Source organism: Paramacrobiotus metropolitanus, unplaced genomic scaffold (assembly GCF_019649055.1).
Source record: "Paramacrobiotus metropolitanus isolate TYO unplaced genomic scaffold, Prichtersi_v1.0 Parri_scaffold0000208, whole genome shotgun sequence".
Lineage (NCBI taxonomy): Eukaryota > Metazoa > Tardigrada > Eutardigrada > Parachela > Macrobiotidae > Paramacrobiotus > Paramacrobiotus metropolitanus.
In genome coordinates this window covers 37,143-139,723 of record NW_026570428.1, presented here as the reverse complement: position 1 = coordinate 139,723, position 102,581 = coordinate 37,143, and the positions used below count along the sequence as shown (strand labels likewise).

At 41.3% G+C, this 102,581-nt stretch overlaps 15 protein-coding genes and 1 long non-coding RNA gene across 21 annotated transcripts; 8 read left to right on the top strand and 8 right to left on the bottom strand.

The window, feature by feature from the left end:
• Nucleotides 1-1,033: 1,033 nt before the first annotated feature.
• On the top strand, nt 1,034-5,571 carry LOC129601014 (nuclear factor of activated T-cells, cytoplasmic 2-like). The gene is made up of 9 exons (XM_055499708.1): nt 1,034-1,269; nt 1,532-2,066; nt 2,636-3,016; nt 3,380-3,539; nt 3,847-4,040; nt 4,203-4,387; nt 4,638-4,775; nt 4,848-5,045; nt 5,150-5,571. Exons 2-9 carry the CDS (start codon nt 1,534-1,536, stop codon nt 5,416-5,418), a joined length of 2,058 nt encoding a protein of 685 aa, XP_055355683.1. The 5' UTR covers nt 1,034-1,269; nt 1,532-1,533; the 3' UTR covers nt 5,419-5,571.
• Nucleotides 5,572-5,760: 189 nt separating this feature from the next.
• On the bottom strand, nt 5,761-7,293 carry LOC129601012 (integumentary mucin C.1-like). The gene is made up of 2 exons (XM_055499706.1): nt 6,616-7,293; nt 5,761-6,501 (listed from the first exon to the last, which is right to left on the bottom strand). Exons 1-2 carry the CDS (start codon nt 6,720-6,722, stop codon nt 5,910-5,912), a joined length of 699 nt encoding a protein of 232 aa, XP_055355681.1. The 5' UTR covers nt 6,723-7,293; the 3' UTR covers nt 5,761-5,909.
• Nucleotides 7,294-7,807: 514 nt separating this feature from the next.
• Nucleotides 7,808-8,731, top strand: LOC129600996 (uncharacterized PPE family protein PPE12-like). The gene is made up of 2 exons (XM_055499687.1): nt 7,808-8,012; nt 8,227-8,731. The coding sequence occupies exons 1-2, from the start codon at nt 7,955-7,957 to the stop codon at nt 8,622-8,624; spliced, it is 456 nt and encodes a 151-aa protein (XP_055355662.1). The 5' UTR covers nt 7,808-7,954; the 3' UTR covers nt 8,625-8,731.
• A 6,120-nt stretch (nt 8,732-14,851) lies between these two features.
• LOC129600995 (uncharacterized transmembrane protein DDB_G0289901-like) lies at nt 14,852-16,188 on the top strand. The gene is made up of 2 exons (XM_055499685.1): nt 14,852-15,132; nt 15,292-16,188. Exons 1-2 carry the CDS (start codon nt 15,075-15,077, stop codon nt 15,996-15,998), a joined length of 765 nt encoding a protein of 254 aa, XP_055355660.1. The 5' UTR covers nt 14,852-15,074; the 3' UTR covers nt 15,999-16,188.
• A 1,562-nt stretch (nt 16,189-17,750) lies between these two features.
• On the top strand, nt 17,751-19,068 carry LOC129600994 (N66 matrix protein-like). Its single transcript, XM_055499684.1, has 2 exons — nt 17,751-18,029; nt 18,170-19,068. Exons 1-2 carry the CDS (start codon nt 17,972-17,974, stop codon nt 18,883-18,885), a joined length of 774 nt encoding a protein of 257 aa, XP_055355659.1. The 5' UTR covers nt 17,751-17,971; the 3' UTR covers nt 18,886-19,068.
• A 1,327-nt stretch (nt 19,069-20,395) lies between these two features.
• Nucleotides 20,396-24,654, top strand: LOC129601002 (uncharacterized). Its single transcript, XM_055499694.1, has 11 exons — nt 20,396-20,751; nt 20,807-20,966; nt 21,028-21,402; nt 21,505-21,755; nt 21,888-22,198; nt 22,297-22,420; nt 22,649-22,771; nt 22,857-23,000; nt 23,112-23,175; nt 23,252-23,842; nt 24,020-24,654. The coding sequence occupies exons 1-11, from the start codon at nt 20,571-20,573 to the stop codon at nt 24,306-24,308; spliced, it is 2,613 nt and encodes an 870-aa protein (XP_055355669.1). The 5' UTR covers nt 20,396-20,570; the 3' UTR covers nt 24,309-24,654.
• On the bottom strand, nt 22,505-23,886 carry LOC129601003 (uncharacterized). Its single transcript, XR_008692184.1, has 3 exons — nt 23,767-23,886; nt 22,852-23,685; nt 22,505-22,778 (listed from the first exon to the last, which is right to left on the bottom strand). It is a non-coding gene; the product is annotated as an uncharacterized LOC129601003 (long non-coding RNA).
• Nucleotides 24,655-24,850: 196 nt separating the features above from the next.
• Nucleotides 24,851-30,168, bottom strand: LOC129601009 (endothelin-converting enzyme 1-like). Its single transcript, XM_055499704.1, has 12 exons — nt 30,063-30,168; nt 28,600-28,766; nt 27,913-28,074; nt 27,537-27,620; nt 26,991-27,430; nt 26,512-26,928; nt 26,266-26,448; nt 25,985-26,150; nt 25,754-25,873; nt 25,355-25,545; nt 25,152-25,250; nt 24,851-25,095 (listed from the first exon to the last, which is right to left on the bottom strand). The coding sequence occupies exons 2-12, from the start codon at nt 28,754-28,756 to the stop codon at nt 24,925-24,927; spliced, it is 2,190 nt and encodes a 729-aa protein (XP_055355679.1). The 5' UTR covers nt 28,757-28,766; nt 30,063-30,168; the 3' UTR covers nt 24,851-24,924.
• Nucleotides 30,169-32,208: 2,040 nt separating this feature from the next.
• Nucleotides 32,209-43,099, top strand: LOC129601017 (neprilysin-1-like). Its single transcript, XM_055499712.1, has 19 exons — nt 32,209-32,705; nt 33,147-33,216; nt 34,663-35,164; nt 35,505-35,621; nt 37,288-37,449; nt 38,021-38,325; nt 38,563-38,748; nt 39,112-39,549; nt 39,807-39,905; nt 39,987-40,064; nt 40,280-40,383; nt 40,505-40,566; nt 41,258-41,309; nt 41,384-41,400; nt 41,463-41,513; nt 41,749-41,879; nt 42,004-42,069; nt 42,239-42,411; nt 42,654-43,099. The coding sequence occupies exons 3-19, from the start codon at nt 34,726-34,728 to the stop codon at nt 42,757-42,759; spliced, it is 2,586 nt and encodes an 861-aa protein (XP_055355687.1). The 5' UTR covers nt 32,209-32,705; nt 33,147-33,216; nt 34,663-34,725; the 3' UTR covers nt 42,760-43,099.
• Nucleotides 43,100-43,227: 128 nt separating this feature from the next.
• Nucleotides 43,228-49,817, bottom strand: LOC129601000 (non-canonical poly(A) RNA polymerase protein Trf4-1-like). Of its 3 annotated transcripts, none has more exons than XM_055499693.1 (3): nt 49,711-49,817; nt 49,092-49,490; nt 43,228-44,135 (listed from the first exon to the last, which is right to left on the bottom strand). In XM_055499693.1, the coding sequence occupies exons 2-3, from the start codon at nt 49,332-49,334 to the stop codon at nt 43,605-43,607; spliced, it is 774 nt and encodes a 257-aa protein (XP_055355668.1). In that variant the 5' UTR covers nt 49,335-49,490; nt 49,711-49,817; the 3' UTR covers nt 43,228-43,604. The 3 variants fall into 3 exon arrangements, with proteins under 3 accessions (XP_055355668.1, XP_055355667.1, XP_055355666.1); XM_055499692.1 differs by having other exon boundaries at nt 49,668-49,795; XM_055499691.1 differs by having other exon boundaries at nt 49,092-49,793.
• Nucleotides 49,818-50,182: 365 nt separating this feature from the next.
• On the bottom strand, nt 50,183-61,245 carry LOC129601005 (C-Maf-inducing protein-like). Of its 2 annotated transcripts, none has more exons than XM_055499698.1 (11): nt 60,612-61,245; nt 57,983-58,730; nt 55,194-55,322; nt 54,681-55,007; nt 53,881-53,961; nt 53,244-53,347; nt 52,432-52,686; nt 51,965-52,157; nt 51,186-51,491; nt 50,879-51,025; nt 50,183-50,727 (listed from the first exon to the last, which is right to left on the bottom strand). In XM_055499698.1, the coding sequence occupies exons 2-11, from the start codon at nt 58,670-58,672 to the stop codon at nt 50,497-50,499; spliced, it is 2,463 nt and encodes an 820-aa protein (XP_055355673.1). In that variant the 5' UTR covers nt 58,673-58,730; nt 60,612-61,245; the 3' UTR covers nt 50,183-50,496. The 2 variants fall into 2 exon arrangements, with proteins under 2 accessions (XP_055355673.1, XP_055355671.1); XM_055499696.1 differs by lacking the exon at nt 60,612-61,245 and adding an exon at nt 59,950-60,553.
• A 3,945-nt stretch (nt 61,246-65,190) lies between these two features.
• LOC129601008 (heterogeneous nuclear ribonucleoprotein A3 homolog 2-like) lies at nt 65,191-66,532 on the top strand. The gene is made up of 2 exons (XM_055499703.1): nt 65,191-65,474; nt 65,950-66,532. Exons 1-2 carry the CDS (start codon nt 65,376-65,378, stop codon nt 66,511-66,513), a joined length of 663 nt encoding a protein of 220 aa, XP_055355678.1. The 5' UTR covers nt 65,191-65,375; the 3' UTR covers nt 66,514-66,532.
• LOC129601007 (uncharacterized) lies at nt 65,699-68,042 on the bottom strand. The gene is made up of 3 exons (XM_055499702.1): nt 67,742-68,042; nt 67,182-67,427; nt 65,699-67,080 (listed from the first exon to the last, which is right to left on the bottom strand). Exons 1-3 carry the CDS (start codon nt 67,872-67,874, stop codon nt 66,725-66,727), a joined length of 735 nt encoding a protein of 244 aa, XP_055355677.1. The 5' UTR covers nt 67,875-68,042; the 3' UTR covers nt 65,699-66,724.
• A 711-nt stretch (nt 68,043-68,753) lies between these two features.
• On the bottom strand, nt 68,754-70,305 carry LOC129601010 (uncharacterized). The gene is made up of 3 exons (XM_055499705.1): nt 69,987-70,305; nt 69,443-69,707; nt 68,754-69,352 (listed from the first exon to the last, which is right to left on the bottom strand). The coding sequence occupies exons 1-3, from the start codon at nt 70,128-70,130 to the stop codon at nt 69,009-69,011; spliced, it is 753 nt and encodes a 250-aa protein (XP_055355680.1). The 5' UTR covers nt 70,131-70,305; the 3' UTR covers nt 68,754-69,008.
• Nucleotides 70,306-71,268: 963 nt separating this feature from the next.
• Nucleotides 71,269-72,259, bottom strand: LOC129601004 (uncharacterized). The gene is made up of 2 exons (XM_055499695.1): nt 71,822-72,259; nt 71,269-71,679 (listed from the first exon to the last, which is right to left on the bottom strand). Exons 1-2 carry the CDS (start codon nt 72,163-72,165, stop codon nt 71,496-71,498), a joined length of 528 nt encoding a protein of 175 aa, XP_055355670.1. The 5' UTR covers nt 72,166-72,259; the 3' UTR covers nt 71,269-71,495.
• A 4,039-nt stretch (nt 72,260-76,298) lies between these two features.
• On the top strand, nt 76,299-90,233 carry LOC129601006 (thyrotropin-releasing hormone receptor-like). Of its 3 annotated transcripts, none has more exons than XM_055499701.1 (5): nt 76,299-76,889; nt 88,252-88,406; nt 89,121-89,643; nt 89,749-89,974; nt 90,039-90,233. In XM_055499701.1, exons 1-5 carry the CDS (start codon nt 76,608-76,610, stop codon nt 90,107-90,109), a joined length of 1,257 nt encoding a protein of 418 aa, XP_055355676.1. In that variant the 5' UTR covers nt 76,299-76,607; the 3' UTR covers nt 90,110-90,233. The 3 variants fall into 3 exon arrangements, with proteins under 3 accessions (XP_055355676.1, XP_055355674.1, XP_055355675.1); XM_055499699.1 differs by lacking the exon at nt 76,299-76,889 and adding an exon at nt 79,997-81,256; XM_055499700.1 differs by lacking the exon at nt 76,299-76,889 and adding an exon at nt 85,164-85,777.
• Nucleotides 90,234-102,581: the final 12,348 nt, after the last annotated feature.

Below are 102,581 nucleotides of genomic sequence, written 5' to 3'. Positions count from 1 at the left end.
TATATATATATATATATATATACTGTGCGCAGCGTATTTACATTTAAAATTTTCATACTTGAAATTTTTTTTAAAATTTCAAGTAGGAACACCCTGGCTGACATGCCTGGAGCGAACGGTAAAAAGTCGATTACCGTAATGATCCAGATGTACTGTACTCCGTGAAAACCGTATTTGTAGAATAATAAATTTTAAACCTTAAGATTTTTTAAGCGGAATGGATGAAACTGTAATTACCGCCGAGGAGTAAACAGGTCTAATTTATTATAATCGTACTTTGGGTTTTCAGGGTGAATGGTCAGGGGGTCACTAACAAGCAAGTACCTAACAAACGGGAACAAGTACTATTTCACAGTACTTGTTCCCGTACTGTGAAAATAGGGGAAAAAAGTGTTTCGAAAAAATTTTCGCAGATGTTGGTAACTGACCAGTGAAGTAATACGGAAGTTTATCAAACCAAATCATGTGTTCAATAAGCTTTTAAATTGCTGTAATCTTTTCGTCTTTACACCTCAGGCAACTGAAATTCAAAAATCCACAAAAAACCTTACTAGAGTAGCGTGAGATAATGCAAGTACATAACTTCGAATTTGAAAATTCCATTGATACAGTACCCCAAAAACATAACCGATGTCCTTCCTTCATTTGCTCCATTGATACAGTACCCCAGAAGCAATAACCGATGTCCACTAACTGCACTTGTCAGAATTGCTGGAATTGGAATTCAAATAACTGCAAGCACTGCAAACTGAAAAGCTGCCCGAGTCAGATAAAATAAAATAAACCTTTCCTTGCTTTCGCAATAAATTATTATGGCGATCCGGCTTCTACGCAGCGGCCAGCCTGCGGCACATGGTAAGCCACGTGGATAAAACGAATGACCAATGGCCAGCCGCCTACTGACTGGGTACGGCAGCTGTACGCACTGAGCCACTGACCACTATATTCTGCGAATTACGGATAAGAGTTCACATCAGGACACGCTGGTCTGACTGCGTCCATCGATCAGTAATGCATTATCCTTTCACGAAGATTTTAGCTTACACAAAGTATTCTTAGGGCCTTTGGCTAACTATTAGTAACGAGTAAGGTCTGACGATGGTCAGGACCATATCGTTAGCGGAGTTCCCTTGTATCGTAAAAACATTCTTCGGACCATCTTTATCGCATCATTTATGCTAACGATGTTTGGAAGCGTTAACTAAAACCAGGACTGCGTTGTGCTCCACGGAACAGAATATTCAGATTAATACTATCAGTCATAAACAGGTACGTCAAACCCTGGTGGGAATTTTGAGAGTGGTCTCAAAAATTTCAGTGTTTCACGGAGAATCGAATAAACTTTTTGTAGTGATTCGCTGGCTAGAGTATAATCGTTGAATAAATAAGAAGCAGAGATCTGCGTTTGCTTTTGGTATATGTGGTACGATCAATGGACCTGTCCATCCCCTGATGTACTTAATATGCCAGCGAACAATGGGGATGGAGTACTGTTCTCTAGGGTAGGGTATAGCGTATGAATTAATTGCAGCAATGAATACATGGGGCGGATTTGTGGAATATCACGTGCCTACTCCCATCGACGTCGACCGGAACATCGAAGCCAATCCCGTGGTGGACTGCGCGTCCATCGCTGAACTGCTGCTCAAGTACGGGCCAAAGCGCCCCATCAGGGAAAATGCTGCTGTCCCCTCCCCCAGCGCCCTGCCCCCCGAACCGAGCCCCGTCGCCGCCGCCAATGTTCCCGAACTGCCCCTTAATCCCCCCGCGGGCACCTCCGAGCAAGAGACACCGCTCGAAACCCCAGTGTCGACAGTACCAGTGCTCTCACTGGACGGGAATGTCGACGCCATCATCCCCACCTCTGTTACTGTTGATCCGCAACTCCCCTCACCGGTTGCACAACCGGTCTTTGTTATTCCGGTAACCGAGTTGAATAAGCTGCTGGAACAGCATGGGGCTACGGTTGTCGGTGGAAATCTTCTGCTTCCGGTACTGCCCAATCAGTGTCCAGCGGCTATCGAAGCGCCGACTCAGGGTGGGAGCATTCCGACGGAGGCCTGCAGGTAACCAAAACTTGCTGTCGATTTGTGGCTTTTCCTGAACATGTGTTTTCTGTACGAATCTGCATCTTCAGCTGTATTATCTTCCAGTTCATTTTGGTGGTTACTTTTGATTCCTTTGATTTTATTTAGGTGTTCCTTGGGCTTTAATAGTGATTTATTTATCTAATCTGGAATACTATTTGTTTATCCAGAACTCATCAGAGAAACTGCTCTAATAAGTCTGATTCTGTTGTACTCTGTATTTGTTGAATAACGTTATACGGTTATTACTTAACACAGAAGCTGTTCGTTTAAATTTTTAATGTTCTTTTCATCCTTTTGTGTTTTTATTTTTTGCAACGTGTACAGATAAGAGCGCAGATTAATGCGTTATGCGCTTTTATAATCCTGTTGTCCTACAACTCACTCAGCTGTCATGCTTTTCCTTGCTGAAATTGTACCGATAGCTTGATTTATTAATCATCATGTCCAATGTCCAGATGACTTGGTTTTTTGTACCTATTGTCCCATATTTCTTTGTTCTGCTTTTTAGGCATTTCTTCAATTAATTTACTGTACTTTTTCTATAGTCCGATCCAAGAAGCTCTATCCCCAATGGTTCAAAGCATGACGTCGACTTTGCCTGGTCCACAACTGACCGAAATGCCGGACACTCCGTCGGAAGCGTTTATAGAATCTCCACTGGCGGCACCAATTGTGTCTGTAGACGACGAGTCCAACAGCTCCACAAGTACCATTACCGCCTACGTTGTTTCGCCTACATCGTCATTGTCAAGGAAGCGTAGTCGACAGAACAGCGAGGACCCCTTCGACAGCGTGGACGGTGCATCCCGAACTGACTCTGATGCCGGATGGGTCAAGCATTTCGAGACGGAGGAAGCGCATGAGCGCTGCAATCAGATTTCCATTCTGCCAGTAATGCCCACCGTCACGTTGATTCCTTTTCCAAGGTACGATTATTGTTATAAATTGTTGTCTTTTTCCTCTTTAATAACTGATTTGTTGGATATTTTTATGTGTACAGTCTGTAGTTCGAGTTACTGTGCAGATAAAACTATTATTTTATTATTAAGATAAAGCTATTGAGCAGAAATAACTGAATGGTTTATCCTCTCCGGCAGTGGACAACGTCATCAGAACCATTCTAACATCAAATATGTAACTTAAGAAATCCATCAGGTCTCAATATTGGTGAAAAATTCGGAATGCTTTTTAGAAATAACCAGATTGAGACGTGATATCCACTTTCAACGTAATGCCGATAGCAAGCCAGTTTTAAGTGCAGTATTTACTATTAAATTTCGCTTCTACAGAGATGAAAACATACTATCGCAACCGTTTCCAAGTCGAGTGGACGGTATTGAACTGAAAGTTACCAAACAGCCGGAAACTCATCACAGGGCGCGTTACCGTACCGAAGGGAGCCGGGGCTGCGTTAAAGATCGCTCACGTATGCATTGTCCAGAAGTTCAGGTAATCATTCCTGTAAAGATGCAGAATCAGTAATTATGCTAACAAGTAAGCGTACAGGTTTTGCAAGTCTAGAATATCGTTGCTTCGCCACAGTTTTCAAAAGGTCTGACCGTAAATTATAAAACAAGTCCGAAAAGGGTATCATAAATTTCGTAATGCAATTTGTAACATAATGCAAAATGATTACAAATGAAACGAAAAAATTAAATGCTAAAATGGAAATAAAGAATGGTAAAATGAAAAATATGCCTAAATTTTTTTAACATGTTTGTACGAATTAATGTTTATTTTTATGCGATACATGTAGTTGACTGGATATGGCGGCCTAGATGGAGTTCTTCTGGTCTTCCTCGCAAGTGAGAGCGGTCCCGTGCACCCTCACAACACATACCGAGCGATCCGGGCTGGAGGCAGAAAGGCTACCGGGTGCAGCTACGTAAAATTTGGGTCAATAGATGTCCTGCAGATGGAGATCAAACCATCCAAACAGTGGACGGTCAAGTACGTATGACTGTCTAAACTCTAAATGGTACTCGTATCTAGGCTAATGATTCTAATTCCAGAATTATACCAGGTGCTGAGGTGCTTGGTTGTGTTTTATTCTTTTCACTTGGCTTACTGCAGCAGTACGGTACAATATGAAATTCACTTTGCTTGGTTTAGAGTCGACAACATGGGCATAATGAAACTACGCAATACCGATCTGGATGGACATTGTCCGCGTCGGTCAGCTAAAGGTGCGGCAACGAAACGGAGCCGGAAGGTTCGCCTGGCATTTCGAGCTATTGTGCCGCTGTCCAGTGGGGAAACGCTCACTCTACAAACGGTTTCCACTCCGATTTCGTGTAGTAAGCCGTTCTTGTTATAACGTTAACGACCTTCACTGTAGACTTGTACTTTAGTATCGAAATATTTTGATTTTCATATTGGTAGCAAAATCCATGTCCAAATGCATTTTTAATTTTTGAAGTTGTCTCACATTTTTGCAATTATTTAAAAATTAGACCAGCAGCTCATTTAGAAACTGGACCACTCTTTCATGTCTTGATTAAATCTGGAAAGTGTTCGATAAGACCAGCTCATAAGCTTGCAATATAGGCGCTGCGCCGGGCCAACCCGAAATTATCCACCTATCTCACGATGAATATGCTGCAGCCGGCGGACTGGACTTAATAATTTTAGGGAAGAATTTTCTGAAAGATGATAGCAAAGTATGGATATCAGAGAAATGCGAAGGTAGTGCTTATTTTGAAACATCATCACACTTACTGTTGACAAAGTTTAATTTATTTGGGTTATGTATAATAGACGACGAGGTGATATGGGAGACTACCATGCCATTGAAATCGGAGTTTTACCACAACACACACATTGTCGCTACGGTCCCGCCGTACCACCAAACAAATATTCCCACGCCCGTTATAGTATGGGTGACGGTCAAAAACCGCAATGGGAAAGAAAGCGACCCCGTCCGATTTCGATACGTTCCAAATTCGTGCATGAAAGGTATCAGCGCTAACTTTAATGCCTGATGGAGTGTTTGTATCGGTTTTTATTGGTTTTTTTTAGTAATTCACGAGCATAATTTTGATAAACTGTATTATTTTCAGAATTCTTAACGAATGAATCTTGCTTTACTTCCGCAACTTGTACGCCTACCAATAAGGAGTCCGACGTTCCGCTTTCTATGGCGCCCGATTATACGAACGCTTTCTATCCCCTGGACTTCTTTGGAACGGATAGCCAGGATAACGCTTCCAGTGAACAAGTGTTCAATGATCTTCTGTTGGATATTTTCGGATCAGCTGTTCTTCCGGAAGGCTGTCAGCAAGTTTTGTCGGGAGTGGCCGACGTATCGCTGGTTGATCGCTCAAATTAAATACTAATACTCAACGATGTGTTTTTGTTTATTTTCTTCATTATAGCAGTGGAAGTTTTTTTTTACCGTTCCATAGTTGTTGTGCATGCGATTTTTGTTAATTTGGAACGTTTATTTAAATTATTTGACTTTCTTTTCAATCGGACCGTTTTAGACCGGTTATCTGTAAATATAATAGTTTCACAAATGCACAAAATGTTACAATATCTTTCGCTCTTATTACTTTTGCAAACTTTCATTTGTATTTTGTACCATGTATTTCGAAACGTGTAGCTCTCGTCATGGGACACCGGAACTGAAACGAGAAGACGCCGTAAAGTAACAAATCAATCTTTGGTTTATTCTATTATGGTTGGGTTTTCTTTGCGCTGTGCTGCAGTAATACTGGCTGTGCGCTTCTTACAGGGATTTACATTCGATCACCTGCAAAAGCAGTTAACAAGACGCGGGACGGTAACTTGCTACACTAGTAACCAAAGACAGCATCGGCGTCAGAAGAAGTTATAAATCTTTCCAGAATGTCGTCCTATGCTCTGAATAAACTTCACAATATCCATCACCATTCCTGGTTGTGTAGTAGCGGGCAGAGAGCAGCAGCCGGAAGTCTGTGTCGGCGCACTGGTGGTTGTTGCAGTCAGCTGGCATCGCCAGGCACAACTATTAACAATATAATCGGGGCAATCGCCGAATGCTCGTTTTTTCCTTCCCGCAGCGGTTGTCGGACGGGTACTCTTCGTTGGCCTCGGGGACGTGAGTCGCGTGGTAGTCGTGGAGGTGGTCGGGGCACTGGTATCCGTCGTAGTGGTTGTGGTTGTAGTCGAAGTTGTTGCACTGGTGGTGGTGGTGATCGGCGGAGGCGGCGTAGTCGTAGTGCTGCTAGTCGATGTGGTGGTAGACGAGCTGGTAGTGTAAGGTGGTGACGAAGTGGCGGTGCTGGCAGTCGACGTCGTGCTCGTGGTCGAAGCAAGGGTCACCATGGATGTTGCTGTCTGACTCTGTGTCGTGGTTGGTGCCGGTAATTCCGAAATCCACCCGGAAGTTGTGCTTGTAGTCGCGACGCCGGTGCTGGTTGTGTATATGGGGCTGTAACAGTTAGAACTTACACACTGCTGGAAACAATTGTAGACGTTTTGTTCAGAAAACTGTCGACTGATTGGAGATGGTAGACGGTCACTTCTACGAATGTTTGATGAGTACCAGAGAGACCGGATTCCATTTGGATAAGCTAGCTCCGGTTCGCAGCTTTTTACAGCGCACATAAAGACGAGAAAAACAAAAACATGGCTGTATTGTTTATGGACCATTACTGGGCGAGCTCGAGACAAACTGAGGATTATATGCCCATAATGTTTTTGCTAAGATACAGCCAAAACAAAGGCTATAATATCGTGCCAGAACAAATTTTATGTAGACACAAAAGGGCGTACTTAGGGCGTAGGGCGTAGGGCACAAAAAGGGCGTAAAAAGTGAAAAAAATCGCGTTGCAGTTCAGGTTTTACAAAATCTTCGGGCAGACACTAACGTTTTTTGTGCTAGCTAAAAATTTATTGTTATCCTAGAGGCATCTTTGTTGTGGGTCCATTAACCTAACCGATACCAAAGCGAAGTAAATGCGGCAAAAATTTTAACACCAACATCTTGGCATAGAATTATACGTAGAACTTAATGTGACGTAGGTTTTCGAATTATTTGTACCAATAACACCTTTTGTGTATTCAAAGTAAAATAAAATGCTCCTGTACGGATAAGTTAACTATTATCCGTCTATCACATGCAAATATTTTCAGAATAACACTAATAATTGATCACCTGGTACGTCTGATGCAAAACGATATTAAACTGGTTGCCGAACACACGGAAACTACAGCACAGCGTTTGTTAAAGTTCTTGCACTATTGTGTTACAACAATGACTCAGCTAAAACTAAAACTCGCATTAGCTAATCATTTCGTTTTCCTTATTAACGACTTCCGGCTTATTAGCAATACTGCCGTATCACCGTCATTAACTTCCACGCGGAATCCGAGCTCATTAAAATTTCTGTAATCGTACCGCGTATACGTAGCTATTCGCTGCCGTGGAGCTTATTGTTAACAAGTCCCTTAGCATTATTTGCAGTTTTTTGTAAGTATCCCCTAAAGACAAATTCTGTACAAGGTAGCGTGACTAATTCGTAATGGCGTACAACACATGTTTGTTCACGCACACCGGCGCAAGCTGTTGAGAAATTCTCCATAATTTTCTTATTACAAATCCGGTCTTCTAGAAGCACCTGTATGTACAAGCACATTACAGTATTTTTTCTGATATATCGAACCAACCTGAGAGACTGGCGTATGGACAATAACCGGAATGTGGCGGTAATAAATAGTATGATGTTTTAAAAATGTCGGGGGCATCCAAATTATTGTCGAAGATATATATAAACACAGCAGTGTTGATTTGATCAGTACACTTCACTAATTGGCTTAAAGCAGTAATTTCCTGCAGCCAATCTTGCGATCAGTTTACCTTACCATTAATATTGCTCTCGAAAATGCTGCGCCAAGTCGTGTTTTTATCGTTGATTATCGGAGCTCTGGCCGGTTTTGGCAGTAAGTTGCGCATGCTTCTAAAATCTAAAATACATGAATATCCTGCTAGCGCGTTTAGACTGTTAGTGGCGTTAAACCGGAAATTGTATTGCGTTAACATGTATTTTTTAAATTACTATATACATATTCTATCACCGTTGCTGCAATAATATGTAATCAAGGTAGTGAAACAACTATACTGGCGCATTTAAAGTAAGTAACTAACAATTTTCAGGGTTCAATGATAATTTCGGTAACAACAACTTCGGCAATCCGGGATTTAATCAATTCGGGAACCCAGGGTTTGGTGGCGGTAATTTCGGTAGTCAGAACTCAGGGTTCGACCAGAGTGCATTCCAAAGCCAAGACCAGGCAGCTGGTAACGCTGCTGGCGCCGGAAATGCAGCGGTAGGCGGTGAAGGTCAAGCCCAGAGCATTAACAAAGCCGATCACCAAGCGGACGGCAGACGCACCCAGTCCAGTGGTCTCAGTGCCAACACCGCCCAGGGTACCGGTGGAGTAACGGCCGGTGGCGCCGCCCAAGCCGGTGGTCAAACAGCCAGCCAGAAAGCCGGACAACGACAACGCGGCTTCAATAACAACAATTTCCAAAGTTTTGGTGGTTTTAAATAAACAATTCTATTTTCCTGTACATCTACTGGTGCGAACGACATCAACAAGTATTTTTCCCTGTTGTTGTGATTTGGATTTTCTATAATAAAAATTCAGGCAATCTGAAATTCTTTCACCCGTTGGTTCCCATAGTTTTCATCTTCACATGGCGCAGTCCTTTCGTTCTAGGCTAACTGAGAACCCATGACGGCAGGCTGTCAATTACTCCTCCAGAAACTGCATGTGTAGTAGGAGTACCTGGCCAGCTCACCATTCGAAAATTAACTGGACGAACGCAACAACATTGCACTAATGTAGAAAGCTATCTCCATGTCATCATTCTTGCATTTTAACAAAAGGAAGTTGTAAACCGAAAACCCCTGTAAAACGACCCAAGAAGACCACTGTGCAACGAAAACGGATGAAGTATCAACCTAACCATGTGGTTTAAAAGCCACCTGTCGTAAGACATCGTGTGAAAAATAAGGTGACCACGAATAACATCGGTGGTACGTTTTTTATCATTTACAGTATCGCCAGATGCCCTATATAGCCTGAAGTGAGTATGGGCGAACCTTGCATATATACTTTGGTAGCTATTCCAGCTACATAAAATGTTTTTGCATTTTACGTGGACTTTTGCATTATTCGGCCACGGTTTTAAATTAAGGAGCCATAGATGCTCACTTGGAAAAGTATTGACGATGAATCTGCCTACGCTTTCCCAACCCTGTTGCCTGATGAAAAGTAAAAAGAATCAACGATACATACCCAAAATGATAGCATTTTCGACCATATGTGTCAGTCGCGGGCTGCGGTCGATGTGGACGGAAGCTACCAATATTATAATGGTTAGACGCACAATTAAAGAGCTACCGAAAGAAATTATATAACTTGGATCCCTTTTGTCCGAGGCTTTGGATGAACTTGACAATGTCAAAAGACATTCCCGAGTCGGGCTCGGGGTTGGCGCCCCAACCGTGTCCGTTTTGGTACGCCGTGGTGGTGGTTTGATACTGACCCCATCCTGGCGTTACCGGCCACCAAGTAGTGGTAAATGCATACTGGCAGTTCCAAGCACAGTTGTTCACCACGTAGTCTGGACAGTCGTTGAAGGCACGCTTCTTTCGGCCAGCGGCCGTTGTTGTGGTTGTTGTAGTGGTGGTCGTGGACGTGGTCGTTGTGCCGGTTGTGGTGGTAGTAGTAGGGCCAGTAGTCGTGGAACCACTTGTGGTCGTACCGGTACCGGTTGTCGTGGTGCCAGTAGCAGTAGTACTAGTAGTAGTTGGACCAGCGGTTGTAGTAGAAGTAGTGTAAATGAGACAGCCACTGTAGCTGTTGATGCAGTTTGTAAAGCACGTATAGTAATCGGACCCGTAGTACTGCCGACTGTCTGGTGCGATGTCTCGGCTGTTGCCTTGGGACGCCGTGGATTTAATTCGCGCAAGCGGCACCGGGTCGGTGGTGTAGCCGTTAATGTAAAGCACAAAAAGTACCCACCTCCAAAACATTTTAAGTTCGTGCCGGTAAAAGCCCATGGCTACCGTAATTATTATTGATGCCTGTTAAATGCCCCTATAATATCTGCACAGCTGCACCCACGTGCACTATGCTCGAAAGGCTCGGAAAGGTCAACTGAGTGGAAGAAAATAACGTGAGTGGAACAGACCACGTTCCGCTGTAGCTGTACTTCGAATAAAAAACAGTAAGAAAGCCATGGTTTATATTTGTGTCTACAGTATACAGTTATTACTAACACCAGCTGCAGGCGCTGTGTCGTGTTAAGTCCATTAACCCGACGTTAGCGAACATACTCTATCTGGTTAAAACGGGATGTCGGTTAATTAAAAGGGCTGAAATTTATATCTTTAATAATTAATTTTCATGTTTTACAAAGTATTACAACGGCCCATGGCGCATCTTCACCGAATCAGCTGTTTTCATATGCCACAAAATTACTGTCTGTATGTTTTACTATTCCACGTTTTTTCCAATCGTAGCTGCCGCATTAGCCTGGATTTTTTTATTAAGTTCATGGATCTGGTTCGGATTGGAAGCAAAACTGATCACGTTTCCAATGAACGGCAGTTTATGCGTTCCGCAAATTCGTGCTGTTTGAGTATCCGTACAGTGCATCAAGCTTGTAACCATAAAGATGCGTATTCGGAACCCAGCGCGTTGCTATCAGAAAATGTTTATGACAGATTGGCTAATCGCACAAATGACATTTTTCTCATTAGATGTGCGACCATGGGGATGCCAAATTCCAAAATTTACTTCTTAAGTAACATCCGATAGTTTCTCCTCTTTTCGGTTTTTATATGTCCATACTGGACGATGAACTTTGGCATAATGGCTGCAGGACCTGTTCAGGTGATAAACTGGAAAATTAAATTAAAATTGTGCGCAGCAAGTTAATGATCGGCCTCCCGGCAAGGTTTGTTGACGTATCTAAACGAAGAGCAATGCCTGTAGAGCGTAGACGAACCCAGTGCTGTAAAACATTTTGCTTAGAAAAGTTTCAGATTTAGAGTTTTCGAAAATATAAAGGCATTGAAAATATCAAGTTTTTGAGAATATCATGCACATAAAACTCGGCCGTATTTTGTTGACATGTAAATTGTAAGTCGTAACACGGTGTACAGTACGTAGTATTACATATCAGCAATCGCTCTATCTTTGCGACTTTAATTTAGCAAATACAGAGTACGTAACAACACATAACAACTAATTACTGTATACACAACGATTTGTAGTTATGCCCAACAAAAAGCAAGCAGTATAAATGACTGATTTTTTTATATTTGTTCGGCTGAAGTGACGATTACTTGTACAATTATTTCAATAAATACACCCATAAAAGCACTAACGCAGCATCATCGTCGGAAGAAATTGTACAACTTTGCACCCTTTTGACCTAAACTCTGGATAAATTTAATAATGTCAATTGATAATCCTTGGTCCTGCTCCGGTCTGGCGCCCCACCCATGACCTCCCTGGTACAAGGGCGTTGTGGTTTGCGTTGTCATCCCCCAGCCACTGTAGCCGGTTGGCTGGCACATTGACTGACAGTCAGTGAGCACCGAATACGGACATCCGGGACAGGAAAAGGTCGCTCCAGCTGTTGTTGGGTATCCCGTTGTCCACCATCCGGTTGTCGTTGTGGTGGTGGTCGTTGTGGTGGTGGTCGTTGTGGTAGTCGGGGTCGTATAGCAATACGGTCGACAGTTGTTCTCAATACATGCCGCTGCACAGGAGCTGTCACCTGGATAGTACACAAATTGCCGGCTGTCGGATGAGAAATCTCTGGCGTTCTGCGCGCGGGATGGGGACAGTCCATAACTGATTCGAATAGGAACCGAATCTCCCGAGCAGAAGAAAACCGCATGACATAATGAAAATATTAACTTAGGCAAAAACATTGTCTGTAACTTCTTTCGAAAGAATTCTTTCATCCGAAAGACGTTAATATGTAGTTATGAAGTGATTTTATAACTCACCAGCTGCCAAATGTTAAAAGTTTCAACAAGACTGTAGCTAAAAATGGTTCTTCTGGCGTTGCCTGCCTTGTAAGAAAAACAAAGCTTATTAAAAATGACTGCAAATGCAGATATTGTTTTGTATTTGTGTAAGGGAATTTGTTTCTTGATATAAGCCGGCTGAGGATTTCCACAGCAGTGTAAACGCTACCCGTAGTCGTTTTTTATCCTGGAGGGCAAATGACCATATAGACCCCGTGGGACAGTACGTCCTTGATACGATGCGCCTTTGACCTTTAGATCTTTTTTTGCTGAGCAGATACCAGAGTTTTGATGATAATACTGCAATTAACAGTATTTATTTCTTGCGAATACACATTATTGCAGATTTAAAGGTTATTTGCTGGTAAAAATGGAAGCCATATGTTGTCATACGGCACACTATTTAGTACGTTATCGGTTCCATTGTATGATTATACTAAAACGTCAATCTATTCACCAAGAACATGTGGATGCAAATTTTATTTTGTTTTAACAACGGTTTTGCGGATTCTCTTAGCAAAAACTGGTAGGTGTCTTGGCCACAATTTGAGAACAGCGGACTGTACAGATCTCAAATCTTTACAAATCCCCGCATGCATACAGTATACTCGTATTGTAAATTTGCGGCTGCCAAGCAAGCGCTTCGATGCCCACCTTCGTAAACTGTAATATTGCATGTATCGTTCTAACCATAAGAAGCCGCGTGCCGCTGTTTTTTTTAAGCTTTGATGATGCTGACAGAAGCAAGAACGCACAGAAGGTTTCCTTTATTACACCAAATTATTGCGTTTATGATCCGTCAAATCTGCCAGAGAATTATTACCCAAGCATAATTTCGTCCCGTAACAAGCAAATACAAACACGCAGTGGTCCGTGGAAATTATGCACAGTATAACCGTGAAAATTGGCGTACCACAGAGTTCTGTCTTTCGAATCGCTCATCAGTTAATCACTGTACAAAAGCGCACCAGTGGAAATCGGCGGAGAGGATTCCGAATGCATGATGGCATACAAATCCGCACAATTGCTGTTTCGTTTTGCAAAGGATTAGGAATTATCGGCAGCGGTCAGTCATCGAACAACATACTCCGAATAGCCCAACGAGACTGACTGTGGCGGAAACAGCAGTTGCCGGTACTTCTATCCCGATTCCAAACCTCGTAAACAACAGCTAACATACGTAATGGAATCAAAGAATTCAATGAGAAACAATGAAATCTCGGCCCTAAAACAAATCCCGTCCTAGGGCAGAGACCATGTCGAAATTGTCCCATCGGTCATGGATGGATGGCAGGTTCACAATGAGAAAGCTCAAACCACGGCGCAACTGCCCGCTGCGGAATTTAAGAAGTACGATAAAAAGAAGAGTTCAGAGACAGAAGAAGAAAATACAAGATCATTCAAGAACTGAAAATTTAAACTATTTATATAACCTGCCCAAACTCAGCTCACAAGCGAATCTCGCAAAATCGAATCGCGAGATGTTTGCTGATAAGGTGACACATAGCACTGTGACAGCAGTTGCTGGGAAGGTAACCGCTAACAAACTGTTACAAAAGCCGAAAGAATCCTGCTCTAGCTACTGTACAAGTCCTTGCATGCAAGGGTGGTGGTCAAGTAATAAAGGTTGCCGTCGACATGTTCAACACATGTTAAAAGACAGCTTTATATTTCGTTAGCCATAATACGATAAGGAATTACACAATTACGGTACGGTAGTTCTTTAAGTGCTGGCACCAACAGAGATTTCCTCGTTAATTAGTGGTTGCCTTTTATACGCAAACGCTATAAATTTTGTTTCCTTTTTATCAGTATAACACCTGCAAGGAAAAAAAATTCCATATGTATAAATGACCCTAAGTACAGTATCAACGGAAGTTACTGAATGAAATACTAGCTCGATCGTCCAAGTCTGAGGAGGCTGAACTTGTTAAGTGTCAGAAAGGTTAGGTTACGACCGTTATGTTAAATAATTAAATTTTTGTGCTCGTACTCGTACCAGCTTGCATATGATGGTGCGCGGTTTTCCGGTACTGTATTAATCCCGTTTTATCAAATATTATTATAAGGACAAATGTGCTTCTTGAGAAAAAAAGTTAGTGATTCGATCGATTTACATACTTTTATTTTTCCTGGAAAGCCCTACAATGGTCTGGCAAGTTTTGCGTATGAACGCAATTGTCACAGTAATTAAAGCGTACACAAGTGTGGGCAGATTGTTAACCTACAGAGTACTTTAGGTTGAATATTGAAACGCGATGGTAAAAAATATGTTCTACCCTAAACTGATACCGAACGTATTTTATTCCAATCTGCACAATCTCAGTCAAAAAAGTCAGATCTCAGCTGCCTCAGTACTTCCGGGGAAATTATGGTGGCAAGGTACGGCATTGTGGTCGTGCACCAATACCGTCGGAAAAGATGTTTCGCATTCCCAAAAATTTGCACAAGCGCAAAGTGCACGTACGCTCTTTGGTTATACATTGCATTACCGTACGCTAACCGAACTGACTCATTAATGTCCATGGCTGCTTGCAAATATTCCGGTTACAGTAGTCCCCTCGGGGCCAATATCGCGGTCGTTTCAAATAATCGCCTGAGCCTGACCAGTACGTACAGTACAAACGCACATGGAACTGTCGCGAACTTTCCAGATAACTCCCGCTGATTTTCTTCTTACGATTCCGGTGTATCAGCAGTGCTTGTGCGCAGGTTCCAACAAATCCGTCTTGCATTTACGGCCTGGCACAAGACCGACAACTCGGAATATGCCGGTAATAAGACACAAGATAATAATTCTTATGGCGCCTCGTTAGCGCACCAAGTTTTCTGCTTGGCGCTCGTATATATAGGTGCAAGCAATAGTTTTGGACAAACATTACTTATTGCCTGTCTCTTGTCGTCTAGCCGGCTCAAAATAATAAATCGTTCCCGCAGCACCGAACAAAAAATGTTGACGCAAGCTGTGTTTTTATTCCTTCTCGTTGGAGCCCTTGCGTTTCCTACCCGTAAGTACCAGGCTGTGCTATAAGCTTAAAACAGTACGTATTAAGAACAGAAATACTTTTGTATTTGAATTTAATGTAGAATAAACGTGGAGACCTCAGTCCCGTTGCATGTTTCATTTTCGTTTTGCTTACAGTTAGCTAATGCGTTTCTATTTATAGAATTTGGAAACTTTGGTCAGAGCGGTGCTTTTGACAGCAGCAATTTCCAAAGCCAAGATCAGTCCCAAGGTAATGCGGCGGGTGCCGGTAATGCTGCAGTCGGGGGCACCGGATCCGCCCAGAGCATTAACAAGGCCGACCACCAAGCCGATGGCAAGCGAACCCAGTCCAGCGGCCTGAGCGCCAACACCGCCCAGGGTACCGGCGGTGTGAGTGCCGGCGGCGCAGCTCAAGCCGGTGGTCAGACAGCCAGCCAGAAAGCCGGACAGCGTCAGCAGGCTTTCCAGGGTACCAACTTTGGCACTACGGGCTTTGGTGGTCAACCTCAATTTGGTAACTTTGGCGGCCCTGGAAATGGATTTTCTAACCCCAATGCTGGCTTTGTTTCTGGTCCTGGCTTTGGTGGTAACAATTTTGGTACCTCCAGCAATCTCGGCAACCAGAATTTCAACAAGCAGACTCAATCGGGCGGTAATGCCGCTGGAGCCGGTACAGCCTCCGCCATCAATGGACAGGCGACGAGCCTAAACACAGCCGACCAGTTTGCCGATCAGCACGGAGATAGAGAAAGTGGCACAAGTGCGAACGCGGCCGACGGCTTTAACCCCAACACCCAAGGCGCTGCGCAAGCTGGTGGTGCCACCCAGGGACTCAAGCAGGGATCGAGGTTTAATGCTTTCAACAATCAGTTTAGCAATGGATTTTAAACGATGTTTCCTGTTAATGAATGAAGTGTGATATTAAATAAATATAAAGATTTATTATTGCATAAATGCATTGGTGATCTAAATTAGAGTCACAGATTTTGAAAAAATGGCAAAAGTTGTAAAAAGGCAAAATAATCTGACACAAATGAATGCTAAAAAACCGAAAATAAATCTGACGCCATAAACGTGGGATTTCAAACCGGGTTTTGTCGTTATGTAAGATGACAGTTCGGTGACAATTAAAACTTGGTAAGGTGATCACGTTATCATAAAGTGATAGTTAACGATGAACAGCCACAATAATTTTAGGTTGGTGCATAAATTTTGTGGCCAATAAAAACCGGTTATTTGGCAATCTCATCAAAGTTTAGCAGAAATAGCAGCAGAAGTATTGTAGAAAGGGAAATAGTTTCTTTTGAGGCACAGAATAGGGAAAGGGACAAATTATGTTAAAACATGACAGCTAAAGCTAAAGGAGTGTCCATAATTATTGAACCGATTGCCTTAATTACAGTATGTAAAGGGTTTGAAGGTTAGCACTTTGCGGACGTAGCCGCGTTATATCTACAGTATAGTACCATGTAATTATGAGAACATGCAACTTTAAGACATCCATTACCATAGTTGGGTTATCAGTTAGTGCATTAATACCATCGTTCTAGTGCACATGAAACATGTGACTTTGAGTTTGAACACTCGCGTAAAGAATTCAACCTAACAAATAACTGCCCCCAGAGGCGGCAGCTCTTTTGTGCATTAAACAACCATCTACGTACATTGGACGAAAATTTGTCAACTGCAGGTGTTAAATATACTATGATATAGTTTTATGTACGTACGTAGCTGTTTTTACTGTACAAGTCTTTGGCTCACCCTTGTTCGAATTTTGCAAAGCACGAAATGCTTATTTTAATATCTTAATTAAGCACAAAGCTTCTACATATATCGCCACATGAAAGCGAAAAACACGTCTGCAGGTTAGATAATATAAAGCTGGCAAAAGCTCCGGCGAATTATAACTGCCATTTGAAATCGACCATATCTATTAGTAATTCAAAAATAGAAAAGGCACCTTGAATCTGCATATACAGATATCAAGAGATTTGTACCATAACGTTTCTTTTTTTAGCATAGCCAAGACTAAGAGTAAGCCTAGAGCCCATGAAATAGTGATTGATGATCACTGGTTTTTGTGCCAATATCAACCGTTGTCTAACGTGTTTGTTTTTTTGTGCTTTTCATTTTTTCAGAAAATTTGCAGCGATTGTTTGTTGGTTAGCTTGTACTGCTTAACGCGTAAATGCAACGCAACTATGTGTTTAAATAAATACGTGAGTAAAACAATTATTTTCCCTTTAATGCATACTGCATTTGCCATTTTTGTGCAGCACATCGTCATTTCTCTCCGTAGAAAAATCTGGATTTCGGATTTATGTTTCAATACATCTTACGCTTTAGTGTAAGACTAATTAATTATATACATTTTAAATATTGAGTATGCATTCAGTAATTAACCATGATATACGGTACTGGTATGTTGAGTCGATACTTCGACGTATATACATGCAGTACGTTTCCGCAAGTTGCCTTAAGTGCAACTATTAAGTAGAGGTTGGCCATTACTGGTACCCGGGTTCATCGGCTACAGAAACATTGCTCAAGACGGAAAATCCAAAGAAACATAAAATTAATCGAAAACCGGCACCAACAGAGTCGAATAAAACGTGCAACATACCAGGTACAGTCTGGGTGACATGTCATTACCTAGCCATCCTTTACAGAAATGCAACATCATCCCTAGGCAATGTTGACCTCTTTGTCTAGTGTTGCGAAGGCAGGCTGATTCATAAGCAGCACTGCGCTAGAAAATATATAAACTGCCAGTTAAGTGGCAGAAAGTCATTTCACCACTTTCTTTTGGAATATACAACCTTGTTTATCTGCTTACGGATTACCTGTTTCAGTCCTTCATAATGCTTCGTCAAATCATTTTTTGCACTCTCCTAATCGGGGCGTTTGCGAGAGAATTCGGTAAGTCATCAAATAGAATGTATGGTAAACGCTGAATGTTTTAAATAATCAATTGTGTAGTGTTAATCGTCGGATTTGTCAAGATCCAGTGCAGTTTAGGGCTTTAAATACATAACAAAAACGTATTTTGTCATTTTTAGGCAGGTTTAATAACCAAGGTTCATCCTTCGGTCAGCAAGGATCGCAAGACCAGAGTGCCTTCCAGTCGCAAGATCAAGCGCAAGGCGATGCTGCCGGTGCCGGTCAAGCATCCGTCGGTGGCACAGGCTCCGCCCAGAGCATTAACAAGGCCGATCACCAAGCTGATGGCAAGAAAACCCAGTCCAGCGGTCTGAGCGCCAACACCGCTCAGGGTACCGGCGGTGTGAACGCCGGAGGTGCCGCTCAAGCCGGTGGTCAGACCGCCAGCCAAAAGCAAGGCCAGAAGACCAGCTCCAACTTCGGTAACTTTGGTAACCAGGGCTCCAATTTTGGCACCTTCGGTAACCAGGGCACCGCTTTCAACCGTAACCCCGGCTTCCCTAATAATAATGGTGGATTCCCAAATACTGGCTTCAACGGTGGCAGCAATAGCAACAGCGGCCGTACCGGTCAGAATTTCAACAAGGCCTCCAATTCCGGTGGTAATGCGGCTGGCGCCGGTACGGCTTCTGCCACCAATGGACAGGCGACGAGTATTAACACAGCTGATCAGTTTGCCGATCAGAATGGTGACCGGGAAAGCGGCACCAGCGCCAATTCCGCCAATGGCTTTAATCCTAACACCCAAGGCGCTGCGCAAGCCGGTGGTAACATCAATAAGGCTAAGCAAGGTTCCAAGTTCAATCAACAAAACAGCAACTTTGGCCGCTTCTAAACTCGAGTATCCAACAACAAGCTCATAAATTTTGTGTTAACCAGGCGTGTAATTTCTAACAATGCTGCAGCTTTGCCGGTAGCTAAATTCGGGCCAGTTCTCGACTCGAATCGCAAGTAAGAGAATATCTTCTCTAACGTCGCGGCTTGCTGACAAAATTATAATAAAATGCTGATGTGATTATATATTGTTGTTTATCTCCCATGCAACAAAAAATGCATAATTTAAGAGAACAAATCGCAAGTACTCATAAAATCTGATATCTAAATTTAATTCCCATTCTCGGAGGTTATTCCAAGACAATATATTTCTACACCGTAGACAGTTATAGTGGTACATTGCGTAAGACTATTCCACAGAAACTGTTGTTTTCCGAACTTGAACCACTATTGTGTAAATACATAACACAGTGAACAATTAAATGAGGACTCACAGCTTGACCGCACTTCCATGAACAGATGAACTCATAGACACTTCCCAAGTCTGCCACAAACAACCACAAAAGCTTTAATTTAAACTGTACAGAAAATCTGGTGTAGCATATTATTTTATGATACTATCATGGGAAAGAAATATTATGCAACCAGGAAAACAGGCTTGTACTTTCTTTGTGCGATCTTAAAAATAAAACAACTGCAGTACCTAATTTAACAACAGTGGAGCCTCCCGACTCCTGACGAGTGCATGGATCGGAACTATTCGCAAACTGGGTTTTGCTGCAGCCGAACGATAGTTTATTTGTATTACATCAATGTCTGCAACAATGTCCGTAAACTAGTTTTTTTGTTCGGCCAATGCCGAAACCCCAAATAAATTTTAGGCGCGAGTTCGCCCCCGACGGCCTACCATCCCCCATGGCCATCAAGAATTCCTTGTAGGGGGACCTAGTGTCCCACGACGACCTGTCGTGCAGTCCCAGTGGGTGAATCAAACCAAGCTCTTTCAAGAAAGTTTGCACTTCCGGTGCTTGCTGTCTTTAGCCTGCTGTGCAGCATTGGCGGCTTCCTCGAGGTAGTGTATACGTGAAAGGCGCAAGTAAACAACGTAGCCAGCCAAGGGAACGAGTGACCTTGGATGGAAAGACTTCAGAGAACAATTTCGTACCTCATTGCAGCAAACTTTTGCGAATTTTCCTTTGATTCGTTGACGCATAACGTGCAGTTAATAGTAACTTCCGGCCCGACTGTGTTAGCTTATACCCGCCGTATACAGTACTGTCCAGCCGTACAAAAGTGTTATAGTGGTACAAATGTTGCATTTAGCTGTAGACTGCTTCCTTGCAGTATGTGCCGCAATGTTGACACTCCACCTCATCTGTTCAACATCTTCTAAAAATATATTTCCGTGTAAACCAATCAGATCAGCACAGTTTGTCCGTCGGATTCCATATGGACCGCACGTGTTGCGCGTGCCTGCTTAGGTGTTATAACAGCTGGGATGTATCTTTGGAAACGTTAGTCTAAAGTGCAATTTTGCTTCAGTACCGCGTACTTTCGCGCGCTAAAGCGAGCATGGCAGAAACCTCCTAATTGCAGTGATCTGCCAGTGCGATGTAGGATCGCATCACTTGTGCGGCAGCAGTGTGTGCCAGGCTGCAACGCCACACATTATTTTCCTAACTGGCATCATGCTGCAGTATCCTCTTGTTGCCGTCAAAACAGGCCTACATATCGGGTGCTGTATGGATGACGACACGACGTCTTGTGCGAACTACCGTGACTTTGACGATGCATTGTATCAGCACAGTGTGCAGACTCCTAACGACCGTTGGAGTCTGCTTTCTCTACCGCTCTCCGGTCTTTACCGGTGGATCGTATCTCAGGAACTGGACGGTGTATAACGACATCGATTCCGTTCTAGTAACGAGTAAGTTGCAACGGCGTTCAAGAAATAATTTTTGAATGATTTAATTACATTTCAGCTACGCCGGCAGAATTAGAGGACACATTCGAATATCAGCTACCATTCGTCTGCTCCTTCGATCAGCAGGAAGCTCTGCGCTTCTATCCGTCCTATTGTGGGATCGTTCAGGACGAGTTCGAGGATGACTGGAACTGGATTCCCCGTTCTGGAGCACCACCGTTAGCTTTCACTGCGCCAAGCAAAAATTACTATCACGTTCACGAAAAATATTTTTTACAGAACAGCCCACACGGGTCCCCGCAACGACCACTCGCCTTCCGGGCAGGGATACTATTTACACTTTGAAAGCAGCCAACCGGCACAAGAAGGCCAAGTGGCCATTTTCGCCACACCATGGCTGTCGGCTTCGCACGAAAATGTTTGCATCAGTTTCTTCTTCAATATGGAAGGCGACGTCGGGATGGGCTTTCTAGACGTTTTTTTGGACATTACCGGTCAGGTGGATCCGTTGACGGTATTTCAGACGGATGGCGCGCATGGCAAACACTGGCTAGCGTTCTATGAACAAATACGAGTGCCAGTACAGCGCTCCTTTCGAATTCGGTTTATGGCGACAAGGGGCAAGAGCTTCCGCTCTGATGTCGCAATCGACGAGTAGGTCTATGTGCACAGCACGGTGATTTACGTTTTTGGTCTCTTGTATAGTACTCGAATGGAGTCCATTGTATCTTTCCTAATTAAGCGTAATTTGTGCAGCATCGTAGTGAAAGAAGTGCACGATGACGAGTCGTGCGTACCGCTGGCACGTTATCCCAATATCATGGCCGATTCTGTGCTGTTTTGTGATTTGGATTCCGGAAACTGCCCTTTGGAAGCTCTGGCCGAGGAAGCCGATAGCACAATGGATGTTGAAAGGGCATACGTGGAAACCTCGGAGGAAACTTCTCAGTATTCATGGCGTGTCGCCATGGTGGACAAATATAAATTTGGCACTGGACCCGATTTAGGTAAGTATAAGCCATATAGTTTTGTCAAACTTTACAATTTGCTGGTTGCTGGTTTCGCAGTTGGCGTTAAGTAATATAGGGGCATTTAAGGCCTTTTGATCAAGGATTTATGGTTGGGTCAAATTTTGCTAGGTGACCACACTAAAGGCAAACTTGGTCAGTTCTTGCTAGCAGCCAGCGAAGCCGGTCGTCCAGGTAGTTCAGCGCGGGTTAAAATTCCCCTGGAAATGGAGACAGTTGTCAACCGGAGCAATGCATCAAAAAGTGACCTCTGTGTGGAGTTCTATTACATGACCTTTGGGCGGCATTTAGGAGAATTGCGTATTAATATATTTAAGAACGAGATAGAGCACGAGTTTATAACAATAAAACATCCAACGAATCGCGCATGGTATTCCCATGGAAAGGTTCTGCTGAACGCACATCGCAAGGCGAATATGTCGGTGCGTTTATTTGGCATTTAATCTTACGTGATTATCCTATATCGCTTTTACATTTCTGGCCACTAACAATAAATTGGTCCCCTTCTTCTTCTCTGCAGTTGGTAGTCGAAGCCATTCGTGGGCAGTCGAATCTGAGCGATATTGCCGTGGATGATATCCACGTTTATTACTGCACAGCGCAAGATAATCCCACATACGACGTTGCACATGCACATGTGCTTGGTACGTGCTATTACATAAAAATATATTTTATTATTAATGTTGTACAAGAGTATCATGTAGTCCGTAAAACATACCGTCATTACGGAGAAATGGAAACGAGTAACACTTACACTATCAGCCTGGTTGTTATACAGTTTCTAGTCGTTTTTGACTTTCTGCAAAACAGTTTTTAAAAAAAGTCATACAGTTGACGGAATAAATACAAATAATTATTGTTCTGTTTAACAGTTCCGTTATGTCGGAAAGGAGCGGTAGCCTGTCCGGAGAAAGATGGCTGCATGCTTCCTGAATATTTGTGCGATGGCATCCCGCACTGTATTAACGGTTCCGACGAGAAATTTTGTGCTCAACGTAAGTACTGGAACAAACATTTTATTGGAAAAAATATTTCTGTCCACAATTACTAATTGCTAACCATCACGCTTACGTACCGTAGAACTGTTGACAGAATGTGGTGTCCCTTCGATTCCTCCCAGCGAGCTGGTCAGCAAGATCATTTTTGGGCAGACGGTCAGACCCCATTCATGGCCATGGCAGATTGCACTCATTGACAATAGTCAAGAAACTCAGTTTTGCGGAGGTACAGTACTGCTTTCATGAGTGCAGTTTTAAAACTGCACTCCTTTCATTCGCCTTGCTGATTTGTATCCATTTTGAAGTGCTTTTTTAAGCTGTCTGGTCTGACCTTCAGGCTCAATAATCCATCCATTTTGGATTCTTACGGCTGCACATTGTTTAGCCGAGTATTCCACAAAGTATGCCAAAATCTTTTCACTGATATCCGAAACATAATCGCCTTGACAAATACAATTCTAAATATTTCTACACTAGGGAGCATGGCCGGCTCAACAACATGATCGTTCGTGTTGGTGAGCACAATCTACTGCAAAACCTGGAGGCCAGTCAGACTGATTATCAAGCAGCTGGATTATACATGCATCCGGAATTCAACAAGCCTTTGCGTGCTAACGACTTTGGTCTGATTAGACTGCGACAACCCATTCTCTTTAGGAAGGAGGTCCAGGCCGTTTGTCTCCCGTGGTTCTCCTCCACGCCGTTGTCTTCTACGTGTGTCGTCACTGGCTGGGGTCATTCGGCTCTAACCGTCTCCGAGCCGACGGATGAACGCTTTCGCCGGCACCGGCGGAATAAGCGTGGCGCACCTCGGAACAAGCGTGCGGCAACGCGTCTGATTCCCAGCAAATACCTCGCGGGACACCATGGCCATAGTGTTCAAAGAAAGGCTATTCGATCCTTTACGGCATCTAAAGCGCAAGCTGACAGTCAACTGCGACGATTTATGACGGTCTTGACACATCCTACGGATTTACAGCAGCTCTACCTACCGATACTACCAGACGAGGTGTGTCGGAATGCTTCGCAGTATGCAGGAGTGTTGTCGGAATCGATGCTGTGCGCTGGGTAAATAAGCAACTTGTCGAAAGCTACGAGTAACCAAGTATTTGAATTGGTCCTTTAATGCAATACGACTGCGGGTCATTTAACTGAGTCCAGTTGCTAAGGTTCAACCCAGGGTTTAGTGTTACGCTAAAGTTAAAGCAAAATTAACCAATTATCTGACTTATTAACCTCTACCAGGTACATGCAAAGCATGACAGGCGACAGCTGTCACGGTGATTCCGGTGGACCCCTCACTTGTAAGCGGCCGGATGGTTCATGGGAAGTGCACGGGGTAACGAGCTTCGGGAGTCTGCGGTGTGCCGAGGAAGGCCATCCCGGTATCTACTCCCGTGTTGTGCACGCATTGGATTGGATCGTACAAGTGATGGGTGACGACGCGAAGCAGCTTAAGAAGAAACGCAGTGACCACTCTAGCACTATCGACCAGGCACCAGCTCCTGTTTTACATTCGCCGGGGCACGGTTAGGTGCAAAGTCGTCATATTTTTTATTGGCGATCTTACACGATTTGTCAGACTGCCATTCTTTTACGTTTTTTTATATTTTATCTACTTTTATTATCTTGGCTTTCGTTTAATTGTTTCCGAATTTTCTGCTTAATGGTTAGGTGCGATCACTAGTAGACTGTAGCAAAGGCGCAATCTCGTTTTTGTATGAAATGCTTCTCGCAAATATGCACGAGTACTAGTACTATCTGATATCGAACAACATAGTTTCTGCGTTCGATAAGCGCTGTTAATTTGTATGTTGCACGTTCCGGTTTTTTGGCAGTGTAGTTGTCAGATGAAACAGGTTATATATGGTAGCGTGAATTATTTGAGATTCAGTAAACTTCAGTAAATTTTAGTGCACTAGCTGCATCAGAAACCTTGTAAAACTTGTATGAAAAACTTGGCTTCACTTTCCATAATTTATACCATGGACTCAGATTTCGAATTCGAATGTCCTCAGTAGATTTCGAATTTTGGCGTAACGAATACATAATTTTCTTCAGCTGCCCATGCTGGCCAGTAGTCAGTGTAACGTAATGCGATTGCACGCGAAAGACTGCATTGCGCAATTATACACATACATAGTTATTCTTTACCATCCCTTAACTTGGGGATTCATAGGAGATCCAATTGAACAATTGTAGGCTCTGCTGAAATCCTGATTGTTCATGTACGGCCCTAGCACGCGCACTTTTAGAGGTGCATGGACGCTCTGGGTCACCAACAGTTTCAAATAGCTTGTAGTACTGGTCGAACAGGTAGTCTGTAGAAAATTATTGGTAATAAAATTATTTCGTACGGAAATCTGAAAGAACTCACCTGTGCAGCAATAAGCCAAAACAACTGGTCAATGCTTAAGGCTTCTAGTCCTGGTAATTTAATACGGTATCCAGTGCGATCCATAAAAGTGTGGAATGCCTGCAAAGTTACCGCTGCTCAGTTTCTAGTCACAGTCTAGTGATCTACGAGTACATGGCACGCAAAGGCTAAACACCAGATATATATTCTATTAATGCTGATACCTGATAAGCCGCTCTGTATCCTCCATTATCTGCGATGTTTTCGTTTAGCGTGAGTTTCCCATTAATATTTCCGCCGGGTGTACTGATGTTGTTGTAGAACTGGATAAAGTTGTTCTTCTTCTGGACATAATTGCTATGTGTTGCACTGGTCCACCAGTCGGTCGGTTTGCCATCCTTGCCAAAAACCCTCCCTAATTAAATCAACCAATTAATACGAGTAACTATTGTGCCTGTGACACCTTTCTACGAGTACTCGTATAATATTTGGTATTCCTGCGTGTATCGGTTACGGTACACAGAAGATACCGCGACCACGGCAACTCACAGTTACTGTTAACTTACCGGTATAAATGCATCTACGGGGCAGCCATTTTTGTAACAGCATTTTTTGCGGCTTACCTCCGTCATCGAAACCGTGCGTGAACTCGTGGCCAATCATGAAACCTAATCGGGCATAGTTGACGATATCCATATCGCGGTCATAAAATACTGGTGGTTGTAGCATGGATGCAGGTATTACTGCAAAACAGGAACTGGTCAGCCGCACAGAATAGCTAAAACAATCTAAATTATCATGCATAATGTTTTGCATGTTTTGCATGTTTTCTCCAGACGTTGAAGGTTATTCACCCATTCGATTCCTGTCAGGTTGCATTTGGGCATTCACCATAGTTAAATCTTCGGGGTCATACGGATTAGCTCTTCCATCGGTCAGTGTAAGTTTGTTCAGATTCACATAACTCGTACTTTGATCGATGGTTTGTAAGGTTTCGAAGAACGTAGGTTTCACTTGAATCTATGAAAAATGACAACACTACACTTGCAATTTACAATTAAACATGCTAGGAAGAATTTGCACTGCCGCAGTACAATTTTTTTAAAGCGTTTTGGTGTTATAATTACAACCTTACATTTTTGTAAAGTTGATCCAAAATGGTCGAATTCTCTAGGAACTCATGGGGAAAGCCAACCATCTGCAGAACGTTATTGAGTTTTTCCACTGCGGCCAGTTGCGTCGGTCTATCCATCCAAGCTGCTTGCAAGAGTACCGCGTCGCGCATTCCTTGCGATATATCCGATACCAAAGCTTTTGCCTACGATCATCATAAGCTGACCTTGTTGCTACCGGCACATGTATTTGCTCCATATTACGTCACCTTTTGCATAGTTTCTTTAGTAATGTATGCCTTGAAAAACATTTCCGATAAGGTCAGCGGCATTGCCTCTTTAACCAGCGTTAGACAATCAGTAGGATCGCTGTTTCCGGAATATTCTGCTGACATGCGGTCCAGGTAGTGATCAATCGCTTTCCACCAGAGCCAATCCGCTACGATGCGCCTTCCTTTGTCGCCGTCCGCCTCCAGTGCTTCCATCTGCTTGTCGAGATTTTGCACATACGCCAGCATTGTTATGCCCACGGTTGTGTTCGCGGTGGCCACATAATTTACTGACGACGCCCGAAGCATAGCATTAAAAATTTGTACGCAGTTAGCCAAAAATTTTGAGCGATATGGCAGTTTGGAAAAATCTCCAAAGGCAGCACGATAAGAAGTGTTTGTAGCGCCCTTGACGCCCTACAATCCATTTACAAATTAATTTCTAACAAAAACAACAAAAATGGTGCGGAGTGACTTACCAAGGAAAGAACAACCTCGAGTAAGAGGATATTCTCCAATCTACTCTGCACATCCGCCATTTGCACATCTTTCTTACCGGAATCGCGTATTAGTAGTGCAATAGTGTCGTTCCACGGTTTAAACAATGCGGTTTCGGCCGTATGTATGGTGTTGTTACGTTTTTCAGGCAGCTCGTCATCCATCTCTTCATGTCGGCTGAACATCCTTGACCTTTCCAAATGTTTATTCGCCGGCATAATGTACAGGATGTTCTGGTCCGAGGACAAAATGTTCTCGTCCACGTGCAGACTGCTGAACGTCTGTATGTCATTCTTTTGCAGTCGCCCCAAGATCTCATCCAATCGCAAACGGGATGTGTCCGCTTTACTGTCCAAGAGCGACCACCCGCCCATTAGCTCATCGACAATAGCCAATACCACTTGGCCTCCCGGACGCTTATCTGTAACCATGCAGAGTGCATGAACGTGTCACTGTATTTCTCTTTTTCAGTGACAGCACGATTTCTCGAAAATGTTCGATTTCTCAATTTCTCGATTTCACCGTACCTGGCTTCTCTTTATTACACTGATTGTACAGATCCAATGCCTTTTTTTCGGTAGGATTTGCATATTTGCCACTTTCAAACAGCGCTGCAACCATTAATTAGTGACATGATATTTATATTCAGTATTGTAATATTAATTTGTGTATCAATTATTTAGCCCGAGCATGCTGGGATTAGTATCAGTATCAGTACAAGTACACACAAGCATACAGTAACTATATATAATGCTCGTGGTTACAGTACAGTAAATTTTTTTGTGGCTTTTTTAACTTAAGTATACTGTATAATTCCAGTGCAAGAACTTTCACTCAGTTAATTCCATCCGAAGTTTGCCAGTAGCATACAATGTAACTGCCTAGAATGTTTGCCGTTCTGACCTTTCGTTTGATTGGCGATCTTTTTCTTATAAATGCCATATTGACTGTTTGTGTTTTCGCCAGGTAGCAACGGATGGCTAACGTTCCAGCTACGGCATGCGTAATCGAAGAAATCAGTGCATGGATCTGCACTGCTATCCATGTTTGAAATGATAGCACGAGCTGCAAACAGGACATTAATTTTAGCGAATAGTACAGTTTGGTCTCCGTTCTGCCAACCACGACTCTGGTTTACAATATAGTTATATTAATCTCGAGTATTGTTGTCTAACAATAAAGTCAAGGTTCTTGTGCAATCCGTTAGGTAGAATTTTTCTGTTATGTGAAAATGTTGTCTAGTCCGTTTAAGCAGCTTGTCGGAAAACAAAGAAGTAATAGCAGTCACCATACTATTACTTTCCTCCAGATAATTTCCGATACTAGAGGGTTCATCCATACGTACAATAAAATAAATAAAACTGAAAAACAATTTACAATCTGAAGTTATATAAAATGCGTCTTAAAGTGTCACTTTAGTGCCATGCTCCCGCCACTGACAAAGAACTACAAGAAGCGATTTTGTAAGTAATTAATACATGCAATGCTTTGTATCGATTATTGTTACTATGTTTTCATATTATAAAATAAGTATTTCGTTGCCCGTTTATAAAAATTTATTCTGAAAAAATTGTTTGATGTTGTACATACCGACGCGTTGGCATAAATGAGATGTGCAAACGGAAGTTAAATTTTGGCTGTCTATCGCATTTGCATTGACGGTAGTGGCAAGGAAAACAAAGTATCCGGCCACAGACCATAAACCCAGCTGATGCATACGTTGTGTGCGGTATTTTGCTGCAGCCATGATAGCATTACTGAAAAAAATCGGATTTTATGAATGAGTTTTCGTGGTTTTTGATCGGAAAAATTTAGCAGACTCCTACACATCGTGGCATCACTAAAACTTGCATAATCTAATTTTTTATAGTTCTATATCTGCGGGCAAAACCTCGTCTACCGTGATTATTACATACTTGGCAGCAAAACGTTTAGTCATTGATTGCTGTGCCAGCATGCCTTGTCCATGTATCATTCAAAAATACTTGTTCTCATAAATTAATTATAGTCAGTCTCTTAATTGCGTTTGCAGCGGGCAAATGAAAAATCGTTACTAGCTATAATTCAATTGGTGCTACAGAGAGATTGAATGGAATTATGTAAGCAGTGCCCTATTATCGGGACTTCCTTTTTCATGCAGTTTCCAAATCTATGTGCGACTTATATGAAGAGTATTGTATGTCCCGTAAAAATATGTTTTAACTTTTAAGGGAAGTTTCTGGATACATCGTGAACAACAAACGCGTGTACATATGCATGAGCGCATGTTTTCGAGCACTGTCAAACACTTATTTTCGCTTGTCTATGATAAATTATAGCCAAATGATTTGCATACACCGGCATCAAAACCGTATAAGTACGCCCCATCAGGGTTGGACAGTTATGTCCGAAATAAAACCCCAAAAAATTAAAAATTTTGAAGGTACGAAAGTCTCATCATAGACCGATCTGCTTAAAAATTTGCACATAAATCCACAACAATCAGTATGAAGATCGCTTTTATGGCGAACAAAGGTTCTACTCGAGTATTTTTTTCATTTTCAAGATGATTTCAAAAATTTTAAAAATTTGCTTTAAAATTTGAAAAAATGGTGGAACTCAATATGGTTCGGTGCAAAACGTTTTTTATACTGATGCGCATTTATGTACAAAATTTGGAAAAACTCAATCCGTAATCATGAGACTTTTGGTACACATCAATGCATTTCGACTTCTGGGACTTTATTTCACCTATAACTCCCAAAACCGGATGTTGCACGCACAGACAGATTTCACTCAGACGTAGCAAACCATTTGGCTACGTACAGAATATCATAAAACAATGAAAAAGTATTTGGGAGTGCGTAAAAGCGATCGTTGTCGTCCACAAGTACCCGGACTTAGTGCTATGTACTCAGTCAGTTCCCCTAGATGATTAACGAATTAAGATGTATCATTTTACAAAATTAATAATGATATTATCATGCATGATCAGGATCGATTCTATATAGTCGCGGCTCTAGGTAGATTCTGGTAGAATTACCGATCGATCCTATACTCCTAATAATACGTACCTACAAGTACATTCTGTAAATCGTTCTTGCGTAATGAGTACTCCGCTGCTCCAGACAGGAAAACCTGAATTGGGTCCTTTGCAAAAACCACAATATAAGTATCTGTTGTTTGTAACAGACTCTGTTTCAAGTTATGCGTTCCAGCGTACACTGTACGTAATTCTAAATAATATCATTTTTTTGCGCTTGTTTAAGTATAAAATTAGGCAAATATCAGTTCTAAAAGGTCATCGCCATCTCGTTGAGTTAAAATATTGGTTTCGTAGTTTTCATGAAATTCAATATTGTTTGTTTTTCATTGGGAAAGTCAAAATTCCGTTTTAAACCGGAAAATTTTCGGAAGCACTTGGACTGAGCTAAACGTAAAATTGATGACTATCCACTCATGGGCAAAATGATAAACTGTCTATTAACCGCTGGCTGCATAAATACCAACCGTGTTAACCGCGTTTGCCTGCTCGTTTTCTTGCCGCTCCGAAAATATAAACCGGCAGCGCCACCACTGATACATTAACTTGTAATCAAATGCCAAAAGATGAGCGATGACATTTTCAATATTCATTTCCGCTCAGCCGACTATCCAATCTGATAGTCATCTGGGGTTGCATAGCCTCCCTTTCGACATCGTTTTACCACGTCAAAACACTAAACTGACCAACTCGAAAGAATGCATCCACTGCCTAGCCAGTCGATCTTTTTGTAAGTGTACATGTTGTTGCGAATATGTCCAACATGTGAGATGACATGCTCGGCATTTTCTTCTCCACACATGCAAATATTCTATGAATGCACCCCGCCATGCGCTGCTATGACACTAGCGATGTGCCTCATTTTCTTCCCCTTGCCCGTACACGGCACCGGCCATTCTTCCCTTTCCGCACATGCGGGGACATTTTTTCTGTATATGGCGTTTAATAACAGCCCGTAGCTGCAGCACGCACGCTAGGCGATGCTTCATTAGACAATGAACGCGAAATACTTGTGAAACTGGAGTAGCTCGAGCGTCTCCGGTTGAGAGCATATCAGACCACAATCAATTTCTTCGACCGTATCAACTACCAAGTGCAGCTTTCAACAGCACCGGCTAATCCATGTCCTAATGACTTTATTAACGCCGATTACTGAAACCATTAATCCTCTCCCTAATTTTACCTTTTAGATTTTAGGCAATGAATTGCTGTCGCTTGAGCACACTGCGGGTGTGTAATAACGTCATAGTATAATGAGAACAAAGCTGCAGTGTTGAAGATCCAGAGCTTTTATTTATATTAAATTACAATAGCAGGTTTGCAAGAAAACGAAGGGCGTGTTTGCAAAGGAAAAACAGCCATTCAGTACATCCTATAAGTGATTAAATTACGTATATATGATGCCGATAACGACTTGTACAATACTGCTCCTTTTAATAATACACCTTGTACGAGGAACATGCAACCATCGTTTATTTTGAAAGACTAGGTGCACTAGCATCACCTGTCATTGTTCGCTACAGAGTTCGGATTTGTGGATGCCGCTTGCGGGCGATAGAAAGACGTTATGGAACATTTATGTTCATGCGCGCATTTATAAATTAGTCTATAATCGGACGCTTGCTGGAGCACCACGATCAGCAGTAACAGCATTATTTCAGATTCTAGGAGATTCCTCGCTAAACGCGACAAGTCGCTAAGGCTTCCCGTTTGCATGAAACTAACTAGAGGCGTTATTCAAAAGCCTTGATTATCTACATCTAAGCAAAACAGCCAGATTTAAAAAGAAATTCAAAAGCAAAATTCAAAATCTACAGGAACATATTCAAATTAACTGGTGACAATGCTACTAATGTACAAGTACTTGTCACTTCGCGCGCGCAGTCTGGGCGGGACTCCGTTCGTAAGTATAAAGTAAGTATTATTACGCGTATTGATACGATCGTGGTAGTTCGTGTTGCTAGGTCACCATCTGAAAGTTATTAGAAAATTAATGCGATCAAGATAATCAAGTAATAAATCCTAACAAATAATAAAAATCCTAATCCTGTAAAACCCTAACAATAACAACAACAACAACCAAGTAATAAGCTAATGAGATAAACCAAGGAATAAGTAAGTAGAAAAAAACAAAATTATTAAAAACACAATAAGATTCCAACTAATTTAAAAAATTTATCTTATGCAAAGTGCTTTCTTCTTTAATTCATTATTCTGTTCATGTCGGTTTTGTTGCAGCAGCATCAGTGTGCAGTACAAATATGTACTTCTATTGCTTGCATATGCAATCAGTACATTAAATGCGCACGCCGGAAGTTCGCTTGTCCAGAGCCGCTAGAATACGGGTGCGAAAGGCCATCCGTATTGGCACTTCTTGTTACACCCAACCGGCATTTGCACGGCCTGATATCCTCTCCGTACTAACTCGACTGTACAACGAAATCCGAATTTCATTAATGTACGATGGCCCGGCACTCATTTGCCATATTTTACCGCCCATGATCGATTGGGCAATAATACGCGGCTGAAGCTGTGTTCTCTTGTTGTCTCGCCATTCCATTTCCTTTCTAATCAGCCGTTTCAATACGATCCCATATGGTCACAGCACACATATACGCACACCGGAACGCATTTTTCGACGTACAATACTGGATAATCATCCCCATTTCTGGCAGTACGTATATGTGTACACGCGGGACTACACACACTGGCGCTATCGCGTGTCACTTGTGCAAATGTATACATGTGTGTGCACTACGATCGGCTGCGGTGGCTCCTGGATGGTGTTCAAGATCACGAGCGGTCTTTAATAGTATTAGAGTGAATATAAACAAATCATAACGGCGTAGTGTGGCGTAATACGGCGGGGATGGCCTTTAAAGTTAAATAAACTAACGTCCACCGCTTTGCTGCGTGTGATCCTTGTCTTTGCGGTCCTTATCTGTCCACTGCCAGGCTGCCATTTGTTAATACTTACGGCTTAGAAAACGCTACGTGTAGCTGCCGGATTACGCCAGATTTGTTAACATGTGATGTTAAATAGTGTTTTTTTCTTGTCGTTTTCTGCACACACCGCACAGTGAAGATGCACTTCCACTTGACATGCTTATTGCAGTCTGACGCCGCTGGATGATACTCTTATAACCTAACCGCCGCTTTATTGGATTTTATTGCATGCTCACCCTGTAAGTGGACACAGTACTGTACGAGTAAACAGTCGCCATTGATTACCGCTGGGAATTGGTGCTATAGAATTACTGATTTAATGCGGAAACACGTGCCGTTTAATTTATGTTGGTAATAATTTTTCAAACATAATACTTTTGTTCATTTAAAGAAGTCTTGTTTTCATTACCGCAGATCGAAGAAAAATTGGCTTCATCGTGCACTGTGCTTTGTGAACTCAACTTGTGCAGCTAAATTTTAATGAAAACAATAATTCTAATAATACTGCATTAAATTTCAAAACTACTTAAAAAACTTTTTAGCTGACTGAGCGCACAATAATTTATTTTTTTACTGGGAAAATCTATCGAATCGTCCAAGTGGAGCGAATTTTTCCTAACACGATAGCATCTTTGTTGGCAATTTTGACAAGCCAGAAAACATCCTGTAGCGGATGGACTTAAACGATCATTTTTAATCAGAGTCGGCATTTACGCTTCACTTGCACCTCAGCACAAGAAAACATGAATTTGGCAGCTTGGCGTATAAACTATAATGTACTCATCGGCTTGGACATATCAACACGTTATTTACGATTAGTTGCGCATTCCTCGGCACGCACTGGCCAGTTGATTTTACGTGCTTAACGTGGTGCATCCGAAGGAAGTTTATCAGGCGTATTTTATTGTTTGCCTTTAATGACTATTGTTGCTATTTATTTAAGCATAAAAGCGATAGCACTATTTGCAGAGCAGATGTACCGGGCTGCCGGTAACCTGATAGAGAGTGCAAACTGGCGGCGATAACTAAGAAGCATTAAGATTACTTACTACTAACACTCCTGCCGATTTCTTGTGATGTAGTATTTCGGGTGGTTTCTTTTGGTTTTAAGATGCATAATACAGTATTTCTATAATTTTACCGCAGTCTTTTCCTTTTTTTCTTAGAATTTACAGTCCTCTTTCTGTTTAGCTGGCAGTAAAGCAAATTCAAATTCAAATGCACGATGCAAATTAGCAAAACGTGTTGGAAAAGCAACATATTTTAGTGTAGTTTTTTTGTAATTGACCACAGAAGCACGTACCCTGATATAGTGAACCATAAACGACAACATATGAATACGATTAAGTTTTAAAAATGTTCTTGCTTGTGTGAAAATCTAGAAAGTACGCAGTAAGTAACGCTAATACTTATCGACAGACAGAACTAACACAAACCAAGTCTGGAGATGCGTCTACGGGTACATGCAGTTACTGGATGGCTAAAATTAAATGCAACGAACTTTTAATCGGCAATTTATGAAAATAAAATCAACGTAATTCAACTGATATGTCAAAAATATAGAAGGTTTAGAAAAACGGTACCATTTTAATTATACAGAATATCGAAAGTTGAAGCTAACCAGTATCGTATGTTTCATGAGTTGCGTACAGTAAATATAGTACTGCAGCAAATTTCTCTTGCAGGTATTACCTTATTAGTGAGATTAGTCCGTGTCTCTTTCATGACTTGATGAGCGGATCAACACAATGGCAGTGCGTGCCACCCTTCACCAGGATTCCCAGGAGTCCATGCCCCTCAGTGAACGCGCCTTGCTGGACGCGACCTCCATGGTGGACGACGATCCCAACACGTGTACGACCAATTTGAAGACGCCCTCCACCAACACCATCTGCTGTCCGGATACGCAGTCAACACTGGACAATCCCACCGACGCCGATCTGAATAACGGATCCACCTGGACACCCAAGTATGCCAATCCGGCACGAATAGAATTTCATATGCGCCGGCATTCAAAGCGCCAAACCAAATGTTGGAACTACCTAAGCCGGCATCGGACGTTCCTGTTGTCGGTGTTGTTGTGTCTGTTGGCGTGGGTTGTCTTCACCGTGGTCACACTGTACACGGTGGCCCATCTGCAGTCTCAGTGTGGAAGTAACCGGAGTTTCCGGATCACATGTCCAAATGGTACTTCTTTTCCGTACGGATTACATATAATCATATTGTATATAGTTTCAGTTATGCATACAGCTAATAAATTCGTAAACACATATCTCTGAATAACGGCAACTGCAGTTTCTACAATTAATAATGTTAACAGAGTAATAGAAAACTATTTATAATTATTACTTTAAAAACAAGTTTTTTCCCGTTTTGAGATTAAACTTCTACAAGGTTTACTTAGAAATCCTAAGAACGCTTTTAGATGCAATAATAAACAACTACCGCTTGTTTGTAAAGTTCATGTGCCTGCTCAACAAAAATTAATCGAAAATTAATTTCCATTTGTAATAAATTTTTTCTGTAGTAAATTCCTCGTCCATTGATGGCATTGATGATGCCCTTTCCTGTAATTCGTTAACAACCGCACCAGATGCAGCGAAGAATGAATCAGTATGCACAACATTTGAATGTGTCACAACCGGTAAGTTATTTTACAAATGCGAAAATCGAATGCACACAACTCTAGAGACAAGCTAAAAATCAATATCATTTTGTTAGTATGAAGTTAATATTATTTTGTTAGTTTTTTTGTTAGTATGCGGTGCTGTATTTATTATCGCACTGAAAAGTTTTGCGTAAATGTGTCAGCATATACCGTTTCGGGCATCAATAGCTTTCGCGACAGAAATTATTAACGTTTTAAATAGCAGCGGAACGAAATTCATTATTAAAATATTTATTAGTGGTTTACAATAATGGTTCTTTGACCTATGTAAATCAGCTCAAGCAAACAGAAAATTACCGGGCAAATGTGAACAAATTTTTAATATATATTTATATAAGCCGAATTTTGCGGCATATGGTAGTCATCAGATATCTTACGTAATCATTCAAATGAACTGATCCAGATTTTACCCGGCGTGTCTCAACAGCACACAAGGAAAAATGAATATCCCCCAGTGTGAAAGCCATAGTGCGTTACCGCGACAAAATACGCACATAAAATGGAAACACTATCCATGTAATTAAAAATTAGCCCGCTGGGTACACCATCAATAATCGCCACCACTGAGAAATAACCTGCTATTCTATAGTGGTTTATTTTCTGTGTGCGTCTTCCAGCAGCACTGCGCAGATCCCATATAAAATGCGAGTACAATCCACACTAAAGCTGCTTGTTCTTCCTCTACAGTGGGCATACCATATATACACACAGCTGTTGTTGATATGTTCATACTTAAATCCACTTGACAAGTGTTTAAATTGTACCCCCATTGGATGTGATTGCATTCTGAACAAGTTGACCATTTTTCATCCGTGCCGCTGGCCATGGTATCCGCATAATGTCCGTCGGACAGAACTCACAGAAGCACTTTACGCCGGCCCGGTATATACGACTTTGCAGCAGGGATTACCGTTGAGTGCTTTTACAAAATCTGCGCTGGCTTTTTTATTAAAATTTTCAGTGTAGAATTGGAAGTGGCGCAATGGGGCTTCAACAGCTTCTTCAAAACATTATAAATCGGCAATAAAAACACACTCTAAACCTGTTTACCAGGAAGATTTGCACTACTCGTATTTTACTGTTCTTCGTGTTATACTTTTTAATAAGATTTTATAAACCTTTTTTAAATCTTTACTACAATTACTCAGACGATTAAAGCGAAACAGAAAATTGACAAAACTTATGATTGGTGGATCAGAAGCTGATAAAACTTTCTCTCTTGTTAAAATATACTTTTAATTTGGGTTTTACAACATTGGCTGTGAATATGTTTTGAGGCTATCGCTGTGGTATTTGCTGTTTACCAGTGTTAATTCTGAACATAAAAAGACCAGTAAATATTAAAATTTGATCCGTCAACGTTTTCACGCAATGCAAATTAACTCGATTAAATTATGTCCCAGCGCTGCATTCATTCCGACCGACTGCCTTTGTTAGAGCCACAGTTCCATTCTGCCGGTCTACTTTTCAGTTACATTGAGCCTGTCCAGAAAATGTCAGGTTAAATAAACTGTTTTCAATGACACTTTAATAAGCCGTCTGCCATCGATTCAAATGTGAACTAATATACTGTATAGTAGCGTCCAAACAGCGTGGTTGTTCGTATCATGGGTGTCTCTTAAAATTATGGCGTTTCCAACAGCGGCGCGATTGATTTCCGCAATGGACTTCAGTGTGGATCCATGTACGGACTTCTTCAATTACGCCTGCGCCAACTGGAATAAAGAGCACGTTATTCCCGATGATCGCACCAGTATATCAACATTTGAAGTCATGGCCGATAAAGTTCAAGTTCAACTGCGGAGTACGTGCACACTGCTTATCCATAATAATGTACTCTCGTGTCCCGGCATAGTTTTCTAGGTTAATTGCACCAGTTCAGATAAATACAACTTAATATATATATCACAAAAAACTTAATATACTGGCTAAAGAAAACAACCTGTACTTTACGGAAGTTACGAGTATTCTGGAAGCATTTAATTCGTGTTTTATGGCATTACAATAACTTTCTGTTGAGTAAACGAAAAATGTAAGTTTGTTTAAAGTATAGCAGATTTTCTATTGTAATTTTCGAAATCACTCTGGTTAAAAATTTAGCGGTATAAGAACTTTCAAATTTAACTAAATAACTCAGCAGCTGTGACAGATGCATACTTGAGAGAAAATAATAAATATAAAGAAATGCAGGATGCACATTTTGACCAAAACAAAGGTACCCACGGAATTAAACTGCGATTTATGTAAATATGCCACTTTGTATATTTACATCAAAAAGATGTAAAAAAGAAGACGAAAAACCTACACAAAAACTAGATACACAATATCATGGGATGTTTCTAAGGCGCAGTTAGGATTAATTTTTCGGTTTGCAGGATTATTAGAGGAGCCCAATACAAATACCACGTCTCAGTCAATGAGAAAAGCCAAAAAAATGTTTGCGTCTTGTATGAACATTTCTGACATTGAAATGACTGGCGACACACCGTTGCGAAGGATTTTACAAAAATTCGGTAATTGGCCCTTGATGCATAACGAACGGAGAAATCCCTGGAAGGAGCCAACCAACATCACCGTGGAACAGCTGTTGGCGACCATTCACAAAGATCTTAATCTGGTCATTGTTATCGATCAGTGGGTCGGACCGGATGATAAAGACTCGGAAAAGCATATCCTGCAGGTAAAACTTTAAGCGGCTGTCCTTTGGATGTTGTCTTGGCCAAGATGCTTTCCATGGAAAGCAGAAGTGTGTAATTATTTTCGCATGATCAGCATTACTTGGAGATATAATCGTGATACCTTTCTCTTTTTGGTTACCAGCGTAGTCAATGGCCATAACTTAAATGGACTTTAAGCTGACACTTGCCTTGAATGCATTTTTAATAATTTATTTGATAATTTCCCGGCCTTCTCGTAGATCGATCAGCCGGACTTTGCACTTCCCAGTCGGGATCATTACATTAATCCCCAATGGGCCAGTGACCGCGAGGCCTACTTGCAGTACATGATTGACGTGGCGAAAATTCTCGGTGCTTCAGAAAAGTACACTGGAGTGCGAAACCAGTCATTGGACGCTCTGCAAGTTGAAATTTACTTAGCAAACGTAAGGACCGGATAGTTCAAGCCAAGACCATAATTTAATAATTCTTAATTTTGTAATTGGATTGATTTATAATTATACCGCCTCGTCCGCTTGTATTTGATGGAGCGTAAAGTCAGTATATACTGTAGATACTGGTGCAAATACAAAACATGCAAATATATATATATATTAATGCTAACAAACTGGAAGTCGTTTGACAAAATGCCTTCGGGGCTTGAATGGACCTTTCTTACAGTTCACCGAAATTATTAGTTTAGAAGCTTCTGTTAGAATTTAGAAAATGTTCATGGTGCGTTTGGTTCTTAATTCACGTCGTGAATTTCCAAGAACCTTTCCATTTCTACAATATCACGCTTTCAACAGGCCAGTTCACCGGAAGCCGAACGTCAAGCCACCCGCGGGGCCCTTTATAACAAACTCAGTCTGGCCGAGCTGCAGGCGCAAATCCCGCATTTCAACTGGTCGCAGTACTTCGACACCCTTCTGGGTTATCCGTTAAACAGCAGTGAGCCCATTGTCGCCTACGGACTGACCTATTTGAAGGCGGCCACCGCGGCGCTCAAGATCTTCACCAAGCGACAAATCTGGAATTACGCCATGTGGCGGGTGGCAATGGAGTTTGCGCCGCATCTCAGTACGCGTTACCTGGAAGCGCGCGCCAATTTCCATAAAGTGCTGATGGGTGTGTCGCAGCAGCGCGCCAGATGGCAGCAGTGCATCGATTTCGTCAACGATAAAATGGGCATGGCCACCGGCGCGATGTTCATTCGCGAACATTTCCAACCGGAAAGCAAAATCAAGGTATGAATGACCATCCCAAAAACCAATGAAATTATATTTGACGGTACTTACACTAATTTTTGATAGCTTATTAGTGGTAAGCACGTTGTAAGGACGACTGCGTCGTACTCAAAACGTTTTTCTATGCGCGACGAATATTTTCAGTGCATTTTTCTTGAATCTTACGCAGTGTGGTTTTGTATATATACTGTAAATGTTTTGAATTACAACATTCGCATAAAATGCTCATTACGATCAGAATGTTTGGTTTCTTTAAGGCGCTTGAAATGATCCATATGATCCGCGAAGCGTTCCTTGAATTAATGGATGAACAAAAATGGATGGACGACGAGACTGCATCCAAAGCGAAAGAAAAGGTACAGAAAACAATGCGCCTACGGTTTGCCGGCATGAACAAATTTGTTTACGGTAAGTAAAAAGAATTTAACGTTTTGCAGGCCAACCACATGAACGAAAAAATTGGATATCCGGATTTTCTCCTCAACGTGACACAACTCAACGAAGAATACGAAGCGGTACGTTAATCCATGCCGCCATGTCGCTGGTCCAATCTATCTTGATTGCTGGTGCTAGTAAAAAACTTGTGCGACAGATTACGACCTCACTTAAGGATAATTTACTTGTTCTTTACACACTCTTCGACATTTTCTGGTGTTAAGCGTTTAAAGCCGCAGATACGATAAAATTAACTGATGCCATGCCTATATTGCAATTTATGTGCGTTTGACAGCTCGTGGTGGACGACAGCGTCTTTATGATCAATGTAGCTCGATTATTGGCCTTTCAAACGAAGCGCAATTTGGATCGGCTAAAAAAGCCGGTTGACCCTGAACGGTACAAATTAAAACTGTAAAAATGTCATAGAAGTGAAGTGGTTAATATAATGCTTAACGTGTTGTGCGGTTTCGCGTCAAGTGTCGGATGCTATAATCATTGTGTAATTGAATTTTTGTAGGTGGACGACGACCGGGCCGGCCATTGTTAATGCGTTTTACAATCCTAATAAGAATGATATAGGTGAGGAAGATGGTGTGGTTGTTGGGGCAGTTGTTGAAATCAAAACATTTACTCCACGAGCAGAAACGCACAAAGTGAAGGAGTGCTGCACATACATGTAATAGTGTAAGCTGGTTAAGTTTTTTTAAAAAGAGCATGTTTCCAATAAATGAAATGCTTGTTTAATTGTTTTTTTTTTGCTAATTTAAGTGTTTATAAATTTGTTTAACTGTTTGTTTAATGTTTCGCTTATCGCTGACGAGAATCTGCACAAGACGGTAGCTATAGATACCACTTCAAAGAAACTGGCAAATGAGGATTTTTTTCATGATATCACAGCAGGGATTCAGATCATGAGCCAAAAAAGTAACATCTGTTATTCAAACTGAGCGATCCTCTTGAATGAGCCAAATAATTAAGAGTTTATTTAACAATAATGACGGGTGACCTTTAGCTAAAAGAGGTATTATGTATAAGGCTGGATAAAAGAAATAACCCAGCACCATTGTTTTTCATTGAAATGGTTATTGACCTTGATCTAGCCGGTAGCGTGGAAATACTTTGTATTTAAGAAAACGTTTCCAGTAAGTATGAGCAGAAGTTGAAACAAGAATTGTTCACATTTTGAAAACATAAAATGTGCTTCACATCAGTTTTCTGTGGAAAACAGAAAACCAGCTTCGTGAAAAAAAGGTTTTGGTTTTGTTTGCAGTTTTTCCTGCCGGCATTCTGCAACCACCATTTTACAGTGCCATGTATCCACGGTATGTGCAGCCGGAATTGCTGTTACACCATATTGGATAATATTATTTGTAACAACATGGTACGTGCTTTGTAGGTCGATGAATTTTGGGGGTATCACCAAAGCTCCTCACGCCACTCGCTCTGGACTCCTGGTTATTGTTCTGTATTTGCAGGAATCGGAGTCGTGGTCGGTCACGAAATAACTCACGGGTTCGACATGAAAGGTAATCGACCAAGGTGTACAAGTATTATACTATTGTGCATGTACACCGAAAATATGGTGCTGTGTGTAGTGTATCTTATCATCCATGGGTGTATTGCTTTGTTAATGATTGCGAAACAGTAATAAACATTAGCATTGATAATAAAAGCACGCAGGTCGCGCTTGCCTTAATCTGAGTCTTTTAGGCGGTATTAACTTGCTAACGAAAACAACGTTTTCATTTTTTTTTCTTGCAGGCCGACAGTTCGATCGCTATGGGAATCTCAAGGAATGGTGGAATAATGAAACTGCCAAAGCTTTTTATGATAAAGCCGAATGTTTTAAAGAACAGTATGGAAAATACGTGGTGGAGGAAGTCGGATTACATGTATGAATATCGTTCATTGCTGTGACCTTAACAGCCAAATTTTCAGCCGATGCTAACCTTCGGCTTCGTTGGCAGTTATTGATTCTGAGTACGAACACATACTTAACGGCACTTGTTCTTGTAGATTGACGGAAGTCTAACACTAGGGGAAAACATTGCTGACAACGGCGGCCTAAAACAGGCTTACCGGGTACGCACGTTTCATGCAAATGGTACCATCGCTTTCATACCTTCTCAGCAAATCTGATAATCAGAAATTTAAAGTATTTATTTCGCAATTGCTAGAGCGATGACTGAGTTTTGTAGAAATACGTTATAATAACAATAAAAATTGGTGAATCGACAATGGATTTTTGCAGGCTTATCATCGATGGGTGGACCGCAACGGCCCTGAGCCCATGTTGCCCGGATCGAATCTAACACACGATCAGCTGTTCTTTCTGAATTATGCTCAAATCTGGTGCGGCTCAGTGCGCGTCCAAGATGCCATGAACAAAATCTCTGCCTCGGTGCACAGTCCTGGTCCCATACGGTAAACTAAAATATTCATTTTTAAATTTTTACTCGAACTAATACTAATTATCATACTTAACCTGATGTCATAAATAATGTGATAAATGATGTCATAAATCTCAAATTTTTATTTTTTAACCTGATGGCATTATTGCTGCGCCAGTGCTATTTATATATTATGTGCTCCCACATGTACACATCAGTACTTGTACATGTCAGTGCGTAATAATTGACCAACCGAATTGTAATCTTTTATTTTAGAGTTTTGGGCCCATTATCTAATATGGCGGAATTTTCTGCCGCATTCAAATGCAGACCCAACAGTAAATTTAATCCACCACAGAAAGACAAATGCTCTCTGTGGTAACAGCGTCGTACATCTGGACTGAAACATCGGGATTGCGTCGATATACCGGCATGGTGGAACGCACTTTCCTAACGAAGCAGTATCACACTGGAACCAATGAATTCCGTGTTTTGCCGGTATGGGTGTGGGGTGGTGTAGTCCTTTTCACGCGCTAATTTGTACACTGCTAATGCGCAACTTTTTGCCGGATAGTTTTAATTAACAGCATAGCATGCTGGTTTGTGGCGATTTTACAGTGTTACCGCTGTTGTTGTTATTTGTTCGCTTTTTCTATTAGTGATAGCAGATGATGTTTTATGTGGATAGATTAACGATACCGGTAATTAAAATAATATGTAAAGCCAAAAATAGGCGTCAAAATCTGATAAACCGTACGATGGATTAAAGATAAGAAAGTCAAATACAAATAAGGCTTTTGTTACTAACCACTTCGGCGAAAGGAACAAATGCAACAAACAACCTAAAGTTAGCATATTAATTAAAAAAAGCCCACTGCTAGGTAGGTTCTTATTGAACATGGCGGTTATTACCGCAGACACCAAATAATCTTGGTGCAACGAACGAGTAAATCAAAAACGTCATGACCTTTCAATTATAAACTGCACAATCAAAGATTTGCCTGTGAGAAACCTTCATCTACATTACTCAAACAAATCTGCAAAAAAATATTTATGCAACAAAGAAAATGAGGATCATTGACAAAAGGCGAATTTTAACGACGGTATGTCCGTCCTTAACGGTACCCGTGAATCCGTGATGCACGATTGGAGGCAATTACACTAATTACAATATTGTCAAAATGCCCACTAAGGCTTACTTTCTGGGCGAGATTGACGGCTGTCAGACTAAGCAAACGCCGTATGCAAGATGTCTTTCCCATTTACAGCGGAAGTGCCGACCATCCCCATTAGTCGATCATATGTCCGTCTAAAAGCCTCCTGAACGGCCGGAGTCCCTTTGCAGGATGATTTAGCGGCGTCCATCGCGGGATCCGTCGGCTGTTGAATACACAGATACGGTCCCTGCTCGATTGGCTCTTTCACCATAGCCTGCATGTCTTTTTTGCTGATGATTTTCCCACCATCGGTCACCACGATGGCGTTGTTGGTGAAATCGAAATCACTACCATAAAACTTAAGACACTTGAGCAGCAAGTCTCCGAGATTCAAGTTGCGATTGTTGTTACCACGCTGGAGAAAGCCCAGCACCATCAGGGTCAGCACGTAGGAGCTGAAGCCGCCAGAACGAACATCACTGAGGACATTAAGACGGAGCAGATCCTTCAGAATAACCACCAGGGCCACGAGATTTTTGTAGGTTGGCAGCTGCGAGACGATCCAGAGAGATCTTTCCAGTCCATTATGACCAATTTCGTTGTGAGCGCACTAAATATTTAAATGCGTCAATTGAATCACTTCTCACGCGGTAGGGCATGGTTCTTGCCCTTTAATTTTTCTAAATCTTGATTCTTGCATCTGCGTCGTGTAAATCTGTTGATATGTGGCCAGAAACCTGTACAGTCGGGGCTAGTTTCCCCAACAGAAATAATTTAATACAAGCGCTTACCGTAATGATTGATTAAATGTATTTAATCATAGTTAATTGTGGGTGCACATCCCTCCCATTTTCGTGTTTATGGCCATTTGTTGGCTTTCATTGGTTGTTAGTGGCTTTGTTTCCTCAGAGTTGGAGATTCTGAGATGTTTCCTTGTTGCTGGAGAGTTGTGTGCTATGTTGAAATTAGTTTCTGCAGTTTTGGGAAGGGAATTTTTTCGTTGATTTTGTCTACAATGCAAATTGAATGGTATAACTGCTCCTCACAGCAAAAACGCTGTTTCAGCCGTTTACGCGGCCGGTATCTGAATGACCTTTTCCTGACTGCTTGTTTAGGTTATGATAAGGCTTTCGATCATCCTGTTTTCGTTTTGGTTGTTGATGAAAATTAATTTCCATGTCACATAATTTTACAATTCATCGTGGTGTGCCATGTGATTGTTCTTTGTGTAGTGAAGTAGTTACTATTTCTCAAGTTTCTTTTGATCTTCGTGTTCTTTATTCGTCATCGCTTTATGATTCAGTTGGGAGGCGTAGTACGGCTTTTTATATCGTACATCGTTTGTTGCGTCTGGAATTTGCATCTACTGATTTTTCTGATACATCGTTGATTTTGTTGACAAATATTATCGTGTTTTTCGTTCATAACATTTTATCCAGCTATAATGTCTGACACCGAGACTTTATATATGTTGAATTCTTCGGAAGCTGATGAGTTTCCAAGTGAATCTGATGGCCTTGAGTCTGTATCGTCTGAATCATCACGTTCGTCTTCACCGTCAGGTCCACCGGCACTACCATCAGTAATTGAATCTCGTCGAGATTCTTCCAACGCGTCAGTTGCAAAGTCTACTCGTCGCCGGCGTCCTCGTAAGAAAAATGCACATAAGCGTCCAGATCCTGCCATCGTTGCCTTGCAACGGCAACAAAAACTGCTTAGCGATAAGCTCTCATTGGTTCTATCAGGAGCAGGAAGTCAGCACAGCCGTCAGTCACCATCTGTGGTTTTCATGCCACATCCGCCTGCTGATCGGCAGCCTACTACTCACAGAAATATTATCGTTGATGAAGTTCCCTCTGCCTCAAGCGTTCCAGAGTTTCTCCGTCCAGTTTCTGATAAGTTGGTACCGAAACTGCAGGATTTACACGAGTTTATTGATCTCAGTGAATTGTTACCAGAAAACTGCACGTCCAATTCAAAGCCTATCAGACATCATGTCGACAATCGCACCGGGCAGTTGTTGCAGTTGTATACAGCTCGGAAAGCGTCCATCTTTGATCTAGATTCCTGGATGTCAGCTTTCACCACGTTTGCCGCTTACCGCTCCCATTACTTTCCCTATTTGGCGCCTCACTTGTTTCGTTATATGGATGTTATTAGAAATTTGTCAAAAAATTTTGATTCTGCTCTGTGGCTCGAGTACGATTCGCAGTTTCGGCTGCTGATGTCTACTCGCCCGGACAGTTTCTTGATGTGGGGTGAATTGCATAACTCGTTATTCCACGAGTTTGTGCTTATGAAGAGTCGTTCCACTCCCCAGTATCGTTCTGGCCGTGTTGATAACCGCTATGTTGGCCCTTCTACATCACGTCAGGATGCCGGTCGTAACGATGTGCCCTTTCGTGGTGGCCCCGTTTCGGGCGGGGCTGAGCAAGTCTGTTTTGCTTTTAACAACGGGAACTGCAGATATGCCATCTGTCCAGCGGGAAGAAGACACATCTGTCTCATTTGTGATGAGCAACGCCATGGGAAATTTAATTGCCCAAGGCGCCGTGCCTCTAAACCCACCAATTCCATTGCTGCCTCAGACGCCGTTGCGCCGTGAGATCTTTTGTAAGTACCTTGCCGGTTGTCCAGATAAGAAGCTTGTGCACGATTTATTAGCCATTCTCTCTAATGGTGCTGATATTGGGTTTCGCTCTACGCACCACTCTCGCATAACGCCAAATGCTCAGTCTGCCCGCGCCCATGCGGATGTGCTCTCAGCTGCTATACATAAAGAAGTTATGCTTGGCCACACAGTGGGCCCTTTCTCTTATCCCCCTTTTGCTGATTTTGTATGCAGTTCTCTGGGAGTGCGTGAAAAACGCACTGGTGGTCATCGAATTATCCTTGATCTCAGCCGCCCGTCTGGCGACAGCGTTAATGATGGTATATGTAAAGATGATTACTCCTTATCTTATTGCTCAATTGATGACGCAATACGTATTATAGTTCAAATTGGTCCTGCATGCTTTTTGTGTAAACAAGATATTAAGCACGCCTTTCGACTTATTCCTGTACGTAAAGCTGATTACCATCTTTTGGGATTTAAAGTTGGGAAGTATTATTATTTTGATTGTGTATTACCTTTTGGTGCACGTTCATCACCGTTTTTATTTTGCATGTTTTCTCACGCATTGCATTGGATTTTTAGTAACGTTTATAATTTTTATGATTTTGTCCATTATTGTGACGATTTCTTGTTTGTTTTCAAATCTAAGGTTCTTGCTGATCTCTTTATTAATCTGTTTGTTGCATTAGCTGCTGAATTGGGTTTTCCTTTAGCGCTTGATAAAGCAGAAGGGCCATCCACAATCTTACCATTCTTAGGAATTCTAATTAACACTGTTGATCAGACTATTTCACTTCCACCGGGAAAGTTGTTAGAAATCATTCAATTATTAGATTCATGGCTGAATCGTTCTGTGTGTACTCGTAAGGAACTACAAAGTTTAATCGGGAGTTTGCAGTTTGCGTCTCGCTGTGTCCCTGCTGGTAGATTATTCACTCGTCGAATTATCAATCTCCTCCCACACTGTTCGCCTACTGGTAACATCGAGCTAAACGCCGAGTTTTTTGCTGATCTTGATTGGTGGCGTGTGTATTTGCCGAAATGGAATGGTACAACGTCGTTTCTCTGTACAGACTGGATATCAGCCAATGTTATTAATTTGTATACAGATGCATCAGCGTCTATTGGGTTTGGTGCATTTTTTGATGGTCGATGGTTTTGCGCGCGCTGGCCTCAACGTATTCTCTCTAATACACTCTGCATCCAGGTTTTAGAATTGTTTCCCATCTTACTTGCTTGCATTATATGGGGATCATTTTTTCACTGTCGTGGGTTGATATTTCATTGTGACAATCACTCTGTCGTTGATGCCTGGAAGTCTCTTGGTTCTAAGAATCGTGTTGTATTGCATTTGATGCGAAAGATATTAATGACTGCTGCGCTTGGGAATTTTTGTGTGAAAATTGATCATATTGATGGTGTCGATAACAGTATTGCGGATTCCCTTTCACGGTTTCAGTTTGATCGTTTAGGCTCTTGGTACCATGCGCGGCTGTAGAACCCGATCCCATTCCCGATATGTACGACGACCTGTTAATTCTATAGTGGCTCGTCTTATCCTTAATCACGTTTCTCCAGCAACCCGACGTGCCTATACATCAGCAGTTAATCAGTTTGTTAAATTCTGTTGTTCTAAGAAAGTTGAGTTTTGCCCTGCCTCTGTTTCCACCGTGTTGGCGTTTATTGCTTATCAGTTCAGTAAAAATCGTGCATTGTCAACAGTACGTGTGTATTTGGCTGCCATTTCTGATTTACATTGTGTTAATAATCTCCCTAATCCCGTTGATCATCCTTCCTGCACCTATGCTTTTAAAGGATATGCGCGTTTACATGTGCGACCGGCTGATTCCCGTCTTCCTATTACGCCAGACATTCTGATCTTAATTAAATATCAGCTGGTTAAATCCTCTTTTTCGGAGTTTGATAAAATTGTTTATTGGTGTGCTTTTGTATTGACGTTTTGTGGGTTTCTTCGTATTGGTGAGTTGTTGGCATTGAATCGTTCTGATGTTTCTGTTGCCAAGGATTTATCCCTTGTATCTCTTCGATTGTCCCGATGAAAGACTGATCAGTCTAACCGCGGTCGTTGGGTTCATTGCGTGGCTTCATCTGGAGCTGTTTGTCCTGTACGGGCTGTGCGGAAATGTTTGCAGCTTCAGTGTGCACAGTATGGCAGGTTGTTGGTGGATTGTGCACATCGCATCATTTCACGTTCCATGTTCCTGTCCGTTTTACGTTATTGCCTTAGGAATCACCCGGATTCATGCCGGTTTAATACGCATAGTTTTCGAATCGGCGCCGCGACCACAGCGGCTAGGAGGAATGTTCCCTCTTATCGGATCAAGGATGCTGGACGCTGGAAATCGGATTGTTATCAGCGCTATATACGTGACGTTCACGCTAATCCTGTTCTTTTATGAATTTCTTGTTTTTGTTGACAGTAGTGTTTTTCGTTTTGTGGTTGGTTGGTTGCCTGCCGGTTGGTTGGGGGTTGTTGGGGGCTGATGGGCCTGCGCCCAGAAGTCTTCCAGTTCCGGCAACATTATGCTCATTTTTTCATGGTAGACACCCACAATTAATGATTGATTAAATGTATTTAATCATAGTTAATTGTGGGTGCACATCCCTCCCATTTTCGTGTTTATGGCCATTTGTTGGCTTTCATTGGTTGTTAGTGGCTTTGTTTCCTCAGAGTTGGAGATTCTGAGATGTTTCCTTGTTGCTGGAGAGTTGTGTGCTATGTTGAAATTAGTTTCTGCAGTTTTGGGAAGGGAATTTTTTCCCTCCCGCCCATTCCCATTGCATTGTTAAGTTGTTTGGTTGTGTTTGTTACATTCAATTGTATTGCTCATATTGATGGTTGTTTTATTAAAGGGGGGCTGATGGGCCTGCGCCCAGAAGTCTTCCAGTTCCGGCAACATTATGCTCATTTTTTCATGGTAGACACCCACAATTAATGTCCATTTCGATTTGAGTAGCAACGTCGCGAATGATAAGCAGCGGCTCTTTAGCACTTTTGCGGAATTCCACAACTGTGAAACCACAGTCGGGAGTGTTGACGAGGCGACGTCTCAAATTGGCTAGCCATGCGGCCTGATTAAAGCGGTCAGGCGACGCTCTTTTGGGGCGAAGGGAGCGCACAGTGACGGCAACATCAATGTCGCTGGAAGGTAGAAACGTCCCCATTAGAAAACTCCCATACGGCTGAATCGTTCGACGGCCACGACTGCTCTTGGTTTGCAGAAATTTGGTAATGCGCGCAATCGCATCTTCGCGACGTACACGCTCAGTTCCATTGGCATGGATGTTTTTGTAGAATGCATGAATTTCGTCGTGCAGCACCTGCAAAAATGCTGCGTAACTTTTGTCAGGGATACCAGTTGCATTAGGGGAGATGCAGGCATCGTGTATTACAAGAAATACTTAATATATACAGAAAGTTTAACGGCTTGTGGAATTCAGCTAGAGAAAGTATATTTCGTCGAAACAAAATCGTAGAAGGAGAACTAAAGTGCATACAAATCTTGCTACTGGGAGAGCGGCCTTAAAATATTATACAGACTGTGTATAGTTTCCGTTGGCTGTCGCATTATAAGTATGTGCCATGATTTACTAGAAAAATCTAGAAAGGAACTTCTGGAAGCTTGCGTTTCTTTATGTGACCAATAAACAACTTGAGCCAGAGCGAGTGAAGTCATGCCCAAAAATCATACAGGTCATGGCCTCAAATCACGATAGCACGCCGATAAGTAAGTTATGATAATTACGCGAGAGTTCTACATATTTGTGAAATTCTTACTGATAATAATTTTACTTCTGTTATCTTATCATTTTCTTTGTATGTATCAATGAGGCACGTGCAAGAATGACATTTGCAATTGACAGTTTTGAGTAACAGCGAGTTCTCAGTTGTGTAGCTCGCATCACCGGTATCACGAAGTTGAAAAGCGCACTGATTTACGAGTACGTACCTGTTACTCAGTAGACGATTTTTTCTCTGATAAAACGTAATAATAAATAAATATTTTCAAACACAATTTTATTTTATTTTGCAGTCCCGGTTCGATCCAGTCGAAGCCACAATTTGTACACTACCAGAAACCGCAAGCACACGCTTGCCAAAATCACGGAAACATACATCTCCTTGTAACTAGAGAGGAACACCACAAGCTGGGAAAACTACATGGTATACAAAGAAAGATATACCGAAAGGAACAGAAAATATCCTGTGCAGCAGTGTAGAAAAGACACAATACAACCGTCCTGACTAGCGTCCACAATAGTTAGAAAAACACAGAGAGGTCAAACAGTTCAACACAAGGCGTGTCATGGTGCGTCCACACCACGGTCACCACGCATCCGTGTAACGAACATCGCACTCGACCAGCGTCGGCAAACTTTCCTTCAAACTGGCAAACGTTCGGGCCGATAACTGGGTACTGTTCAGATTCAATTTTTTTAGATTTTTCAGCAGTGCCAGCGACTGCAGGCCTTTGTCGGTTACGGGAGTTTCGCACAAATTGAGGACTTGTAGTTTGTGCAGGTGTTCGGTTAACAGCATTAAGCCCGGATCGCCAAACTATAAATATGACAACGTTTTCGTTAATACTCTGTGCACATACTTACTGAATTTGTTAAGCTCTTGTACTGATACTTGCAGGTTCCCAATATTAAATTAAGTTTGTTTAATTAATAAAATTTATGGATTCATAGAACACATTATCATTTACCTGTGTGGACCAAAGATTCAGGTACTTCAAACTAGGAAGCTTAACAAGGTAATCCGCACACGCACTGGTCACTTTGGTAAAGGCCAAACTGAGACATTCCAAATTCCCAAATGAACCACTACTTAGCAATTTTGCGAGATCAGCATCCTGAAATAAATCGAAAAAATAATTTTAAACGCCATGCATGTCGACTTTAAAAGTTGCGACCACAGATAACGTTAACCTATGCCTTCAACGCCATAAACTGTGTGTTATAGTGCACAGTCCAACCGCAACCGGATTTTCCGTGTTTTTGTTAGTTTCTTACTGTCGATTTGGAAGGCAGCGTTAATTTCCTTGGTCCACCTTTTTGTTGTAATTCCCTAAGCGCAATCTGTCGTTCACACAGGGCGGCGTATTTATGTTTGCCCGACGGTGTACTCTGCAGTGTGCTGATAATCTGCAGCTGATAATCCCGATCCTTCTCCACATCCAGCTCCAGGATGGCACAAAGTGTATCCTGACAGGCGTCATTCTCACGCAGGGCCATCAGCAGGCAGGGCGCCCGGATGCGGTCTAATTGGCTACTCAGGAAGTTCTTCCGTCGACAACAACAACCCATCAATCGCCGCAACTGCAAACCAATCCCGACCGTCATCGACACTGATCAATTGCGTAATTACACGTACGGTAATTAGAGGATGCTGTCTATGCCTGTCTTCTCAAGTTAATAAATTACTGTTCCTTCCGGATGCTGGGTGTTTTTTACGGTGTGCAATTAAATCGTAGTAAATTGTAAACGAAATTATCCCTGTTTACTAGCTGGTTATTGCGTAAGTAAGCTCAAATGACAAACAGCTTTCCCGCTAAAGTCCAAGAAATTCCATAAATAAATAGAAAGCCAAAATATGTGGAAAAGTTAGCAATGTAAATTTTGTGGCATTGTACTTGCAGAATGGATAAATATTCTAAAGCAAATCGAAAACTACAGAAGGCACTGATTGCACCATCACTCAAGCTACACTTTTAGGCCGTTTAGGGGGCAATATAAAAATTCTTTTTAAAAATTCGTACTGTACGCTTATTTTCATTTAAGATAACACTTACGACTTCGGTAAACAGAAGTCCTTCGCTCTCTCCAATATTACTGGCCGGTCCGCCGGGCGCATACAGATGGAACCAGCCATCCTTATGTTCCCGCACGCCCAACACACACGAGTGCACTTCGCATCGCGCATCCGTCCCGATATTCCGTATCACACCGGCAAATTCTTCCGTGAAACGGTCGCTACTTATCGCTCTGCCAACAGAAATACCGCTTTGTCCGTTACCAAGCAGTCCGTTACAAAATTCAAACTGTTTCAAGTAAAGAGAAAATGCATCCCGGTTGCTTATCAAAAGCGAAATTATAGTGATTTTACGATCAAAATTAACATATCCCTGCATATTACACCGGCGAGCAATTTTGTAAATGGTCGACTGAAATGATGTCAAGGACTGTTCAGTTTAATGGAAAAAAGATGTAGAGTAACCAGGCTTTTTCTTCTGACTACAGCTATTGTGGCATCACTCACTCTCCGGGAAAGGGAATCGGTTGTAACAACTGCGCCAGTGACACCCGCCAATCTTCAAAGGAACTGATCTCCAGGAAGACGGCAATAAAGCAGGCAATACGTGATTGGAATTCCATACCGGAACGTAATACTTCATTCTTATCGTCGTATGTGCAGTTTTGGTCCTCAAACAGATAATGGACGGCAGCCACGCTGACGGATACAAGATTAGGCAGAACCCGCGGATGGGGACACGTACTCGACAGCCCGTGCATACTGCAAATAGAAGAAATCTTTGCATTACTTATTACATCAAACGTACGATATACATATAATAAGAGCACCACACATTACTGTATATCTTCGTGTCTTGTCAATTACGGCGTTCGGTTGATTGCATTTACAACAAGAGCGAAGCACTAAAATGTTAAGTTTCAGCTTACAGAAGCAAAATTAATGGTAGTACAATTTACCTACATATGATTATATGTCCAAGCAAATGTATTCAAAATAAATTTGATTCAAAATAAGTAAATGCTCAATAACTGCTGTATGTTGCTATAACAATTTTTTACTGAAACATCACAATTTTTGCTGTACAGAGTGCAAAGGAATTTTTTACGCGGAAATATTATTGATTTGCGGCAGGTATCCAGAATTTCATCGGCAAAGGACGACACGATGGCAGTGTGATTTTCCGCAGCAGGTCTATTATTTAACCATGAGATATTGATCGTAACTGCTCTTTAGCATGAGCCGGCGTGTGATTTCCCGTGTGTTGGGGAATGCCACAGCTCCGTAAAACCGGCTGGTGATCCCAGCACGTAACTTACTTCCGAATAAAATCCTTTACAGCCTTCAGCCCCTCGTTGTGACAGTTGAGTGCCAGAAAGTAATCTTGAATAAAGACGCGCATTTTCGGATTATTCCCGAAATCCTGCAGCGTAAGCAACAAAACTTTAATTTTAGCCGAGCACCCCGCATACATCACGTGCGGTTAGACACAATATGCATTCATGGATAGGTGCAAGTAAGTACTGTAAGTACAAACAAGTATCACACAGTGCACGCTTTACACTGATCTACTCAACCTAATACCTCATTTGCAATTAAGTCATTTTTTAGCAGATAAAGCGAAAACCCAACGCATTGTTTGATATTCTGTGCTGGCACCAAATCTGATATAATTACTATGTCACACTGAAGTATTTATTTAACTACAATGAACATAAGGATACAACTATTAGGTTTTGTTGTCGGATACCTGTGTGTTACGTTAATAATAAGTTAAAATAACTAAGTACTCGTAACCAGCTGCTGGTCCCACTAATACTACATAGAAAATATATGTACGTATTACGGTAACGTAAGTATTGAAGTAGGCAATCGTTCTCCTTTATTTGTCCCGCTTATAAAATTTGCGCGCACAGTAATGAATTATTAAAAGTGTACTCTTCCCTTTCCACGTACCATGTTGTGCTTGAGAATTCTCCGAACGACCGGTGTCATCTGATCCATAATAATACTTGAGCGGGGACATTCTTTACAGAACTGCAAAGCAGACGTCGACGATGTAATGTACCAGCGGCAACATGAACATGTGAAAGTATTTGCATTATTCAGCGTTGTTAATCCATCCCCGAGTTTAATAATGTTTGATTAGGATGATGCGTTACCGCCGCAGCTAGCAAATGGGTCGGACGGGCCCTGACATGACGGGGCCGGAAATGCTCTGTACAAATGTCGATCTTGCTGAGCAGGCGCGGTGCGCCCTCAACATAATTCCGGCTAAAAATATGCCCGGCTTTATGTTCACGTAAATCAATGGAGGCAAACGAGGTTAGAAACAGAGAATGTGCCGGAAAGAGTGTATTCTGATACTGTGCAGGGGTCAGCGGAAACCAATTTTCACAACAGATGCTGCAGATGGGATCAAAGAATGAGGTAAATTTGCAAACCTGTGTTAACATTTTTTGCGTCCTTTTATTTTTGCATTGTTCATACAAACAGCACCAAAGAATGCAATATATTGGAAATTTTACGCATGTTCATAGTTTATTTATCATATGCAGAGGTCCAAACTTTCCGGGCATCACAATTGTTCTGGATGAATCGTTTGGTTTAATGTTTCGGTACTGCTTCCGCTGGGGAAAATTCGATATTACTTTATCGTTGGTACGCGTTGCGAGTCTTGTCGATAACAATTCAGAACAAATTACGGAATTCGTCATAAATAAGTCTACTGTAACTAGAGGAATTTATTTTCCTACCCGACTGTAGAACTCGGATACGTCAGCGGTGGGATGGCTGTTCTCCAACAGAGGTGACAAGGCCACAATAATCTCCTGACTCAATTGTACATCCAGCTGATTTGTCGTCATCTGCTTCTGGAGGAACTCGGAAATAATATCCAATGGCGTCTGATAGATGGCTTCATCTTGAAGGGGCGTTGTGCTGACGAGATCGATCATACTGCGGATCTCCTTCAATACCACTTCCGCCCGACTACTGTTCAGGAGGATTTTGCGGTATTTGAAGAAGGCCCGCTTCCACTGCAGAGAGTTACACCATTGATCGCGGATGTAACTGTTGGCTACCTGTAATTAAATTCCTGTCAAACTTTACTAACCAACTATACAGCACTGCGAGTGTAATACTATCCAATAATCCGTAATTTAACGGAACGTTTAGGAAATTACAGTAATTAAGCGCCTGAAGAGGAGGAGGCAATTATAAACCACACCTAGCAAGAAAAATCGTAAGATACAGAAAATTCTTATTACTTGTAACAACACGGAGCCATCGGGGATCACAATCCTTATGCAGTATTTCTCTCCGGCATCCCAGCGGGAAACGGCATGGATTTCTTCTATTTGAGCATAGGGTACAGCTTGTTCCATGAAACCGTTGGGCTGTAATGATCACGCAAAACGAACTTATTAATTAATAAAAGTACAAGTACAATAAAAGCAGTCACATTTTCGGAAGCTAATTTTCAACAAAAAATCCCTGATTTTGTGCTTGAACCAATTTTGTATGCCGTAATTTGCTACCCTTCCCCAGTTTAATTACATGACAATTTTTTGCCATCGCTGCTAACTTTATATGCGCAAAAGTTACGTAATAAAAAGGTTTCCCTGTAGTGGTTATAACTTCCAAGTGGTAACGGTTTCCCTATTGACTTTTCCAGAAGAGCGTCATTTTATTGGGGATGGTACACGTGTTAAGTGGGAAAAGAAAGTGTAAGAATTCCAGTCGTGCCGAATGGAGGAATTTTTCGCTGCGTCGAGCGTGCTATCACGTCCAATAAGCAGATCAGTTTAAACAATTTGTTACGTGCCGGTCAATGATCGAGAACATGTCGATGACGCACGTCGCTGCCATCGTAATCATCCATTTACACAAATTACGGCCCTCATAACTTATCTTGACTAAAATTAAATCTGTTTAACGACCATCATCCACCTCACAAAATGAGCCACATGCTCCATTTTGTGATATTTCCAGTGGAGCATATGTTACTAATATCGCGCTACCGTTAAAAACAGGCACGTCCGCAGTATTAATTGTTGCGTACCATTTTCAACCAATTAAATTTCTGATTTTTTCATGCTAATCAAGTAATCAGTAATCCCAGAACGCTGCGTTCTGAATTAGACCACGAGAAAAACATCAACAAAAACCAGACAGCGGCTTAAATCTAGGTTAAAACAGCGGTAACCGTGACACGGTAAACAGGAAAAACTGCATACAGAATAAAGGTTTCATCTGAAGCCTGTTTTATTATTTCTCTCACAAAACAATCCTAGTAAATCAATTAAAATTTGCTATTTACCGAAATAACATCACGAGGACAAAATTTCCCGCTTTTTTAATCAAGAAATGATTCACTTGTATTTGTTCTATCTCGGTGTAATAATACACGAAACATCCTGTTATGAATAATGATCAGTGCGATTTTTGCAGCATATTCCAAATGGTTTGCGTCAGAAAAATGCAGCCAAGTCAACGAGCTTTTAATACAGGTTCATGCACCGGACTTCCGTTTACGCAAATTTTCTTGTCATGCTTCACTTCCACTACTGACTTCACGAATGTTTAAAAATACATGGTATTTTCCGTGGGAAAACACTTAATTTGTTTGCACACACAAATTAAGTAAAGTGTACGATTAATTTCTTATTCTAGAATTGTTGATTAAATTGGCTCAAATCTCTTATCTTACTGGTTAGCATTTTGTGCACGTCGTGAACGTCTTTTATAATAAAACAAAGTAATCAGCCAGACCAGTTACGTCTCATCATATTGTCGCTTCGTCTATAAACTAAAACATGTGCAGTTGTACATGTAAACCTGTTATTAATAATTGATAATATGTATTAAATCGGTATACGGCATTGATTATTGTTAGCGAACCGTTACTATAATTATTAATTCAACTCTTGTAACATTGGGGGCTTTCACCTGACTCTCAAAAGTATGACTTTACCCAAGTTTCGACTCGTATTGTTAATTGTTTAGTATTGTGTCAAATCCATCAAATAAATCAGCTGCTGCTTGTGAAGCGGAAGCAAAAGCCGAATGTGGTCCGCACGCACAGCCGGTTGTTAGAAACGAACGCCAACGGAACCGGCAGCCTGCCATACGTGATAAAAAAGACTACACACAATCATGTAGGGATCAAATTCATCCTGTAGATGGCGATCCAATTAAGGTGAACGTCTCTCCATGGCTGCACACGCTCTCGCGCCTGAATCATTAGGTAAGCCAACCCGAAAATTGACCTTTCCCACGCTCAGAGGACACTCCAAAGAACACGCATTCGCATCGTCGCGATGTGAATGCGTGCATGCATGGTCTGACATTTTTTACTCCCAGCTGATCAATATTTGGTCACAGCGTAGAAAATACCGAAATGTATCTAATTTCCGTCAAGTACACAGTCAAATGAATTGCGCAGCGTACACTGTGGCTGGAAGGGTCATTTTTAGGGGTTATTCGTGTCTGGAGGATATTGGGTTATTACGTAGCAGGTATCACTTACGTAGCACAATACTCGAATGTCTCGTGCCATGAAATTTTATCGTTTTATACAGAAAATAAGTGATTAGCGTATTATTCTGCTGGCTGATGTCTATCAATCACGACTGGAGCATTGTATCTCTTGCTGTTGCTATAAAGTATACCTATAGTACTTACGAGGTACCAACACTAGTACTAGTGTTTTCGGATACAAAAGTGCGAAACATAACCGTCAAGAAATGACGATATTAAAAAACGCTGCATTCCACTGGATATATAACTGGTAAAAATACTTTACAAGGAAGCATAAGACAATAATAATGGTGAAATGAGCACAGTAATATAGATTGTGAAAAGTCTGATTGTTTACAATTCACATTTTCGGTTCTCTGCTGGATCGACGAAAACGAACTTCTAAATTGTATAAAAGCGTAGAACATACCAGACCAATACGGAACCTAATTTTTTATAACAAAAATCTAGTTTGCTAATGGAATTCGACTGCAGTTCAATCTACCTAAACTACTGCATAGTTGTATGGACCCCTTACCTGTTTGGAATAAATCTGATCTTCCGCCAGTATCAGCCGATGCGTCTCCCATCTCCGCAAATACTTGGATGACAGAATCTTGCTGATAAGCGTGCGCGCATGGTTCAACCGGCACACACTAATCTCGCCCTCATGCACCAGCTTGTACTTGGCCCCCGAGCCCCGATGGACAGTGGGCGGGGTGGGCGGGGCCGGCGACGTCAACGGAACAATCCCCGAATCACTACTCCAGCCTTTGCGCAACAACTGCCGTCGGAGCGAAGTGCAACGCGGCGAAGCCGTCACCTCCGTATCACTCTCGCCGCCGTCCCCGCCGCTCAGCAGCCGGGCACTGGGCTGGCTCTCCTCGTCGATCTCCTGCGAGGACCGCGAGGTGGCCGACGGACTTGACAGCGCCGTTTCCGACTGATCACAGTCGGCATCCAGACCGCTGTCCGTCGAGCGGGTGGTGTTAGCGTCCGCCGGCGACTGGATGCAGAGCTTCGCGGCCGGCAGAAGGAGATGGTTGGCGGCATGCCGCAGGGCGGGCACCGGGGAGCGGGCGGAAGACGGGAGATCGATGACGGCGACGTCTGTGCATTTCGTTGTCTCCGTATTGTTGGCGCCGCAGACTTTGTCTAAGGAAGATGTGGAGTCGGACGTACTAATACAGTTCCACGAGCGTTTTATCGATGTAAATGTAGAGGACATGGCTTTTTTCCTAATCCTTATGTGTCGGCAATCAATCGCGGATCAGATATCCATCATCCTGAATGGGAAAAAATTCCACCGGTTAAACAGACTATCAACCATTCCAACTGCTATCGGCTATCTTACGCCGAATATCGCAGTAGTTTACCTATCTTATCGCTGCTGCGCACATTTCGCTTAATAGGCGGCTATAAAAGTCGTACGCGAGTGACTGTGTCAGTGCAGCGTAAGCGGAACTTATACACAAGTACGCGCGCTTCATGCGACACATGCGCAATGTTTTCAACCGCGGTGGTTGTATATGTATGTTCCCGAGAAAGTGGATGTGGCTGCAGCATGTGCGCTACGACGGAAACGCATTAGTTTCCAGCTGTCAATTCACAGTAATGTAGGTCAATTTATGGCCAAGACAAAAGGTTGAAATAACATTTCCCGAATCTGAATAATTTCCTCTCCGCGACGTTGGCAATTAGAGCGGCGCGCACTAGTGCGCATCGGCCAGCTTGCTTAAGTCAATCCCGAGAATCGTTTATGTTTCCGTTGTTCTCAAAGCCTGGAAAAATCTATTTGCGCTGAAGTAATTAATCCCGCTCGCCAGAATCCATGGAGATCCGATTCAATGAGCGCATAACAAAAACAATCTGCCTATTTTGTAAAATGGCACAGCTGTCTGCATACATTTAAAGGGCGATCGCGTTGCGACACGAATAAAAAGTGGATCACTTGATGATATGATCCGTACTTCGCGCTTGACGTATCCTGCTTGTGCTCACAAATTATGTTTTTTCCGAAATTACAGTTTAACTTAAATAACAGTACTTCTAGTTTTTTCAAAATTAGCTGTGAGAGCTTGTAGTAAATGTTTCGCGAAATATCGGGAAAAAAATAAAGTTCTCAGCCAGAAAAAAAGCGGAAATAAATATCCTGTATCAACTACTGAACTTTTTCCGTTCGGTCAAAGTGCTATCTGGTTTCTTGAGAAAAAAGTCCCGGTTGCTTCCGACAGTCATCCGCAAGGTAGCGGCAAATGTTAGGCGGCAATTACATCACAACTCACATAACCGCAAGAGAGTCGGTTTTGTAATATGTAACTGTAGCAGTGCAAATAATGGCGTAATTCCCAATGAAATACTACCGCATGATAATTCCTTATTCCCTGTATTATTCTGTTGGCAAGGCACAATCCACCTCCAATCAACACAAGTTTTTCTTGTGTTGATTGGAGGACCTGTTGATTGATTGTTGACTACAACAGCCGCGCAGTTTTACTATATTACCTGATGGTAATAAACACCTTCCACCATCGAGATATAATGCGCACAATAAATACGTTTAACATCCAATACAGTTTACGGCTTTCGGTAATTATGGCAATTTGTCAGTTTTCCATGCGAATTTCGCATTGCAAAGTAAACACAGTACTCTGTATTCGTTAAATGCTGCAGAATTCTAATAATAATCAATGCGGTTATTCCACGGCAGCTTGCTGCTCAACGGATTGTGCAGTAGCAAATGATCCGAAGTCCTTCCATGTAATCAGTTCTTATTGACCGGCGATAAAAAGCATAATCAAAGGGAGATTATCAATTTCGCAAATTTATATTTATATATTTATAATTCCGCACAATAACGCCGGTTGTTCGTTCGACACGGACGTCACCAGTTCAGCTTATATAATTACGAGTATTATTACATTTTTAATTAAGCACTGACGGAAGTGAAAATTGCGAAAATAAATTCGCACACACAGAACAAGGTTGGCGGAAATGTACAGAAAATAAACTTGAGCTTGTTTTAAAGTCACAGCAGAAGCGTGCAAAAAAACGGCCACAGACCCGCAAAAATGTGCACAACTCTGCATAATAAAACAAGCATCTTATAGCCAACAGCGACGTTTCTCTCTCTCAACTTGTCGACTATTTACGTCACTACAACTCACCAGCTAAGATGGACCTGTCATGTAGTTGCAACGTGCCAGCCGTTTAGAATGTGCGAATACGCCGAAGGAGTACACAGTTGTATAAAATATAAATTCCGAAACCGCCGATCACAGCACAAAATGTTTCATGTATCTACACGACACACGCACCGGGGCATACATTCATAATTTCACATACATATGCATTATACAGTACCATCGCGCGGCGAATTAAACGCTGCCGCAATGGCCAGTGTAATCATTAAACGCCAATTAGACAATACAGCCACCGTTCACACCGTTCCCCGCGAAGCCGCAGCGTTGACGTCGTATGACATAATCAGAAGACACACTGTAAAAGGGGGTTGTCGTCGTGCGTTCTCGTATTTCCTCCAGGACGGATATCTGTGTAAAAGGTTAAGGCAAGGCCTTTATTATCTGTCGGCTGTATAACAGAGATTCCGATCAAAAGGGACACGGAAGGTTAGATGGGATCGCAGAGTTACGGAGAGTGTAGTTAATGTACTGTGTGTGAATATGTGTGCAGGTTAAGGAAGAAGGGATGTGCGTTAGCCAACCGTTCGGGGCGCGCGATCGAGTCGATACCCTGTGCGTTAATGACGGCGAGGAGCACATGCGCGCGCGGCTGGCACAGAAGGAGGAAAGCAATGGGCTGTGGGTACAGATACGGTAGATTGTTGTAGACCCCAGTGTGCCGCTTGTCGATGTATGTAGCTCTTTAATCCGGGCAGCATCGATTTCCTCTCGGCAGCGCCGGCGACTGCCATGGCGCGGTGTGCCGAAGCTGTGCGCGCGTCACAGCGGCTGGCTGCCAGAGTAATTTAAGTAATGTTCAGTTTTTTACAAACAGCGGAGAAAGCACCGCTATTGTCAAACACCCTGCTTTAGCGGTACTCTGTGGTTTTCATGCCGGTAATATGTGGTGGCTAGAAACCAGGTGCATCATCAAGTCGAATGTATTGTCCCCGACCGGAAGTAGGTTTTCGAAATGTTTTCGTATTTTTTATTCTTTTCATTGTTGTATTGCTATGCAATGGAGTTTTACCAGCAAATAGCTTTTTTTCTAGAATGTTTCTGTGTTGCATCCACTGGGTCATACGCTTGCTTGACTTCCGAGCGCGAGCCCGCTCCAAGTGTTTTATGCAACGCACAGAGTCGGGCCACATGCAGAGTACTCGTACATACACAAGCATCTATAGATGCTTCGAATACGCGATTAATAAGGCATCCACATTTGAAAATTTGACATTTTTTATGCCGCTCAGGCTTTACCTTTTAACATTCGGGTTATACTACTTACGACATCCGTGGATGTAATGCAAATAAGTATTAATTAGTAATTTTTAGTAATAATGACGCTAACGGCGACCAGGCACTTTCTAATGGACACTGGCTACATCAAAAGATGGGCCGCTCCAAATAAGTTCAAGCTGAGAAATCGTTCTATATAAAACGCAATTCCAATGGTTGTGGAATGTAGAAAATCATTATTAGGATAAGAAGCAAGTGCAAAATTAATAACACACAGATAGAAAATAAGAAATCAGCTTCCCGAAGCACGCACAAGAAAATTACTCAGTCGCTCATAAAAACTGCATGGCGCGTTCTCGTACTTTACATGAAGCCGAAAAAGTGTCTGCGACTGCTTTGTAAAACTGCTATTATGTGGCCTGGTACTAACAATAAAACCCAGTACGAGTAATGATGTAAAATCAGAAATATTTTATAATTAAGTCAAATACCGCTCTAATGTGGTGAATTAGAGCGAACAGTATTAATATTCTCCACCTGCATGGTCCGCATTTATACTTAATTATTTGGCACATATCCCTTGTTAACGTTCATCGCCTACCGAGCAGTTCATTCAAAATTAATACGTTATGCACGTAATTATATCAATTTATATGATTGGTAGATCTTACGTCAAAAACAGCGTCTTTGTACAATAGTCAGAATTTTACGTTATTATTTGATGTATGTATATGGCTATATGCATACAGCCACAACAACGGCACACAACAATAATATAATTATAAAATTGTATTGCACGAACGTACCGTACGGCGTACCGTACACTCTAACGGCTCTGTATTACAAAGCATATAACGGCTCTGTATTACAAAGCTCTGTATTACAAAGCTCTGTAATTTATAACGGCTCTGTATTACAAAGCACTGCTAGAATTATTTAGATCAAAGCAAATCGCCATTGACTGCGATTACAAACGATCCCATAATTTCCAAAACAGACAACCGAGGAGAACAAGCGTTAACATAATTATGTCGGATTAAAACCTGAACATCCGTAATGTTTACAGGGCGTAATGCTTTGCCACTTTATATGTAAACCTAGACTGAGTTTTCACTGCGAATATTTCTGAACACTTGAAATTATTTTTTTATAATCGCATAGATATGCTACTGCATTTATTCCGTTTTGACACAGCAAAAAAGTATGAATTGTTTTCTGCTGCGGTAATTTTGCTTCGTTCTGTATGTAAACTTGTTCTTAACACACAGTCTATCGATTGCAGTATGCTAGTGCCAATCTATAATTACTTTTCCGTCTCCTGCAGCGCACCCATCCGATTCACCAGGCTGGTCAGTGTCCTGAACCATATATCTCATTTTACAGTGAATTCGCTATCCGTCCCATATTCCTCTTCTGCTAAGTTGCCAACATATTCCCACGCTGCGCTTTAGCCGACGCGATCCAACTGCACTACCGCTGCTGCTAAACTGAATCGAGTACGTAAGACCCTAATGCATTTCTGGGCCACATCTCCCTCTTTCTTGCTCTCTTTTTCTCCCTAACAATATTGTGCAACACCGTTTTCTACACACATAAGCACAATAGGGCTCCTCTCTGCAAATATCGTACGATATCGACCCAAACTGCCACCAGTCTGCGTATATACGTAGTGAATATTTCCGGCTTCCGTTCCTCGTTCCTCTCGGAATATTCCCGTCTCCATCGATTCCGGTAGAGGACATCAATATAACTTGGCGCACACATACCTACCAAACATTCTCAAATTATCCTGCTCATCTCATATGCATCATCCGCCCGGGACGTCACCGTGACGTCAGTGGCCATCCGGATTGGTGGGGCGGATTTTCCGGTAACAGTGATCTATCATGTGTACGCCATCGGATCAGCTTACAAGTGATATTGCTCCAAATATAATGTATCTGTCCCACAAAGGTGTGGTAGATGATAGCGTAAACAAACAGTTCTGTTGACGGTGCAGTAGATTACGCATTCCATAGGACGACCACAACAGTTAACCTTACCGTGTATCTAGCGAATTGTTATACGTACCATTCCCCGAGCTGGGATCACTGGGGAATATCGTGTACATTTAGCACACAATCACTCTTATTATCCCTGGCTGCCATTTGGGTATCGATATCCGTGTTGGCAAATTATTCATCGAGTCATCACGAGACTGGGGTTCGCATCGACCTATTGGGTATAGCGCGAGGCAAGCCTCGCAGATCGGCGGCTTGGATTAAAGGTCATCACTAAATACAGTTGGATTAAGGCAATTTACCAATCGGAGCGGAAATCCGAGTACGGAAATGATCAAATAACTTGCGAAAAAGTGGCTGCATTTTAATTTGCTGATACGAAACGGACTTCCTGTTATTAGCCCTTAATCAGATGAATGCGTATCGGTAAATGTAACATAAACTATAATACGAGGTCAACTAGGTACATATCAAAGTAATTGCACATAGATTAAAGTACATTATATAGAGTACAATGGAATCACCCTAAAAAGTTATCAAAAGTTATCAAAATATATGTTAGTAAAATTAATTATGCTTCAGCAACAGTTACATCGCTTACAACAATTTCTGGCAGGTTGTTTTCGAACGTCCTATAAACTGATTTTGTGCGGAACACGTATAGAGCTTAGTATGCACTTAGAAAAATAGTAAGCAGGCAGTATTAATATGTGACATAAAAATTACCATCTGCCACGCTGGACAAAATCTTTGATAACTTGCAGTGTTGATCAATGATGGTGTACAGCAGTTCCATTGTTGCGAGTACTTTGATACATTCGCAAAGTTCTATAGTAATATCTATATTACACTGCATAATAGAAGTACATTTAAGTACAATACATCTGTACTACTACCCTGTATCGTACAGATACAGTTTACATCCGCCGCTTTATCTGCTTTTACTCTTGGCTTTAATTCTCGTAATTCTGACACTGAAATACAAAAGAAAATAAAACAGGGTCCAAAGACCCCAAACATATCCTGTCTTTTCAGGCCAACAAAATCAGTTTAGGGTTGAGATCCCACAAATAGAACGCAACGAGAAAGTTAGTCCAACGCCAAAGACGCTGTACGGACCTTGAATAGACAACAAAGAGCTGTGCTATTGTGTTTGGCAGTCGATGCTTTATGTCGGTATCTCTCCGCTATGGTGACATTGATCGACGCAAAGGTTCTGTAAACATTGACAAAGAATACACCTGAAGGTCTCTACTTTCTCTAAAGGTACTTTTCGCAAATGCGAATAGAAAGGGGAAACACTCATTCGGGAACACAGCTGTAATGGCCAACATTGCACTGCCACAATATATATAAAGCGCATCTTGAATAATTTCCAGCAACGTACGATTGAGAACTAGAGAAGAGCTGAAATTGTGAAAGTTTACGCTTTAGTGTTTTGCGTTCTTGAAATACCCGGAGTAACTTACTGACCTTAATTGACAATTAGAAGGCGCTTTTAATATCATAGGATATGGATAGCTATTGTTTGGCAAGATTTCATTTTGCGACCGTAATGCCTTTAATACTTTTGATCCTGACCAGATTGTGCCGGTATTCTCAAGGAGCAGCAGTAAGTCAGTCGATGGTGTCAATCAGTTGCACCACAAGACCATATTATCGTACACTACTCGTATAAGGATACCTACTGTTCACAATCAGGATTATTCAAATTTTCGTCTTAAATCACATTTCCGTCCAAAAATGTGCCTAAGTAAGCCCCTTACCAAAGTACCAGTGTGTCTTTACAAAATATGCGCCAGTTCTGGCCGAGCGATCTTTTGTTTTGCGCGGAGACCTGCTCGATATCAGAGCGTTTATCCTCCGATCGACCCGTGAAAACGTTTTCCAGTTTTTCTGGACTGCTGGAGCACATTTTTAAGAGTTGCAAGGTTTTGTTGCAATTATATCTTCCAACGCACTAGGCAGTTGTTGGCGTTCAACCTGCACCCACTGCTCGAAGGCATAAAGATATTGATTCAAATAACCTTTGATCTAATTTGCACGGCCTCTACATTATAAGTACGAACAAAACAATTAATTTGTAGACGGTTGGATTCGCCGCAGCCCCTTTTGTCCCACAAGCGCCGGTAGTGGTGACCGCTGCACCGGCGCCAGCCGCGCCCACACCGGAACCCGTGAGTTACATCGGCTTGGGGAATAGTATTACGTTAAGCGGTATCAGTGGTTACGGCGGCGGTTTCGGTGGTGGTTTCGGTGGTTACGGCGGTTACGGTGGATACGGCGGCGGGGGTAACAGTGTGTGCTGGGGCGGTGTGTGCTACAACAGCGGCAGCTACAACTACGGCCAGAATGGCTATTCTGCCGTGCCCTTGACGTGCAATAGTGGAGCCTGTTTTCCCAACAACGTCAACTTTAACAATCCGAGCGGTGGAAATTATTCGTATTATCCCAACAATAACAATTACGCTATCTGCACAACGAATGGATTGTGCTTTTTCAGTAATAACAATAACAATGGTCAGTACAATAATTATAATAGCGGCTCATCATCGTCATCTTCAAGCTCAACAAGTAGTACAAGCACAAACACGGGTGGTACGTGTTTCTTTACTGGAGTCATTTGTTATAATTCCGGCAAAAAGAAATAAACACAGTACGCTGCCGTTGTGTTGTTTTGGTCTTATAACAATGATTATTTTTATTTATTTTTTACCTATTCTTTAGAAAGATCAATCTCCGCTCTTTCTCTGCTCCACAATAATAACGTAAAAAGATGACGATATAACGTAAAGTACTTAGTATTATCTACGTGGTCGATGTGCGTACTACGTACGTTGAAAACAATAACTTGAATCGATCTCAAACTCCGAGTGGTGCACATGTCGCACAAGGTTTCGGCATGGCTGCAGCAAAAATGGCGGGAAGGGCTGGATTTCCTTGTCCGCTTCGGCAGGCTGGTAAACCCGTGGTGCTGGGAAGGTTGCCAACCAATTTCATGTCCGCGTACGATCGGCACATCGGCGCTAAAACACTGTTCACTACATTCTGAATGTAGTTTTTCTGCACAGTAGTCAATAGCGTGGGTTGAATGCGGGTGAAAACCCAAAAACTGGAGTCCTGGCAGATATTGTTTGTCGGTACCGGGAAGTCGTTGCAGATGAAGACAATTTCTACTAGTTTGTAATCGTTGAATAGTGTCGTAAAGGTCAAGTTATCTGAAATACGCTATGTATTATCGCATATACATGTAAACAATGCTGAACATTAAAATATGTTTTAAAATTAGGTCATACACAGATAGTATGTAGGACCTTACATATTTCCGTATCGGTAGCGGAAAACAATGTCATCACAGTGCGTTTCCCATCTGCAGTAACATTTCCTTGCTGCCACAACCCGCCGCAACTGTATCCGTTCCCGCCTGTGTTTGGCGTGTAGAAATTCAGCCACCATGTAGCATGGTACGAGTTTGTCCCGGGATATAAGCCACGAATGGTAACGTTGTTGAACCCGTTATAAATGGCCTCTTCAAAGTTAACCATGTATTCGAACCATATTCCTTCTACCTGACAGATATCAACAGCATGATTAGTACTTATAGCAAATACACAAACAGCAAGTTGGTGGGCAAAAATTGCAGCCTCTATTGTTATAATTATATTACGGACCGGGAATAAGTTTATCCCAGATTGACGCTTAATTGGTCAAAAGTCAGACACATCGACAAAAACTACATTACAATAGCTGATTTGACAAGATACGCATTTGAAGGATGGAAAGGTATTTTGTCTGCGCTTTGCACTTTGCACGTTTAAAAAATAACTTCTCAACAAATAAGATACTGCAGATAAAATATCCTAAATGTCCAGTGGTAACTTGCCCGTGAAATATCCAGTTTCTGTCCTCTAACTTTATAAGGCACATTGCAGCCATTGGCTGGCTGGCAGTCACATAATTTTCGTAAAAGCAAAATCGGAAGACAAATAATAACTCCCTGGATAGCGTGCATTTCTCCTCAAATTACCGGCAAATGCACGGGCGTAAAGTATACTAACAAAAGCGCGATGGGGCTAATTCAGCATGCAGTTTATACGAATCTACCGCTTAGCATGTTGTAAAATAAACGCTGATCACTTTCAAATAAATAACGTTGCACTAAAATAATTTCTGCTGCACAGCACTTCTATCTGCACAGGTAGGTACAGTACACATATGGTACGCCAGCGCCGCTCTACATTAGTATAGCTACGCCAGTAGCCTATACTACTGTAGAGCGGCACTGGGTACGGTATGATGTGTGAATGTACCCCTGTCAAATGATCTGGAAATGTGACGCAAATCGTTAGGTTTTGAAGTGTTTCCATGAATTCTTGCACAAAATTGTTCGCAAATTGCAAATTTTTCGTTTCGATTCGTGTAACATGACCGTCTTCGAAACTCCAAAGGAGACACCTTATGGCTGGCTCTCTTAATGTTTGCTGTATTGTCGACCTCTGTGCGGTAAGTCGGTAGTGAGATCTACTGTAGTGAATTGATGATTGCTTATTTACTAAAGTTGCGTACTACCTACAGACTGTACGGTGTATTGCAGTGGGAAGGTCAAACGAATGGTGCGTGTGGGGAGTGTATGTAGAAGTACTTTTATTTATTTTTATTAATCCCTAGAAGTTATCCCTCGTATTTTATTCGATTAATTAGTATTCAATTCCGCGTACACATACATGCAGAGTACGTGATCAAAGTGACATTGACTTGCTCTGTGTCGTTACCGATTAAAGTTTCGCAGGAGAAAAATAAATTATTAAATCACCTTGACGAATTAATAACTGTATCTATAACTGCATGTAAAACAATACATATTAATATTTATTTCAAATTCTTGAGTAATTTTAATTATCGTACACCGCTATGGGCTAGCTAACCACCATCTTTAGTGCACACACAGTGTATTTACAATGTACGTAAATAAAATTATACAGATTTTGCCCACACAGTTGTGTTGCATGTGAAAACAGGAAGATATTGTAAGCCATTAAATGGCATCCATGTTTTCCAGTGACAAAATTTTTGTCACTGGAAAACATGGACAAGCAAATCTGTATAAATTCCTTTGAAAGATATGCTCGCAATTTAACGATGTATATTATATGCCAACAGGAGTACAGACTTTAGGCATAGCCGCAGCAAAAATAGCCGGAAACGCTGGGCTTCCTTGTCCACTATTACACGGCGGTAAATTGGCGGATGGCGTGTTCCCAACTAACTTCATATCCGCAAAGGATCGGCACATTGGTTTGAGAATATCATTGACGGTATTCTGAATATACGTTTTCTGCACATCTGTCAAGAGTGTTGGCTGAATTCTCACAAACACCCAAAAACTGGGATCCCGACAGATGTTATCAGTTGGAACAGGGAAGTCATTGCAGGTGTACACTATCTCCAACACGTTGTAATCATTGAACAACGTCGTGAATGTGAGGTTGACTACAAAGACGGTGCTGTTAAAATAAATAAAACTGTTCATTTTTTAACATACGAGAATATCATGGACGTATCCGGATTAAGTGTTCGTACATAATTCGGTGTCAGTGGCAGCAAACAGCGTCATCACGTGACGCTTTCCATCCACGGTTAGGTTGCCTTGCTGCCACAGCCCGCCACATGTTAGACCGTTTCCCGCCGCGTTGGTCGTGTAGAAGTTCAACCAAAAAGTGGCGAAATACGATCCAGAACACGAAGAATTCGTTCCCGGATATGTGCCACGAATGGTGACGTTGTTAATCCCGTTGTACAAAACTTCGTCAAAACTCACCATGTATTCATACCATAATCCTGCGGCCTAAACAAAGCATTGAATCTCAGGCCGTGGATGCTAATTGTAGATCATTGACTAATTAAATAAGTGCAATCTTTCTTATTTTTGAAACTACTGCACGATTGACTGGTTTGCAATTGGGGCTATATACGTAGAAGTCTGCGATTTACCAAGAAGATAATTATTTTTCAGATTCGCAGATATTTTGCGTGGTTTCGTATTAATAATATTAATAAGGCAATGCAATACAGGTTTTGCAAGACATTCACGTTCCCTCTAATTTTCATTTTATTCCGTTCTTACCCGGTAAACGTCCAACGTCTGCCCGTTGACATTGTACGGTATACTGCAGTTGGCAGTGCCAGACAAGGTTATCTGACCAAATCCATTTTGCCCTAAAAACGGTGCAATAACTGCGAAAACGAAGAATCGCCGCGATGCGTCCATTACAAATGATTAAGTTCACTTCACTTGGAGGTTACTATTTCTTCCCAGTTAATAACACATTACATAACAGAAGTGGACATTATTTTCTGCAACAGGTGGTTCCTTTTAGTCACCCTGTCATCTGCAGACATTTTAATTTACGTGCGCATGTTCTGAATGCATTTTTTACACAGCGATCCGTTTCGCATATACAGCGGTTATGTTCGACTCATTCTTTTAGATAAATTCTGCCGAACTCAACAAGGCCATTGAAATCTGTGTCAAGAAGTTAACAAAAGTTGTCGGGTGTTCAAAGCAGTATTTGCTCACCATCCGGTTATGAAAAAATGTTTTTGGTCTTTTATATATGGAGATTATATTACGTGTCCTGGCGAAGTACAGTATTTGAAGTTATACAAACGTTAGGTAAACAGCATACGTATTTTATTTATTTCTGACTTAACCGGCTAGATAAAGTAGGCATTAAGTTTTCATGCTAACACAAGTGTTTAAATGCTTATACCGTAATAACACGTACATTAATGTCAAAATCCCACAGCTGCACCATGGTTAAGAAGAATGCTGCACATGTTGATTGTGTTGAAAGGAGGGAAAAAACCACCAATATTAGATTTCCAGCTTTCGGCTGTCGCCGTTGCCAAAACAAGCTTGAGTTTGCGCGTGTGGGTATTCGTGCCTAACCAATATTAACTTGCAGTAGCGTTCTTTGGTGCTCTCCCAGTACCGTAGCCGGGGTTCACCGGCAGTTAATGATTTTGTTTTCGCATCACGACGAGCCACTACGTCGCTAGGAGGATAGATACACTTCTATTCTTGCATTCCCCGGTCGGACCTAATTCTAATATGTACTAGATTCCGGAGTTTGGCACAGCAGTGATTTGCATTAAAAATTAAGGGGAATATAATAACCCATTACATCGTGCTAAAAATATTTGAACTTTGCAAATGTACCTTTTGCTGGATTCCGATCAAAACGAGCAACTTAATGCTCTTAATGCGTTAATCATTTTTGCGCGTGTCTGTGAGTACTATCCCATACTATCCCAATGAGTACTATCCCATACCATATTTCTAATAAAGGATTTTGGTGTATAATGCCGTTTCGATTGAGTTTGAACTGCTTTATAGTTTTGAAATGCAAGTTTCCGACGTTTTTATTTCATCGCGGAGCAAAAGCCCCATAAAATCGACTAAACACCATCCCAACAGCAGCAGATCAATATATTTTGGCAGTTCTTAACAAAAGGCAGTTTAACGACAGCTAAAAATTCTCGCTAAAGCATTTAGCAGTAAGTATCAAAAAGTGCAGGTATTTTAGTGCTTTTTAATTTCTAATATTAACTCCGTTAAGTTGAGGCTGAAAATTTAAATGAATCCCTTCTTGCCAGCAGCAGCTTTCGGCTTAGGGGCGGCTTTCTTCTGGGCCGGTTGGGCAGCCATGATCTGTGGCGCACCGACGCCGGGGGGAACGTAGTCAGCGGGGGGAGTGTCGAAGAGGGGCTTGTCAGTGTACAGGCGGGAGTTGGCAAAGTCTTCAACTTGCGGTGACCTACAATCGCAAATGGGAGTTGACAACATGTACATGCAGCTTCAAAGCACTCGGTGACCTTAGGCCTCTTTACTGTAATCTGCGGCCGGTCTACGTTGTCGGAAATTATAACGCAAAGAATACGGCTAATTTAATATCTTACTTCTCGCAGTCGACATTGAAGAAATAGTCGCAGACGAGCGTGATCTGGTTGAAGACGGTCATGTTCAGGCACAGATAGCTGGTGTGGTTTCCGTTAATATCACATCGGTGGAAAACCTGGCACTGGGTGGAAACATCAGCATAGAAACCTGGCTGCTTCTTGGCGGAGCAGTCGAAGTTCTGGGCGGAGGCTGGGATGGCGGCAAGAGTGGGGTACTGGTTCTGGTCCCGGTTGGCCAGGATGGCCTGCACTTCCGCGGCATTCAGTGCTGGCTTCAGCAGGTCCCACACGTACTGCTGGCTAGCCACGAAACCGATCAGACTGATCAACAGGATGGCCTTCATGGTTACGGTCTGGAGGTTAACTGTGAATATTCCACTTAACTATACAAGACGTTCAGAAAGTTGGATAGGCGTAGAATATTGTTGGTTATGGGTGCCACTGGAGATTATATATGCCAGTGGTTCAGTATAACATTATGAATCAGCACAAGAATCGCTTGAGTCCCGGGGCAATTCCTTCCTTCGCTACCCATGTTGCAGCTTTATGGTTCGGCATGAGCCGCGTTCGTGATAGTTCTACCGCTATACGGGTCCCTAGATGAAGTTTCTGGGTTGGACGAGGAAACCTGTTAAGGTGAGTTAAAACGTGGTTACATAAGTATGAGCGCTGTTCGAAGTCAATGATGTGTCGGTCGGCTTATGTAATATCTTCCATAAACCTTTGCATTAAACAGATGATTTAAAAGTTGTTTAGAGTAATCAAGGATTTATTGCAAGCTGTCATTCCGTACTGCATTTATTCAGAAGCGTCGCTCGGGGGTGAAATAATTTCATTAACCAAGTAAGCCTGCATCTCCGACGCTGCTACAGTTTATAACCTTTTGCCATTGCCGTTTAACCATAAAAATCTCATGGCTTAGTTTGCGTTTGGCTGCCAACTCGTTGAACAATTTCTTAAGATTCACTTAACTGTTTTCGAAAAATCAATTAGAGAATACTCAGAATAGTAGATCTTCTGTTTTGTCGATAATTTGGGCAGAAACGACTATTTTAGGAAAGTCAAAAAATCCAGCACATTTTATTGTTTAAAGAATTAATAAGGATAATTTTACATAACCTTGCAGCGTATTGAGCAAATGGTCAGATCAGGAAAATTCATGGTCTCAGCACGCCGGTACGAATCACAGCCTTAGGAATAGTAAGGATTTTTTTTAGCGAGGACTAGTAAGGACTTTTTTAAGCGTGTGTCACAGATTTGCTTTGCTGAAATCTTCATTACTGAATATTGAGCCTAATTAATGAGTATTCGCTTGAAAACTGGATTAGCCGGTACACGCTGCACCAATTTTTATTCTGAAGGTTGTCCGGACCGCAGTGTTTACCGGTAATTCTTCTGAAACTTGTTCATTAGTAGCGCGCCCACAAAATGCTGCAGGGAATCATTGACCTTTCTCCAAGCTAATGGATTCAACAACAGATTTCCTCGGATTAGCAGACACTTTTTTGTATAAACTTCTCGCTTTTCTAAATATTCCAAACCAAAAAAGTAGTGTATTCAAAATCAAAACGTAGTTAGAAACCCTCACAATCGTGTTTCCGCCAAGTTCTATGGAAGTAAAGAGAAAATAAAACATAAAGACATAAAGATAAACATAAAGAGAAAATAAATCAACGTAAAGAGAAAATATAAACATAAAGAGAAAATAAATCAAATTCTCTAAATCGGATGCAAATTTAGATCTGTAGTTCTACCTGTACGTTTATAGACCATTTTTCTCGTGATGAATAAGGTTGTCTCATCCGTCAAAAAAAGCAATGGCTTTAAAATAAAGGTACATACGACAGACGATACTATCGATATGTATTCATGCATCTGTCGATAAGTAATTTGTACAGTATCTGTACATTTTCAAGCATAATGCTGACAGAGTGACTGGAATCTTTTAAATTTATTGTTAGTGTAAAAATTTATCCTCACGATTACATACGCATGTAGTACTATAAGCCTAAGTAACTAAATGTACTGGTTTTGTTTTTTTACACACTTAAGGATAGTCACAGTTCTAAAGACAAGTATTACGGGGTAACGATTTTTCAGGTACAAAATATTTGCAGTAATCAACAGGTCATACAAGTAAGTAATTTACTTCGCACTGTACTCGCAATTCTACTTATCATAATTATATTAGAATAATGATAAAATAATTTAATTGGGTTCCGCCTGTAACTGGTTTATGCATATGCACTGCTATCGGCGATCGTACCGGGAAACGCAAGCAGTAAAAAAATTTTGATTACGCCAGAATATGCAGTAAATGTTCGTAGTCGATCATATTGCTGGCAACGCGTCGCACACACAGCTGCACCGGTAATGCACGCACGCTTAATAACACAGGCACCGGTAATGTATTTGGCAGTTGGCATAATCATATACGTTTGCCTAAGAAAACAAAATATTTTCACCATTTTTTGATCATGTATTTTTAAGCATTTTACCAATATTTTAATTGCAAGGTAGGTGCTATAATAGCAATCGTGAGGGTGTGTTCGAGAAATTTTTCAACCAATTTGCTTTGATCTGCTTTTTACAGTTTACTATCTAACCCTTGGAAAAAGAGTATCCACACAGCACCTATTTTTAAAGAGTACCTCGGACGAACATGACTATTAATTCACGTGTGAAGTTCCTCGATCAACATTAAACGACAACGACAATTAGCCCTGAAACAAGAGTTTTCCGCTTAGCGTCACACGCAGAAAAGCCGGTGGACCGAGCAGACACACAAATCTCGTATATTCGATCTGTTACTGAATATGTGCTTTGTATTACAAGCCGCTCACCCAAGGAAAGCTACTTTCGATTATCGTGATCCCGTTCCCAGCTTGTTAGTCAGTTTGTTACGCCACTTCCAGGGAAACTCTCGCGTAATTTACGTGTCAATATTCCTTTTACAACGCCGTTCCGTAACAAAAGTGTCATTACTCCGCATCAGATAATGGCGATCTGATATGGCTGCGAGATGATAGGTGCAGTGTTGTGCTCGTGCGTAAAATAATTGGTTGGATTGATGCCGCTGCGATTGAGGAGCAGTTGTCGGGTAATATTAACTATGACTCTCCCATAGTTTGTCAAGAATAACGTTTCCGGTATGGTTAGCCAATGTGTGAACTGATCAGCACTGCCAGATTGTCAGATTTACAGGAGTTTGTTGACTGCAGTTTTGATACGTTGTATTTCGCCATCGGTGTCCTGTTGATGGCAACAGCATTAGGCCTAGGTACTTTGAAAATAGCTGTTTATGTAAATCCGGTGAATAAATTTCGTAGATTTGCACGGTACCACCGTAATATGTCGGTGATTTTAATCATATTAGAAATTATACAAGTGTTCTTTAAGTTTATTACACTGAGAAAGTTTGTTTTCGTAGTTTTGGTGACATAAAACAAATGCGCACTAGCGTAAATAAAACATGATCTCGTTGACTGTTACCGTTGTGTTGTACTGTTGCCGGTGGGTAGTTATCTTACGAACTGGTCAGAACACTAATGGATTTCGGAGGCTGCAGAATGCAAACTCCCCAAAATTCATACAGCACACAATTCCTTCCCTTTTGGTTATAAATTATACTAGTGCATAATGCAAGAATATTAATGTTAGCATTAGCTCGGTTATGCGCAGATCTACGGTAAGCTTTAGCTCGGATCTAGACTAGTCAACATATAATTGTGTACTTATTTTTTGTCATAATAATATAGAAGTATACATTACCGGTGATATATTGACTTAATAAAAGACTCAACACTCACACACAAAACACCACTCTCGAGGTCTAAATGTTGACAGCACGTATCCTTTTACAAGGAATAGAAGACCATCATCGTAACATTAACTCTGACTATCATCCTTACACAATCCTTGTCAAAAAGTTGCCGGGAATCCCATGATCAAGTGCTAAACACTCACCCTCCACACGCATTTTAGGGTGCTGTACCGTGCTGCCCGTTAAGCACATGTCAAATTCAGTTCCCTAAAATCGTTCAGATCGCGTTCGATCAAAACCCTTTTTGCGTTTTAAACGTTGAAAATTTTTCGTTTAAATCGTTTAAATTTTTCGTTTCGTTTTCGTTTAAACGTTTTAAACGTTGAATTCTTAGTTTTGGTATAAACGCAGTGGATGAATTTAAAAAATTTGGAGAATGCTAAACCCACAACCCACACGGATAGTCCACTGCACCGATTGACAAAATAATACACCGGATAGTTCGGATCACAGCTGGAAATACTCGTAAAAGTGGCATATCAATACATGTACTCTAGATCGCTTAACGGGCGTATCTGCACCTTCTATACCATGTGCAACACTGTCTTGAAATAATCAATACCGAACAACCCTCGTCTCCATATATAAAACTTATTTCGCCCAACAATGCGGCACTTTACTGCGGCCATGCCGCCTGCACTCCCGCCACGGGACCGAGACGATTTGAAGGTCACCATACCGGCATCCTGACTTTGAATGTCGGTGTCGCTTCATTATTAAGCACCGTGATTGTCCTCCGCGCATCCTAGACGACAAACGTAGTTTCATTATAAATCCCATCTAGCTCCAAAATCAAACTTACCCCAGGATGACAACAGCCTGGAGTTTTCCCGTCGGTCTACTGTGCCCGGTATTTCTGACGTATTTTATACCGTTTGCTTCTGGTGACTCTACGTCCGACATGCTTCCTCAAGAAATTCCACGTCTGATGTACTTCCGGAGTCCCTAAACTATGATGAATTCATGGCGCTCTTGCAAGCCTTCCATGCCACAATCAACAGTACGGAGCTGGATGATCGGGATCTGTCGCGGTTTATAGCCGCACAATTGGCTATGGTGACTAACGTCCCCACCGACATGCAGCCGGCATCCGCTGACCACAATGACCTGAGTCTATCGTTTCGCGTCACTGCCACCATACTACAGTCGGCCATCTTCCTGCTGGGCGTGGTAGGCAATGTGATGTTTGTCGTTGTGGCCCATATGTCGGATTTACTGCTGAATTATCCCATGTACACGTACCTGGTAAGTGTTGACGGCGTGCCAGCGATTAGCGCTGAATCCCAATCAAATACCCTGGGAGGTTGATATTGCAACGGCCTCAAGAGGGTTGTAGAGCTGCACGCTGGGTGCTAATTATTGGGATGGCGGTGCTTATGTCGACGGGCTTACTTACGCAGTAGAAGTATCCTTAGTACCGTACGTTCGGCATGTACACATATGTCGACGGAGACATTTTTGAGACTAAATTTTCTCCATGCGTTGCAGTACAAAAGTCGCTATGAGTACAAATACCTTTTTCTTACGTTTCTGCTTTGGTTGCGTAAAAGGGACAGGTGTACTGCAAAAGTTGCATGCAAACGGAAGTGCGGAGTACATTTTAGAAGATTGGCGAAAATTTACCTTTCAGACGATAGTAAGCGATGTGTGCGATATTACAAAACATGAGACAAAATTTTGACACTTTCAAATTCCAAGTAACACATGCACTGAGCTGCATCCCTGCATGCGGGATTGAGGATTTCCAAAAGTCAAAACAGACGACTGGAGTTTTTGACCACCGCTCAAGCGCACTTAACTGGGTTTAAAGAACGGTCTTCCATTAGTCTTGATTGTAGGAAATGGAGACGATTACTGCTAAACTACGAGTACAGTAAGATTTTATTGTAAGGACCGTCAGTTTTAAAAGGATGCAAATCCTTTAATGGAGATAGCAAGTTATGGCATACAATATTAATTGTTTGCTCGGTTCTGCGCACGACTGGTTGCACCCTTTACCAAGATTTACTAACGGTGTCCTCGCCCTTGGCACTCCTTGGTGTTTGGTAATAGTTTATAAATTCGCCGTATGACGTAGGTGTACTGTCCAGTTTCATTACTTACATAAGCTACTAGGCCATTAATCTTACACAACTCCACCGATTTAGAGTTTCCCCTTGAGAACGTACAAAACAGTCAACAACTCCTACATCTCGAATTATTAGCTGCATATCTGTAATTATTGTGGTACACTGATGCTAAATCAAGTATCCAGAAATCGATATTTCCGATCGTTAACTCAACATTTGTTTGTGTAATCAGTAATTTATCTGATATTCATATGGTCTGTAAGAAAGTGGTGGTTGTACTCCTCAATTTTTGGTCAAGCCAGCTGAATTCATTGCACAGCCAAGCAGACAGTTCTAAATTGTTCGTATGAATTTTGTTATCATAGACTTGTTGTACAGCGCATTTTAATTTTCCCCATTTGAAATCGCGTAAGTTTGATGCGATCTACCGAGATTCGAGTGAACTTGTACGCCAAATGATAACAGCATTACTTTTGATAAAAGGCTTCCGAAGCCGGAGTATCTGCGGATAGTCTGCTGTTATTATGGTTCACGTATACGAATACTAACTCGTAAGCTCCGGATATGTGGCATTTTAAAGCGCGCCAAAGCTCCTAAAATGGCAAAGGATTCATAATTATATTAATTATAATACCTTATTTGACTTATGCTGCAGTTAAAAATAAACCGAAATTGATAAATGTAATGTACATTGCTGCTATACATACACGCGCGCCGAGCTGACGACCCTGTTTAGCAGAATGACATGAGTGCTGCTGTGTACAGGAGATCTGTTTGGGTGCAATATGCAAAAAGTCTCAGTTCATGAACCGTGACCTTTATCGCAGTCCCTCTTTTAGATTGCAACAGGTGCAGTTTCAATTATTTCGAAATTGGAAAACTATTTTTTTTTGCAGTTGCCTGTTGCACACACGTATGGTTTGTGGGTGGATACACATTTGTTACGACTCCATAGCAGAACGCAATCATTACGCAGTTACGAATGTTGACAAAAACGAACAGTACGGATATATTTGTAGAAAGGTCAGAACTGTTATTGGTCAGACGAATGTTTCTTGAGCGGTAAGGCACGCATCGTCCAGCCTGGCCACGTGTACACTAACGTTATAATAAGCTTAATAATCTGCCCGTTGATATCGATACGTCCATCCATTTTTCCAACACTTTGCAAATGTTGCAGTATCTGTGTGGATGATGCCGTTGTGTACAGTGTGGAAATTTTCCGCCGAAAGGGATCAATTTGCAGTTGTAAAACTCATAACACGTAAACAGATTTACTCAATACCAGCTCGTGCGTTCACGTACGGACAAAGTGTGCTGTATTAAGTGCCGTATGTTATAGATTCTAAAAATTCCACCATTTCCGTGGATATAAATAAAGCAAAAATATAGCAGATCACGATTGATTGTTCGCGCGTGCCGTGCACTCGGATTGTTCGGGAGTAAATCCCATTTGCAAGGCTCTGGACGAAATTACAAATCTTTCGCTGCAGTGCGCCGGCAAGTTCCCTAGATTACCTGTGGTTCAATCCTCCTGTTTCTAGTCATCATCGGACTTTTAGCGCTGTCAGGCCATTAAAACCGATCTCAATCTCCGGCTGCATGATACGATACCCATGAAATTTCGTTAAAAAATCGGTCAGGGCTTAATTATTATATTTTGTATGGCTGCTTTGCAATCAGGAGCATCATTACACTGTCTATAAGGCTCCGTACTAGGTCTGAAAGGCGATACGGTGGAGTACTCTTCGTACAAGCGAAATTGTCCTGTTATAAGGAATTTCTGTGCGTCATAAATTACTGTAGGTCTGGAACAGCTTGAGATTACACCTTTACGGCACTAGCAGTCGTATCAGATTTTCCATCTCTGCTTGCCGATCTCACCAACGAAATATTATGTAGCAATGAAAACTAGTGCAATAATCCTTAAAATTATTTTCCGGTATACTGTTTATTTCGACAACAGCCAGTATACATAACAAAATGCCTGCGCCGATTTACACTAATAAAAATGATCGAAAAAAACTAATAAAAATGATTTTCCGGAACTTTACACTAGTCGGAGACCCGAAATAGATGGTACCAATCTGACGATTGCGGCATATTGTACTGATGCTTGTACAGAGTACATACCGATAATATAGATATAATACAGAATGCGCTAGTGCGCTCTGGACAGCTAGATTCAGTTACCCAGGACTGGAAGTTACTTGTAATAAACTGATGTTTGCATTGCTCGCACAAGTTGCAATAATGTTACTGAATAGTTGCCTAATGAGAAAGAGATATGCCATATTAATTACGTAGAACGATTGTAAAATTAATAGACTCATCGGACTGTCATTAAACCGAAACGAAATCTTTCTCGCACTCTCGCAGTTTATAACTTTATACCGCATTACTAATGTCACGGTCCTTGTACTGCTGAGCTACTGTCGTTCTGTCGACAGAAAAAAATTCAGATGGGGTTTTTACTTTACTCTCTAGAGACCTGAACTGGCAGTTAACAGATGTGTAAAAGTGGCTCATCAGGCGACCCCATACGCGCCAATGCGTACGGTTTGTGCCGACTAACCACAATTAAATTTTAATTACACGCCACCATGAATAATAGACACTACAGCAGCCTAATCATGGAATTCATCTTCTTGGCCAATGATACGTCCACATCGATTAATGCTTCCAGCCTGTCAGCGGTGATGACAATAAAATACATAAGCACGTGACTGCTATGCAGCCTTTTAGAAGATAGCAAGATTTTGTTATATTTGCGCATCATAACGTCGCAGCCGAGCGGGCGACATTAAGTATGTTTACGATGAGCATGTAATAGAAAATCAATACGTAAACTGGATATGTCTGCGGTATACTTAAGATTAGCAAACCCCCGTTTTTTGTCCAAAGCGTCACATTACGGGTGCGCTCGTTTGATGTACCGCCTTGTGGCCCGTCTGTTCCGCCGTGCATCCCAAACAATGCGGCAACTAATTTCCGCGTCTATATACTGACTGTTGGATTAGAATGGCCTCTTTATCTATCCTTTATTTGCCGCACATCCGGCGCGGTTTTACCCGAATAAGCCGCGGAGTCCACAAGGAGGGCAAGTAGTAACCGCTTACTGCCACAATGAGCGTTTTAGCGGCACTATGGTATTGTAGCGGATATTATTGTTTATTAATAATCCTTGGTTTCCTGCCGGTATCCCCGGCTCAGCTGGCCAATCACACGCTATCTACGACTGCACTATTAACCGAAGATGACCTCATCATCCTCTTACGAAATTACCACCGGCTGGCTAACATTACACACGCCAACGAAAGGCAGTTGTCGCGTTTTATGGCAAAAAAGATGGATATGTTTTCTAACTTTTCTGCGGACGTGTTTCCATTTGAGGAACCAGTTAATGAATTGACATTGTCGTTTCGCATTATTGCCACCACGATGCATTTAGCCATTTTCTTACTGGGAGTGTCCGGCAATGCCCTGCTGGTTGTGGTGGCACATAAATCCAATTTTCTCAAGCAGCCTATGTATACTTATCTGGTAAGCGCCTTAATCATAGCTGGTGAACATTTTTTATCATTAAATTATAGAATTTTCTACAACGGCAGCGTTAACTACACTAATGAATTAACTAATGAATATTTACACTTTATTTATCCTTTATTGCTATGGCATTTTGCCAGCTTTAATATACCAGCTCTGATGGATTAGTTATAGAAAAACCGTTGATAACGCCTGACAATTACTAGGAATATTAAAGTTGTTTCAGAGAAGCCACGCCATGACTAGGTTCTGGTCAACAGCTTTCTCTTATTGCGGATTTGGCATTTTGTCATACTGTAAGACGTATCCTATTACTTTAACTCGATTAAATGGATGACATAAGTCTCTAGCAATAACCTTTACTAGGATGTTCGAACGGGATTACGGGATTAGAAACTGCTGTAGGATCTCATCATGTTTTAGCTGCTACAGTAATTAGCTTATGACCCTAATGTAACGTTTTTAAATAGCAGTTCTGGCTTCCTCGATATTTGTGAAGAAAACGTGCTGCTTGGTGCGATATCGACGTTGTCGGTACCGGCACGCGCTTCCTAAGGACTAGTGATGCACCACTATGTTAAACAGAACTACTCGTATTTTGGCCGCGTGTCAGAATTGCTAAGGTATGCAACTGTTTGGATGCATTTACCGACCTGGAGAATATTTAGATAACTCAACCGGTATAACATCCTCAATAACTTAGCTAACAGAATATTGCAAGTATGTAACTGTGTAATTCTGTAGCAAAAATCTTAAAAACAATCGGTTTGATTACTGCCTTCTGCTACAGAATTTATAGGGTTTCAACGATATTACGCTTGCAGTACAGTACCGTCATATGTGGTAAACGCACAGGTAGAAAACTGCCTCAATCTTCGAATATTAGGATGCACAAAGTCTGAAACAATCTTTTCGATGGAAAACCCTGCTTTATGGATGTTCTGTTATTCCAGATTTCTGTGACAGTTAAAAGGGCATTATCATGTCGCTCCCGGTTCACCGGTCAGGCCGGCGACCCGCATCCTTCTGCTAATGTTTGCGCCCAGTTGCAAAGCCCGTACAAGTGTGAGCGTGATAACTTATATCCCATTATAAATACTAGTCTGACCATTAAAAAAACGTATTACAAGTCAAGTTATCATTTCTTAAATTACCTCGAGCCAGTATGAAGGTACGGTAGAAAGAGTGACCTTTATACACAGGGATTCGTGGAGAGAAAATTATCTCGATCTAGATCAAACAGCATGACGCTCGTCTTTGTTAAGAGCGTCCTTTCGAATGCCTGGGACCCTCGTCAATTCGTTACCCTGTCCTTAGACTGCTTACCATAATTATAATCGAGTCAGTCGACTGCGTTTTGCAGCTTTCTGTAAAGATGTTCATACCTGATAAGCTGACGTAGGCGTATCTCTTATACACAACCACTGACATTCATTGGCCATGGTTTTTGCTGTCGAACATGTACGCAGCAAGTTAGTTTTAATTTTTACTCTAGTATCACACCATGCACTATCACGACGTTCAGCGAAACGTATCTAAACTTCTGTGTAGTTTGTCTAGAGATGTATCCCTGTAGATTTCCGCTGGTAATCCGACAGCTTATCACCCAGGAGCCTGATTTTGAGCGCGAGCTCTATGAACTTGACATGATGGTGCAATAACGACCCAGACATGCATCCATGCGCGACTGAAGGTGAATGTATGGATTGTTCTAAGGCGTGATCCATAATCATGAATCCCTTAGAAATACTCTATAGAGCACAAAATAGCCTTATGGTGCTATTGCTTGTACAAAAATAGCAGTCATATTTTTAAATCTCAACCTGGATAGGTGCGTCTGTCAAGTGTCAACAACGGGCGACAACACGATTTTTCCAAGTTAAGGTGTCGCAACGTTGAACCGACATTTGTGTAATGATGCTAATCCGTTACGCCACGTACAGTATAGTTGATACAGTACAATAAAATATTTAATAAAGATTTTATACTGTGTGTATTAAAAGCGTTTATCTACAGATATTTGTGATGGCGCGGCTTGCAAAATTGCAATGGCTTTTGTTTTCCCAGAACACTAGTTTTCAGCTGCGCATTAGTGCGATAAAAGTGATAGATAAATTGGTGGTAAAGTGTTTCAACTCGCAAATATATTTAAATCCTATCGTTATAGGTGACTACCTACCTATATTCATACCTAGACAGTAGACACCTGCTCTAGTCTAGCAATTTGTCGGTGCCTAACGGTAACGGGATTCCGGAAGCGAAAGAACGTACTCTATAACAGGCATCAAAAGCATAAACTAGTGACGTAGTATAATACATAAATGCAGCTCGTAGTTGTAGAGTATAAACTAATAATTACCAAACAAATCTGGTAAAGACAATAGGACGGATTTAGTTATGCGATTTGCCGGTACCTTCACATGTTTTATTTGCACGCACTCTGTGACGTTAAATAATTTCATAAGCTGGTACAGACGCTTTATTAATAGCATGGGAGCACGGCGACTTTTATTTTTGTAAAAGTAAATGTTTACTTAAAAAGTAAACCCAGATTTTGTTGCGAACTGCGCGAAATTACACAATATCAATTTTCAAAACAGCGATACCCTTAAAAGCGACCTAAAAAGTTATTTTCTTTCGTACTATTTTCACAAAAATATTAGGCTGTGCCAGAGCGAGGCCGTATTGTACCGACGCACTGAATTTTGCAATGTTATCACTACAGCAATTAGCTGTAGATGTTCTGTGGTCGTAAGGGGCATCCAAGTATCATCCTTCACACTCCAGCGCGTTCAATTGCTTTACATAATCTCCACACTTCCGGCCGCCGGATGTACGTCATCGTCTGCGGTTTGACTGGAATAACAGCAGAAAACTTTAATTAATTTTCTTAGAAAACCAGAAATACAGAGTATTCTCAGACCTTTTGTTGATCGCAGATTTTACGATGAAAACTTTTACTGATATTTGCAATTATTCAATATGCTGTACCTAAATAAGTGAAATTTTGTCAAGTTTTTTTAGTACATGGAAATTAATTTTGATCAAGCAATCTGTTAGTGCAATCGATTAAATGGATTCTTTTCGCTGATAAACCGGAAGCAGTTCCTGCTGCGTTAGCTGGGATTTTGTTGGGCCGTATTTCAAGAAACAGCTCGTGGATGGCGTATTGGTATAAAAATTATTAATTGAAAATATTCTGCGTACCTTGTCTCGGATTGTACATTATCCATACATGCGATAGAAGGCACTACGTAAAGAAACATCCTCGCCAAGTTTCATTCAGTTTTTGCTAATGTGGTGGCTGTTGGCATGCTGTGATGTCGAGTCCATAATTAGCTGAAATGAAAGGTGGATCCCGTTTGTTATAATGATCGGGAAAACATTTACCAAATTAGAGGGCAGTCGGCAGATAAGACCCGTACCCGAAGGCATTTATGTTTGGCTAACGCGGGATCAGATCAAAGAGACACAGCTTTGTGCGGTGACTGCATGTAACGACTTACGTAGGAACAGAATCAACGTACTACGCCGATCTACCATTGTAATGTCGAAAAAATCGATAGGATTGCTTACACTTTTTAGTGTTGAAAAGCCGGCAGTAAACCGTCAGAAATACCATTGACTTCCACACAGAATGATATTGCTAGCAATTTGCAAAAAATAAAGTGAAGATTCGTTATTCGTTGCTGTACATTGGATCTAATCACATTTGCTTGCGTTCGTCAGTGTATATATATATTACCGTGGGAATTCCGATCTTTCTTATAATTAAGTATAAGCACATGTTCATTCAGTATAAAAACTACCTTCCTGATAGGGCTTACGTAGCTCCGCCTTCGTCACGCGTGCGTTCGTTGATTTGTTGGGGAGTTCCACATTTATAATATACTGGTAATATGCCGCGCTTATCAACCCAGATCGATACCGTACCTGGTGACCTTACACACTTTACAGGAACCTGCTCAGCATGAATGTTGCTCTATGTGCTACTCAATTGATACGGAAATGTTTGAATTTGATTATGATGTTTAAGCCCATTGATTATGAAGTTAATGATATTTTGATTTACGAAAAGATCAAGCGTTTCAAAAGAAAAATATGGCTCATTTGACTGAGCAATCATTATTCTTGTGTTTTGTCTCTCTGATAATCACTTGCATCTGCAATGGTACTTGTCTGGATGAGTATTACGAAAATGTTGATAGGGATGCGCTTTTCGAAAGGGATGATGACGAGCCACGAGTGTATGCGGCATTTTCCGCGACTAATGCCGGTAACAACTCGGATTACCGCGTCCCAATGTATATCTATCGCGTGAAGAGTTCCCGCACGTCACGGAGGTCGAACACTACTGCTGATAACAGTACCGTGATTAATCCGCTGACCGTACCATTTCGTATTGCGGCGACCACACTGCACTCAGCGGTTTTTGTCCTTGGTGTTGCCGGAAATGTGCTGCTGGTTATTGTGGCTCATAGATCGGCATTATTGCAGTATCCCATGTACAGTTATTTGGTAATTACAGCATACAAATTAAAACACTCTGTTTGCTCATTGACTAATAATTTAATGATTTATGCTGACTTTTACGACCATTACGAAAGTAATTAAGAATTTTTATTGGGTTGTTCAAAGGAATGATGCTGAGTCAGGATTCAAATAAACACTTATAAAACACGCTTTTGGCTTAACTGCGTTCTACATAGTATAAGTATTTACGATTTTTTTAAAGTGGTACTTAATTTAAAAACTAGCACAAAGACACAGTTTGTGGAATAGTAACGTTTTGCAAAATCGTACAAGCTAGAGTAGTTGTGTACTTTTGTTTTTAGCTAGAGTAGTTTAATTTATGCATTGGTTCCATGAAAATTATGCTGGCGAATGAGAAGCGATTAAGATCCTCAATAACGTTTTCATAATTGTACATTATTTTGCTCTTTTATGCTTTGAGCTGTAGAATATTTTAAAATGCAAAACTCTATCTCTATCTCACATTGACTTTTTAATAATTTTAATGCAATCCAGTAAGCCTACATTCGGCCTCATGTTATCTCATCGGTTTTCTTAATCCTTGCGTTAGTGTTAAATTTCCTTCTCATCATCTAAGAAAGCGCTCAAACAGAATAATACAGTTATAACTCAACGTCAAACTGAGCCGATTCCTTGGAAATTCGTAATATAATACTGTAAATGTCGCGTTTTGACCGCTATTGCATTCAGTACAGACGCATTTGTTGCAACTTCATGCAACAACTGTTACATAAACCTTGAAAAGGTCGCAGTAATGAAATTTTTGAAATCGTTTTAGCATGTGCCTTTAGTTTTTCATTTTGTGTAGTTTTGCAGTTTATTTTCAGCAGACCAGTTGATAATCTGCAACGAGATGTTTTTTCCTTGTTACGCTAGTATGTACTGTAGTCACAAGACAGGTACGGTCTTTTCTCCATTAATGCCGGTGATAAATTACATCGGCTAATTTGCCCTTTGACAAATGATTATCGTCGCTTCTAAAAAATGTTCGCTAATAGGGAATCTTGTAGTTGGTAATGGATGGTTTAATGGTTTCAAGTGAGCTGATCGTAAGTGGCCGGCAATCATATAAGACCTCTAAGCTCATTACATTGTAGGGTGTTTTTGCTGGTGATAAAACATATTGCACTTTGCTAGTCAGAATGGTCAGACTTTGTTCAGCTGCAGATGCTGATCCGCGCACATAATCAATCTATCCTTAAGGCTACTCGTTAAAGAGTGTAAATCGATGGAAACATTAGTTCCCTTAAAAATGTTTTCAAATGTAGTCTCTAACTCTACGAGATCCAGGCAATGCGTACTAAATGTAAATTGTACTGTGGCCCCAGATGAGTTTGTACAAACGTTAAGACAGTTATGCAGTATATACTGTATACGAACGGCATTTCTTAGCCCTAAAGGGAAATCCACATGTATGGTAGCCTCGGTACATGGTGCCAGATTATGTACCTATATAATAATACACACCTAATACACATATCTATATGTATACATAAGTGCCTAATAATACACCCACTGAAACGGGTACTTGCGCGCACTGCGAAAGAGCTTTTTGCATTGTTATATTTCATTCAAAGCCAAGTAATAGGTTTACATCGGCCCGAAAGCAAATTATCCGTCCAACATCTTGTTGCTGAGATATGCCTAATTAAAATGGGCAGGACGTTTAAGCGCATTATTGTCGTGTACCAAAAGGCAGGTTATTATCCGACCTCCTTAAAAGCTACTAAAAGGCTCCTGATTTATGACCATAAAACATGAACAAGAGTTAATAAACCAGAAAATTTATGGCATTTTTGAATTTTAAGTGTAAATTTGAAAATCCATTTAAAAATTGAAGTGGGAAGCTATGGCCTGGTTGCGGTGCAAAACCTTCTTTCATATTTATGCGCTCTTTAGAGCAAAGTTTTATGAAGGTTGGGTAATAACCTAAGCTTTGAAACACGACAACGCATTTGAATTTTTGCCTTTTACTTTGGCATATCTCAGCAACCGGGAGTTACACGCAGTTTTCAGGACAATGCATATTTCGGATTTAAAACGAGATAAAACATTACAAAAGGTGTTTTGCAGTGCGCTCACAATACATGTTGAACAAAGCGCCACCTTACTGATAATAATTAAGTACTTGTTGCTAGTACAGTAATATACCAGTATGTCAATACGGCACAATTACACGCTGCAAAAATCTCTTGCAATTCTTTCTAGCCGTTTTGGCGTAAGAAACTTGGCGTTTAGTATTTACTATTTTTTTAATTAGCGTCATTGTTACAACACACGAGCCAGTGTGCGCGCAGTATAGAAATTGCTGGAAATCCTGCTATTGCGGCTGCTGGCGGATTATACGGGATAATTCAGTGAACAAACTTCACATTTTATTTTCCGTATTACGATTTTATTTAATCGATGGATGAATTATCAGTATTTATTTTATCGGTAATTCTGTGAGATTTTTGTAGGTGTCGATGGCCTATGCCGATCTACTGGTCTGCTTAACGGCCATTCCGGAAGCCATTGTGACGTACCACTTAGGAAATCAGTGGTTTCTTGGTCAAGTGGGATGCTCTGTGTTCATTTTTCTCAATTTCTTTGGAATTAATGCCGGGGTCACCAGGTAAGTTAGCATCAAAACGTGGATCAATTTTAAGTTTGAGGTCTAGTGAAGCACTTACGTGGCATCCAGAATTGAGAATTTCATGTTGAAAAATTTTCTGGTGCTCGCCCTACAATTTGTGACCATTGCCAAGACAGAACTTGGTAATGGTCACAAATTGTAGGACAAAAATGGCCACAAATGCTAGGACAAATTGTAGTTTATTTCAGGAACGATAAAGAATTTTATAAAGACTAAAATGGCGCGCTCGTATACTGTAGCAGCATTTTCAAGGAATTTTATACTCTTAGCACTGTAGTAGGACCTTACAAACACAAACGTAACCAGGATAGCATAAAGCCATATAAACATCGCCATATGAATTACAGAAAGATATTTAGGCCCACTTGGACGTGTCCACTGCATATTGCTAATAAAACAGAAATTTTTTCCGTTCACCGTTAGATAGAATTTCGTATAAGCATGTGCTGGCATTGTTCTTCTTAGATCAGAATAGATACAGTCTGAAAAGTCGTAATCGAGCTTTATGTTAGTCCTGAATATTCCATTTCCTGCTCTACTTGTATGCTGTTTTAGTTCGCTAACCGTAGTGTTAATTCTCACCGTTTTACACTTAAACGGATACATTCGCCTCTCTTTTTGACCTTTTTACAACTGCTTGTCAAATCTCACTCTTCTGCAACGTGCCTGTAATCACCGGTATTCGTTTTGCAGTATGTCCATGATGACCTTTGAGCGTTACGTCGCCATTTGCCGCCCATTATTAGCTCGCAAAGTGTGCACCGTGGAGCGCACGCGCAAGATCATCATTTGCTCTTGGGTTGCCGCCGCCGTCTACTGCTCACCGTGGCTGGGACTGACCGAAGTGAAACCCATCGAAGGCACCGATCGGCAGATCTGCGATTTTCGCTTGTCGCAGGCGTACTACATGATTATCTTTGGCGCGGATCTGTTATTATTCTACTTCACTCCGCTGTTGGCGGCGGTGGTGATCTACGTAAGGATCGACGAGACGTTGCGGAAGCGTGAAGCGGCGATCGGTGTGTCCATCAATACGGCGGACGATTGGAAGTTCTCGCGGGAGTCAACCATACGGCACAAGGATCAGCAAGAGTCGAAGAAGTCCCTTTTGCCTAACACTGGCAGCACTATAACTGTCAGTAACGGACACAGTAGTGCCTCCAGTGGGACCGAATCGACACTCACCCAGCGTAAGCAGATCCGAGCGCGTATACAGGTATGCATGGCAATGTGTACTGTAAAGTTAGCCAACGGCAGAGTGGCAGACACGACCTTTGCTGCTTGACACTCGAAATTTGGACATAAACAGGGGATCTTTTAGGTTGTGCGAATGCTTTTTGCGACCGTATTAGTATTTGCCATTGCCTGGCTGCCATTCCGTGGTTTGCTGATGTACAATACTTTTGCGGCCACGCCCTGGCTCAACGAATGGTACTCCTTATTCGCCAAGACGCTCATCTATCTCAATTCGGCGATAAATCCAGTCCTGTATAACATAATGAGTGCGAGGTTCCGAAGGGCGTTTTATCAGACTATCACTTGTAAAAGTATGTACGTTTAAAGGAAAGTTACTTGAGGTTCAGTTAATTAATTAATTCTTGATGTTTTCAGAAGTGCGCAGATCGTCCAAAAAAGCCAATGGTAACGACGGAACAAGAACCACGAGCGTCGCTTATCTGTAACAGTATTAAATCATGTCTTCAGTACCTATCTTTCTTTAGGTATTCGGATTTCTTTTATTTTTTGCTCCGAGATTTTAGATTGAGCGAGCGAGGTTTAAGAATTGAAGCTTCGATTGCACAGCTGTACGCACTTCTTGAATAATATTGTAGGTTGTAAAACGGGAAGGTAAAGTCAGAGGATTAGAAATCATACAAGCTCACATTTCAGAAATCTTGTTAGTCCAAAGCGTTGATTCTCCCATAAATCGCGGCTGGTACTGTATAAGGTGCTGCTACAATAATTATGGTACTACAAACCGGTACCCTTTTATGTAGCTTTATGATTAACCAGTGCCGCTCTACAATAATGCAGACTACTACATCAGTAGTCTGCACTATTGTAGAGCGGCACTGGATTATCAATACTAAAGTACAAATTCATATTTACGTATTCGTATTCATAACTTCGTATTAAATTTTACGTCGATACCGGCAAATAATGCGCAATATTATCCAATACTAGCAAATACCAACCAATATATACTAACCATTATTAGTCGATAGTGACCGTACTAACCACTGCTAGCTACTGTAATACAAGCCCAGCGCGGATGAATAATGTCTTAGGATTTCGAGCATGTAAAAGGTTAACTGTATATGTATTAAATAATGGCGCGATGTCTATTACATTAAGGAGGCACGAACAAAATAAACAGGCGTGAGCAGTACCTGTTATTTTGCTAATTCGCAATTCGCTAATTTCAATGGCAAAACATATAGTAACAATCTGGGGATTTACAGTTAGCTAATGGCCACCATGGTAACAAGCTTTTAAGTGACCACTGGACTGTGGGTAGTGGGCTTTTCAGAAAACTGATGATGCAGGAACACTCTCGACACCGAGAGGATTCTGTATCACTTTAGAGCGGGTAGATTGGATGTGTGGAACGGGAGAAAATTGGTTACAACGGCAAAGTGTCGAGGACCCTGGTTACGTAGTTAGTATTCATATAACCAGTTTACGGGATCTACATCCGTACACAAACTTTTGCGGCGCACGTTTGTTACGCAATGCACGCTTCGCAACGGTTGATTGCATTGATCCCAGCCGCCAAGAAAACTACGAAAACTAAGAAAGAGAAAATCTAAGAAAACTTCAGAAACCATAAGGAAGCCTAAGAAACCTAAGAAAACAAAGAAATCCAAGAAATCTAAGAAACCTAAGAAACCTAAGAAACCTAACAAACCTAAGAAAACCTAAGAAACCTAAGAAACCTAAGATATCTAAGAAATATCGTATATGAAAGAATACGAGGTATACCGATCACGCTGGTGGGATTGACTGCGATCAATTTTTGCTTGTGTTTCTTAAATTTTCAATACTTTGTAACGTGCCGATGCCGAAGGCCGCGGTCTGTCTCGGTTTTTCCGAACGGTCCGCAAACAGACAATGTATTTACCATGTATGTCTATGGGGGCCCATGGCAACAATTTGTTTTTTGGGGCTACTCCTTCCCTTTTGGGGCGTATCGATTTCGCAATAGCGTAAGAACATTCACGCCGTTGAGACGAATTTAACGCACTTGGCCGCGTCGAAATCGGTTCAGCCGTTTGCCCAAACATTGGCTACATTATCAATCGTGTATACGTGGTTACGGATGTAGATAACCAGTTTACGGAGGACTACATCCGTAACCAATTTATCGGCGTCGGCTTTGGTGATTAATTAATTTTGTTTTTGTTCGCATCGAGGCCGCTGGCCGAGGCGTATCGTGTCATTTACGCACATGGGAACAACTTGTCCATGTATGTCTATGGAGGCCCATGGTAACAACTTTCCTTTCCGGTCCCCTTTTTTTCCCTCGAGGCGCATCGTCTCGGTAATAGTCTAACATCCACCGCGTCGTTGCAGCGGTTCTGGCGCACTTGACCGCGTTGAAATCGGCCTACCCGTTCTCCCAAACATAGGTTTTTTAACCTTACTCTGTCACGGTTGTTACGGATGTAGTTAATTACCAAATACCAGTTGCCAGTATCAGGTGTTAATCACCAAAACTAACCAATACATAGCAATACTAACCCCTACCCGTAATATCAAATACTGCTCAATAATTATCTATATTAGCCTATACTCACGTATACTGACCAACATATGCAATATTAGCCAATATTTATCAATACTCACCTGTGAAAGCATATCTCTGTAGATATGTGCATTGGCTGTTGCCTATTAACATACTCATTAATACTAACCAATATTTAGCAATACTTACCAGTTACCAATACTTCCCAATAACTACCAAGATTAGTATCCCCAACCCCAAGACTGGGAATTTTTTATTTCAGCTCGCGTGAGAGTATCGAAAACTAAAACCTTGTACTAACAGACGTGCACCGTGCTTCGTTATCGTGCCCTGGATCATCCATAATAAAACAGGGAAAAAAACTTAATTAGTTAATTCACAACTTAATTCAAGAAACCATTAAATATTTTTTTGTAAGGGCATTTGCTTTACAGTTTACACTACGTTACGGAAAGATATTACCTCGTGATGGCACAGTTAGTGCCCACCATACACAGGCTGAATAAAGCTTCTAGCACAGTATTAATACTTTGTAATACACATTATCTGCAGTGAACATTGAACAATATAAAAAGCTTCCAGTAAAAACAACTAAACTGTTCTATCGCTATTGAAAATTTTAACAAGCAGTTAATATTTTATAACATTTTCTAACAGTGTCTTCTTGCCTGCGTCCATCTTCAGATCTGCAGCGCCACGTACCGGTTACACCAAAGCGCTAAACCAGGAAATACGGCCCAGAACCGATACTACATTTTGAAAACCAGTAGTCGAAAACCCGGTCGGACAGTACTTCTACCTTTAATTTCTTTCAAACCAGCCTCCGTTTCAATCGGCGAAAATGAAATAAAAACTGATAAAAGAACTCCCTGCTCAAAAAATGCCATTTTATTCTGCAAATAGTCCGAATATTTGCAGACTAAAACGCCTTTTGTCTAAAAAAAATAACTTTTGTCCCAGATGATCTTGCTACCATGCTACCTCATTAAGCCAATTAAAAAAAACACTTATACCAAGAAAAAAACTTGTAGTAATAAAACATACAGTAACACGTCCACTGCGACAAATAAGCGAAATACAGTGCAAGCACTTCTTTGTTTGTCTAGTAAAGCAAAAATACAGAAGAAAAGCTATAAAAGGTCATCCGGCTTTCTTAAGGTAATGTCGATACTTTGAGTCTGGTTGACGATTTAACTGCAGGTCGCCGCAAGCGCACGACGAACCGTAAAAAATTCCCTTTGATTCTCCAGTCTAGCTGCAGTAATTCTTGCAGCAGTAACGTTTTGAAGAACCACTTCAGCATCTTGGCTGATATTACAAACACGCTTTTCTGGCCATGGTAATTTTAATTTTAAACGAAATGGCTAAGTGGAAATTATCTCCCTTATTAGGTTGGACTTCGTACGACCACTTATCTACGGCGAGAAACGATATTGCGAAGTATTACGAATTCTTTTTCAATTGAAATAATACCTGACTGCTTCACATTATAGCTGTCATGTAACCTCTAACACAACAGTTAAAGCGTAATCGCTCTGACAACCACTAGATATTCCCAAATCCCCACCGTCGAGTTAGGACCTCAACATGAGCAGCCGTTACTTAAATCAAATTATTCATGCTAGTTTCTTTTTGCGAGCTACGTGCTTGTACGTTTTGAGGAGACGTCAGCGTTTCCACCTGTATTATGTAAGTGCCTTCAAGAACCACTCTCAAAACTATTCGTTTCGGGTGTAGTTGCCGTTCTGGATTTACTTGCCCAGCACAGACACAGACAAACAAGCATGCACTTTGTACGCAAATCAAGCGGCCTGCGCTGAAAGTCTGAATCTGATTCTGAATGCTAAAAGTCTGAGTCTGAATACTGAAAGTCTGATTCTGATTCTGAATGCTAAAAGTCTGAATCTGAATACTGAAACTTTGATTCTGCATACTGAAATTCTGAATGAGCTTTACTTCACCTTCTAAATTTTTTAAGACGTTCTGCCATCACAGTAATATTAAGCACAATACTGGCAGTTGACACATCAAACGTTTCGAAGAAAACTTTTCAGCAACGTTTGTGGCAATAAAGAGCATGTCGGTTGAAGCATTTCGAAAATATGACTGTGAAAAGACAGAAAACGTAGCACAAACTATTTCATTTTTCGGTTTTTTGAATTCTTCACCGAACCTTTTAATTTTTTGTTTTCGTCGATAGTTTACATAATGGCTTATGCAACAAAAAATATATCATTAAATTATTTTTATTTGCATAAATGCACAAATTTTTTACATTACTTCAAATGACAGAGAGGTAATTATAGAAAATTATTTTTGGAATACCCGTTGTATGTACCTAATTGGAATTTTTGAAGGCGAGTAATTTTCTCTAATAATACAGCCCTACTCAGCCAAGTTGGGGCACTTTTGTTGAATAATTATAAAATAATTGTATACACTGTTTCGTTTTTGAACTTGCAGTCACCTAGAGTGACTTTTTACTGTGAATTTAGGAGTTTTAAAACCGGTACCCTTTGGTCTGCCAGTAGGGAGCCGAGCACTGGTTAAGGGAGTGCGATAGTGGTCATTTTTAGGATGCTTATACCGGCCCCTCTGAAGGATACACCCACAAATATTTTTACGTGGGCTTTTCTGGAAACTCTTAAGCAAACCGAAGCCTGTCCGTTGTGCGTCAGCAAAAAAATCTAGCGCGATCAGTGCTCGGGCTGATCGCGAAACAGTGTGAACTTCTCATAGGCTTGTATGGTAAGACATACCTGACGATTGACGAAGAATGCGGTCCCCTAGCGCTCAGACCAGAAAAACTGCAAGTTGATATCATCCATGAATAAAAAATGGACCACTTGAAACGATTTTGAGGTTTGAACAGGCACAAACTGTCCAGCCAGAGAAATGCAGTGGCCGGATGAATAGAATAAAAAATCAGCAAAGCGGTTGCAAAAAAATTGTATGCTTGCTCTTACAGTGTCTTGAAATGGAGTGTTTTAGGCATATTGTACGAGTGGAAGACTTTTTATTTACTCTCAAGCCTTGGCAAGTACGATTTCGTCGAAAATAATCACCCGTCGCATGCCGTGGCTGCACCGGAAGCGTGCGAGGGAGGTCACCCCCCGATTCAAAGGTGCTTGCAGTCACTCTGCAAAGGTCACCCAGGCTTGGCCGAAATAGGCTGATGTACAGATATGGTATCTTTCGCAAGAGCATTGGATGACCAACATCTCAGAGCTATTGCTTTTGGGCAACATTTGTAAACATTTGTTACTAGAATTTGTAAACAAATTTCAAACAGGACTACTGCTACCACGCTGAGTGGGTCGAGCCGCTTTTTTCCGCTGGTCTACCCTAATTTTGACCTCACGATTATTTGGAAAGCGGTCTCAGCGTAGAATCTCCAAATGAAAAAGATATCGGACTAAGAAAAAATTAAATAAGGATGTATTTTATCACGACTGACCTGTGCTAATTTTTTGAAGAAACTTGGCTGAGCAGGGCTGTAATTTTCTTTTCGATACTGGCAGTTTTATTTACTATTTTCGGGAATAATTCTTTGTTTCCAAAAAAACCAACTGCTAAGAAGCAGCTAGTGCTGAATTATCAGGTTTAAACTTGAAGCTGTCTCTGCAGTCTGCAGTATACACTATACAGCTTCGAACAGCGGCACCATCCTGTTCGATATGATTGACAGTGTACGTTATCGTTATCGTTAGCGCGGGTTGGTTTATGGGTGATTTGCAGGTCTCATTATTAATTTATCTTCCTCCTTACAATTATTTCTTCCGGTATTTAAGATTTGTTGTTATTTCCGACTTTTGTAAGTACTGCTTTTTAGTTATTGTTTGAAGTAGAAATGGACTGATAGGAAGTCGTTATTCTTACTCGGCACTTGTAGCAGCAAAAATTTTGTTTGATAGTCAGCTTTTTAACAGTCTGCTTCAATATTTCTGATTTCGCCTCCTTCTACAATCCCTGCATCGCGGCTGATCAACCGAACGAACTCAAAACATTCCCACATAATAACACAGAGGTCGTTGCCGACTGTGTCGCACATTTGTAAGACCATAAATTCCAAAACAATTCCATAATAGCATAGAGAATAATGCCGACATTCGTAAGATAACAAAATCCAACACAATCCCCCGTACATTCGGCATTAGCCAGGTCTGGCATAGACCAGCTTGGAAGAAACATAGCAAGAAGAACGTCTGCATTAAATATTATTGTGCTGCATGAAGATCTGCAGCACAAATACTCGTATGTACAGAGTACTTCTACAGATTTGCTGCCGCCGTTTTTATTGTTTCTTATGTTCTTCGCTACTAGATAGTCTGAATTTCACTTTTGTAATAGTAGAATCCATGTACGCTGTAAACTCGCTCGCATGCTTGAGTTAATAATACTGTAATGGTTTTTATTACAGAGACTTTGGTCATCACCGGCCAGGTGCCGAGCCTTCTTATTCACAATTTCACATTCAGAATTTCAGTATTCAGATCCAGAATTCCAGTAATCAGAATCAGAGTTTCAGTATTCAGACTCAGACTTTAAGCATTCAGAATCAGACTTTCAGTATTCAGACTCAGACTTTTAGCATTCAGAATCAGAATCAGATTCAGACTTTCAGCGCAGGCCAAATCAAGCACTTGTTACTCTCGGATAACTGGGCGGAAGTTGGGGCTTCTTCGATGGCCACCGCGGCCCTTAGGCGGACAAAAGTATGTAAAGCTGGAACTCCAGCGCATCCGTTGGTATTTGCTCGGAAAAGATATACGTATTTGGACGAAGTCGTGGTTATAAAAGCTGCAAAAAGCGCATTTATAAATGGTCGAGGCGTTGGCACAGAGCGAGTTTTGCCAGAAACTCCGGCTTGCCGTTCTCAGGAAGTATTTTAAGTAAAAGGTTGTGTTCTTTTCAGAAAGCGCATCTTCAGGCCTAATTGTAACCCATGTGCTTCAATTTTTAATGCTTCACGCAGAATATGGACTGACTCACTGCAAGTGGCTTCGCAATGGAAGAAGACTTTCCAGGTCAAGAAAATAATATAACCGGATGGCGTACAGAAAATGTCAGCTGTGTGCTTTCTTAGACACCACAGTTTTAACATTTTAAAAATTGTTTGTTTTATCCACAGAAGATCTTATCGAAATCGTTTAATGCAGATTACTCCTTTTCGTTCTGGTACTCTTATTTATTGGACAAAATCCATCAGGATAATAAGAGGCGCACCCATTCGCCTGACCCTACTTAAAATGATTCAAATTAATTTTAAATGTTAAAAAACAACCAAAAATCGTTAGCGCCGCTCGACAATTTAAGGACGCATATTCGTTGTACTCAAAACAGCAGCAGCATTTTCCTTGGCAATTGCCAAGCTTAAGCGCTGCTTTAAAAATGCAGCAGAACAAGATTCCCATGTCTCTTCGCGAAAGTTTCCGCCGCCAAAACGAATGAGTTCCGCGAAAGCGGTGGAAAATGTACCGAGTGTCTTGGTTGCCGACGGATAAAATGATAGGTACGAAGTACCGTTTCACAGAACGCGTACTTATTTACTTACAACGGTCCTTTGGTGTAACATTATCGGACGCCTTTGAGCTTGCCCGCACGTGGGACGTTGCAACTTGCAACTACGTCCTAACAGGTACATTCCCCAACGAGCTGTTTATAACCATCGCGCACGGGAAGGAGATCAGAAATACAAGAGAACGCTCGTCTCATCAGTGGCACTGTGCTATTTATTAATCGAATCGGTAGGCACGTTGGCGAAATGGGAGGATACTGGTTCATTCCGTGTGGCCGCTTGTTATCTTTGCTTGACAGGCCTGAAGCTTCGCTTTGGCACGAATACCATGTAAGCTCCAAGGCCCGCTTCGTTCCGGTGATCAGTTCGAGAACTTCGGAGTGTCTGGGCAGGCTATGAGCAGATTAAAATAATATATAATTATTATTATAGAATAGAAATAACAATCTCAATGCCGCCGATACAACACATCGCAGGTGGACAGAGATTTTTAGAAACTTGTCATTTCTAATTTCCAGGAGTTTTTAAATTAATTTAATGTTTACCGGAGTAACCGGACTAAAGAATGTGACAGTACAGACATCTAGGAGAGAAAAATCATATATTTTATTTACATTTTCTTTCTCCATCCCGAAGTTTGTGCAGGTTTGCTCAGCGAATGCATCGTATTCCACAAATGTTCCCGGATCCATAAGGACACTGAACCGTTCCCGAGCGGTTAATTTACCCTAAGATAGAGCAAGTTTGCTGTAACAGCGAGTGTTGACTTTCTGAAAGGCGGATCGGAGCAAACAAACCCTGGGGCACTCGTACGTCTGGCCATCACATCGCAACAGAAAAAAATAGTAAAAAACAACCACTCGAGCAAAGTTGTAGAACATTCAGTGAGGTCAGCTGACAATGAGCCTCAAGCATGCTTGTTTACAGAAGGTTTTTCGACTGGAAAAAGGCAATTACAAGTTGACACCACAGGTAAACATATCTCCCCCAGAACCCCGCTACCCATGATTAATATAATATATTTATCAAGCAACTGCTTCAGTCGCATCCAAAAGGTCGTCTTCCCGATACTCCGACGCGCGCTGGCATCAGTGCGCTCCGTAATGCGAAGATTGTCCGTCTCACTGCGAGCGTTGTATATGTTTTACAGCATTTTAGTAGTTCCTTCATAATAGTAAAAAAAATTTTGGACGCTGTATTTTCGATGTGTGTTCCAATAATTTACAATGTCACCTTTGAGCACTTCAAATCGTTCTGTAACACAATCGCACAGTTTTACCTTAATAACTTTACTTGCGGTCTCCTTGAGATTGAATTTTATTGATCCTAAACGTCTACCGGCACCGCACGGCGTACATCTGGTAGACGGCCACGAATTAGGTACTTTTTGCGGCAGGTTCATTGAACCGTGACAGGTTCTGATATGCGGTATACGACTAGAATCAGTCGTAGCATATATGAAACTGTAGTTTCGGTTTTCGGTCTTCGATATCCGTGTGTAAACATAAGTAATTTTGGCGCCCGTAGAGTACGGAAGGGTCCGGCCGGTTGAAGGAAGCGGTGGGGCCTAACAGTCATGTGACATGAGTCATGTGACATGAGTCGAGTAACGATGCGTGAAACTTGTAGATGGCGTTGTTGGCTCGGCATCTTTTTTAGGTTACATTATGTGCTCCTACATTATGTAGGACAGTAGGAGCACCTTGCAATGTGCTCGTACATTATGCACATTGCATCGGTTTCATCGGTTCTTGGAGGAGAAAAACGGAATTGTAGTACCCAAACAAACGTAATCCATATGCTCCTGCAATGTGCTCCTACATATGTAGGAGCACATTGCAATGTGCTCCTATATATATGTGCTCCTACATATGTAGGAGCACATTGCAGGAGCATATTGTATGTGGAGATTATAAGGGGTAGGAATATAAAGTGCTGAATAGAGAATTTAATAATATAGTAAATTATATTAAAGGTGATATGTTTGACGAAATGTGATAATGAAGAAAGGGTGTACTAATCCAGTGTAGCGGAGAAAGGGTCTACATTGAATTTGGGTGAAGATAAAGGGATTTTTACTGTGTATGGTATAAATATATTCGACTTTCTGGTTGTTCGTATTTGAGTGTTTAATGAAGTGTTACAGGAAGTGGAGTGTGTTGCGGGTTGTAGATAGTGATGGATTATTGTGGAAAATTCAAGAAATTTCGAGAAAGTTGATTGCTTAATGGAGCAGACTATTATGTTTTGCTCTGATAGTCTTGGATGTGTAGGAACAGGTGGTTTGTATATGGGAAGTAGGTTAGTAGGTACATTAAAAGGTTGTTCGAGAAAATGTATAGTTTAATTGGTTTGTTGACTGGATTTTTTTTAGTTCGTTGGGTAAATAAGAAGTTGAGGAAACTTATGTTTGAGTTATTATGGTGTGAACGAAGTATATGGAGCGAGCAAATTGTTTTTCTTGTTGGTTATTTTTTGGTGGCCGGTGTGGATTTGTAGATACCTACTGATTCAGGTTGCTGTCTTTTGTTTGGCTTTGGTAAGTCTTTTTAGGTTGAGTATGGTTTAGTAAATTTTCTTTCATACATTATTTTCGTTTCAGAATTCTTTTTTTAATAAAACAATGGAAGGTGGTTGTGATTGTAAGAAATACATGCGTGAGTATATACGTGATTATAAAAAGAAATGCAAAATCGAAACTAATGGTAATTGTAGCAGGGAGGATAATGTGGGAAGTGGTGATGATGTTAGATATGAGAATGTAAAAGTTAAAAAACAAAAATTTATTCGGAGTACTAAAGGTGGTGCGTTTTCTGGTATGTTTTGAAAAAATTATTGGAGAATTTTTGGACAATTATTGGACAATTTTTGAAAAGAGAACGTGCTAAACGACATTTGCGGAGTATGGTAATGTGTAATGGTTGTCCGGATCTTTTCTTAAGCATCACTTTACGATTTTGTCCTGAATTGTTGTGTTTTGCTGACCCTGTTAAGTTTACATTTTCTGTTTTTTAACTTCAAATTTTCATGTCTGACATCATCACTTCTTCATTATCTTCCTTGCTACAATTACCATCAGTTTCCGTTTTGCGGTTTTTTCTCTATAATCACGCACATGCTCGCGCATGTATTTCTTGCGATCACAACCAGTTTCCATTATTTTGTTAAAAAAAATACTTAAAAGAAACTATCTATGAAAGCAAACTTACTAAACTATACTCAACCTAAAAAGACCAAAGCCAAACAAAACACAACAACCTGAATCAGTACGCTTCGGAAAATCTAAACCGGCCACCAGAAAATAACCAACAAGAAAAACATTCTCCTCACTGCATATACTTCGTCAAATCCATAATAACTCAAACACAACGTTCCTCAACTTCTAATATACCCACCGAGCTAAAAAAAATCGAGTCAACAAACCAATTAAACCAAACATTCTCTCAAACAACCTTTTAATGTACGTCCCAGCCTACATCCCATATACAAACCACCTGTTACTACACATCCAAGACTATCAGTGCAAAACATAATAGTTCGCTCCATTAAGCAATCAACTTTCTTAACTACACAAATTACTACTACACAAATTACTACCACCAAAATGACTGTGTAAACCTATGGAAAGTTACAGACTAAACGCGCAATTTTCAAGTTCTCAACTGTAGTAAAGAAACACCCACAACGTATCATGTCCTTCATACACTCACAAAATTCTTTTCCCTACTATTATATTATTCCTTTTATATACACAAATCCGAAATTATTTTAAATCCCAGTATTCCTCTTTCTTATCCCGTACCTGCCGCTACACAATCGAGAGATTGTCCACGCAGTCTATCTAATGCTAGGGCCACACTTCAAGTGCGAAGGCCTTCGCACAGTGCGAAGACAAAAAGTGCTAATAAGTGTGAGCGCAAAATGTTCTAAGGGATCCTTCGCATCGATCAAAAAGTATGAGCGCCTTTCGCACTTTTTTCTTAAAACGAGTGCGAAGAGCGTCTTCGCACCGTTTTTGGTGGGAGGGGATTTTCTTTCTCCTTCGCACTTGTGCGAAGGAATGGACCAATACCGAGCAACCGGATGTGATTCTGAATGTTTCTAAAACAGATAAATAGCATAAAATAATTAGTGGTACCTGTTTGTGCAAATGTATTATGTGCAAGTGTATTACATGTATTATCAATAAAAGGTCATGCCTTGCCAACGTTTCTTCAAAAATTTTGTTGACTGTACTTTTCCCTAATCGATATCGAATTGCGATATCGTGCTGAAAACAACCGCTAGCCAAAATTCTGTAAACGAAATCATTTAATTATAGACCCGCCAGTGCAGCGACGTTTTTATTGAGAGGTTATAGGTGTATATGATTTTGTACAAAAATCAGCACGTATGCATACAACTGTAATGGACAGTAATCTAGACGTTGACAGCAGACGTTAACGGACAGTAGCGCGTGATCAAAACGCTAGACAGGAGGATGGTCAACAACAGACGTTTTTTCGGCAGAATGTTAGGACGCATTTTTCAAGGGAGGAATTCAATTCCGCTTGAGAGAATTATTAAGGATTATCTCATTGCCACAATAATTTTAAGATTTATAAATTCAAACCGAAATGCAGTAGCTCTCGACCTGAATCCCGTCAGTTTTGCGCTCATGACTTGGTGAAGGCGGAGCAGATCTCAGTTTCGTAGAAGTTCGATGAAGTGTGAGTGCTCACGTTTTAAGCAAATTGTGTTCGAACGTTTTCTTCGGTTCGCACCTCTCGCACTTTTTGGTGCGAAGAAAAGCTTCGAACTGTGCGAAGGAAAAAAGTTCGATGAAATTTGCATCGCACTTGAAGTGTGGCCCTAGCATAACAAAGGTATATGTGACAGTTTTCAGACATGC

Excerpts from the sequence above, each read along its gene's own strand:
- LOC129601014 (XM_055499708.1), top strand. The coding sequence starts at position 1,534 with ATGAATACATGGGGCGGATTTGTGGAATATCACGTGCCTACTCCCATC. Across the intron at positions 2,067-2,635 it reads ATTCCGACGGAGGCCTGCAG|TCCGATCCAAGAAGCTCTAT; the intron begins GTAACCAAAACT and ends CTTTTTCTATAG. Across the intron at positions 3,017-3,379 it reads ACGTTGATTCCTTTTCCAAG|AGATGAAAACATACTATCGC; the intron begins GTACGATTATTG and ends TCGCTTCTACAG.
- LOC129601007 (XM_055499702.1), bottom strand. The coding sequence starts at position 67,874 with ATGCACGCTATCCAGGGAGTTATTATTTGTCTTCCGATTTTGCTTTTA. Across the intron at positions 67,428-67,741 it reads ACTGGATATTTCACGGGCAA|AAGGAATATGGTTCGAATAC; the intron begins GTTACCACTGGA and ends TCTGTCAGGTAG. Across the intron at positions 67,081-67,181 it reads CGCTACCGATACGGAAATAT|ATAACTTGACCTTTACGACA; the intron begins GTAAGGTCCTAC and ends AGCGTATTTCAG.
- LOC129600996 (XM_055499687.1), top strand. The coding sequence starts at position 7,955 with ATGCTGCGCCAAGTCGTGTTTTTATCGTTGATTATCGGAGCTCTGGCC. Across the intron at positions 8,013-8,226 it reads AGCTCTGGCCGGTTTTGGCA|GGTTCAATGATAATTTCGGT; the intron begins GTAAGTTGCGCA and ends AACAATTTTCAG.
- LOC129601006 (XM_055499699.1), top strand. The coding sequence starts at position 80,840 with ATGAGCGTTTTAGCGGCACTATGGTATTGTAGCGGATATTATTGTTTA. Across the intron at positions 88,407-89,120 it reads ATTAATGCCGGGGTCACCAG|TATGTCCATGATGACCTTTG; the intron begins GTAAGTTAGCAT and ends TTCGTTTTGCAG. Across the intron at positions 89,975-90,038 it reads TCAGACTATCACTTGTAAAA|AAGTGCGCAGATCGTCCAAA; the intron begins GTATGTACGTTT and ends TGATGTTTTCAG.
- LOC129601002 (XM_055499694.1), top strand. The coding sequence starts at position 20,571 with ATGACGACACGACGTCTTGTGCGAACTACCGTGACTTTGACGATGCAT. Across the intron at positions 22,772-22,856 it reads CGAGAAATTTTGTGCTCAAC|AACTGTTGACAGAATGTGGT; the intron begins GTAAGTACTGGA and ends TACGTACCGTAG. Across the intron at positions 23,843-24,019 it reads GAATCGATGCTGTGCGCTGG|GTACATGCAAAGCATGACAG; the intron begins GTAAATAAGCAA and ends AACCTCTACCAG.
- LOC129601012 (XM_055499706.1), bottom strand. The coding sequence starts at position 6,722 with ATGGTCCATAAACAATACAGCCATGTTTTTGTTTTTCTCGTCTTTATG. Across the intron at positions 6,502-6,615 it reads AATGGAATCCGGTCTCTCTG|CCCCATATACACAACCAGCA; the intron begins GTACTCATCAAA and ends TAACTGTTACAG.
- LOC129601005 (XM_055499698.1), bottom strand. The coding sequence starts at position 58,672 with ATGTCCTCTACATTTACATCGATAAAACGCTCGTGGAACTGTATTAGT. Across the intron at positions 53,962-54,680 it reads TATCCGAGTTCTACAGTCGG|TTCTGTAAAGAATGTCCCCG; the intron begins GTAGGAAAATAA and ends TCTGCTTTGCAG. Across the intron at positions 53,348-53,880 it reads GAATTCTCAAGCACAACATG|GATTTCGGGAATAATCCGAA; the intron begins GTACGTGGAAAG and ends CTTACGCTGCAG.
- LOC129601009 (XM_055499704.1), bottom strand. The coding sequence starts at position 28,756 with ATGGCTGCAGCAAAATACCGCACACAACGTATGCATCAGCTGGGTTTA. Across the intron at positions 25,874-25,984 it reads ACCTGACAGGAATCGAATGG|TAATACCTGCATCCATGCTA; the intron begins GTGAATAACCTT and ends CCTGTTTTGCAG. Across the intron at positions 25,251-25,354 it reads GATACAGAGCGGCTTATCAG|GCATTCCACACTTTTATGGA; the intron begins GTATCAGCATTA and ends GTAACTTTGCAG.
- LOC129601017 (XM_055499712.1), top strand. The coding sequence starts at position 34,726 with ATGGCAGTGCGTGCCACCCTTCACCAGGATTCCCAGGAGTCCATGCCC. Across the intron at positions 39,906-39,986 it reads CATCCAAAGCGAAAGAAAAG|GCCAACCACATGAACGAAAA; the intron begins GTACAGAAAACA and ends AACGTTTTGCAG. Across the intron at positions 41,880-42,003 it reads TGGAGGAAGTCGGATTACAT|ATTGACGGAAGTCTAACACT; the intron begins GTATGAATATCG and ends TTGTTCTTGTAG.
- LOC129601010 (XM_055499705.1), bottom strand. The coding sequence starts at position 70,130 with ATGGACGCATCGCGGCGATTCTTCGTTTTCGCAGTTATTGCACCGTTT. Across the intron at positions 69,708-69,986 it reads AGACGTTGGACGTTTACCGG|GCCGCAGGATTATGGTATGA; the intron begins GTAAGAACGGAA and ends TGCTTTGTTTAG. Across the intron at positions 69,353-69,442 it reads TGCCACTGACACCGAATTAT|TCAACCTCACATTCACGACG; the intron begins GTACGAACACTT and ends CCGTCTTTGTAG.
- LOC129601000 (XM_055499693.1), bottom strand. The coding sequence starts at position 49,334 with ATGGGGACGTTTCTACCTTCCAGCGACATTGATGTTGCCGTCACTGTG. Across the intron at positions 44,136-49,091 it reads TGGACATTAATTGTGGGTGT|AACGAAATTGGTCATAATGG; the intron begins CTACCATGAAAA and ends TAGTGCGCTCAC.
- LOC129600995 (XM_055499685.1), top strand. The coding sequence starts at position 15,075 with ATGTTGACGCAAGCTGTGTTTTTATTCCTTCTCGTTGGAGCCCTTGCG. Across the intron at positions 15,133-15,291 it reads AGCCCTTGCGTTTCCTACCC|AATTTGGAAACTTTGGTCAG; the intron begins GTAAGTACCAGG and ends TTCTATTTATAG.
- LOC129600994 (XM_055499684.1), top strand. The coding sequence starts at position 17,972 with ATGCTTCGTCAAATCATTTTTTGCACTCTCCTAATCGGGGCGTTTGCG. Across the intron at positions 18,030-18,169 it reads GGCGTTTGCGAGAGAATTCG|GCAGGTTTAATAACCAAGGT; the intron begins GTAAGTCATCAA and ends TGTCATTTTTAG.
- LOC129601008 (XM_055499703.1), top strand. The coding sequence starts at position 65,376 with ATGGATAGCTATTGTTTGGCAAGATTTCATTTTGCGACCGTAATGCCT. Across the intron at positions 65,475-65,949 it reads GGTATTCTCAAGGAGCAGCA|ACGGTTGGATTCGCCGCAGC; the intron begins GTAAGTCAGTCG and ends ATTAATTTGTAG.
- LOC129601004 (XM_055499695.1), bottom strand. The coding sequence starts at position 72,165 with ATGAAGGCCATCCTGTTGATCAGTCTGATCGGTTTCGTGGCTAGCCAG. Across the intron at positions 71,680-71,821 it reads TTCAATGTCGACTGCGAGAA|GTCACCGCAAGTTGAAGACT; the intron begins GTAAGATATTAA and ends TTGCGATTGTAG.